General features: G+C 34.9%; 4 protein-coding genes and 1 long non-coding RNA gene across 5 annotated transcripts; 4 read left to right on the top strand and 1 right to left on the bottom strand.

Annotated features, from left to right (window-relative positions):
* Positions 1–46,749: 46,749 nt before the first annotated feature.
* Positions 46,750–55,890, top strand: LOC125667812 (uncharacterized). Its single transcript, XM_048901470.2, has 5 exons — positions 46,750–46,810; positions 51,492–51,660; positions 51,904–52,225; positions 52,899–53,041; positions 55,453–55,890. Exons 1-5 carry the CDS (start codon positions 46,769–46,771, stop codon positions 55,833–55,835), a joined length of 1,059 nt encoding a protein of 352 aa, XP_048757427.2. The 5' UTR covers positions 46,750–46,768; the 3' UTR covers positions 55,836–55,890.
* Positions 55,891–67,866: 11,976 nt separating this feature from the next.
* On the top strand, positions 67,867–109,866 carry LOC125679875 (leucine-rich repeat-containing protein 74B-like). Its single transcript, XM_048919331.2, has 12 exons — positions 67,867–67,930; positions 75,458–75,660; positions 76,458–76,565; positions 76,649–76,742; positions 102,788–102,837; positions 102,944–103,025; positions 106,424–106,509; positions 108,353–108,547; positions 108,746–108,835; positions 108,963–109,223; positions 109,451–109,536; positions 109,638–109,866. Exons 1-12 carry the CDS (start codon positions 67,867–67,869, stop codon positions 109,843–109,845), a joined length of 1,527 nt encoding a protein of 508 aa, XP_048775288.1. The 3' UTR covers positions 109,846–109,866.
* LOC130051618 (uncharacterized) lies at positions 81,296–87,443 on the bottom strand. The gene is made up of 3 exons (XR_008799884.1): positions 87,343–87,443; positions 87,063–87,128; positions 81,296–85,985 (listed from the first exon to the last, which is right to left on the bottom strand). It is a non-coding gene; the product is annotated as an uncharacterized LOC130051618 (long non-coding RNA).
* Positions 109,867–121,123: 11,257 nt separating the features above from the next.
* LOC125680944 (leucine-rich repeat-containing protein 74B-like) lies at positions 121,124–133,240 on the top strand. The gene is made up of 13 exons (XM_048920780.1): positions 121,124–121,174; positions 125,799–126,090; positions 126,365–126,555; positions 127,437–127,544; positions 128,003–128,096; positions 129,284–129,333; positions 129,680–129,761; positions 130,845–130,930; positions 131,020–131,214; positions 131,414–131,509; positions 132,390–132,671; positions 132,873–132,958; positions 133,072–133,240. The coding sequence occupies exons 1-13, from the start codon at positions 121,124–121,126 to the stop codon at positions 133,217–133,219; spliced, it is 1,761 nt and encodes a 586-aa protein (XP_048776737.1). The 3' UTR covers positions 133,220–133,240.
* Positions 133,241–142,644: 9,404 nt separating this feature from the next.
* On the top strand, positions 142,645–144,080 carry LOC125680617 (von Hippel-Lindau disease tumor suppressor-like). Its single transcript, XM_048920304.2, has 2 exons — positions 142,645–143,243; positions 143,564–144,080. The coding sequence occupies exons 1-2, from the start codon at positions 142,937–142,939 to the stop codon at positions 143,716–143,718; spliced, it is 462 nt and encodes a 153-aa protein (XP_048776261.1). The 5' UTR covers positions 142,645–142,936; the 3' UTR covers positions 143,719–144,080.
* The last annotated feature ends 99 nt before the right edge of the window (positions 144,081–144,179 follow it).

Here is a 144,179-nt window from a genome sequence, read left to right as displayed (position 1 = left end):
CAAGATCGTTTAAAACATGTAAAGTTTTTAGAATTCTGTGCATGTTTAGTATGTGAAAATCCTGCTGGAATGAGCGGAGATCCTCAAAATTCCATGCCCAAATCGGCGATCGAGTCAATGTTTTTAAAGTAATAACTGATATGCCGATAGGTGTGAAAAATGCATTATGTCTAATGAGAAGACGGCTTCCGGATAATGGAGATAAGCTGAATAATTAAATCTTCAAAGTGAGTTAGAATATACCCAAGGGTGTCTCAAATGCTATAAGCAAAATGTTACCGAATTGTGTAAATCTATATTGTTGGAATCACTTGAAACGGGATTTAAAATTTTGGTTGCAAAAGAATGGTGCTCAGAGCAATGAAATATCAATGTATGTACAGGGTTTATTTCAGGTATTACAGAGTGATGGGGGATAACGTGGAAGAAGTTATTAATGATATTACTGAAAAATGGTCACAATCAGCTGTGAATTATTTTAATTTAATACATGTTTAAAAACTGACATTTTAGAATATGCAGCAAAGTAATCCAACCATTCCCAGGCCTTTATAATCCCTTTTTCAGGTATCACTAACAATGCATCAGAAAGTCTAAACAATGTTTTGAAATTACATGTAAACGGTAAAGAACTTCCAGTAGATGCCTTGGCGCTAAGTTTACAATTATCCATCATTATTGGGTCAGACTCAATGTCCAGCTACGGGAACCTGCTATCATATTTTGGCAGCGCGAATCAAAATTGGGGACAATATTACAGAGGCAAAGAAAATTGTTAATCTTAAACAACTGTCAAAAAATAATTTGAAACATATAATGATAAAAAATCAGGGAGGAAAAAAACGCGACCAAACGATTATGACAAAGATGTTATACCAGCTCCTGATTCTGCCGCTGCCTTGGAAAATGAGGTAAGTGAGGAAGCAAGTAAGGCTAAAATAAACTAACTGGAAGAAAGGGAACTTCGTGAAGGTAAAAATGTTTCTGATAAAAAAAGATGGGTTTATTCTCTTAAATTATCTCATAAAGAAACTATTTTAGATCCCCGGGGATGGATTTGCTCTGATATCATTAACCAAACTCTACACATTATCTCCAAACAGTTGCATCATATTAATGGTCTTCAAATGACAAATCTTGCTCCAATTTTCGACATTAAATCAAATTCATGGAAATGTAATAAGCAATTTCAATCTACTTCACCGCCATCAGTGCAAATACATCACACGGTAGGGATCATTGGATTCTATCTTTGGAGTCTAAAGACAACGAGGTTTGTATTTCGGATAGCTTAAGTAATATGAAAAACCACACAGTTAATACACCAGCACTTGAAATTCAGTTGTCACTAATTTACGGGAGGGATAAAACGTCTACATGTATTCATATAATTTTTTTGTTAGATATTCAACAGCAAGAAAATGGTTTATTTGCCATTGCAAATTTAGTGGAATTTTGTTATAATGAAATTTTTTTTGAAAGCAAAACATATTTCAAAACCGAGTGTTTAAGGGATCATCTAATTCAGTGTATAGAAAACGGTCATTTTACCAGATTTCCACAAAATAGTAATTTTGTTTCTAATGACACTTTAAAACACAAAATTGTTAAAATTCAATGTTGGTGTCCATGTGGTTTTCCGGATTAGGTGGGTGCAATGGTAGGGTGTGATTTTAAAGTGGGGAGAAAATGTTGTGATGCTTGGAAGCGTTCAAAGTGTACAAATGTTTCACCCGATTGTAATGAATGGTTGTGTACTGAACATTATCGTGAATAAAAATCAAATTTAAATACTATGTTGAGTTTTTTATTACAATTTTATCATTGTTCTAATTACAGAAGAGTAAGTTCACTTCACGGTTATGAATTTCACACCTCGTAATTAGGTCAACACCTGTTGCTGAATACTGACTCTTCGATTTCGACATGAAAATGTGCCTATTTTATCCGTTCTGGCATGATTTTCATATACTTATCATTAACAAAATGCTAAAAACCATATTTATTTGAAAAGGTCTAGCCCCGTAGATTTCGGGAAATTTATCCGAATAAGATAATATATATTGTTTTACGAGATATTACAGATTATACCATACATACCCCTTCACGACGCCTCCATATTTTCACATTTACTTATTCCGGCAGGATTTTAATTTTTGCACTTTGAATTCAAAATACATGTCACAAGTAATACATACAAAATGCCATGAATTTGTTATGTTCTGAAAGTATTTGCCCCATAGATTGTGGGAAAGTTTACCGAATAAGAAAATATTAGATATTTTAGGAGATATAAAGAAATCTCAGATATCCTGTAATAACAAGTTACTGCTCATTGATAGGGTAAATATGTGTTGGTAGTATTATTTCATACATTCGTAGCCTCAGATTTTGTGTTTTATGGGGTATCCTATCCAATGCCTGATATCTGACTAAGCTACTACTTTGGGATTGCTATCATAGCAAAATATCATCTACATATATAACTCATTCCAAAATGCATCACTAGAATTTGCCACTTTAAGTGGTACCAATAACCCAAAAATCTGGTCTTGGCCCATGGACTATATGTACATAAGATCTATACAGGCTATCCACACTTCAGGTGCCTGTAAGCAACATAGGTATTAATCAATTACAAATATGAATTCTACTTTGCATTCAATAAAACTTTAATAGCATATAATTTGCCAAACATTCTGAAATATGCGTGTGTAAAATGTAGTCGTGTTAGCGTTTGTATACAGTTGTTTACTTTAAAGTTACTAAAATGCATAAACATCAGTCTTCGTTCGTTCTACGAATCACGGGTTCCTGTTTTACAAAACTATAGCTATATAGAATATTAGCGTTATAACGCGAAAAATACGCGTTTATTCGCGAACGTTTCGTATCAAAACGCGAAACTTTCGTGTTATAACGCGAAAGTGACGGGTTATTCGCTAAAGCGTCGCGTTATAACGCTTTTTTTTCCAGCTACGAAAATAACCGCAATGGACCTTTGTTTTTCCGAGGGCAACGCCCGAAGAGAATATTATTTTATTTGATGAATAGATCTTCATATCTCCCAAACATTCTCACAATAAATTGTTTATCATCAACAAAGTGTGAGTGATTTGATTCAACGATCCTCTTTTTTAAAGTTTAAGCACCGGCGCCAAAAAATGTGTTCCTGCCGGATCGTGCAAATAAATCAGCATTACAGCTGAGGGTGTCTATAACGGAGAATCTACGGCTTAAATGTGAAATGAAATTACGATTATATAGTGCTATTTTTCTGTAGGAATATCAAGACTTGTCACACTAGAAACTGTAAAACATCTGGCCTGGAGGTTATAAAACTTTTTTGAACATGTTTTCTTACTCAGACTCAACCTCTGTATTCTAAATTGCACTTATACTCAAACGTGAAGGTTATAAAACTGTTATAAAATCATTTTCACACTAAAATGGAGTACATACTCAAATTTTTTTTAGTATGTTTCGAAGCTTGCTCAGAGTTATACTCAAAACAAAAATGGCTGAGTTTGAGTATGAGTACAGTAAAAGTTTTATAACCTCCAGGCCTGGTTAAAATGTAGTACAGTAGGTTATATAGGAATTGTTTCAGACATGTGTCTCTGTTCAATTTTCATACAACTTATAATGTTTTCTTGTCGTTACTTTCCGCACAGTATTATCTATAATATTGGACTGATGAGAAGTGAAAATAACAAATTGCGATCAATCTCACAAACCCCACGAAGAATACAAAATTAAGAGTAGGACAAACATATACCCCTGGGCACACCAGAAGTGGGATCATATGCTCGCGAAGAGTAAGTATACCTTGTTCACCAGTACCACCCGCCTTGAGCCCTCTATCTTGATCTGGTAAATAAAGTAATCCATAGTCCAAATCAGTATGTAAAGAACGGCCAAGCAATTGGTATGAAACACGTCAGGCAACATTCAACCTAACAACAGATTGTATTCGCAAATAAGATCATTATAAAGACCATAGAATTAGCAAAATGCGGACTTCAAACGAAACTGTTGAAACCCCTGTTACATCATCTTATTTGTATGTAGCTTGCCTCGATTTAAGAATTGATCAAATGCTGAACATGTTTTCGCATATTGAATCATTTGAGAGACAAACACCATAGGCGGGTGATAATGGAATATTTCTACAGTATGGGAAGTTGAGGATAGAAGTCATTCTGTTTGTCGTGAACTTGGGTTGTCACTTTGCCACTGATCTATATTCAATGAAATACTCTAATATGAAGCAGATATGGAAGAGTCCGATTTCTCTTCTTTCGAGTTCACTGGGATATATCGCAATCGGATTAAAATCAGCTTCCAGATCCGCTCCTCTTTTATATTGTCGCTACACAAGGATGGATCCTAGTGTAGCGACAAGGAGCGGATCGAGGAGTCGAGTTTAGTCAGATTGGGATACATGTACATGTATATCGAATCAACATAGGAATGCAAATTAACATTGTTAATATATAAAACGTCGTCGATGAAAATCCCGAGGGGATCCGGGTTAGAATAGGTCCTCAGTATCTCCTTGCTTGTCGTAAGAGGCGACTAAATGGGGCGGTCCTTCGGATGAGACCGCAAAAACCGATGTCTCGTGTCGCAGCAGGTGTGGCACGATAAAGATCCCTCCCTGCTCAATGGCCATAAGCGCCGAACATAGGCCTAAATTTTGCAGCCCTTCACCGGCAGTGGTGACGTCTCCATATGAGTGAAATATTCTCGAGAGGGATGTTAAACAATATTTAATCAATCAATCGTCGATGAAAAGGTGAAGATAACGAACGGTGATTGTTCACACAACTCCTATAAAGAATACAACATTAAGAGTAGGGGAATCACGGAATCTTGGGCATACCAGGGGAATCGGGTGCTTAGGAGGAGTAAGCATCCCCTATCGACCAGTCACACCTGCCGTGAGCCCTATATCTTGATCAGGTAAAGGGGGTAATATGTAGTCAAATCCAGCGTGTAAAGAATGGTTTAACAATTGGAATTAAGTACGTCAGTCAGTTGTAGACCGATGAGACCACCGAACAATAAAGTGATTTTTGTTTTGGCTCTACCGTCAAGGAGAGCATGGGGGTAAATACAAGAATGTGAGTAAAATAATTTCTAAAATGCGACTTTTTTGACACCACATCATATCTTTTTCCAAATCAGATACTAAAAGGATTAGTAGAAAAGAAAATTATATTTCTATGAGGCTAGACTGTTCAACTCATTCCGTGAATTCAACACCTTAAAAGACCCTCTTTTTACATCATAGATTTAATATTGTGTCACCAGAGACAAAATGTTCCTAGTGTGATAAAAACGTTTATCATACAATCGAATACTCCGTACATTTATGACTACAGTGTAACTTTAAACCAGCTGTCTCAAACAAAATGGAGTTAAAATGGGATGAAACACAGGCAACCGCAATATAATATTTTGATATGCTTAATCAAATTAGTTATTCATGAACAATTAAATCACATACTCAAGGATCAATACATTACACTTGGTGGTTGAGGGATTTTCTAACTCGTGATGGTGAACTATGGGGCTCGAAACTTGTATTACAGAAGTGATATTTCAAGGATATGTTCTTGTCAACGCTACGACTGTATTACTATCACTGCTCCTTTTTAATTAACATGTTAATTAACAGCGACGTAATCAAATGTACATAATACATCATAATTAAACACCCGTAAACTGGAGATATACCATTTGGCAAAACAATCAAATATATGGATTGATTGATTGAATATTGTTTAACAGTCGTTGTTTGGGTGGAAATGGTATAACGCCGTGTTCAGTTTGTTTATAACTAGACATGAACAGAGAGATCCAGGTTCAAATCCTGGGAACAATTTACTTTTGGTATGATTTATCTGCAAGAGCGTAAAATGGGCCAAATGGGTTCTATATATTCACCTGATGAGACATTTTTACATTTGATTAAAGATGTACTATTAGTTAGATAATGCATACTTAAAGTATTTGTTTTGGTGGAAATGGTAACAATGTAAAACTTATACGGTACCAATTTTGATGCACCAGATGCGCATTTCGACAAATAATGTCTCTTCAGTGATGCTTTTTACAATACGTTTTACAAGACATGAACAACGAGATCCAGGTTCAAATCCTGGCAACAATTTACTTTCGGTATTATCTATCTTTTAATGTACAGAATTAAGAAATGATTGAACACGGAGTTAAATATTAACAACGAGAAGATCACTGGATCAGGACCCTAGGCACTGCATTTCCAAATGGATGCAATGATAATGTATATGATGTGGGAAATTTGATTAGTCCACAAGGAAATAACGTGAATATGATGGGACTCAATCCCAATACTCAAAGACGGAAACGCAGTCATGGACATCGTTCATATAAAACACCAAGTATAAATGATGTCACGTTTGATTCACTTTTACCTTACGTCAACAGACAATTAGGTCCACATCATATTCGTACAAAGCTTTACTCTCTTCTATTGATTGATTGATTGATTGATGTTTTCCGCCACACTCAACAATTTTTCAGTTATCATTGAGAGTTTTACATACGTTATTTGAAGAAGCCACAGCTAGTCTATACTTAGATTTTTCAACACCTGAATATAGACTGAACTCTATTATTGTGGATGTTGCCAATCACAGGCTCTTTCAACCAGCACGGATCATGGATGATATTCCTTCCAAATCATGCCGCCAGCTCTTTAAGCTCAAATTTACAAACAAAGGAATAGATGCCGTCAACATAAGCAACATTCTTTTTCATCAGAGGGTTCAGTCGTGTATGCCAACTTATTTCAAGTTCACGTCTACACCCTGTATTTCCTACAGCTATACTCCTACTATTGCATCCAAACTTTTTAATTATAAACAAACTTTGCAGTGCCTAGATATAGACCATCTTATACGTAATCCACCAACGTGTTCTTGTTCTTCATCTTCTTTCAACTATAGTCCAGCTGGACATTTCATTACTGGTGATGTTGATATAATTGAAAATGAGGACCTCAAATCACTTATAATTCTAAAAGGTCCTAATTACAGAGAACATCGGTCTTTCAATTGGCGACAGAACTTCATCATATGTTATTGTTTGCTTTTGTAAAAATATTGCGAATATGAAGGTTAATAAAAAAAAAAAAGAACTTCATCTCTATTATGAATTCTGTCGAAAATTATGCCAGACGATGGGCTAAATATGAAAAAGAACTTGATACATTGTCAGAATGGGTTAAAAGCATAAGAGGAATATTAAAACCCCACATTAGACATATTAAAAAAAAGTACGTACGTCTATCCTTCTGTGTTTAGTAAACCAGAAGTGATAAAAGAATTAGATAGTTTACATGAGGAATATGTTTTGGTTCCAGCTGACAAAGCTTGTAACAACATTGTCTTTGTAGGGTTCATTATTACAGCTGTATTTTTAACGAACTTGGCATTAATTCCACTTTTGCTAATCGTACTTATACTCCAACTGCCCTTTCAAAAGATGAAATTATTCAAAACCATGCTTCCGTTTTAGACACTTTTAATATCCCAGTCAATGGGTCGAATGAATATGAGTTACCGTACCTATACTGGATTCCTAAACTACATAAACACCCTTACAAACAAACATATATTGCTGGATCCAGTAAGTGCTCTACCAAGCCCCTATCTTTGCTCCTCACGAAAATATTAACTGCTGTGAAGAAGACACTTCAAACTTACTGTGCGACTACATATGCCAGAAGTGGTGTTAATTAAATGTGGATTCTAAAAAAAATTTTTTAAAGAACTTTAGTAAACTTGAAAACGCAATTTTTTTCCCAAATGAATAACATCAAAACCTATTACTTTTTAACACTTTACACAACCATTTCTCACGATAAATTAAAGACTAGACTTTTTGACATCATAGATAGTTGCTTCTTCAACAAAAATGGAAAACGGAAATATTCATATCTAGTGATCAGTCATCCAAAAAATTACTTTGTTAAACACTACTCTGATCCCATGTACAAGTACTCTGAAGTTGAAATAAAAAATATGCTAGAGTTCCTCATTGACAATATATTCGTGGTCTTTGGTGATCAGGTCTTCCAACAGTCTATTGGAATTCCCATGGGCACGAATTGTGCTCATTTGTTAGCTGACCTGTTTCTATATTCATGTGAGGCAGACTGTATTCATAAACTTCTACATGAGAAGAAAAAATATCTTGCTGTGGCCTTCAATTTGACATTAGATATATCGACGACGTTTTGTCTATTGACAATAATAACTTTCATTCATATGTCGATTCAATATATCCCTGTGAGCTCGAAATAAAAGACACCACAGAGTCGTCCATTTCTTCTTCATATTTAGATATTTTATTGAAAGTAGACATTAACGGCAAACTGACAACTCAGCTGTATGACAAACGGAATGATTTCAGCTTCTCCATCGTCAACTTCCCATATTTATATAGCAATATTCCATTATATGACCATACCTGCATATGGTGTTTATATCTCTCAACTGATTCGATACGCAAGAGCTTGTTCTACGTATGGTAAGTTTTTAAGACAAGCTACTGACAAACTAATTGATAGTACAGGGGTTTCAACAGTCTCGATTGAAGGTAGCATTTCGCAAATTGTATGGTCCTTATAACGATCTAATTCGTCAATACAACCTATCATTGGGTCAAATGCTGTCTGACACTGATTTTGAGTACGGATAACTCCGTTTACTTGATCAAGATATAGGGCTCACAGCGGGTGTGACCGATCGACAGGGGATGCTTACTCCTCCTAGGCACCTGATCCCACCTCTGGTGTGTCCAGGGGTCTGTGTTTGCCCAACTATCTATTTTGTATTGATTATAGGAGTTATGAGATTGATTACTGCTCGTTATCTTCACCTTTCATTATCCGGTACAAAGTAGGATAGGTATAACAATGAAACAATTGCATCTGATATATATTGATTATTATACATGTTCTGTTTTATAAGGTATTACATAAGTACAATGCTATGTTTGACCAGAACATCAATTTGAAACCCCTTCAACAAAAATCAATTGAGAGTTTGATGGACTGTGCTACACTATATATCCTACCTACAGGGCATGGAGAAAGTCTTATTTATGAATTTGACCCTTGAATCATTTAGAACTGAATAAAAAGGTGGCAGCTGTCCTTGTACATGTACTTGAACCATTGAATGTGATTATTGAACAGCAAATACATAAACTTAAAGATGTGTCATTCGTTCTAAAAGACACAACCACCTCAGATTGTTTGAAAGCTGCCGATACTGATAAAATTTTGTATATTTTTGGACATCCAGAAACTGATTGGAAAAGCTGACGCTTACAAGTTTTTGCAGAATCTATCTGAACATATGCAAATGTATATTGTTGTGGATAAAGCCCACTGTGTTTTACATTGGGGGCAAGACTTTCGCCCAGTGTTTCGAGACATAAAGCTACTACGGGCTGTACTTCCTAATGCAACAATTTTAGTTTTGTCTGCAACAGTGTCTGTTAAAGGTGTAGATGATATTATAATATTATATTATAATATCGGTTGAGCATCACTGAAGAGACATTATTTGTCGAAATGCGCATCTGGTGCATCAAAAATGGTACCGCATAAGTTTTACATTATGACCCCTCGGTCGAGGCCTCTGCTGGTGGATGGTTTCTACATTCCAGTAGCTACATTTAAGTACTTCGTTACTAGCTTGAAAATACGGATGTGTATTTAATTGATGTGATAAAATTTAGAAATTCATTTCAAAATTAAGGACTATCTCCCTCATGCATAGCTCTTATCCTTAGACGAATTTGACTCCACTTTTTAGCACTGTTTTCCCCTAAAATAGCTCTTAGGGCCTACAAGTTTACTGTTATTACGGATTTCAAAAATTTCGGTTGAGCACCACTGAAGACACATTATTTGTCGAAATGCGCATCTGGTGCATCAAAATTGGTACCGTATAAGTTTTACATTATCAAGTTTCTGGGAATGGTTAATCCTGAAATAATCAGAAATGCACCAGTAAGAGAAAATATCTCTCCGATTGTTCTTCCTGGGTCAGGGAGAAAAGAGTCTGTGCAGACTTCCTATCGTATATATTTGAAAATGTGTTTAGTGATCTTAGGGAGAGAAAAGATAAATACCCAGTCATCTTAATTTACTGTGTAGGGATAAACTGGGTTGGATATGGATATGAGGTAAATTTATCACTATAAATGCACTTATTACCATTACATATACAAGACAAAGGTCACATACCAATAATGTATTACGAGTTGGAACTTGATCTAAAGATAAAACTTGCCTATATCATAACAATCTTCATGATCTTGACATGTAAAACAAATTGCAGGTAGCATAACGCATACTTGGAGATGGTATGTTGGGGAAAGAACAGCAGAAAATGCCAGGGTTGTAATGTTTCATTCCTCAATTGGCAGACAAGAGGAGGTACATTATATTTGTTTTTAGATTGTTATTTCTGTCGACTGATCAGGTATCATTTTTCTAGGTTTTATATTATGATGCATATAAAAATACTTGACACTCAATGTCCAACCCAAAACCATGGAATTGTATACGTAAGAAGTTATCTACAAAAGCATTTCAAAAATCCTGCAGAAACACCACTCCGTGTTGTGATATCAACAATAGGTTTAGGAATGGGGGCAGATTTAAGGCATGTTAAAACTGATACCCATGCAGGGCCACCACAGAATATTGAAGGTAAACCAATATATTCATCTAGATTTATATCCCACACGAGTGGGAAACTCACAAGCACAAAATATGATATGAAATCCTTTCCTCGCATCTCTCTCTGAAAATCTATAGTAAAACTTTTTTTTTATTGTTAGGGGAAATATACATTTCTTATTATATTCATGTACAGAATACGTTCAACAGATTGGGCGAGTTGGCAGAAGTGGTTTCCAAGCAGAGGGCATTCTTTACTTCAATAATTCGGATTAAGGCCACCCTTCTGTTAAGAAATTGATGTAAAAATACTGTAGAAATGCAACTAATTGTAGAAGAAAGGAGCTTAATGGATACTTCGGTTGCGATGTAAACTCAAGCACCGACAATTGCTGTGATATTTGCCAGCCAGATATTAAAAAATCATGGATGTTACGAGCAGTCGCAACCCCTGATCAGAAAATGGCTATTACAGACAAAATAACTAATCATCTAACAGAAACTGACTCTATGTTTGATCCTTTTATTGTTGAAAGAATTGTGTATGATGCACATCTGTAACAAAATTCTCAGTCCCTTCAATCAGAGTTTGGATTGCCTGCAGAATTGGCAACAACAATAGCTGACATTCTAGAGTCTTGGTTATGTTAGAATCATAACAAAGCTACTACATGTATTCTATAATAAACTGATCTCAAAATTGTAATCAATACTTTCTTGCCTCTCAATGGACTATCTTTGGTAACACCACATGTATCTAGAATCACCTGAGTTTCCGTATCAATTTTAATATGTTCAATAAGTTAAAGATGTGTAATACATATAATAAAAATGTGTTTTTAATATTGGTAGATTACAAATTCTTTTTCATAAACTGAAGATATTTTTAAATTGATAGGTATGCCAACTCTGTGGTAGAACCACATACTATCAATACCTAATGTAGTTACTAAGTGTCTGTATGAAAAAATACATGTACTTACCAAATCCTTCTCAGTTGCCAAGCTCGTGCAGTCAGTTGGAGGTATTGGTGTTCTGTTATCCATGGAAGTAAGGCCGGTGTCTTGATTTCCTTTAGAGGACTTTTGATGGGTTTTTTTGCAAGAGATAATTTGTCGACCAGGCATACATGCAAAGGGTTGGATGGTCCCCAGTGATTTTATCATAAGCAGTTCATCTTCACAAGGTATTAGATATGGAGCTCAATTTAATAAACTGAAATAACAAAAAATAAATAAAAACAAAGAGGTAAAAACTTTAAAATTCTCCAATCAATAAAATCAAATCTATAAAAAGGGATTTCAAGGTTTTGCTTACCTTTTGATGCACATTTTCATCTGCCATTGCCATAGCAATTACCCTCTGGATTCCTGAAAGGACATGGCACCTTCTCTTCATCAAAATACCATATACAAGCCCCAATTCTTTTGTTGTTTCTCTGTAGTGTTGATTATTGTCACGTTTCTTCTTTCCTGTAGCAACTTCAAGAACTTCCGAAAGCCTTGGCTGATTTGTGTACATCTCTTCAATAACATAATTTCATTCAAGGTATCGGGGGTCATGGTATCCAAGGTAACTGTTACCTTTCTGAGTCATATAATGGGCGCTCTCTTCAATTTCTGAAACAAAGACCACACACGTTTCTGTAGATTCTTGTTGTCCAGTAACTGCTTGGCTATTTCCTCATATTTCTGGTGACTTTTCCTCTTTAAGGTGGCTCACTACACCCAGAAATAATTTTTCAAATCAGTACGAATTGATTTAATTATAAAAGATATGATGATATACAATACGTACATATGCCAAAAAGGTAAATAATATACACATTAGGATAAAACATTATTTTCAAAAAAAAAATCATTTCAACACATATGAACAAAAGACTCGATTTGAACTCGAGATCAAATGCTTTAACCATTGATAGACAAACAAGTCGATCGATACAAATAATTTCACAAAACATTTAAATCGCCATCTTGTGACGTGGTGTCATATACAGAGTATAAGCTTTAGTGTAGTGAGCTACCTTAAATCAAAACCTCTTAACATACATATGGTCCTTTTATCATCCTATTGAATTCTTTCATTTTCCTCCTCCAAAGGACTTGGCTCACTGTAAAAAGAAATTGACAAACATTATCAGTAGTTCATACATAATGTAATACACTGCCAGCGTGTTTATATAACTTGGTACCAAAGTATTTGTAAGTAAATTTGAAAAGCATCATAAGATTCCATCCCTAGACATGAAACCTGCAACATATATAAACCATAAACATGTGTATATGAAGTACTGCTACTTTATGTAGTATTACTATTGCAAAGAATACTTCAAATCCACAGGAATGCACAAGTCAGTCTGGCATCTTTATATATATGTTGTATATCACATTCTAAACTGACAATATCTTTTGTTTAAATTTTCATCGATTTTGATATTCTTGCATAAAATCTCTTGCATGATGGTCCTAAATGTTTTAAAAAATTGAATTAATATTATCAAGATTTGAATCAAGGCTTTTCAGTGTATGATGCTCCCAACTCAATGTTCAAAGAGGATGCCAATGAACGCCAATATTCATTTGGGGTAGGTGTCATTAATGGGTTCTTCAATATGTATTGTCGTAGGAATTTCCTCTCGGTGTCAGTCCATTTAGATCCAACAGGCTTAGAAAAGTAATATATTCACAAATAAAGATTACATACATTTAAAAATTATTGTAGTATAGACAAGTACATGAATGTCAAAAGTACAGTTGAAATGACACTAAACAGCACACCTGACTATAAGACTTTTACTGGGTGGAACAGGTGTAAGTCCTGTTGGTGTTCCTCTACACCTTTTGCCTGTCCGTTTCCTTGGTGTATATGAATAATGAGATGGAAAACTTTTAGCGTATGAGTGGAATGATGGTATTTCTCTCACTTTCCTTCACAGTTCTGGCATAATCATGCTCACCATGCTGTATAGTATAAATAACAGTAATTTAATATACAGCAACTAATTAAAATCATAAACCATCAGAGCAGGGATTTTTAAGGGTCTGTAGGGGGCCGAAATAAGACCCCATTTCCAATGCTAAAAAGGAGGTATTTTTCTCAATTTTTGCTTTGAAATTCCCAAACGATCAAAACAAATCAAGCAGGGTAGACAAATCGTTCTTAAATCTTCTTCACAGGCCCAGATTATATATTTTGCTTCAAAAGTCTTAAGTAATAAAATAAAAAAATAATAAAAAAATACACTTATATAACGTCTTATCTAAAAATACTCTAAAGCGCTGTACAACATACTAAAATTTACAATTGATAATTAAAAGAAAAACCATAGAATACACAACGAATAATCCTTACACATATAAGCATGAATGCAACATTATGTCATAATGGATAAAAAGTACAAATCAAGACAATTTAAAATATAAAATATGATGCAAGCATACAACGTCCTAAATATATGAAAAACAAACAAGTAAAACTACTCAAAGGAATCTAAAACACAAATGTAAACCTAATTTTTTGGCCTCTGTTTATTTGAATGAGGTAAGCTTTGACCAAATTGAAAATCAGAAGGAGCCCAATTATACTTTAAAGCACTTTGAATTTGGTTTTTCCCTATTTCTTTGTATGAAACATTTTTTTCCAATTTCAAGTAAATGTCGCTATTTTTCCCAATTGGAAAGGCCCTGGCCCTTGAAATCAAGGCGTTAAAAAACCTTGCAGAGTGATATATATACATTCTTATTTTATTTATATGATCAATTCTAGAATTCCAAAATGATCTACATTGAAGAAAATATACATCAATTACACCCTCGCTGATAAAAGCAAGACGTAATCTGGTTTTGATAAGTTGTAAACAGTGCAAAATCTTTGCGGAGAAAAAGTGTGTTTACATCCACACGCTTGATCTGCTCAAAAACTGTGAAATAGAGTGGTTCGTGAGCAAACGAAAGCACGAACTACCCCTAAAGATTCCATTCTACGGAAATATTAATTACAATCGTTGATGAACCTGTAGGAATTAGCTGAATTTTCGCAAAAAACACCGACTCCTATAGTAACTTACCATATTGTCCGCCATGTTGGATTGGTACGTGTGCGCCGCCATTGAACGGTCGATGTCAGGCCTTCTGTGCTTGCACAATCGGAAGGCCGCGGGAACCGGGCTACGGCCGGGATTCGAACCCCAGCCTTCCGCATGCGGGGCGAACGCTTTAACCTCTAGACCACCGCGGCGGTTGTATTGCTTATAGGAGTTATGAGATTGATGACTGTTCGTTATCTTCACCTTTCATGAAAGTTCGTTTCCATCGGCCTTTTCCGCCGAATCGAAAGAAACGGAAAAGGCCAAGCGATGTTCTGATGGGTTCCGATGAAAAAATATCTTTGAGCATGCGCAAACTGACGTTTCCCCATAGCATCCGGTTTAACATCGCTAATATATTCTCAGCGTGGACCGTCAGTAACAGTTTACAATATGTGCAATTATAGGCCTAATAAGATGAGAATAATTCTTATAGCTTGCCCTGAATGCATTATAATGTGAACATAGGTTTCCTCCGTTCGAGATCCGCTCCTCTCTCTCTCTCTCTCTTCCTAATGCACACACTCTGATTATAAAGTTCAAGTTATCTCGGTTTAAGATTCCGAATTGGTTTTTCATTTTCGCCGATTTATTAATTAATTAATTGTAATAGATAAATATAGTTTCAAAATTGAAAACTACAATAAGGAAGTCTCTCCCGATTAGCCGGGAATGAATGGCAAACAATCGAGTCCATGATTATTATATAGTAGTATTATAATAGATATAGATGTTGAATTCATACGTTTCTTGCACGAAGCCTTGTGTCTTCTTATATTTACATTTGTAATATTTTTGCCTTGGATGAAAGAAAGTTGAAGATAACGAACAGTGATCAATCTCATGAATCCCAAAAGCAATACAAAATAGATAGTTAGGCAAATATGGACCCCTGGACACACCAAATGTCAGGTACCTAGAAAGAGTAAGTATACCCTGTTGATGGGTCACACCTGCCGTGAGTCCTATATCTTGATCAGGTAAACGGAGTTATCCGTAGTCAAAATCAGTGTGCCACGAAAGATCTAACAATCGGTATGAAACACGTCAGACAGTATTTGACCAAATGATAGGTTGTATTGGCAAACTAGATCGTTATAACGACCATAGAATTTGTGAAATGCTGACTTTAAATGAGACTGTTGAAACCCCTGTACCATCAACTTGTTTGTTAGTAGCTTGCTTCGATATAAAAACTTACCATACGCAGAACAAGCTCTTGCGTATCAAATCAGTTGAGAGATATAAACACCATATGCAGGTGATAATGGAATATTGCTACATAAATATGGTATATCAGTTGAAATGAATAGTCATTTCCTAACGTGCTTCATGAAGTATGTCGACGTGAAGCGTTCATACCCTGATATATTTTCAAAAATGAAATTTGAACAGTTTTACAAAACATAGCGCAAATGTTCATCTACGTGGAATAAATACTCGGTCAATGAATAGGCATTAGGCCCGTCTTCTTCACTCATCTGAAAATGTGTGAAAATCTATGCGACGTCAGATCAAGTTCTATAATGGGTTTGATATCTTTTTAATCACAGAATTCCTCTATTATTGTACTGAGGAACTGATGCACAGTGTCCCTCTGTGTGCACAAGTGTAGCAGAAATGGGTTATAGATTACAAATGAAAAGCATGTCTCTTTCTTATTTATTTTTAAGTATAAAAATATACATAATTTTTCTTTCAGAGAGAAGCACAGAGAGGATATAAATGTATTTAGGCTTGTAAGTTTGTCAATACGAGAATTCGTCACAGCTGCATATCCTCTGCCAGATGTCTATCTTCTTATTCCGCATTCCAGACCTCAGCGGCATGGATGAACGCTATAAAATAAAAAAGATAACTTGGTTAAATACAGCAATGCTTTATATATAGAACTGTGATTTGAATGAGGCATATTGTATATCAAATAATTAAATGGTTAAGAAGTAAAGGTAGGTCAATTTAGGCATCATGATTGTTGAATAACTGTATAATAGATGTCCCAAAATATCGTACACATTCCGGTCTTCCAAAAATTAATTGTCGGATTTCATTTAATTTTTTACCGATATGGAAAGCTTCTTTTGTGAATATATACAGCGACTTCCAAATGTATAGTTTTAGAGGATATGCACCACGTGCATTACAAGAACGTACCCGTGACGTATGATGCCACACGCTAAGGGGAAATATTCCATATCAAAAGCAATTACATGTATGCCAGTAATATTGAATGTTATCATTTTCCCTCCTCATGTACATATTGAATCCTCCGATCTATTGAGTTTGTTCTCCTTATTTACATATTTTAACACTTTAAATATATTGAATTCCTTATACATGTACGAGAGAAAATAATGAACAGTGATCGATCTCATAAAAATACACAATTAAGAGAAGGGCAAGCACGGACTCCTGGACGCACCAGAGGTAGTATCAGGTGCTTAGGAGGACTCAACATTCCCTGTCTACCGGTCAAACCCGCCGTGAGCCTTACATGCTGATCAGGTAAACAGAGTTACATGTATACGTAGTCAAAATCAGTATGTAAAGAAAGGCCTACCAATTGGTATGAAGCACGTCAGACAGCATTCGACCAAATGACAGGTTGTATTTGCAAATCAAACTAGATGCCGACATAAGACAATGATACCCGTACGCAAGTGTCTGCCATTATTGTTCTTTTGTAACTAGCAAGGAATCCACAACAGTTACCATATAACATATCCTCTACCATACGTGTATATATTCTTGTTGCATATGTCAAGATACATTGAGTATTCTGTTGGGTAAGTACGCCGGGGTCATCTCACACCTTAATCTATAATTCTTGAAATATACTTAAAACAATTGAGGTCCTGACCCCTAAATCATATATCCCTGCTACACATATCAAGATACATTGAGAATTATGATGGACAAGTGACCCGGTCATCCCAACTCCCATCATTATTTGATTGTTCAAATATCTTTTAAAATAGTTGAAATTCCAATCCTTAAAGAATATTATATTCTTGTTGCACATGACACAATGCACCGAACACAAGGTTTTTGATCGTCGCTTTTCCACCCCATTTGCCCCTCAAGGTGAAAAGAAAATTCCGAAAACATTGCTCACCTAAAGGACACCACCAATCATCTCCAAAAGATGATTTGGCTACTGCATAAAACGTAAGGGGAGTTATGGTAAGCAGTTTTTTCTACAGAAAAATGTCGTTTTTCAAACCTCAATTGACCCCCAAGGTGAAAATGAAAATCCTGAAACATTATTACACATTTGTAGGACACCACCAGTTAAGTTCCAAAGATGATTTGGTAACTGTGTAATATGTAAGTGTTCTGGGAACAAGGGTTTTGGGGTAAAAATAAACCCTCCATCGAATGTTGACCCTCATTTGTCCCAGAGGGTGAAAATGAAAATTTCGGAAACTTATTGCCCATCTACAGGGCACCATTTTGACCGGTACCACTAACTACCTAAATGAGTTTCATTATTATAAATTATCATAAATCCTCGAGCACCTGTGCTAATGTGGTTTGGATAAAAAGAGAAATAAGAGCTTTGTATCTTTATAAAGACTTGTTATAAGCATAATTTACATGTATGTACTATAGTGAATTATTATTGACCAAAGGTCTCTAAATCGTTATGGGTCCTTTCATCCTTTTTGGGTGCTTAATAACAACGTCAAAATGGCTGTGATAAGTAAAAGTGCTGACAAGTTGTTTACAATTTTCAATCACTTATGCTTATGAGCAATTACGGACTTCAGTTTATGAATTAGGGTAAGAAATTCAACTTAAAACCGATATCTGATATTGCACGTTCTATGTCATTATAGCTTGTTGCAATTCACAAACATTCTGTTTAGTAGTATAGTGCCAGGGCCCAACTAAAACTCGAACAAAAAGTAATAGGCATTTTTCTGAAGAATTCATTTCTGCTTATCTTGGGAAGTATACGAAATTTCGGGATGAACTTTGGTAGTAACGTAGATTGATTATGTATAAATATATCAGAATACAGAGAAGGGTTTCATAACATTTGGTTTATCATTTATTCATCGGCAAACTTGGGTACCCTATATTTAGAGTTCTATATACCAATTGTTAGGTTGTTCTTTACATACTGATTTTGACTACGGATAACTCCGTTCACTTCATCGAAATTGAGAGCTGACGACAGGTAAGACCGTTCAACAGGGAGTGCTTACTCCTCCTAGGCACCTGGGGCCTGGTTTTCGGAAGAGTGCCAAGAGTGATCCTAAGATATATATTAGGACAAATCTTAGGACTATCTTAGGACAATCGTAAATTGTAAATCAAAGATGTCTTAGGATTGTCCCGACAACGTTGGACTTAGGATTATCGTAAGATTATCACATATATTTTTACACCACTTTACGGATGAAAACGTATAGCATTACTTTTCAAACAAAAAGGTGAAAATTCTTTTGAAATCGCCTTTAGTTTGATGAAAGCCGAAGATTACGAACAGTGATCAATCTCAGAACTCCTATAAGCAATACAAAATAGATAGTTGGGCAAACACGGACCCTGTCAAATTTAATTAATCAATAACGAACATTTATCATGTTTATATCAATTATTTTAAAGGTGCAGAGGTACATTCTTGAAAGCAAATTAAAGATTTCGATAAATGCCTTTCATAAAACCTATAGAACCTGGTGTGTCTGATAAATTACTATAATGATATTTAAGGTGAAAATAATGATTATTGAAAACGTCTTTCCTATATAATGTGAATTGAGAAGTAAGTCAAACAATATTTTCAACTAAAATAAATAAATTAAAATGAATATATCAATATTGTTTTTTAATAATTGCCAAGCGGGTTTTTTTGGAACGTATGCACATCTACACCTTTCTATCATTTGTTTGTTTACATGTGGATAAAGGCGCGCATGATTGTAATGTACACGTTGGTATATCGTTATATGAAGGACAAGTAATAGTCAATGTTTCAAAAATAAGTCCGCCAAACATTTATCCCTGCTTTTCTGGAATATCTATCGATACGTTTGTATAAAAGCAATGAAGATTAATTTTTAGTGAAACGTCATGCATCGAAATCAAAACTTCACGTCCGAGGAGCTGTGGGTATTCCTACATAAAGTGGAAAACAATAAGATTTTACTCTTTAGCCGCCTCACTACCACCGCAACTAACGCCGCTAAAATGAAAGCTTGGGAAACTGTGCTCAACAACACAGAACATGTTACGACGGTGGACGAAATCAGAAAGAAATGGACCACATACATGAATAGCACAAAAAGAAAGTAACTATTGTGACATTCTTAAGACCATCTCTTATTATTTCGATGCTGTTGAGTGTGTTCTCCTGTAACATGTAATACTAAACTACCTATAGAAACAGGTAGATGGTGTGGCCAACCCAGAGAAAATAGACTATGTCAGTTATGTAAAACTTATACGGTACCAATTTTGAGGCACCAGATGCGCATTTCGACAAATAATGTCTCTTCAGTGATACTCAACCGAAATGTTTGAAATCCGAAATAACAATGAAGTTTTAGAGCTATATTTTAGGGAAAAGCAGTGTGCCAAAACAGTGGAGTCAAAGTCGTCTAAGGATAAGAGCTATGCGTGAGGGAGATAATCCTTAATTTTAAAATGAATTTCTAAATTTTATAACAGCAATTAAATATACATCCGTATTTTCAAGCTAGTAACGAAGTAGTTAGCTACTGGGCTGTAGAGACTCTCGGGAACTAACAGTCCACCAGCAGAGGCCTCAACCCAGGGGTCATAATGTAAAACTTATACGGTACCAATTTTGATGCACCAGAGGCGCATTTCGACAAATAATGTCTCTTCAGTGATGCTCAACAGAAATGTTGTAATATGAAAGAGATAGGGGATGAATTTCATTATTTGTTCAATTGTAATGATAATTTTATAAAACAATCAAGGACATTGCTCATAGCAAGCTATTACTATAAAACCCCGAATATCTTTAAATTTGAACAACTTTTTAATACACAAAACAGAAGTAAATTAATCAATTTAAGTAAATTTATCAAAACATTTCTGAGAGAGTATGTTCTCCAGGTTAATCAATCCACCCATTAACAACACTGTATTCTAGTTGGGTTTTTTTCTCTCTCTCTCTTTTTCAAAATATACCATTACCCACGACTTGCATGGATATCTACATTACATTCACGTTGTTTATTTCTCTACACTGTAAATCAGTTTAAGAGAATAAAGGTATTGTCATTGTCATTGTCCTTATTGAAGTCAGCGAATCTCAATATAAAATAATGGGAGGACTCTAACAACCTGTCGTACGACCACATTTTGTTAATGGATGTGTGCGTTTCTAATATATACAAATCAAATGAGTGAATGACATTTGTGTACATGTAGGTCGAGGATTATTTGATAAATTATCTAACCGAAGAAAATACATGTAGTTACATTACCTCTGCAGGTTCCATCAACCGATACATGTATATTATATCGTTAAGAACTTTATTTGCCATTCCGCAAGTAGTTGAAGTTTCGACTGAAATGGAAAAAAAATAAAAATTAAAAGCTTTGAATTGATGTAAAAATATTAAATTGATCAGTATACTTTCTGGTTTTCTCCTTCATTTTATCACCACATTCACGCATAAACCCTAGAACAGGCATATATACATGCTGAAATCTAAATGTGTGGAGACATAAATATTTTCCCCCAAGATATATCCTAATCTATGCGACCGTATAATAGGAAATATCGTGGGACAAAAAAGGGGTATTAGCTGCAAAACTCGTGTTTGCCGATTATATAACATAGAAATTATCACTAACATATAACATTGATATCATACCCTCGTTGTGATTTTGTTACAATGTCAATGAGTTTTTGGTTTTTGTTTTTTTTCCATTTTAAAGATATCCGAACATTTTAAGCTCGATTAAGACTCCTTAACTGATAGTTAATACATGTATACCCTTTAAAGACTATAAAAGATGAAAATTAAAACGTCTCATTAGTATACTACATTAGATGCTAAGAGTCATCCTACGGTATTTGTTGATAAATAACTAAAAATTCTTCTATATTTTTAAACACCACACCACAAGAATTACATTAATATACAGCAATCTCTATAACAAGACAAATTAATTTGATGTATTTTCTTCTTTAACTTACTGCATATACATTTCAAAATTAGAAACCCGTTCTATCGTACAACGCTTATGAAAAAAACCAAAATAAAGAAGTAGTCTATGCTGAACTTCCTCTACTATTATTCTTACCGACATTTCTTTTGGGTGTGAAAGTATGCTTTCTTGCCGATATCAAATAATATTTACATAAATTCTTTTTACAAATGATAAAGAAAAACGGAATTCGAGGTGCTCATCTGCCATTTCTTTTAAGATCCCAAAGAGCATCAGCACTTTTACCATACTGGTTATTCAAATTCAAGTCAGTGTTCACCGATTTCTGTTCTTTTGCATATACAATATACATGCAAAACACCATTGAAAAGATAGTAATTTGATAGCTGGTCAAAATACTATATTAAGACAAAGGCTTAGTAATACACCCTATATATATATATATATATATATATATATATATATATATATATATATATATATTAGCAAGTACAAAAACTACGTGAGACTATTACTTACCAAAAAACAGGAAGCTGAAAAATATTAAAATCAAGAGAGAAATGCATGTACAAGCATAGTTATTTGCCATTTTCTCCTTTGAGATCACTATGTCGCTCTTCCCAATTTTTACTGATTTTATAACAGTAGGATATGAAACCTACTCAAAATTATGGCGATACAAAGGTATCATATTTTAAAATATTGATGAAATGTTGTTGAAACGTATCTATGGCGTAACATCCCAAACATGATTTTCACAGGGTCGATTGTTAAATACCAGAGAATATACAATTACTTTATTTAAAATGCAAATTCTATTCTTGTAACAATGACATTAATATAAAAGTTGTTATCATATATAAAAATTCAGTGCCTGGGTAAGATCAAATACTATAGGCTCATGGGCCATAACACTTATCTGAGTTGTATACATTCTTACTTCAGAATGGATTACCAAAGTTGTGAACAGTAGATACATATATATCCACCTAGGGCACCCCCCGGGGGAGAGGGGCTGATGTGGCTTAGTCATCTAGTAGCAGCCAACACAATGGCAAACTACCAGAATCTATTGTGTTTGAACCATTACCTGCAAAAACAAAACCCAAAACTTACCATCTTGATTTACCCATTCATTGAAATCATTACAAGCGAAGCAATCTGAGATGTACATGTAACGGGATATTGGAGATAAATGGCCGCAATGCTGACTAAATTTCACAGGTCTGGGGGTATCAACGAAATACCAACACACAAGGTGCATAATGGGCAAGGCGGACGCCTTGTTTTGAGCACAAGTATCGATGAAGTCCCAATGTTTTGCAACAACATGTTGACAGGGGATGGTTTAGAACATATCTGTTTACCCTGTTTCCAAGAGATTGTTCTCTGGTTGATAGTATTTGCTGACACTGAGTACTCCAAGGTGAACCTCCTCCATTTGAAAGACGTGGAAGGCCCCCCAAGTCTGGCAGACGCGTGTGGACCTAATGGTACACTACATGAGGGGTTATACTCCTCCCCCCCAATGAAGAACACCTGTCCCCCGTCTTGATTAACAGATGGGTGAAAACACAGGCTAGAAATGCCCCTAAAATCCCCCAGATCCACCACAAACATTGATATAAAGTTCCGCCATCACCTCCGTGATGTAGGTTATCCCTATAAAGAATTAATAAAATACTTTATGTCTTAAAATGCTGAGAAAGGTCACCGAAGCTAGTTTTTGCTGTATCATATTAGATATAAACATAAGGCAAATTGAGTATGAAAAATGTCATTTATTCAAATGACGAACTAGATAACAAACTACTAACAAGGGGATCAGACTCACAAACAATCCACTGAAAATGTCACTGAAATAGAGAAAGAAAATAAACAATGACAAAATAATTCAATATGTCTGATCCCCCATGTTACAACAGAGAAGAAATTTTAACTTCCCCTTATAGTATCCTCTGTAAAACTATGGCAATCTTGTCCTTTTGTTGGAATATGGTTTGGAAAAAATGTATTAACTCTTACCTCCAGGAAAGGAAGCTTTCGATAAAGGTTTGTCATTTCTATCTCGAAAGATTCAGTGACCTCAACATTTTATAATCATCGCTTTCGAAGGACACACGGTTTCTTACTTGAACAATCTCGATTTACCTATATATGTGTTTTTCTTCAGTAGTGCGTTTTGCCAACCATAACTAAAATAGTATACATGTATTTTCTATAGTATATACAAATCTACTTGAAAAGTATCTAAGTGTTTACTATGGTAGATCAAACTACAAATAAAAATCCCTTAAATTTAGCGGTTATACTGTATAAACCGCCGACAACTTACATTGTTCTTTTCATATGTTACATGTATACTTAGTTTACTTAGTATCAAAGTTTTGGTAAATCAAAGTTTGTAGCTTTCGTTATGTTAGTATATATACTGTCAAAATGCTAATTCCATATACTTTAATCAAGTAAAAGTATTAATGTTCTTATCTAGAGTAAATCAAAGTATCAAATTTTTATCCACAGTAAATCAAAGTATCAATTGATTGATTGACGTTTTCCGTCACACTCAACAATTTTTCAGTTATCTGGTGGTGCCCAGTTTTTTATTGGTGGAAGACGCAACTGGGAAGAGACCACCGACCTTCCGAAAGTAAACTGGAAAACTTTCTCACTTACCGGCGCGAGCGAGATTCGAACTCGCGCCGACAGAAGTGAGAGGCCCTGTGACCTCTGTCGGCGCGAGTTCGAATCTCGCTCGCGCCACTAAGTGACAAAGTTTACCAATTTACTTTCGGAAGGTCGGTGGTCTCTTCCCAGTTGAATTGTATCTGGGTTCTTTATCCAGAGTAAATCAAAATATCAAAGTTAATTGTCCAGAGTAAATCAAAGTATCATTTGAAGTTACTGACAAACAAGTTGATGGTGCAGGGGTTCCAACAGTTTCGTTTAAAATCAGCATTTCGGAAAACCTATGGTCGTTATAACGATCTATAGAGTGCCAATACAACCTATCATTGGGTCAACTGTTACCTGATATGTTTCATGCTGATTGTAAGGCCGTTCTTGGCACACCGATTTTGACTACGGATAACTCCGTTTACCTGATCAAGATATGGGGCTCACGATGGGTGTGGCCGGTCGGCAGGAGATGCTTACTCCTCCTAGACACCTGATCCAATCTCTTGTATATCCAGGGGTTCGTGTTTGCTCAACTCTCTATTTTGCATTGCTTATAGGAGTTATGAGATTGATTACTGTTCGTTATCTTCACCCCTGTCGATCGGTCATACTCACCGTGAGCCCAATATCTTAATAAGGTAAAAGGAGTTATATAAGTATATGCTGGTAAACTTTTCTCGAGTACCAAGAGAGTTGGTGCCGAGCGAAGCGAGGGACCAAATCGAGTGGCGAGAAAAAAGTTTAACAACATACTTAGTACATGTTTCACACGAGAAATGAAAACTTTGTGGTCTCTATTTAATTTACTATAACCCTTCCGTAATTTTTATCCTTTAATCAAGATCATCAGCATTTATCTTGATTGGTGGAATTTTGTGTTGGCTGGGTTTGATAATTTGTGCCCTCAAGGGGAGTTTACCTGTAATCAACAGCCAGGTGAGGGCGCACAGTGAGTAGGTTTCAATTATTATTAGGTTTTTCGTACATATTCAATATATCTTCATTCATGTTGCAAGAGTGTCTGCCATACCTTTTCAGATGGATTTAAGCTAAGAACTTACTAATATTATTGTTTTGGACATTTTCGGGCATGATAGAAAATTCTTCCATGCGTTTCCAAGATTTTCTGAAAATGATCTGGAAAACAGACTATTTGAGTGACCAACAAAAACGGATCAGATATGCTGATAGAGTGATATAAAACTGTGCAGGCTGTGTCATTTAAATTTGTTTCAAATGATAGATTGCTGGATGTATTGCTTTGTGACCGAAGCCTGAACACAAGATGGTGAGTACTATTTTCATGTTCAGTGTTAGTGATGTGGTATAACAGATACTTGAGAGAGAGAGAGAGAGAGAGAGAGAGAGAGAGAGAGGAGTATATCTTAAATAAAGCATTTCTGATGGTCGTCAAAGCCACCCCTTTTGTGTTTTTGTTTTGATATTCAATGTCCCATACCAACTGCTAACGCGACCCCTTCCTTGATTGTTACCAAAAGTGTACCATTCATTGATAATTTTTGGGAGTTGAACTATGTTCAATCTCCCTGGGTCATCACGCACTTTTCTGCGCAGTAATTTGTATTGATTTGTATAGTGGTCGTCAGCGGGGGTTCTGTGTCAGCTGATTTACTCCTAGGTAAATCAACATAAACTTTTATAAACATCCGCCATTAAATAATCCATGTAACTTTTCTGAATTAATCTAATTTTGATAATTGACATGTAAATAAATGCAATGATATTGTATTCAATTCAAAGATTTCGATCAAATTGATACTGATAGACATAGAAAAATAAAAGATAAGGTTAAAAATTGTCGTTTGTAACGCAGCGTCACCTATAAACATTGATAGGGAAACGAACGACAACTGCACACAAGCCCTATTGACACCGTTGCGCGAAATATCGAATATGGTGCGAAACCTCAGAAAATTTACAAGAAATAACTCTACAACATTGTGTATGTGTATATATTTGGGTTTTTTTTTAATGTGATATAAAAAATGCTAGATGTTACATGTAGATTGAATTAAAACACGTCATTCCCAGTCAACAACTTTCGATTGGGATCGGAATACGAAATAAAATTTCTTATATCCGGTGGCAAAGTGAAACTGCTTCATGCTTCAAGTTATTGAATTACGTAGTAATTGCACGTTACACATTAGAGAACTGTTCCTTTTAATAAAGAAAGTCACAAAATAGATACAAAATGAGTGTACCTTATTCATTACTGTTACCGAGCTTTCGTCGACTATAATCTCGAAATGGCGTGTTTCGCTGCGCTTGATGACGGTAAGGTCCACATTTTCTACGTGAGTAGTGTGATATTTGTTTATGAATTTTTTTGCGCATACATGGTATGTCTCGGCTAGGAATAATGGAAACTTTCTCACCTATGTATGTAAAGACATATTAATCTCTATTTTTAAAAATGTAGAACACTTTTATCAAATGACAATGTTTGAAAACGCTTAGAGCCCCGATGTCAGAATTTCCTTTTCCAAGACATCAATATGTCAAATTCATTATCCTTTTTGAATAGTATGTACCATATTTTGTACCAATTATCCATTTTGAATTCCCTATTACAATGGGATTTTGCTGCACTCTGTAATGTTTGAGTGGATGTCATGAGTGTGTGTCAAACAGAAATTTTAAGAGCATGGGATAAGGTGCTGCCATGTATTACTTCACTATCAAAGTTTAACCCAGTTGCCACAATGTTGAATTTATGCTGCAAAAAGGATTGGAAATTGCTCTGGTCAAAACACATTGTTTATTTGTCTACAGATGAAAGAGACATGAGGATTCTCCCTCACAAACTGAAAAAAAATAGTTATGGATCTTGTACATGTATAGTTTATTAATCACTATAGATTTCCAGCATCACAAGTCTGATTCCACTATATGCTTTCCATACTGTCAGGTTCATTCACCCCCTGTTTGAGCCACAGTATAATATCCCAAATACCTTGGCAATAAATAACATTATTTGACTAGTGTTTCATTTTTAGCGGAGTTGCGATGAAGTCGAACTCGGCTTATGATCTGATGAAGTGCCTTTGGGCGGGCAGGCGGGCACGCATCAACATTTCATTTCCGCACCATAGCTCTTGAGCAAATTATAGGATCTCATTCAAACTTAGATGGATTGTCACCCTCAGTAAGATGAGGAAGCCTATCGATTCTGGGGTCATTAGGTCTAAGGTCAAGGTCACTGGCTATAAATAGACTGAAATATGGAGAAAATTTTGTTTTCCGCACCATAGCTCTTGAACGAATTATAGGATCTCAATCAAACTTAGATCGATTAAGTAAGACAAGAAGCCTATCGATTCCGGGGTCACAAGGTCAAAGTCACAGTGGCTATAAATAGACTGAAATTTGGAGAAAATTTTGTTTTCTGCACTATAATGTTTTAACAAATTATAGGATCTCAATTAAACTTAGATGGATTATCGCCCTTGATGAGACAAAGAAGCCTATTGATTTTAGTCAAGGGTTAAAGGTCAAGGTCACAAAGGATTTAAGTCGGCTGAAATTTATGTTCGCAAAATTTTGCTCCCTGCTTGATAATTCTTGAAAACTTTTCTGCCGGTTCCCTCTATGCCCATTCCTTGCGCAACTCGGCTTGTGCATTTCCGATGCCCGACAATTTTTAAGTTTTTTGCATTTCATTTATTTTGAGTTATTATACAATTATTTACCATTCCATTGATCCTCTACAGGACTGTAGTATACTCAGGTGACAGTTTAGCATATTGGACTACCTTTTCAAGTAATGAATCCTTAGAATTAGCTATAACTAGGGTTAAACTTGAATGTATATATACAGGGGAAAAACTTCTTCATAACTGCAAGGCATTGATAACCATATTGATTTGAATGTTTGGGCCATAATATGTGGTCACATTTTTCATGAGAATATAAAGGAGTGAAATTCTAGAAAACAACAACACGGCTTCAGTTACTCGAGGAGCGTTGTGGCCCATGGGCCTTCCATTATCCATGTTTGCTGTTGTAACGCTTTGAAAATCAACAACAGTTGATTTGTATCTAAAATCATGATAATATTCAGTCATTTATCCCCCTACTCTTCCAGTACTATCTTTTCTAACTGAATTTTCACAATGTTCAACTCCCACGAGTACTTTAAGTACTTTGATTGGTCTAAGCATTAGAAATACAATACTCCAACAAGGAAGTTATTTGGTACACGCAAAAATCTTTTGTTCGAGGTGTGAAACATGCACTGATACAATACTGGCGTGTAGATGTTGGAGCATGATTAATCATTTAAAAAGCAATAAAATCATTATTATAAACATACATACGTCAAAACAAATAGCAACATTAGAGCCCATTGGTTCACACAATGTTAACGGGTTTGGGTTTTATTCACAATCCCGCTTAAACCATGGATCAGGTGTAAATTTGTTCTTTTGAAGGTATGGTCACGAGGGGAAACAATGCGATCAAATGTTTTGATTAATTACACGTATATGTACTAATTGTAAAAGGAACACCAATAGATGTATACGATTTTCATCTTCTCTGAAAGGCTCTTTGATGAATTTGCTGGATTGTTTAAACCTACGTGATAAAAACCACAAAATACATGTCAAAGATATCTCGAGATTTCTGTCAATAAAATGCACAGCGTGGGAAATTTACGCGCATTTATTTTTAATTTTTTATTTTTAATTGATAATGTGAATGTCGCAGTAACACTGACTTCATTTAACACGATGCAATGTCACGAGACTCATAATATTATCTTAGAAAAAAATCAATTAATCCCCAAATTTTTTTTTTTATTATTATTATTTGCTTGAAAATTGTAAACCTGCAAAACTAAACAAGAAATGTATTCATTTATTATGAATGTTTAAATTTATTATTTCTGTCTCTAATCTTAATGATTCCAAGAACGTATTGAAATGTCGTACATTAGCCATTGAAACTAGAAGATACAATAAACTGAGTAGAACTTGTGTTGAAGATGAGCTTCAGATTATCTACTTCTAGTAATACCAAAATAGGATTAAGAGCATGCTTAGCCTATAAAATTATCCAAGAAAAATCATATCCTGAAAAATGACTTTGTCTCCTGTGGTATGAAATGAACCTTACACTTCGTCACGTCCCGGAAAGACAAGGAGTGTAAATAGATAAACATATACAATATGTAGATATGGATTATCCCAGAATAGGGATGGTATCAGTGTATATTCTTTAAATTGTAGTCGAGGTTTAAATCTATACAAAAAACGACAAAGCTATTTACTTGGTTGTCTGATATGAATGCAAATTTAATATTGTGACAAGAGACACATATATAAACCCGATGGTTTGGAACTCGTTTACATAATTTTTCGGACTCACAATACAGTAGAGGCATTTCAATATATTTCGGGAAAGGTTTAAATATTAATGTATTACACGTTCATAAATCATATGATGGGAGGATTTTTTGGTCAAAATAACTTTTGAAGAGAAAACCTTATCAATTATAAACATATACATGTAGGCACCAATTAAACAATAAAGCAGAGCGAAAACCTTTTTTCCATGAAAATCAATACATGGATAACAATTCTCAAGACTCTGACATTATCATTTTAGCAGGAGATTTCAATTGTAATTTTGAAAAGAATGATGACCCCAGTGTTAAAGATTTTCAATTTACAAAAAAATTATTTTGACACACTTGTGACTTGACGTAAGACCATGAGATCTAAGGTATACATGGTGTAGCAAGCATACCAATACCAGCAAGTAAAATCTTTTATTTATCAAGCTCAAAATTTATTTCTTGAAGAAATACCTGTGTTATATTCAAGAATGTTCGATCACAAATATATTAAAATTATTTCTAATACTAATTCAAATTTACGAGGACCAGGATATTGGAAATTTAATACCTCATTTTTAGAAGATACTGTTTTTGTCACGGAAATGAAATAAATTATTAAAGAATTTGACTCAAATGAAAATACACAATCAGTATGGGAAGCACATAAAGTGAAACTTAATATTTTCGAAGACTTTTTATCTTAAAACTCTTAATATTTTCGAAGACTTTTGTCTTAAAAAGATTATATAAATGCAAAACAGTATATATGTTTTTATATGTTTGGAAAATGTCAAGGAGGTGTTCAATGTACACAAGTAATTTTTACAGTCTGAAGTGTAGGGGTGATGATACACGGTGTTTTGAACTTACATTCATTATTTATTGTAAACATGCATTCTTATTCTCATCATATGTCAATTGAAATCTGTAAAGTTCAAATAAATGCAGAACTTTCACATCCTCTATACGTAATACTGCATTCAAAATCTAAAAAATATACAACAGAAAGAATGTCGAGAAATACATTTAACATTTAACACAGTTCAAGAAACATTCTTAAAATCACATCATCAAATATACTATTATGTTTTATGTTCAGTGGGTTTCCTTGTTAATACAATCCCAAATTTGATTAAATAATGAGGTCCTCCAACCCACTTAGTGTCCTATGAATCTTGCAGACCTACACCACTCTTCATACTCATCATGTGATTCATGTTCTCTTTACACACCGCTCCCTATCGTCGTCAAGAGAACGTAGAGGGGTGTCACTATAAACAGGAAAAGGATGTGAATGCTCCGATATTCCCCAAAGTACAGTCAATCGCCTGTATTTATCAATATTTTATACAACGAGTTCTCTATCAATGCAATAAATCTGGGTGCATTTTGAATTCAGAAAGAAAATAAATTCTGGTACATCATTTTACCCATGAAGATGTTATAACTAGTGCTTCGAAATAGTCGCACACTTCATTAATTCTCAAATTACACACAAGTGTGTGTGCGCATATGTGATATTATATCTTTTCAAAGATGGTGTTGCATGTCTACTGTGTATTTTCCAAAAAGTGTTGCACTTCCGAAATCGAAAAAATAAGGTTATGATGAGGTTATTTGTTTTCTTAAAGGACACGCTGCATGTTTTCAAAGTATACAAAATCATATGCATTTTGTCTTTATTAAGATTATAGTAATTGATTCTAATAGTTAGTTCACCGAAATATCGCGATAATTAGCCATAATAAGGATCTAAATCAAAGCCACGATTTCAAAAAGTTTCGTTAATTAGTTAGGTAGTCGCGTGGTACAAAGACGTCACATGCAACCTTCGTCGATCAACTGATTGTAAAAGTAGTGTTAGATATTTTCAAAAACCCCTCTTTTAGGGGCCTGATTTATTCACCATGGACAATATCTATTTTGATGTTCACAAATTTTCTGAGTCCTAAATGTTTTAGCCACCACTGCATACAAATATAGTGACACAGAAGCAACTCCACAATGATTGCTACTTTTAAGATATTGCGATAACAATCATGTATCGTAATTTATGGATTTCGACACCAAAATCAAGAGGCTTCCCGTAATTGTGGAAAAGCTGCATTCTTCAAGCAAAATGAAATAGTATGTTATTTTTGAGTATTCGTCCTTCTTTAAAACAATATCGCTTTCAAATTTTGTTTCAGAGATAATATTTATATATTTCTGTAATCTGTACGAAACTGGTCATTTTTGGTTTGGCTTGTTGAATATCGAATTGCAGGTTTATATGGCCATCTATCCCTAAGGTACAGCTGTAACACCAACAGTTGAAACAACAAATAAACTCAGGAAAAACGTTCAAAATTACATTTAAAATTTGCTTTATATTTAATTTCATGTTACATTCAAAATTGTAGTCAACCAACCAACATGTGTACTTAGGGAAAGGGAGGGTGGGCTTTTGTGATGCTAGATCGCTTGGTGGGCAGAGGGTCTACGCAGTTACGAAACCCTCATTGTGAAACTCAATAATCTCGTACATGTTTATAGCACGCCATATTAAAACCCGTGTGCTAAGAAGATCCTATTAAGAAATGAATTTCACTTTTGAAATATATGCGGATATCTGTAGCATTTCACGCCGGGAGCGTGTCAGCGCTTTGTGAAAAGTATACCGACGTGAAGTGATGCAGTTTATACATTCATGTATTTCCAAAAACGAAATTTATTTTTAATGTTTACATTCTACTTTCATTTCTGTCGGAATGCATTCTACTTTCATTTCTGTCGGAATATTCGCAGCCGTTAAAGTAGACGTGTTATATTTATCAAGATTCGTATGCGGATTGTTCACAACATGAGAAACTGAATATCATTAAAATTTGTAAGAATATCAAAGGCAAAATCTTTGGAAATATAGTTATATATAAGTTTGGCAAAATATAGATTTACAAAACTCAGCATTCTGTGTTTGAGTCAACAAAAGGTATTCTACAAGAAAAAAAATCTAATTTACGTAGAAAACCATTTAGCTAAGCACCATAACATAAGCACAAAATTAGACGTAGCGGAATTCAAATAATTCCTATGATTCTCTTTTTCATTCTCCATTACCTTTTTTACATTTGTATTCACCTCTCCCACTGGTAACCGTCTGGTTAAAGATTAACTAATTTTTCTGTGTTTTATTTGTTTTTATATCCCATTTCAAATACATGTAATGTTTCAATTTGGCTTATTCCTAAACTGACATTTGGGATTATTGTATATAATTGTAGCTCAATAGTAGTTTAATGGTTAGAAATGAATCATTCCAGTCATTTAAACGGCTATGGCCTTTGTTTAATTGGGTGTTTTATGCATTAAGATAGACATGGTCACATTTTCTTTTTGCATTGGTAAATTCTCGCACATTACGTATTTTAGTATGGAAAGCCGTTGGGTATACCCACATTATTATTATTTTTTCCCCTATATATATAGAATACCGAAATTATAATCTCATTCAAAAAAAAAATCCCCCCTTATTTGTTGACATTATTATTATATCGCAGCAATAATAATAATCTGTCCCGATTTTCAGACACCAAATCATAATTTCATCCCTGAAAGAAAAATATCCTTCATTTAGTTGACATTATTATAATTATACTGCCGCATTGATTATAAACTACCACAATTTAAAGTCATATTATCTTTAGAAATATAATCTTTCCACCACAATAATTATTTCGAACATCGCCAACAACAATTATCTTTTTTATTTGAACGCTATTTTTATGCGGATCCCACTTTAAGAATATAATCTGTACTGACAAAAATAATTCTGGACCAGCCAAAAAGACAAGATTTTTATTGTTGGTGGAAAAAATTTGGAAGCTTGAAACAGAAACCCAAGCGAATTAGAAAATCGATAAGACGTAATTTTCAGAATTTTTTTCTATTCATCACGATTTTTCCCCCTAATCGACTTCGAATTCGATATGCAGAATAAATTTGATTTGTATAGTTTTCGGAACTTCTAAATATTGATAAGCATTGGTCATGAGGGTATTACATATAACATGACCAAAGAAAACCCCCCAAAAACATTGACGCAAATGGGCCGATCCCTATACACACTGTTCTAAGGGGGGAAAAAATCTTCAATCACTTCCAAATTGTTGTTTACAAATTCTAAATAATCCCGAAAATAAGTTCTTAATAACACAATCTTCTTACATATCATTATTATTTGATTAGCAGGTAGATTAACTCAGTGCTAATTTCTGCTTTGTTATTCAAATGCTAATCGCGATAAAGCACACCAAACTTTAGATGGAGACGGCTCTACATGTACATTGTCTGATTGACCTAGTTCTTAGGCATAGTGTTGTGGATTACAAAATTATCGTAACATTTCAATACACGATAAATATTTATCTAACATTACTGGGCAAAACTGATATTTAATTTGAACGTTCGTCAGATGAGGCAGAAATTTCATTTACGTAAAAATAACTTATTAACAAATCCCGCAGAAACACAGTGTAAATCTTTTATCGATCTTCATGTAATTTATGAACTCTGTACTTGCTACGACATATTATTCACGTGTATTGTTATATGTATGTTGAAATGCATTGATTTTATATCCTCAAAATTGTATTTGTATGTCTACTCACCCTCTACTATCTTCTTTGTATATATTTGTAAATATTTTGTATTTATAACCGATGAGCTGTATAGCTTAAGGAAATAAAGAATCTGAATCTGTAAATCTTTAAATGCATATCAAATAGGCGGCCCGTAATAAAATACAGTAATACATGTATTAGTGCGAGTTCACCAAGTTAATTACATGCCGCCCTAGTTTAAAATTGAGGTCAACTCGCAAGAGTACTTCATATTCCTAGGCTATACCATGTATTAAGTCCACAGGAATATTTTATTTGAAATAATATCCTTATTTTAAAAAACAAAACATTGATTCGTTCTTTTTATCTATAAAATCAGATAAATATGTGTAAAACAATAGTTGAAATTATTTCCAGAGAAAGGTTAACAGGACGATAATGCATTGATTTTCAGGAGAAGTAACTCTTTCATGTCCATAAATCCCTACAATGATAAAAAAAAAAAAACCCACACACATGATTTGGACATGTTTGTATTGAGGGTCGCCTTTATTACTATTTTACCAAATATAAGAAAAATTCAATGACAAGTATTTTTTTCATGCCACTGTCCTGCCTTAGACTGTCGTTTACAATAACTTGTACAACACTGGTTTGGTCTAATGGGAATGAGAGTACCAAACCCCCGGATGCGTAACCCGAACGCAGTTTACCCAAGATTGAGCGGAGGTATAAATGTCTAGGTGTTGCGTGATTGGCTAATATCAAGAGTGAAATTATTTGGAATTGAAAGAAATATTATAGGGGTGTCAGAATCAAAAATTATCGCACAAAAATCGAGAAATGACTGAGGAAATTACCATGGTAGGGGTGTGTTTGAAATGAAGGGTGTAATTTACTGCAGATTGCTATGTGTTTTTAAAAAAGTACAAATATGGCCTATGAAAGATGGAGATAACGAACAGTGACCAATCTCATAACTCCTATAAGCAATACAAAATAGATAGCTGGGCAAACACGGACCCTTGGATATACCAGATATGGAATCAGGTGCCTAGGAGGAGTAAGCATCCCCTGTCGACCGGTCACACCCGCCGTGAGCCTTACATCCTGATCAAGTAAACGGAGTTATACGTAGTCAAACTCAGTGTTCCAAGAAAGGCCTAACAAATTGGTATGATACATGTCAGACAGCATTTGACCAAATGATAGGTTGTATTGACGAACCAGATCGTTATAACGACCATAGAATTTGCGAAATGCTGACTTCAATCGGGACTGCTGAAACCCCTGTACCATCAACTTGTTTGTCAGTAGCTTGCCTCGATTTAAAAACTGACTTAGTTAGAGGGTCAAAGGTTAGTATTGAGGTCTATGAGAAATGAATTGGTACCCTTTTCCCAATGAATCAATAGGAAAATATCACATTGTTATATCATGTCGTACATACATGATTATGCATTTTTTATACAAATTTTCGTTTCGAACCTATAATTCATTATCTGCAATTTTGAAAGTTGGCTTAAACAGCATATCCCCATTAAGCATTGATCTTAATAAAAAATAATGATAATACCATATTTATTTAGCACCCTTTTCATACACTATGTACTCTCAAAGGTGCTTTACAATGCATATATACCTTACTACAGAATGTTATTCACATGTAAACAGTCCCTAGTTCTACCTATCCTGATTGTACACATAAAACATGAAAACACAAGATGCTAAATAAGAATAATAATCTTGACGGAGAGTTGTGTTTCCAACGGAGAGTTGTGTTTCCATTATCTCGTGGAACATATGTCGCGGTCTGCGTGAAAAATTAGATGACCCTGAATTTGTTGCACTTGTAAATAAGTTTGATTTAATATGTCTGTATGAATACTGGGTAGCAGCTGATGATACCTTTGGTTTACCAGGTTATAGTACATTAGTTTTTCCCTGTCCCACTAGTAGGGGCGGGGGCATCTTTATCTTTTACAAATCTTTTTTGGTAACAATGTGGATGTCATTAAGAATATTTTTGACAGCATAATTTGGATTAAAATGAATCCAGATATTGTATGTGATCAAACTCTTTTTTATGCCCCCGAGATCAAAGATCGGGCGGCATATTGCTTTTGTCCTGTCTGTCATTCTGTAATTCTGTCATCCTGTCTGAAACTTTAACCTTGCTAATAACTTTTGAACAGTAAGTGCTAGAGCATTGATATTTCACATGAGTATTCATTGTGACAAGACCTTTTTGTGGGTACTAAACCTTTTGACCTTGACATCTGACTTACTCTTCAAAAAATTGACATTGGTCATAACTTCTAAATGGTAAATATTAGAGCTTTCATATTGCACATGAGCATTTCTTATGACAAGATCTTTCTACTGGTACCAATATATTTGTCCTTGTGACCTTGGCCACCTTTGGAATTGACCATTATCGGGGGCATTTATGTTTCACATACACATCTTGTTTTGCTTGTTGTTACATTCCGCCTGAAAATAGTAAGTTTTATAGTGATAATGATATCGACTTGTTTCAGAACCTTGAGGACTCGATTTGTAACTATAAATCTAAAGACCAAATTTTTATAGTTGGTGATTTTAATTCAAGAATTGGTATGAGAGATGATGTCATATTAAACGATGATATTGGTAATACTGTTTCAGATACTTTGTCTGCTATAATTGACTACAGATCTGACGAGAACCTTAGTAAACGTAATTCTTTAGATAAGCAAGTCAATCAGTTTGGTAGAAAACTCATTGATCTGTGTAAAACTACAGTTATGCGTGTTGTCAATGGTCGACACCAAGGTGACCCGAACGGTAATTTTTCCTTCTATAATACAAAGGGCACTAGTCTTATTGATTATTTATTGACTGAGGGTTCCCGAAAAAAAAAAATGTGATCGATTTTGTAACTGGACAATTCAATACTTTTTCTGACCACTCACCTGTATCTTTTAAACTGAATTTCACGATGTTACGGATCTGTAATTCTACAACAAATACTCGTACTTATGTTAATGTCTCAAAGAGAAAAGATGTTAAGTCTGTCAAATGGAATGATAGTAATACTGATTTAGTAAATTCCTCTCTGAAGGACAATTTAGATTCACTTTTAAGCCAGTTAGATGTAAATATATTGAATCAAGATGATACGAATGATGGTGTACAGAATTTTACTACTCTGCTTAATAATATCGTATTGCCTAATTGTGACATTCGCAAATCAATGACCAATGACGTTACCATTAAACTGATGTACGTAGCTGCAGTTACGTACATCCCAAGATGGCGAAAGAAGAAACAGTTAAATTAGAAAGCGATGTTTTTGTCTTTTAGAAAGCAAAGTGAAATACACTTCAAGAAAGAGAATGTCTATTTATATCAATAGTTCATAATTGTATCCAAAGTCTTCATGACACTGTCCCGAATTTGCTGCAATCGGTATTTGAAATACGTAGATTGATGTACGTAACTTTCACAATATGATGTACGTAACTTTCCGATTTGAACATAAAAGATGTTCGTAACTCAAAAGATCTCCATTAAACTTTTATTCATTTGTTCATTCAAAAAGCCCGATAGAATGCCTTCATCAATAAAAATCACATGTTAAATAATGCTACCAACATGCCATCAAATCAAACTTTCAATTTAAACTCTATTAGGAAGATTTAGGAATTTCAGTTTGAATAAAAAATAAAAATGAAAAAATTCGCTTGCTCGCCCCTTTTTGGCCATAAAAAATCCAAAGAATCAAAAATTAAATTGGCATAGCCTTAGTAATAAAAATATTTCAACATTAAACAGTGAAATTAGATATATTTCTGAATTTCACAATAAGAATTTTCACAAAAATCGAATGAAAATGGCTTTCAACAGATTTTTGTTGTTGAAAAAATGTAATTTTATATGAAGAAATATGAAAATTTCGACGTGTTACAACACTTATGTATGTCATGCATATGCAGATAAGAACGCGTGAAATGATATTTAAATAATATATTGAAGGTAATTAATTGGTATTAATTGTACTCGGATAAAACAGACTCTGGAGCTCTGAAGATCACATGAAAAATTTCCACGAGAGTTAATTCCAGCAGAGTAATTGAGTCTACGTAGTACTGCAGCAAAAGAATACCAAACAAATCATGTTTGTCAACGTATCCTAAAGAAATACCTGGTAAAAACATCCCCCAAATATCTATGCACATTTACCCCCCCCCCCCCCCCTGCCCAAAAATAATAATAAAGAATTACTGAAAATTTACATAACCTGAAAAATATAAAACATCTTAAAATCAAGATCTTCTAAGCTTGTAAATCATTCATACAAGTTAATGATAATGATGTAAATTTCTCCTTTAAATTTTAACCCCTTCAAAATACCAAGAAAAACAACCCCAAAACATCCATTTTGCTTACCCCCTACCCCCCCCCCCCTCTCCCCCGACAGAAATACTACGGTTTTGTTGGACCTCCAAAAAGACACCAAAATTCAAAATTTGTCCTCCCAAGAATAGGCATAGTCTTTAAATGGTACAAAATTTGGAGTAATACCCTCCTTTTCCCTGTGTGCAGCATCTGTTCGTATCAAATATCTCAAGAGGTTATAGAATGAGGTGGGTTTTTTTTTTTTTATCGCTAATGGCATTCTTTCTCTGCCACAAAGTATGTGCATTACTTCTCTGCTTGTTTAGCTGCTTAGAAAGCAAGCTTTAGGGTTTGTCGAACTAAAAGTGAATTGCACAGTTACGTAAATCATATAGGAAAGTTACGTAAATCAACCAAAAATATTTTAATGAGTTACGTACATCACGTGTGTTTTTACACAGGAGTTTAACTCGTCCATTCAGGAGAAAGAAATTTATTTTACCATTCTGAACGATAAAGCGTAAAGAAATACACAAACTTGACTAATTAATATCACTGAATAGTTGATAGGATAAGATATAATCTAAATTGAAAAATTACCCGTTTCTTCTTCCGACATCTTGGGATGTACGTAACTGTAGTTACGTACATCAGTTTAATACCAGTGAATAATCATCATTCTGTTGAGAATGGTAAACCATGGTTTGATAATAGTGTAAAAAATGTATACAGATTACAAGAACGCTCTTTTCAGTTTTAATAAGTCAATAACTGATGAGAACCATCAAAATCTTGTATGAAAAAAAAAATCGGCATATAAAAAGTTAGAAGTTAGGTTGAAACGACAGTATTTGAGACATGAAGGTTGAGGACGAATTCCATTTCATACTTAAATGTCCATTCTATAAGGAACTGAGATAAAAAAAAAAATATTAAAAGATATTATTATAATAGGTCAAGTGCCTTCAAACTGGTTAAATAATCACAACCACTAATGATAATTACAGTCATTCGCAGTTCAAGGTCACCCAAGTTCAATACCATGAGCACCAATGGCTGCCTGTGAACGCATTCCATCAAGCGTATCACAAACGGTACAACGTACGCCCGTTGGACCTGTAAGCAAATTATGAACTCTGAATTGATAGCATACACATTCCGAATAGAAAAGCCTTAAAGTAGGTCATAGTGCACCAATCTGTCTAACATGTGCACTGATTAGTATGCATTTCTCTGAGAGTGAGGTTGTGACAAAATGTAAGTGCAATATCTATATTCATGATGAAAAAAAGTCCAAATACTATTTGACCTACTTTTAGCTCTAAAGTAGGTCATGGTGCACCAATCAATTCGAAATGTAAAGTGATTGTGTATTTCTACGAGAGAGAGGTTGGGACAAAATTTGAGGGCAATACCTGTATTCATAACGGGAAAAAAATCTGGAAAACTATTTGACCTACTTTTACCCCTAAAGTAAATCATGGTGCATCAATCCAGCTGATATGCAAACTAAAATTATATTCCTCCGAGAGGAAGCTAATGTAACGCAATTTCAGGACAATATCTGTATCCATAATGAAAACAGGTTTTTCTACTAAGCAATACTACGACTTTGACCTTGAGAAACAATAGGAATCTTCCGCTTGTCATAAGGTGTATATGCACCAAGTGCTTGACGGTCCTAACACCAACATTTAGGTCTGTATCCTGCCTACAAGGTTTTCATACTAAGTGATACTACAACCTTGACCTTCAAGAACAAACAGTGTCCTCCGCAGTAACTGTACCACGTTTAACGGTCTTTTCCTCAATAGTTCGCTCTATATTCTGCCTACACGATTTTCCTATTAACTAATACTACGACCTTAACCTTGAAAAACAATAGACATCTTCCTCTCACCAGGGTACTCCGGTGATCAAATGTACCAAGTTGCAAGATGCTGGAGCTTACGGTTCATTTTGCTTACAAGGTGCGGACAGACGGACGACGCCATATCATAATACGTCACATCTTTGACAGACATATAAAAACTGTCTAGGGATGTTGTTTCACTCTTGCAGATATTAGGCCAGTTGTTGCAGAGTCAGAGGTTGCGGTTGTCTTTGGCAGTTGTGCCTATTCAGTATGTTTGATATGGTTAAAATATTATAGTGATTTGGATGACCAAGGAAGAACCTGGATATTGTATCTTTGCAGAACATCACGTGTTAGACGAGCAGTATGTGGTGTAAAGGTGAAGACATCGAAGAGTGATCAATCTCATAACCCCTATAAGGAATACAAATTAAATAGTTGGACAAACACGGAACCCTGGATATACTAGAGGTGGGATCAGTTGATCCGCTCCTCTACGATCGCTTCACAAAGCGATCGTAGGTGAATGGATCAAAGGATCTAATTCTAATTAGATTGTAGTGTAAATATTCCAATGTTCTTTCTTACTTCCATGTATAATACTCCAACCAATTACATTCATCGTTTGGAAACTGACACATGCGCAGCATTATCACCAGACCAACATACTCCTATCACACTAACCCTCGCTGTTACTTGAGTGCACAGGCAATTTCATCGCTTGGGGTCGAATTTACTATTAAAGAGCCTCTTTAATAGTAAATTCGACCCCAAGCGATGTAATTGCCTGTGCTTGGGTACAGTTCAAATGTCACAATACGACATGTAAGAGTTGAAGCTCTCTCCGTTTGATTGCAACTCCGGTAACCCAAGTTCGTTTCGAGTACGAACCGAAGTCGCCCTACCTGTCCAATTAGTAAGGCGTACAATGTACCCCCAACTGTCCGGACAATTAGTAAGGCGTACAATGTTCCTCTGACTGTCCGAACAATTAGTATGGCGTACAATGTTCCTTTGACTGTCCGAACAATTAGTAAGGCGTACAATGTTCCTCTGACTGTCCGGACAATTAGTATGGCGTACAATGTTCCTCTGACTGTTCGGACAATTAGTAAGGCGTACACTGTTCCTCTGACCGTTCGGACAATTAGTAAGGCGTACAATGTTCCTCTGACTGTCCGAACAATTAGTCAGGCGTACAATGTTCCTCTGACTGTCCGGACAATTAGTATGGCGTACAATGTTCCTCTGACTGTTCGGACAATTAGTAAGGCGTACACTGTTCCTCTGACTGTTCGGACAATTAGTAAGGCGTACGATGTTCCTCTGACTGTTCGGACAATTAGTCAGGCGTACACTGTTCCTCTGACTGTTCGGACTTGCTTAGTGTCCATCTAGATTCACTAGGTTGTTTGTTGTACGTCCCGTAGAAATTGTTTTTAGAATGAAACAACTTCTGTGAAAGGCTTAGCAAAATTTGGCCATGTTTTCATGTATGAATAAGAAGTATTGACATACATGTACATGCTCACATCCACCACAAGTGGTTAAAAGTTTGCTCAACGCTATGACAGGAAGGCAACTACATAGTTCAGGATATAGTCTAGCGTTGCCTTGGACTATGTTGAGAAATCCATCACGAACGGTGTTTAAAAACATATTAACCTAGGCAGAAGCAGATAAAACGTTGGAGAGCACTGTTGAAGATCTGGGTATTTTGTACATGCTCTATTGCGTGTTATGACATATTTATTAATTCTTTTTGTTGCTTTGTCAGCTGCAATATTTGAAAACATATGTCTATAGCAATACCTCGGGAGTAGCTGGGAGCATATAAATGGTGTTTGTGGGAGAAATGTTTGTAAATTGGCAATGGATAATTTCTACACAATGACATTGTACCAATACCATTATCCTCACACTGAATTAATAGGAAATTAGGCATGCCCCTTTTATCAACAAGAGTTTTAACTATTGGCTCCACCCCCTCTCACACCATGCCACTCTTACCGGGCCAAAATACTGAAATAGTGTGCTGTTGTAGATCTATGTGCGGGTTTCCGAAGCGGGCATAATGAATAATGGAAGAGCCAATAATCCAGACAGCAGAACGGGAACCTACACACTTGGGTAATCAATTAGTATACAAAATGTTGCAGTTAATTCATCAGGTTTAACCTTACGCTCTGATATAGGAATTAAATGCATCAGATTTCCCTCTGCTTCTAGACTATTTCCTCCTCAGGGACCACTTGTAAAACAAATGGCTGACCCCGCCTATTCTGAATGAATGAGACTTAAATGTAGGGGTATCTAAGCCAATTGATTTAATAGACTTGTTTAGTAACGTAAATTTATATTTGGTGAGAGGTTTGGCATCAAGGGACAGAAAAAAGGGTCATTTGCCTGTGGTCTGATTGACAAAAAGGCGTGCATGTGCTTGAACAATGAATCTGTTCGAGAGTTTAGTGAGATGTACAACATAGAACCCCTCTTATAGTTATCTGTTTGAAACATTTACAAACAACTAAATTTGTGCGTCACCTATTGATACGTCATTGTACAATAATGTAGGAGTGGCATGCTAGTGAAGGTAAATTCACTAACTCGCAACAATGCAAAAATGCTAACTGAAATGCGGTAGAAAACAGCGGCTTCGTGTGAGCTTGAACAAAGGATGGGTAGAATAGCTAGTAATTTTTTAATCTGAACTGCCTATCACACTCAAGCCAGTTACAATTAGGGTTACGGTTCTATGTCAAACGAATGGTATGGGTATGTTTCTATATGTTCTGAATGTCATAAGAGTGCCTAGTACGATAAATACTTGCAAATACCATAAAGGCGTCAACCCAGTTATCGATTGTAGCAATTTTGTTATGTTTAACCGTTGACCCTCTATGATTGAAAATTTGCATGTTTGTCCGATTCTGAATTACGGACTTTCGGCAAACCAATGTATTACTTTGACCAAATTGTGTCTTTGATGGCTTGAGGGAAATGAATCACATGCTCATCTTCAGCTTTTGGCAAGGATATCACCACTGATGGGGATAACTGGTTGGATGCTGTGGCTTCCATGGTTAAATTTGCTTGGTGGTTGAGCAGATGCATCATTTGCATGTATCTTGTTTGCCTCTGATACCGAGGTCGGAAGTTGATTTGCAATCGGAATGGACTGAGCCAGGGTTGACGTTGCGAGTGGAAGACTGTGCTAGTTGGGCCTGGCGGTAGGTTAACGTTGCGAGTGGAAGACTCTGTGCTAGTTGGGCCGGGCGGTAGGTTAACGTTGCGAGTGGAAGACTCTGTGATAGTTGGGCCGGGCGGGAAGTTGACGTTGTGAGTGGAAGATTCTGTGCTAGTTGGGCCGGGCGGGAGGTTGACGTTGCGAGTGGAAGACTCTGTGCTAACTGGGCCGGGCGGGAAGTTGACGTTGTGAGTAGAAGACTCTGTGCTAGTTGGGCCGGGCGAGAGGTTGACGTTGCGAGTGGAAGACTCTGTGCTAGTTGGTCTGGGCGGTAGGTTGACGTTGCAAGTGGAAGACTCTGTGCTAGTTGGGCCGGGCGGGAGGGTTGACGTTGCGAGTGGAAGACGCTGTGCTAGTTGGGCCGGGCGGGAGGTTGACGTTTTGAGTGGAAGACTCTGTGCTATAAGGCTAGCAAAGTAGGCCTATATAGACTTGACAAACTTACAGACTGGCCTCAATCAAAATGATGCTTCAATACTGAATAGTACTGTATTGTAGTAATATATTAATAAAATAGAAAGCCTTAAATAATTTAGCGTTTATGTAATAATGTGATAGCATTGGATTTTTATTATGTTTTTATTTCAGCTGGAAAATTTGGAAAATTGAAAAAAAAATCAATTTGAATACATTTGCACTTGTTTTTATCTATTCAAAATATTCTGCCCGTTGATTGGTCAAAAATTTTCCCGGTCGTCCTTGTTAAATTGTGGGTAATGAGGAATCAACGGATAGATTTTTTAAAAAGACATAGAAGGTACATTGTACATGTACTACGTGCGTCGACAATTTCTTCTAGACATTTGGTCATTTATTGATATTCCTTATCAAAGATTTGAGACTGAACGACATACTACTTTAAGTTTCTTTTACCATTTCCAATTCATTTTAACATTCCTATCAATATTTCATTAACGTATTTCTGTGATTGTCTGCATTTTAATGGAAGCCCTAACTATAGTAAAAGTGATAAGTGAGAGTATATTATAAATCAAAGTTATATATAGTATATTTTGTACAATGAATTCTATAGTACCTGTGGTATATAAATGTGTTGTATATAGTATATTTTGTACAATGAATTCTATAGTACCTGTGGTATATAAATGTGTTGTATGTAGTATATTTTGTACAATGAATTCTATAGTACCTGTGGTATATAAATGTGTTGTATATAGTATATTTTGTACAATGAATTCTATAGTACCTGTGGTATATAAATGTGTTGTATATAGTATATTTTGTACAATGAATTCTATCGTACCTGTGGTATATAAATGTGTTGTATATAGTATATTTTGTACAATGAATTCTATAGTACCTGTGGTATATAAATGTGTTGTATATAGTATATTTTGTACAATGAATTCTATAGTACCTGTGGGATATAAATGTGTTGTTGATTAACAGCCATCTACCCCTAGTACATGTACGAGCATAACACCGACCATTTTGGTCAGACTGAACCATGATCAGGTACATCGTGTTTGTGTGTTATAAAGTATGTTTATCATATTGTTACTTATCAATACATATTATACTGTAAATTCCATACGATATCAAGTAATACTATAATATGTACCAGTTCATTCAAGTACATGTGTAAGAGAGATAACTCTTACAGAAGTAACAGTCGTTTCTGTATACATATACATGTATATTGCATATTTTACTATATTGATTGTCTATATGACTGTCATTGATTTATTATGAAATATACATATAGCTATCACTTATTGTATATTTCAGGGTTCATATTTTGTACAGTGTTAAATCATTTTGAAATACAAGACTCGGACTCGAAAAACAGGACTTATATAATTGTAAATAAAATTTGAAGAAAAACTTTACGCTATAAAAACAAGCAAAAATAATGGGACGTAATATAAATACGTACCGCAGTTTAGATATGTTTATATTTTACTCAATATATGGCGAAATAACCAAGATCGCGACGATATGGTTCAATTGGAGATTAACATAAAAATGGGTTGGATTTTCCATCAACAAGGGGTACTGGTAATTAGTGCTTGCGCAATATATATACTGAAATTAGAAAGGGGAAGTGTCAAAGGAGGAATTCGAGGAATAATGTTAAGGGATTGTAAGAGTTATACTTCTTTTTACTAATCTGTGAAATGTCTGTGTATATGGATGTTATGTGTCTTAGATTCTAAATGCGGAGCGTTAATTGGCAAGGGGTCATTCACTACCTTAGGCACGAGCGACTCTCGACACCCCCCCCCCCCACACACCCCGATAATGAAGCGAATGTTCAAACCACAGAATCACCGCGACCGGTCGAGGTTAATCAATTCCAAAATCACCCAATTTAAATCATGGTGTACAAAGTATTTCTATTCAGTTTAGATTACGAATAGTGATTTTCCATTTTTCTTTGTTCTCTCTCTCTCTCTCTCATCCAAACATACTTGCCATTTACATTTCTCATTGACTACCATTTGCTGTATGAATTATAAATGTTATAATTTACTGAAATACCATGTTTAACAGTTTGTCCTTTATTTGGCATTTGCATTATAGCGCTTGATTGTAGTTCATGAACTTACCCACCCCCTGCCTTTTTAAAATCTCAAATCATATAAAATTAATGTTGGCTTGTTACATTTAGTATTTCTGTATACTTACAGAGACATGGACATGCTTTCCTCGATCGTCCTGTTTACTTATTTCTGGGTATGTACAAACATATATTTCCTTATTCAATTTATTCCCTGTCGTAAAATTTAGGAATACATAAAGTTCATGATTTTTTTTAAATGACTGGTAATCGTATTTTAAGTTCTCTATGTAGCCTATAGACCTACATTTTATGCTAGCCTTTTGTGTGCCACCAGAATTTACCATCTCGCATTACTGCACGCAATTTATCTAATATAATTTCACCTCTGTGATTTTGAATATACAGCAAGCCACTGCTGGATATGTGCAACGTACGATTTTCCCTGCCATCATACTTATAGTTATATAACCATTCTCTTGTAAAATTCCCAATTGAAATTAATAAAATCTTAATCAGTAATCGAATACTATGGTTTCATCTTGTTTTTGTTGTTGTTTTTTTTATCTTTATTTCCTTTTCCCCCCTTCTTTTTCTTTCGTCATTTTCCATATCCACACTGGTTCTCATACATATGCTTAGAAAACGTCGCTTTTCATAACTTGGGCTCGACTTTCCTTTGGGTCCGAGAGCATGGAACTAATCAGCTATGGTGGTTTTCATCTCACTCCACGTGAAGGCAAAGTAACTTGTGCTCAAACCGTTTGTATAATATGCACTTATGCTATAAAATATGTTCAGATCAAGGCTAAGTAAGTAGATAATTATGAATGATGATTTATCCGACGCAGCAAACGAGGAGTTGTGTATTTAAATATCGGCGCGTAAATTATGGTAAATTCTCTCTTTTTCTAAAGCTGTTAAAGCAATATTCGCTGTCATTTTGGTGTTGGAAATTTTTGTTGTAAAATTGTGATTTACTATTTTTATGACAGGAAAAAGCAAGGCCTATAAACTTTTGTTATTAATATTTGTGCTAGTAAAGCCATTCAAAGGCTTGATTTCTATATGTTAGGCATTCAAAAGAACCAAACTATTTATTTTAATAAAATCTTAAACTTAGTTTTAATTTTATTAATGATTATAATTAAAGGGGCATAGACGCAATTTGAGCTGAAAATTTTAAAATTTAATTTTTTTGATTTTTGAATGTTTAGAATGTTTAACCAAGGTATTTCTAATGGTTACGACTAAGATGAAAAAAAGAATGCTGTCTGATAATGAAATACTGATCGCTAGGTCATACGAATGTATTAAACTTTTTTAAACCATGGATGTACTTTACATATTAATTAAGAAAGTCTACAAGAAATGTAAAATAAGGAAATTACAGTGTTAGTAAATTTTGATCTTAGTCGTAAGATATTTTGTGAATAGGTGGGCTGGGAGATAGAGCTCACTATTATTTGTTATGTAAGCAAGGCTCTTGCCATGTTTTTGTTTACATAGGTTAGATATACATGTACTAGTAAAACTCGTTTAAAGCAGTTTTTTCAATTTATAAGTTAATTCTTAACACAATTAAATATTTTCTAGCGTTTGGCTAATCTCATTTTTTTAAACACACTATTTTCTATTAAGCGAATATATGTAAAGAAAAACATGGCACGAACCTTGTTTATATAACAAAGAATTGCGAGTGCTGTATCTCACTTGTAACTCAAGAAATGGTATTCAAAATTTTGATGACCATTAGAAATACTATAGTTAAGCATTGTAAACAATTAATATGGAAAAATAAAAGAAGGTGTTGCACGTCATATGTTAATTTCACTAAAGGTGTTGCATGAAAGATCGAAAAATTTAAGTTATTCAAATATATGATAAAACCAATTGGAACGTATGTCTTGATTCAATAATTTTTGAAAATAAGTTTAAAAGACGCGTATTGACAAAATTAGCCAAAATATTTCAAGTTTAGATCAAGCAATAAGCGATTTATACGATTCTTAGCGTTAAAATGGAGGGGTATCCCCGAATTTCAGAAAAACTGCCTCCGTGAAACAAAATAAATTTAGCATGAGTATGTTCTTCGAGTTTTCCTCTAAAAACTATCGCTCTGAAATTTTGTTTCACGAGGGCATTTTTTTTTTGTAAATTTCAAAAAATCGAAACGACTTCACTAGTTTATTTTCAACTTCACCTGTACGTTAATTTTTCTTTGTAATGTATAGTCTACTGTGTGGTTTAGTGGATATGGTCGTCGACTATTATGTTTAAAGATGTCTTCTATTTTTAAAACGACCGGGTTCGACTCCCTCACGAACTTTTTTCACTTTTCCATCTAGATTTTTTTTTTCTTAATTGAAACACGCTTCTAGTTTTTATAAATGTTTCATGTCAAATCTCTGTTTATTACCATGTTCCGAGTTTGCAATAAGCTTCCAACCTGGACACTGTTTAGTTTGTGAATAGGACTCTCAACAAACACGCCGAATACAGCATGCAATACCTGTTTTTTGATAGTCAAGGCTGCTAATGAGAACTTGTATGTTTTTTTTCTGAACTCAAATAATCATGACAAGGAAGATGTCTTAGTATACTTTTTAGACAAATTATGTGACCTTGTCAAAATCAACAGTAATTTAAGGTGGAATAATGCACCTGGTGATTTTTCCTGTACCAATTCTTCATATATTTATAGAAACATCGGTAATAACCCCAAATCGTTTATTTTTCACAATTTGTTATTCATTTTTGAAAAAAATTGAATTTCATCAATTTTAAATTGCATACTCCAGAACTCTCCATTTTATCATTTGAGATATTTCTGTTTACGATGTTGGAATTAAAATACAACAAAACAATATTTTTAGTCATCAAATATTTGTTATTATTTCAGGAAAAAGGGTTTTTTTTAACATCAAAATTCAATTTCTTGAAAACTGGTGGTTAAATCTGTACCAACTTCTGTAAATAGAAAACATCATGTATGTGAATGATATGAAGACGTGAAATTGAAGGGGAAAAAATCTTCTATACAGCCATATCTAAAATAAACTTTATTAAAAATGTTGGATTTGAAATTCCGGATGGAAGAGGTATCTTTCCTAAAATAGCAAGATCCAAACAACCTAGTACTTTTTGTAAGAAAATTATACAGTTGGCATATTTTTTCGTCCGAAAGCCATAAAATCTTTCTCAGACAAGTGAGAAACGATACAGGAAGAAAAATATACTATGTTATCGTAAGAATAAACTTTTTTGTGCATAATTTTAGTGCATACCTGGATTAATGTATGCATACATTTGCATATGAACAAAGCAGTAAAATAAAATGCATGTGCTGTTGAGGAGTATAATACTGTCAACACAACAGGCTACAACAGTAGGACAAATATGTTTAAAAGAATTTGAGGAAATGAAAAAATATATGCAGGCAACAAACATTTAAAACAAAATAAAACAAAGACTACTTAATGGAAACTTTTAGTGACTGCAATATTCTATTTTACAATATTACTATTTACCTGATTTAGATATTATGTCATTAAACTTGAATAAAAATGGTCAGAACCAATGAAACAGGGTGTATTTAAATGTAGCACGCTAATCTGTCATGACATTCTCTCTTTCCTTTTAGAACATAAGCAAAACTGAAATTCGTATACATGCGTGTACAAAATATATCTTTCAAAATCAAAAACACTATTTCATGTGCAAATACATTATGTACTTTCAATAACGAGGATAAGGTGAGAAACATACATGTAGCATTATATGCAATCCTTTCCTTACACGTGATACATGTATGTATGTTTTAAAAATCCAATTAATTCAGTAATGATATTGATGATGAATTGGTGATAACCATTCGTTTATTCTATTTATAATAAAAGGTTTGCTTGAAATACACGGCATTATAAAATCATGTGAACTTACCTTCGTTTCTTGAACGGTCGCGGTAGCTCAGTGGTAGAGTGCTCGCTCTGTAACTTAGAGGTCGTGTGTTCGAGACCTGCTGATGCCATGGAGACGTCTCGTCAAATATAAGATGTAAACTTTTGGTAGTTAGATTCTAGTACTCCTTCACCAAATACTCGGCACTTAAAAGCGAGAGTCACGGGTCTTTAGGATATGACCTTAAAAGCATTGTGATTCGTCGACGTCACAACAGAAAGACTTCAGAAAGAGTTGGTTTTAATGTGTCAAATATCATATTAAGTGAAATTCCATTGTCCTTTAATAATAAAGTTATTAATTTCATAATTATATATGTCAAACATTACATATTTACTTGTTTAATGCAGAATAAAGAACCGCACCTGGTTGGATTATTATGTCATCTAAGGTTAAAATACCATGTGGGAAAATATGCTGCAATCCAAAAGTTTAAAATGTACAGCTTTGATAAAATGTGGACCAGATGGAAGTTTAGTTTTGATTGATTTGTTTTAATAGCTACTTTTCACTAGTATTTGTTGTTTTTGGTTGTTATTTTTTTATTTAATTTAATTTTCTCTCCCCCCCCCTTTTTTTTTGTACAGCAAGTAACCACAGATTTAATAATTATATTAAAGAATGAATGAATCAGTGTGAGAGTATATTATATATGTGACAAAAAACCGAATAAATTATGGGGGAAATTATGTATGTATAAATGTGACAAAAACCGAATAAATCATTTTAAAAAAAATTGGTCTTCCTTAATAGAGCCTTTGATTCGTCGACGTCACAACTTACGCACAACAAGAAACAACACCTGACGCTCTGGTACTACTGCGTCAGACAAGTAAGCAATGAATATCAGGGGCTAATCTTACTATGGCGTGTTTACACATAAACTCTTTGTTCCAGAATGCCGTGGCCGGTGGATATGGAAGAGGATATAGTGAAAAGAATTATGATATTTCTCTGAAGACCATTTCTTTCGACGATTATGGAGCCGAATGTTCGGTGGCATACACCAGCACCACACTCAGCAGTGTTGACTCCGTGTGGTTTGTCAATGGCGTTCCTATTTTGTGTAAGTCATTTCGGAATTCATAATTCAACGTTAAACAGTTCTAACTTACATGTTTGAGTTTGATTAACGTATTTCATTGATTCTGATGCAAAACAACACTGATAATTGCTTCTTTGTATAACACTTCTGTTAAGAGTTTAGTCCATGAAACTTTTCACCCCTGCTACCAGGTCTGATGGAAGTTGTGGGAGATGATTCTACTTAATGAAAACTAACTATGTTGGATGTTTTTCTATGAGTTAGATGATGATGCTGATTGGCTTGTCGAAGAGAACAGTAAAACTCAGTTTACCTCAACTCTGAAATCCCGACGAAAGCTTAGATCGAGTGAGGTAGAAAACAAGGCCATCTATGTGAACTTTTACAGCTCCGGTTGCAAAACTACCGTTGATTTTGGAAGCAAAAGGAAGTCCATAAGAGCTGAATACAAAGTGTCTACTAATTCTGAGTTCCTGTACATTTCCCCACGCACAAATTCATGGACTGGTGCCGAGGAATTTTCTACAAGCACGGCTATTACTATCAAGAGCACTAGAACCAAGAAAGTTGAAAAGAAAATGCAGTGGTAGGTGTACGTTTAACTTAAAGAAAGACGATGGGTGTGCTCTAATTGTATTATGAAAACAAGCGACAAATTGTTGAGAAAATCCGATGATGGATTACAGTTCGATAGGCCAGGGCGGAATGATTTGTTCTCACATTATCACCAGAGTGAGATCGACTTTACTGTCTGACACTGCTGCCACATCATTTGATTGTGACGTCATATGTTTTCTATAATTTACGTTTACACGGTGAAGTAAAATATTTTGTATTGCTTTCCTTTAAATTTCAAATATCAATCTGGTGGACAACCTTGGGGTTTTTAGTTTACACTTGAACTTAAAGTGTAAACCATTTTCGGGTATGCTCTTTCTGGTTGTCTAATTAGTTACAGTTCAAATGAGGATTTTGATCATTTTGAATGTTCTTGAAGCTCTTGGATTTATAATGCACTAAACTGTGGTTAAAATATAAGAACAATAATCCCTCACTCGTACTAATGAAGGATCCTATTAATATTTCATGGCGTCTCGTAAGAGAGTCTTATAATCATATCTGTAGAGAAAGTATGCGATAAACATTCTTAAAAACAAGTAGCGTTTCATATTTTCCATCATCGCATCAATCAGAAAAGCAATATTCCTGTTCTGAAAATATTTAAATGTTTTACCATAATCATATATCATTTATTTCAGGGAAATAGTACATTTGTCAAATGGATATCAAAAATACGCACAAAATTTACCAATCCAAGAGAGTTCGCTTACTAAATGGAAGTACTTCGGACCGTCAAATGCCTTCATATTTGCGAGGCTTCAATTTTCTGCAGTTGTCAAAGGTATGGTGCTGATAAAGTACATTCGTAACACTCGTAGTTATCTTACAATAAGAACACACGGTCATTTTATTTGAAATAGCGTGAGAAATGAATTCATACATGTACTTTATACTGTAGACAATTATTTTCGTGGGTGAACATTTCGTGGTTTGAGGAAAATGAGCGTGTTTGTGGGAATCTGGTTTCCTTGTTGAAGAGTTCTTATTTAGTTCAGGATTTACAGATGGAAGATATTATTATAAGGAGTAAGATTCGTTCCCCCGAAAGAAAATCCGTTCCCTCGAAATAAAATATTTCCAATGCCTGTGGGAAAATTACCAGGGATTGATCCAGGAATTGCAGTTGGGGGGGGGGAGCAACTTTATGAGGCAGGGGGGGTATGGGGACCGCTTTGAGGCCCCCAGTGGGTCCAGGGCGAAGCCCTGGTGGGAGTCAAGCCTCCGAAAGCTCATGGAATGTACAGATTTTATAGGGCTTGAAATATGTCATTTATGTAGTCATTCTTACTATTTTCTGTCATCTCTAATAATGTGAAATTTCAGGGTTTTGGGGGAAAAATGTAAGTTCTCCCAGTAAAAGTAATTCAATAAATTAAAAGATTTTGTCATTATTTCTCCGAGAGTGGAAGAAATTATTGTTTCTTTTATCCTTTACATTTTTCTAAAGAAGATACCATAATTTATCCTAAATTTAAAAAAAATAGGGGGAAGGCGCCAGCTGCGCCCCCTATAAATCTGCCACTGATTACTACATAAAAGAAAAACTCATTATCATTTTCATCGGCGTCATTTTTATTCAACCTTAAGTTTTGCAATTATGCGATGCAGGATAAAACTGTAGCACGTTTAGTAACTAGCCCCTTCACATACACATAAATGTATAAAACTTTAAACACTTTTTTGTAATATTTCAACGGTGTCACCGGTCTCCTTCAGCTGTGTTGAGAGAGAGAGAGAGAGAGAGAGAGAGAGAGAGAGAGAGAGAGTTGCCATTTGGGGACGTACTTTCAACGACTCCAATTTTAGACAATCGAGGAAACTGTTCGGATACATGAAAAAACCAAACCTATTTCAATTATTTCAAGATTCATTTAAGCACGTACTCAAAATATTTGACTATGATATTGGGGCTGTACCTGGTTCTGTTACTGACATATGATTGATATGATAATACATGGTCTCAGAAGTTGATTAATATGTAATGAAGCAAAATATAGTTTCGGTTTTAATTTTTTTTATTTGGACAAGTGATTTGATATTTTAGACTTAGTGAATTCAAAAGCTTAGTAGTCCTTTAAAACTCATTTATTTCGTGGGAACGAATTAAAATAATCTTCCACCTGTCCTTAATTGAATCTCTTGTTCAAGGAGAATTTGAATGAGTGAATCTGTCTATTTCACAAACCAAAAATGACCCACCCACCCCGAAATTAATAACGCCAACATAACAGTAATTTGATTTGTAGGTAAATAAATTAACAGATAACCCACTTCTTAAAAGGAAAGGCAACCCTAATTACATTGTTGTTTTTATGAATAACGTATCACTTACTGATATCGTAAATTACAGTCTTTAACAACAAAAAATCCTTGCTTAACAATTAAATCAATATTAATCTATCAAGTATTTTAAATTACCCGCCGTTAAGAGAGCGGCCATTCATGTTTAATTTTTGACGTCACACAGTCTGTTCCAGTGTATTTCATCAGTAGCACTGTAAACATGACAAGTCATGAACAGTTAAGTTTTGAGCCGTATAGATTTGAGCCCGTTCTTTCGCAAGAAGAAATTGAGAAAAGACGTTCAGTCGAGTCGCAGACCAGGCAGACGGTAAACATTTCTTCATACAAATGTTTCAAACCTCAAATTGTCATTACGCAAATGATGGATCCACAGTTTACATAGTCTTTTCTTTTCAAATGACTTGGTTGGGTCGGGAATTTCGAGAGAGAAAAACTTTTTCACATCTCCCCTCTGCATTAGTGTAATTAACTGCTTGACAGGAAGGCATCAACCTATCTATTCGTAAGATCTACCGCATGCACATATTTGATGATCTTAGAATCTAATCAAAACCTGAACAAACGGTGTGTCGTCAAAATTATTGATTTTTTGTGGTCTTGAATACAAGAGTTACACATCATGACAGCCTCTATAGATCGCGGGAATTTCAATTTTTAACGTTTTCAAATTAGAACTGACCCTTATCTAGGCCGTATATCAACAGAATAGCATGACAAATCTTTATCATATAATTAATCCTATCATTTATTATGTAAAATTCTTTTGGGTTGCCTTATACATTTTACCAGATTTATTTTAGGTGAGCTTTATTCTAAGATTTGATGAAAGGTGTATGCGAAACCTATGTTGGGGATCTACTCTGTATTTTCTTCTTCTCTATATTACAGGCGATTTCTACGATCCATTCATTGCACTGAAATATGTACGAGATGTCAAACTATTTTCAAACAGGAACTCGTATTCAACTCCAAGTATCCCAATAACATATATACCTGACGATACTGTGTTTAAGAGCCTAAACAAGGACACTCGTCTGTACACTTGCTCTATATTGGAAGTTGTTCCGATCTCTAGGAGAAGTTACATGTACCTGCAGTCCAATTCAACAGCCACCAGAACAGACTTGCGGTTCTTCCCCTATACATACGTTCATTACGGTTATCAAACCGAACTGTACTCCATTGTTAGGGATCCAGCCCACTTATCTGATGAGGCTTATTGTAAAGCTGCCAGCAAAGGTCCACCAGGATATAATATAACTAAGGCATAAGGCTTCGACCTTTTATTTCTATGTTGCATTATTTTATAAATCTTCCTCAGCGTAATGCTCATTGTTCTTTATATATCATTACGTCAAGGTATTCTTACGTTGTATTTTTTTTAAATTTATTTATTAGTTATATTGATTGATTGAATATTGTTTAATGTCCCTCTCGAGAATATTTCACTCATATGGAGACCGTCACCATTACCGGTGAAGGGCTGCAAAATTTAGGCGTATGGCCATTGAGCAGGGGTATCTTTATCGTGCCACACCTGCTTTGACACGGGGCATCGGTTTTTGCGAATTCATCCGAAAGACCGCCCCATTTAGTCGCCTCTTACGACAAGCAAGGGGTACTGGGGACTTATTCTAACCTGGAGAAGAATGTACTAGCTTACATGGACAATCAGCGTATTAACCCTTAAACTAAGAAATATGACTGAGAGAAATTGCAATGATATTGGGAAAAAGTTACACTGTAACAATTACTAATATCACTCACAATGTATTTACATTTCCAATGTTTTTGCTTTAATATTGTTACAAATTGTAATGATAGTCGTTTCCTCTTGAAAGTGTTGCAGTTTGTGAACAATGCGCGTATGAATTTTGATGAATATTGTGTGTCTATCTTTAAGGACTGGGAATTGCGATAGAAATAATTGTAGAATATAGATATAAGAAATAAATTTCAATTTTTAAAACACATGAGGATAGGAGAATACTTTTCATAAAGCGCGCTAACACGCTTCATAAAGTACATGTATGCTGGCATGAAGCATTGCATTTCATATCCTTGTGTATTTTTACATAAAAGTTCTTTCTTAAAATATACATATAGTGAATAAAAAGTATAATTCTTATAAAGAATACAAACTTAAAAGAAGGGCAAACACGGACTTCCGAAACACAAGAGGTGGGATCAATTGCCTGGGAGGAGTAAGCACTCCCTGTTGACTGGTTACACTCGCCGTGAAGCCCTATATCTTGATCACGTAAATGGGGTAATCAGTAGTCAAAATTAGTTTGAAAAAAGGACTTGACGATTGGTATGAAACAGAAAGCATTCGACCCAATGACAGGTTGTATATTTAAACTAGATTATCATAACGACTGTAGAATTTGCAAAATTCCGACTTAAAACGAGAATGTTGACATCCCTGTAACATCAACTTATTTGTCAGCAGCCTATCTCGGTTGAAAAACTAATCATAAGCAGAATATGAATAAAGTAAACTATAGATGCTGTCATAAGACAGAAACCCACACGCAAGCGTTTGTCATTAAATAAACTCTTATCCATGCTGTATATGTCAAGATGCGTTGAGCATTCTATTGGATAAATGTCCTGAGGTAATCTCAAACCCTATTTCATAATTGTTGAAAAATATTTTAAAGACAATTGTATCATGGCAGTGGTGCTTTTCCTTTAATAAAAAGTGTACAATAACTGGAGATACACCAGTGGGCGGGACCATCATTTGCATATTCTTTTTTTAAACTGTGCTGTGTAAATAAATTATTGAACACCATCTGACAATTTCAATAACATTTTTAATTCTTGAATAAGTGGTACTTTGTTATAAACACAAAAGACAATAATTTTGTCACAGAAAAAAAATATCGAAAAAACTTTAAAACATTAATGTTCAAATTTGTACTGTACATGTGGTTGCACATACATTAACATGTAACTAGTATGAAATAAATGTACATTTGTTATATAAACATCTTCCATGGCCAACAGGAATGTCCATTTTCTTGGATATTTCCTTCAGAGTTCCGTCGTATTCACATACATCCTCCGGTTCGTTTTTTTCTTTTTTTGACAATTTCGATGGTGGAGGGTCTAAAACTTTCGACACGGAGCAGGCGATGTCAGCATTAGCCCTTTTATAAGCTCGAACTCCCATTTCAGACCTATGTCCTGTTCTACACATGATATCCTGCTCGTCAATTCCGCTTTGATAGAGTGCCGTTGTGCAGATTCTTTTTCCCGAGTGGTTTGTGTATTTTCCTTTAAGACCAGCTCTATGGCAGATTACCTTCATCAAGGACTTCAATTTATTGACACTTACTGGTTGCGATCCATAGCGAGGGGGCGATCCTGCCAATGGACGCCGGTAAAACGACCCCTCATTTCCCAGAGCATCCAGGTACACTTTAAAGAAATCAACCATGCAGCGATCGCCTGTAAAGAATAAAATGTACATTTTATTATTGAAATAAGCAACACTTGCAGCCATATCAGTGTAATTACCCTTTCCCATTCTCCGAGGAGTGTTGAAGAAAAATAGGGGGGGGGGGGGGTAATTAGTCTGATAGCCACATATAAAAAAAAAACCAATCACACAAAACAGTAATAGCAAAAATTATTTCTAGTTACATATGTAATAGAGGAGAAAAGGCACGGTACATTTATATCACATATATGCGAGATTTAAATCACTCAGAATAACAGCTCTGAGAAATGGTGAAACTGATCCCCCCTCCCCAAGAAAACCCGGCGATATTTCTTTTAACTAATGAAGACTGGCTTTCCCCGAAGAGGTGGTTACATAATTTACCTTACCAGGCTGACAGTAGTGCCGTATTTGTTTGTTGTGTAGTTCCTTGTGAGCTAGTCCTCCCTTGAAGGTTTTTGTGGATCTTCCTGTGAACTCAATATATTTCCCGCGGTTATCCTCACCAAGAAGGAACTGGTTACATTCAAGGAAATGGTGTTCGTCGTGGCCCCTCAGTCTAAAGAACTTGCAACAAAAGAAGAACACAGTATTCTGAAGAGTTTCTGGATTGTTCATCCCGAAAACGCCTCTCTCCCAGATTGTAGTCTCATCTTCAGAAAGTATGGGATCTGCCTGTTTTCGTTTCCCACCTACTCCTCTACTTAAAGCGTCCTTCATTTTACTGTCCAATATTTTACGGAAATCTGCAAATCTTGGATCCCCCGCATCAAGGAAATTTTTGTCGTGTGTTCCATGATCGCGTAAATATCTCAAAAATGCCACAACTAATGTAGTACAATGTTTTCGCTGGATATTCTTTACCGTCTTTTCTACGTACTCTCATTATAAAGCGTCCTAAATAAAAGTTCAGCTGCACCGCGTCCATAGTTTGGATTTCTGGAATAATCGGTTCCTGCCCTTGACCCTGCACATTTCTTTCACGGCGCCAGCTTTCAAATATATTGAAAGCCCACTGCGTGTTCTTTTTCGTGTTCTTGTTTTCTTGACTTTCTATTAAAGCCTGGATTTCACTTTCTTCTACTTCTAAACCGAATCGCGGCTCCTCGGGATTTTCAACACATTCCTCTTTCAAATTTGTGAAGTCCAAGTTAAAATTCGCGAAATCTTGGACCGCCGCGGTGTCGACATCCATGTCATCTTCAAGTTTAATTTCCCCTAATGTATTATTCATCTCGATTTCGTCACATGCTTGTGATAGAATCAAATCCTCGTCATCATTAAATAAAAACTGTAGATCTAGACCCAGTTCATATACTAGTATATCACCAATAGTTCTCTGCTCCGACATTTTCAGCATCCACTTTCTTGGATAACCGGACGAATAGTGCGCGATGACCATGCTTGGCGGGAAGGAGAAAATACCCAAACGGTCACCTGACAAAAACTTCACTTTTCATTGGGAGTAATTAAAAAATCACGCAATAACCACTTGTCACCTGACAGATATTATACATGTATTTCTAATTGGTCATGATACAAGTAAATTAAAAAATCACGTAATAACCACTTGTCATATGACAGATAGTATATTTCTAATTGGTCATGATACAAGTAAGTTATTGAATATTTATTTTGGTGTATCTTGATTTATTTGGACGAAGGGTGGAAACTCGTGCTTAGCACTCGTCACCGCCCTTCGTCCAAATAAATCAAGATATACCGAAATAAATACACAATAACTATTACTTGTATAGAGAGCCAAATGAACATAAATTCAAAAACTTAGAGATGCCTTTAATTATTTGATTTATCGATTGATTTTACATAGCTCGAGGAAATTTCACTTATATGGAGACGCGTCACCATTGCCGATGAAGAGCTACAAAATTTAGGCCTATGCTCTGTGCTTACAGCCTTTGAGCAGGGAGGGATATTCATTGTGCCACACCTGCTGTGACACGGGACCTCCGTTTTTGCGATCCCATCCGAAGGACCGCCCCCATTTAGTAGCCTCTTACAAGAAACAAGGGACACTGAGAACCTATTCTAACCCGGATCCCCATGGGACTTAATTATTTGACGATATATAAATATTGCATGTAGTTGAGGGTAACATTGAACATTTTCAACCCGAGAAAACCATTGTCAACCGAGGCGTAGCTTCTCGAGAGGTGAAAATTTTCAATGTTACCCTCAACTACCTGCAATGTTTGTTTTGTTATACTGAATGTTAAATAAACAACAAAGCAGAAAAAACTTACGTCTGTTGACATTTGATCAATTACTGTCATGCAATATTTCGTATATCGATGCGGATACAAACGCTCAAACGATGTTGTCTAACAATCTACGGAGAACCGTACACGCATAAATTTGACGCATGTGATAATATTTCATAAAATTTCAAGAAGTTATTGCACATCTACAAGAATCATCAATCATCTTCCAAAAGACAATTTGACTACTGCGTAAACTGAAAGAGGAGAACTGGGAACAAGGATTTTATTTTCATTATTATCATTTTTCAAACAAACGTCGTTTCTCGATTCCCCATTTCTGAGGAGTTCTGGGCACCGCTTATATTCCAAAAGATAAATTGGTTACTGCTTAAAAGCAGAAAGGAGTTCAATGAAGAAGAATGTGTGATAGACACCAGACAGACAGACGGACGGACGTACCAGGGTAACAACAATATACCCGTACTTTTTGGGGGCGTATATTACATCACGGGCACCAATCGAGATACTGCAGAACTGAAAGCATCAAACGAACCATCAGAGTGCATTGTTTACCATCAAATCATAAAGTATTAAATTGCGCAGAATTAACATCACATTCTTCAATATTTCAATTTAAGGCCCAATTTAATTTGCACAGGTCAACTTACCCCCGACGCAAATGAATCGGTGTCAATCATGCGATTTTTCTTTACAACTTTTGGTTGTGCAGTAATTCGATTAATGTCCGTGTATATTCAGATTGCATTTATTTCATAATTAAAATATCAATCTTCCAGTGCTACTTGCTTTAATACTCTAGGGCTAGACTCTTTGTCTTAGATTTTTCGGCTCGAATGTCGTTGCAGTGGAAATGGAGGCAACTCTTGTTTTTCAATTATTTTGTATTTTGACCAAAATGAAATAAATCAACCAAGAGAGAAAAAGGGATTTTAATGGTTTTCAGAATAGACCCGGCAAGATCATACCATCTTCCACGGGAATTAAGACATAATCGAAACTGAAAAGTTGAAATATGTTGCAGTGCAGTGAATGTTGCACAAATCATGGTTTCTGTATTCATAAGGAAGGCTACAATAAATATACATATGAAAAATCCTTAAAACATGACTTTTCTCTAACATTATGGGCCGGGATGGTCTGATAAAATTGTACGTAAGCATACTCATCTAGCTATACCATCAGATTGGAATAAAGGCCTTATTGTACTGCTTCCAAAGAAAGGAGACTTACTCTGCTGTGACAACTGGAGAGGAATCACTCTACTCTCTGTACCTAGCAAAGTATTCTGCAAGTTAGATCTTTCTCAGCCGAATCGATACAGCCATTGATCGGAAGCTAAGGGAAGAACAGGCTGGTTTCAGAAAAGGCAGAGGGTGTATTGACCAAATATTTGCTCTTCGAAATATAATTGAACAATGCATTGAATGGAACACACCTTTATTCATAAACTTTATAGACTTTAAGAGAGCCTCTGATAGCGTCCACCGAGATACACTTTGGGAAATATTGACAGCATATGGTATACCAACGAAACTTATCACTCTCATAAAATGCTTCTATCAAAATTTTGAATGCAACATCATATTAGAAAACAACATTTCTGATCCATTCGAAGTAAAATCTGGTGTCCGTCAAGGATGTATTCTATCACCTATACTATTCTTGATGGTAATATATTGGATACAGAGAAACACAACATCTGTTAGAAATGGAATACAGTGGTCAATGTTTAAACAATTAGAAGACCTTGATTTTGCTGATGACCTAGCAGAAATATCAACAACCCAGAGACAACTACAAGAAAAAACAAGCATCTTAAATTCATATGCCCAAAAGACCGGACTAAACATCAACATAGCAAAAACAAAAGTAATGGTGGTAACCAGAAAATCACAGATCCAATTACCATCAATAACCATCCAATTGTAAATGTAGAAGATTTTACATATCTTGGCAGTGTAATCAGCAATGACAATGGAACAAAAAAAAAAGACATACAATCAAGAATATCAAAAGCCCGTACAGCCTTTCACAGACTTCAGCCAATCTGGAAGTCACAAAACTTCAGCATAAACACCAAGCTGAAGTTGTTTAACAGCAACGTGAAATCAGTCCTCCTTTATGGCTCGGAATGCTGGAGAATAATACAGAGCGACATACAGAGGATAGAGGCATTCCATAACAGCTGCCTCGGATAAATTCATCGAATATACTGGCCTAACAAAATAACAAACAAGAACTTGTTCAATATTAGCAAATGTAATAGTATCTCAACACAGATAAAACAGCGGCGCTTTAGATGGCTAGGTCATGTTCTGAGAATGCCCAGTGAGAAGATTCCAAAAACTGCCTTGCACTGGACACCACCAGGGAAACGAAAGCCAAGTAGACCTCGAACCACCTGGAGGAGAACCATCCAAGCGGAACTTCAAGAGGAAGGTTACACCTGGGGGCAGGCTCAGCACTTAGCAAAGGACAGGGACAAATGGAGGAAGCTTGTTGGTGCCTTATGTCCCACCGGGGATGAAGAGGATAAGTAGTAAGTAATACTCATCTAGCATTGATCAAGTTCGTATTAACCATGTTTTATAGGTCAAGGTGGGACCATACATTAACAATGTGTGCCAAAAATATTAATGAAAATACATGCCAAACAATAATATTAATTTTTTCAAACACATTAGGAAGTATATTGCAAATTACTGAGTAATTAGAAAGCATTTTGTTCACGTAACACGTATACTTGTAGCTCGGTGTGGTTTCTGCTTTGTCAAGATGACTCCATTCTTCAATACAAATTCATTTAACGACATATACATATTTATATCTAATTTCATCAAGTAAATATTCATGTTTATCTACCGTGAGTGTTTTGACCAATGAACTTATTTATAACTTGCAGAATATGTTTAATTCATTGTACTATGCATGCTTGTTGTAAAAGTGAATCTTTCGCAATAATTTAGAGTTTATTTTCCTGTAAAGCATAAAACTGTTAATTGATTGATTTATTATTGTTTAACGTCCCTCTCGAGTTTCACTATATCATGACTTGTTCAGCTCTTAGGGATAGAAAAATTTATTTACCTTCTAAATATACAAACAGACCAAATATCATCAAATTGTTTAACTTGTTTTCATGTAAAAAGTTATCTGTTATGAGTAATCTTTCCAAATTCATAAATATAATTCACAAGAGAGTTACCCTTCCAGGTTAAAAATTATAAACTGTGCACTCTTTCATGCATTGCATCAACTGAATTCTTTGTTTAACATTGTGTATATAAGTATATCTTCTCTATGTTGTTTTGTGCAATATGAGAATAAATTGAATTGAATTGAAATTGAGAATTTTCCACGTCTCCATTACCGGTGAAGGGCTGCAAAATTTAGGCCTATGCTCGGCTCTTACGGCATTTGAGCAGGGATGGATCTTTTTCGTGCCACATCTGCTGTGACACGTGGCCTCGGTTTTTGCGGTCTTGTCCGAAGGATCGCTCCATTGAGTCGCCTCGTACGACAAACAAGGAGTACTGAGTACCTATTCTAACCAGGATCCCCACAAGACCATAAAATTGTAGATCTTCAAAATTCATCACTTATTATTTACAAATCTATAAATTGTGACTACATGTTGACTAATTTCTGATTAAAATTTCTCTTTTCAAACCACTGATTTGAAATTACAAATTAATTAGGTGTCGTACGAAAAACAATAATCTCTGTGTGCTGACAAAATCAAGTATTTCTAATTTTGAACAATAGCCTTTTACACTTGTAAATGATGAAAAACACATATTGCAATATTTTGAAATTGAAACATAAGCAGCGAAGTTAATTTACATAATTGCAATTATTTGAGAGTGTAAAATGATAAGATCCCGATACTTTAAGCAATAACTGTCTGATGTTTAGTATTAATGATCATCCCGATACTTTAAGCAATAACTGTCTGATGTTTAGTATTAATGATCATCCCGATACTTTAAGCAATAACTGTCTGATGTTCAGTATTAATAATGATCCCGATACTTTAAGCAATAACTGTCTGATGTTTAGTATTAATGATCATCCCGATACTTTAAGCAATAACTGTCTGATGTTTAGTATTAATGATCATCCCGATACTTTAAGCAATAACTGTCTGATGTATAGTATTAATGATCATCCCGATACTTTAAGCAATAACTGTCTGATGTTTAGTATTAATGATCATCCCGATAATTTAAGCAATAACTGTCTGATGTTTAGTATTAATGATCATCCCGATAATTTAAGCAATAACTGTCTGATGTTTAGTATTAATGATGATCGTAATCGTATCCCACGGTAATCCTTGCATAATTTCCAAGTGATCAACCAATCTACTAAAATTAAACCACCAAGATCCGAAAGCATTTAATTCGTTGTACCATAAATTAAAACACAATTGATGCAATATTGACAAGAATATAGATACTTATGGAAGGGTATTGATTAAAATATCTCCATTTTTGGAAGTCGTATTCGAGCATTAAAGCGAATAAATTCTCTATGATTTCGTTTTAATGAAAGGAATTATCTGGATTGCAATGATCGAGAAATACTAATTATTCCACTAGGCGGCGCGATCCGTACAGTAACATGATCCGAATAATTGACATTGAGTCATGATGTTACATGTACTGTAGTAATAATAAATTATTTATCATTATTATCATTATACATTTATGTAGCGCTTTATCTAATTAAGACAATTTCCCTAAAGCGCTTTACATGTAGAACAATAAAAACAAACTAAAACAAAGAACGATAAATACACAGAGAAAGGCATAATATAAAATAATACTATTACCTAAAACTAATATGCCGTGTTAAACGTTGCACTATTATACTAATTTTGTTATTCATATTCGAAAATTTGTAATTTATATTCTAAAGCATATCATTCATATTCGAAAAGTTGTTATTGATATTCGATAATTTTATCATTCATATTCAAAAACATGTTATTCTTATTCTAAAACGTGTTATTCATATTCAAAAACATGTCATTCTTATTCAATAAATTGTTATTCATATTCTAAACTTTTCATTCATATTCAAAAACATGTAATTCATATTCGATAATCTTATCATTCATATTCAAAAACATGTGATTCATATTCGATAATCTTATCATCATATTCAAAAACATGTGATTCATATTCGATAATCTTATCATTCATATTCGATAATGATGTCATTTATATTCGATAATTATGTTTTTTATATTCGACAATCATGTCGTTCATATTCGATAATTTTCCTATTCATATTCAAAAGCATGTAATTCATATTCGATAATCATGTCATTCTTATTCGATAGTCATGTCAATCTTATTCGATAATTTTTTAATTCTTATTCAATATCATTTGCATTGTGGGTAATATTATATGTTTGTAAAGTTTCTGCTCATTGGGTACATGTATGTGAAAACGAAAGTAGATTATGGTGTTACCAATCTGGACCACGTGTACGCAGCACATTCATAGGTAATGAATGTCTATTGATTGATAAACTTTTGGTAAATGTTCATCGTATTATACTAACTAACATAAAAAATGTACACTTACCACCAGATATGGTAACACCATAATCTACTTTCGTTTTCACATACATGTACCCAATGAGCAGAGACTTTACAAACAGATAATATTACCCACAATGCAAATTATATTGAATAAGAATTTACAAATTATCGAATAAGAATGACATGATTATCGAATATGAATTACATGCTTTTGAATATGAATAGCAAAATTATTGAATATGAATGACATGATTGTCGAATATAAATAACATAATTATCGAATATAAATGACATGATTATCGAATATGAATGATAAGATTATCGAATATGAATCACATGTTTTTTAATATGAATGATAAGATTATCGAATATGAATCACATGTTTTTGAATATGAATGATAAGATTATCGAATATGAATCACATGTTTTTGAATATGAATGAAAAGTTTAGAATATGAATAACAATTTATTGAATAAGAATGACATGTTTTTGAATATGAATAACACGTTTTAGAATAAGAATAACATGTTTTTGAATATGAATGATAAAATTATCGAATATCAATAACAACTTTTCGAATATGAATGATATGCTTTAGAATATAAATTACAAGTTTTCGAATATGAATAACAAGATTAATATAATAGTGCAACGTTTTACATGCCATAAACTAAGATGTTTTTTTTTTTCCCTTTCCCCCCCTAAATGACCTTGTACATATAAAAACCCCAATTAAATGCTAAAAAGATATGTTTTAAAAACAGCTAATGAACTCTCGACACGAAGATCCAACGGGAGGCAGTTCCACAGGGCCGGGTTAATGATGAAACATCAAACCGTCTTTGGTCTTACAGTTTAGTACGAGCGCGATGTAGAACAAGTTCCTGGATGTATGCTGGAGGTAATCTATGTAGAGCCTTGAAAGTATACAATAGAATTTTATATTTCGTTCGATATGATAGGTAACCAGTGAAGCGATATGAGAATTATAAATCATCATATATACCGCCTTATACACACTGATATTTGTTTAAATACGCGTTCAGTTGAATTTCTTATCTGGAAAAACACAAAAATACCATGAAATAATTTTTCGCTGACGTAGTCTTGTTTTTGATGCGGCTGATAAATTTCCCCCAAAACGTGCGCTTGTGTATTTTTATATCGATTTCAGGAGGGAGGCGATACAGATTAACAGTATTAACAAACGGAAACATGATGGGTACATTATAAATATTCAAACAATACCATTTTTTATATAGAGTATCCAGTGACTATTTGGAAATCGTAACATGTCTTAAAATTCATTTTTAAAAATACACAAGTGCATGAACCGTGACGCTTCACGCTAGCATATTTCATGATGCATTAGCGCTTCGAATTCATGTAAAGTATGCTGGCGAGAAACGTTGCTTTTCACAGTTTCATGCCCTTATGTATTTTCAAAAATGTTTTACATTCTACTTTCATTGCTGAAATTTTCAGCCTTTAAAATAGACCGTACTTTCATACGTGTATTATTCTCATCTTCATTGTATTCATGAGGAAATGGCTATCATTAACTGGTACAGATCTCGAAGTCAAAAACATTGAAAATGTTAAAAAGTAATATTCGATGCTTTTGAGTATATATGATCAACTGATCGGAAGAAAAAAACACATTAAACTGCTACACAGTAGATTATTCTCTACGACATTGAAAGAATTAGGTTGGATTATGAATTAAGAACTATTAATCTGATTTGTTTTTTGTACTTTGTGAGATGTCATAACTGATAAAATTTCAACTGAACACCCACCTGGTCTAGAAAAGAACAAAAACAATAGTCCAGTTGCCATTAGAAAAGGTTTATCTGCGGTGTCGACAAAGAGAATACCGTAGGATTTTTTTCAGCAGCTGTGAGAACATAGAAACACTTTAAATTGATTTCGTTTTGAGTGTTTTCGTATTGTACTTTACAGAATGTGTCTTTTTTCCCCCCGAAACGGAATTGTCAAACATTGTGTAATGATTAACTGAAAAAGTGAATGTGATACACCAACTGAAACTTCTCCACAATGTCACAGTCAGCAAAGAAAGCTTTCATCACGGAAATCTTCGAGCGTGACAACCACACGGAAGGTACTCTTTAAAATCACTAGGCATAATTTACTCTGATTTTCTATATATCCTTTGGTCTGAACGTAAATATCATATACACGTATATAGAAATTCTATAGAGATAAAAAGTTGAAAATCTATTTAATGCACTTTTAGTACTGAAATATTTTTTTTGTAATTTGTATATGTTAAAAATGAAAGTGACATTTTCGCTGATTAAAATGACAAAGCGTTGATGATGAAATTACATTTATCGGAGATAGTGGAAAATGCATTAAACAGAGAATTCAGCATTCCATGTCCATTTCATAATATTTTCAGCAGAAAACACAAGGTGTGTTCAAATTTCAGATCCGAAACTTATTTTCTAATTTATCCAAAGTAAAAGATGTTTTCGATATACATGTATCTGAATACATTGACTTCGATCAATCTGAATATTTTGATTGTTTGAGAAAAGTTAAACAAAGTATTAAAGGGATATGCATTAAATGTAATGAAATAACACAGAAATATTCTAATCCATTCTTTAATCTGTTTGTATTCAAAGAATTTGCAAAGGTGCATAATGATCAATCATTAAGGAAATCCTATTTCTAAAGTTTACGTAGCTTAACTAGAAAAAACACTCAAAAAGTTAAATGTTCAATCACCTTTAAAAAACATTGACAAACGAATCCCACGATCAGCCAAGAACTGTTTTCAATATTCTTTAAGTTCTGTTGTCCTATAGTGACCTTCCCAACCTAAACATACAGAAAGTATTTTACAACATGTCACTCAGGTGACATCAAAAGTGACACTTATTCAACGATTGGCATCAAATGATAAAATGTTATGACCTTGGATCTGACATCCCGAGAGTAAAGTACTTGTATGGGAAAAAATCCATATACAATGTACATATATGTGGAAAGATCTTACATGAATTTTATCAACGTGATCTATTCAGAGTACGATTACATGTTATTATCGACCCTGTGAGTATTCAATAATCAAAATACGTACATTATAGACAAGTAGAATATTATCATCCTATAAAATTATCAATGAGATATTCTTCCATATTTTTAATGCAGGTTAAAAATAATATAAAATTCATAAAGGCCCAATCAAGTCTCCAATTGTCCATGTTTTTATACAACAGAAATATTTGTGACTATAGAAAACGCTTTGTTTAAACATTGAAATACGACAGAACTCGATAACAACGATAACAAACTTTCAAAATCATTTTATAGTACTATCCAAGGGCAGACTATTCTAGACACAAAACTTAGATGAAACACTTTCCATCTTTATTTTGTGATAATTTCAGTCTCAGCACTCTCATTGTTTTTCATTAGGGGAGTTTCGAGTTACTGTGAAAACACCGTCTTACCTGAATTTTATGCACATCTTTGCATTTTGATTGCCATATGAATTTTCCGTTTCTTGCAAAGTCGTTCTAAGTGGAAGAAGATTAAAAACATGACAGGTTTTTACACTATAAATGTACCAGCTACAACAATATTTCCCAAAACGGGTGTTACATGTAATCAATTTGCGGAAACCGTTGATCTCTGTATTAAAACACGAATATTTCAAAAGACAGTGAGAAACTAAATTATCTCTACTTAAATTAACATTAGGGAGGATCGAGGGGGTGGGTATCAGGCATATCTAGATATAGTAAAGTAGTACATACATGTATCACATTGATACAATTTGATTTGGTAGATTCTCATTTTAAACATTTAAGCACTACTGTCCAATTATTGATAGTTCTGTAGCCCCTGTAAACGACTGAGTTTAAACTTTGCCGCTCCACTGACCCGATTACCGTTGCATGTACATTCGCTGCTCCTATGAATACATATCACCGTCACGAATTTTATAGATTTACCCTCCCCCCCCCCCCTTTTTTTCTCTCTATAAAATCATCAGAGCCGTCATCCTGTTGCTTCTGCTCTAACGCCCTTGTCTCAACTTCTTTCTTGTATCGGCGTGACAGCCCTCAGCAGTGACAAATCGCACTATAGATATATGTATATGTCTTATCTGCACCAAAAGTATTGAGGGCTTTGCAGACTTCGAAATCGCGTGACTGCAGTGTGTAAATTGAGAATAAAATGGTGTTCCGACTATAACTCGAAACTCTTCTATCCCACAAGAATAAACGTACCCCTTTAACATTTAGTAACCTTTCAGTACATACATGTACGGTGTAGGAAAGGTCAATCTTATAAAGAATTCAAAATTGGGAGTTGGGTAAATACCGACCCCTTGACACAGCAGAGGTGGGTACAAGTGCCTATGAGGAGTAAGCATATCCTGTTCAATGGTTGTAACTGCCCTGGTCCCAATATCTTGATCAGTTGAACGAAATAATCCGTACTTAAAATCGGTATGTAAAGAACGGCCTAACAAGTGGTATAATACATGTCAGACAAAATTCGACCCAATGACAGGGTAGTTGTGTTAACAATTTAGATCAATAAGGGTTAAACGAGACTGTTGAAACCCCTAAAACATCAACTTATTTGTCAGTAACATACCTCGGTTTAAAATAGATCACATGCAGAACATGCTCTTGTATATCGTTGAGACAAGTGAAAACCCATGTAGGTGATAATTGAATTTTGCTACATAAATATGGGATGCTGACGATGAAGAAGCAAAGTTATCCTAAGTTACCATTAATGTGAGGTTTTAATTTACTGTTAACGTCTATGTTCATTAAAATATCCAAATATGAAGCAGATGTGGAAGACTTTGTGGTGTCCTTTACTACTATATCGTGTTTACTGGAATATCTCGAATCGACATATGAATAAGCATTGTTGATAGATAAAACGTCGCCGATGTTGATAAATGTAGAGTTGATCGCCACAGTAAGATTTTTTTCCTTCTCTTAGAAAAGATTTTGAATAAATTCTGCCTCATAAGAATGCACAGAAACAGGTCAGCTAATAGAGGTGCACAATTCGTTCCAACATATTGCTGGAAGAACTCATCACCAAAGTTCACGTAGATATTGTCAATGAAGAACTCCTGCAGGTATTTAATACCAACTTCAGAGTAATATTGGGCATAATCAGAATCGTATTTAACAGTTATTTTTTGGATGACAGAAAAATATGGAAATTTCCTTTCAATTTCACTAAAAATTGTTTGGAATTTTTGAGAATCCACATTTGACGCACATATGTTGTAAGCAAAATACGTTCCTCCTTCAAAGCCGTTTAATATTTCCGCAAAGACTAAAGATACATGTAAGGGCTTTGTAGAATATTTACTGGACCCAGCAATGTATCCCTGTTTGTCGGGGTTTTTGAGAAATTTTGGAGTCCCATTGACCGGGATATTCAATATGAACGTGATTTTGAACAATTTCGTCTTTTGAAAGGGAATTTGAATATGAGTTGGATGACCAAATGTGGAATTAAAGCCGTTTTCAATGTAATGAGCCATACAAACAAAGACAATGTTATTTCAAGCTTTGTCAGCTGAACCACAACATATACCTACGAAAGCCCAGAAGGCTCATTCGAGATTCGAAATTCAAAATACGAGTTTCGAAATTTAAAATACGAGATTCGAATTTCGAAATTCAAAATTCGAATCTCGTATTTTGAATTTCGAATCTCGAATGAGCCTTCTCGGCCTTCGTATTTACCTCATAAAACCAATCTAATTATTTCATCACTTCTAGGATACTAAACAAATAAGGATTTATAGTATGTATTTTATTTTAAGGTGTCTACTACGAGATTTCAATATTTTTATACCTTTTAATGGATATTCTGAAAAAAGTGTCACGGTCTTCCTTTCATATGAAATTTTAGTCTATCGGCAGGCATAATCTTCAACAGAATTCACGACAGAGATGAATTATCACATATCCCCCAACAAAAACATGAATATCAAATCCATTCTTGTTTATGCATTTCGCAAATTCTATGGTCCTTATAACGATCTAGTTTGTTAATACAACCTATCATTGTGTCAAATGCTGTCTGACGTGTTTCATACCAATTGTTAGGCCGTTCTTGGTACATTGGCTTTGACTACAGATAACTCCGTTTACCTGATCAAGATATAGGGCTCACGGCGGGTGTGACCGGTCGACAGAGGATGCTTACTCCTCCAAGGCACCTGATCCCACCTCTGGTGTGTTCAGGAGTCCGTGTTTGCCCAACTCTTTATTTTGTATACCTTGTGGGCGTTATGAGATTGATCACTGTTCGTTATCTTCGCCTTTTATTTAATAACAGCAAAGAGAATAGAAGTCGATCATCGTCTTTAATTGACTCACACCACTATCTACATCACTGTTTGAAATAGAAAAGGAGATTGGTTGGTATTCATTAAGTACAGGTATAACCATTTAAAGATCGATTAATTGGAGTCATACTTCTTAATTTTAAACTGATCAAAGTCTACTTACTAACGGAATTAGACACAGAAGATTTTAAATGCCTCCAGCCTGCGTTTTGTCATTGTATACTTTTAATGTTCACTGTTATGTGTGTTTCCTATTACTTGAAAAATCTGAGACTAAATTATCGAATTTTTGGTACTGTTATTTAATTCTCTTTTTACTGTAATAGTGCTCTCATCCCGTCCCAAAAACATAGAAAATCCACAAAGCATAAGGTTAGACCTTTTGTGATTTTTGTTACACTCACAACAGACAATAGGACACATCAAACCAAATGAAAATGGTTTATAATTCCTAAGACTTTTGACGAGTCAATTTTTTTCCCTACAATGATATTGATAAATTTTAACAAAGATAGGTAATGAATAGTTCCTTCTGTGACGTGAACAACACTAAAGATAATAGTTTTGACATTACTTCTTTTTAATGTGAAGAAGAGTGCACTTATCTAAACCTATTCAAATCATCGTGAATTAATGTACATGTATTTGGTATAATATATTTAAGGAAAGAACGTAATTTTTCTTCATTTTATACGAAGCAGTTTATGAAATAGCTTTAACTGACCCAACTTACTCTATATCGTATAAAATGGGCAAAAATTACTTTCATTCCTAATAATCGAATTTAGTAAATTGCGTTTGATAATATTTGATGAATAATTCTAAAGAAAATGTTAATTTAATCTGACGCAGACCAATATTGCCGTAACAACGAAATGAATACAGAACAGCCTAATGTATTGTGATAGCTCTCCTAGGACGTCATATAGCGGGACTAAACGCAACTTATGTTAATCAAGTCAAATGAACCAATCAAATTGCGTGTTATAAGTAAAATTGAATTATGATGCAATAAATTGGGAAAACCCCCAAATTCAGTTATTTTGCATTCCTTAACTTTGGTTGTGCTTATTCAAATAAAAATATAATATACCGACATATTGATTCTCTCTCTCTCTTTCTTTCTCTCTCTCTCTCTCTCTCTCTCTCTCTCTCTCTCTCTCTCTCTCCAGTGAAACTTCTTCAAACCGGCCCCTCAGCAAACCGATTCTCCCTGAATATCGGTCGATTTTGAAAGTCCTGGCAAAAATCTTAACATTTCCTTACAAAGAATGTCTTATAAAACAGGCCACCCCTGAAAACCGAGCATCGGCCACATTTTAAAGTACATTTGTTAACAAACATGTGAAAGGTGAAGATAGCGAACAGTGATCAATCTCATAACTCCTATAAACAATACAAAGTCGATAGTTGGGCAAACACGGACCCCTGGACACACCAGAGGTGGGATCAGGTGCCTAGGAGGAGTAAGCATCCCCTGTTGATCGGTCACACCCGCCGTGAGCCCCATATCCTGATCAGGTAAACGGAGTTATCCGTAGTCAAAATCAGTGTGCCAAGAACGGCCTAACAATCAGTATGAAACACGTCAGACAGCATTTGACCCAATGATAGGTTGTACCGACGAACTAGATTGTTATAACGACCATAGAATTTGTGAAATGCTGACTTCAATCGATATTGTTGAAACTCCTGTACCATCAACTTGTTTGTCAGTAGCTTGCCTCAATTTAAAAACTGACTATACGTAGAACAAGATCTTGCGAATTAAATCAGTTGAGAGATATAAACACCATATGCAGGTGATAATGGAATATTGCTACATAAATATGGGAAGTTGACGATGGATAAACTGAAATCATCCCGTTTGTTATACAGTTGAGTTGTCCGTTTGCCGTTAATGTCTACTTTCAATAAAATATCTAAGTATGAAGCAAAAGTTGACGACTCTGTGGTGTCTTTTATTTCGAGCTCACAGGGATATATCGAATCGACATATGAATGAAAGTTATCATTGTTAATTGTATATTACCCTTATAATTCCGGCCACTTTTTGAAGACAAGAAAATTTTGGCCAGAGGGTAATCAAAATCGGGCAGGTATGCAAATTGACTGACCGACCGGCCAGGTAGGAAATTATCGACCGGAGTTGTGAAAAACACGAGTGGCCTCTATAATTTCCATTGTTTACCTGGGCTGTCATGGGTGTTCAATGACACTTGGCTAATCGAAGCGACCCTTCCAAATTCTGTACCGAATGTAACAGTTAGGAACATAGTGAATGAATACTGTATCAAACGCCATATTGTTGCACCATTCCATCGTATGGATATAAGCGCAAGTTAATAAAGAGCAAACCCATGACTGTTAATGATAATTAATAAAAGATAAATTAATTTTCTTGGTTTCCATCGACTTGAAATCCCTAAGAAATATTCAAATTACAATTTCATATTTACTACCGTATTTTTCAAAAACTTCAAAACAAAGTTGTTAATGATATAAGCGATGAATGTAAACAGAGTTTTTATAGGTAAGAGGGATTCCAATAATAGGCCTCTGTGTTTTCTTTATGTATCCTGTTATAGATTTTCAGTTTAAAATTAGATGATTTCAGCGAGAATTTATTATTACCTATAGGTACAAACGGACTAATTTGATCTCCACCGATAATTGGTCATAAATCACCAGGGCAAAGTGAACAGTACCTACTTTGTGAATATTGAGATAAAATGTCTCTAAATACTAAATTCTTGGTAAACCGGCCACCCCTCTAAACCGGCCGGTTTTGTTTTTTCGGTCCGAGAGCCGGCCGGTTTAGAGAAGTTTCACTGTATATATATAACGGTCGCGGTAGTTCATTGCCAGAGCGTTCCTTTCTTTTTACCCGGAGGTCTTGAGTTCGAGCCCCGCTCGTGCCATGACCGCGTCAAACATTTCTCCTTCGCCAAACGCTCTTAAAGACAAAGGTTCCGTGTCACGAAAGACATTGGGATGTTAAAGAACCCTCACTGTTACGGCCGTAAGTCCTGAACATAGGTCTAAATTTGTGGTACAACACCTACAACTGTTGACGTCTCAATATGAGTGAAAGATTCTCGACGGGACGTTTAATCAACCAACATAGCTATAACTGGAATTTTAAAAAATTCTCTCACTGACGAAAACATTGAAATATATCTCTTACACCAAATGTTTTAATATTTCTCATTGAAATATAATCAGAATTATGCTTAGGCATCTGACTGTCTCAGTTCTTCAAATATTCAATGGTAATTTCAGATGAATATTGCAAATATGAACGGAGCCTGAGTAAATGCTACAGTACCACTGACGTCAGCCGAAGGGACTACATCCGGGCATGTAAACACTGTGGAGTCGTGCCTTTATCCGCGTTTCTACGACAGCTAGGAGAAAGAAAAATGTCTCTTAAGTTTCAACTTCTTTCTAAGAACGCCATCAAGTGCTGTGCAATCGCTTTACTTGTAAGATTACTTGTTTTACCTTTATGTTATTATGCTGTATGACGTGCAACAGTAACGTACGTACACAAATACATATGTTATGATATTTCTGTAATAGTACTTCTCGTGTGGATTCCCTCGTCAACAACGGGGGTATACTGGAATCACCTTGTCTGTCTGTCTGTCTGTCTGTAGACATAATTTGTCCAGAATATATCTTTAACAGCTTTTATAAAGAAAAACTGCGTGTATCTTATATGAAGAAGGAAGTTGGGGGCACCTGCTATTCTGGTTAAAATGCTTTTTTTTATTATTAACATTTGAGGGGGTATTCTTATTATCGAAAGTATTTTTCAAACACCTGATAGACAACTCTGATAAACACTTTTGAATGAAAATGATTGAATATTATTTATATATAAATCATCGTCGATATGCCTAAATGTCGGGTTGAAGACCACAAGATATTTCTTCTCATTTGGAAGGTTTTGAATAAAGTTTGTCTCATGAGAATATAAAACAATTGAAAAACAAACACAGGTAATTTAAAGGAGCACGATTTGTGCCCACGGGAATTGCAACAGACTGTTGGAAAATCTGGTCTATAAAGACTACATTGATATTGTCAATGAAGAACTCCAGCATCTTCTGCGTATGCTTCGATTAGTTTTTTCAGGAAGTATTATTTTTGTATAAATGATCATAAGATATAAATTTTTACGACTTCAATGTTTACTGAAGAAGCATCTGTTTACTATGGTAAAATGTTATCGAAATTATATATATATTCTATTTACTTCTTTTGAAATTGTTTTCAGCGTAATTTGGATATACAGTCATTGGACTTTGAGGGTTGTCAGATAGGGCTACCGGGAGCTAAATATATTTACGATCTACTGCAAAAGCGGACAAATATTACAGAAATAGTAAGTTGTATGGAGTGTCAGAAATTTAACGCAATACTTAAAATGCTTTGCAATGTTTACCGTATCACTCTGTTTGATTTCAGAATCTAAGTAGCAACAAGCTAGAAACAGATGGTCTAAGATGGATGGTGCAGCTTCTGCAGTCAAACCATCACATCAAATCCATTAATCTTTCAAGTGAGTGTACAAATAGAATTGTGTTCAAAGTTGCGTATTCATTTTGTCGTTTTGATTTCCAGAACTATAATTAGTTCTTTAAAGAGACACTACAGCTCATTTTGCGCAAAAAATCATGAAATGACAATTTTCTCAGGGCTTTCTCAATTTTTGTTGCATTATTGAATGTATGAACTTTGCGAAAATAACACTTATCTAAAGTTAAAAATTCTTGTTTTAACATAAAAATTAATACTTTTTGATGGCCTATACAAAAAATATCGAGTCTCCTCCTTCAGTCTTCAGACGCATGCGCATAGACAGTAAACAGTGCAGCATGTCGTCCAGTGAGAGAAAGTGTAGTGGATCGATCCAGAATTTTGAAAGATTCTGTGAGAAAATAGGTAAAAATAGAATGAGATAAAACTCATACGTGAAATAAAATTGACCTTGGGATCAGTATGACCGTTGGAAAACAAAGAGCTAGGAGAAACGATTGTAACTCAGTGGCGGATCTAGGATTTTCGAAGGGGGGTGTGAAAGTCCAATATCAGCCAAAGTAATCGGCCATTCTGGGTGCAAAATTTGGAGTTTCACTCACAATTTGTGGCGAAAAAAGGGAGGGGGATCCTGGCCCCCCTAAATCTGCCACTGGGACTAGCCGCGAAGACACTGCTTTAAAAGTTTTATTTTTATCTGAACACGACACGTGTTAACTAGTTGTAAAAACATCAGTCAATAGGAACATGGGAGGGTTTCTGTTGAAATAATGATTTATATAATTATTTACTTATTATAATGAGCAGGGAATAATTTTATACTTGAAAGGTGAGTGTGGACCCCTATGAAGGGGAATTTAAATAATTTCTTACACAACACCTTCGCTGTCATTCAAAACCACGTAATGTAAATAACCATTCAAAAGTCCGAGTCAGCATGAAGAAACCTTTGAATTCCGGATGATCTTCAAAGCGCAGTTTAGAGTAAATTGATGCATTCAATTGTTCAAAATTGTCAGTATCGATATGATTTTTATCATTTTATTAATACATGTTTTAAAAGCACTTTATTAAAATGTGGAAAATGAGCTGTAGTGTCTCTTTAAAGGATGGTTTGATGAAATCACATTACAAATCTACATCAAATCATTTCTAAGAACCTTTTACATGTATTTCTCGTAATTGTTTGATCACAGAATGATGATGGTGAATACAAACTTAAAAGAAAAACCAAGTTCACGTTTCCAAATTTACAAAATATGCTAATAATAAGCATAGATAGAGAATATTTGATGTATACGAAAACAAGCCCATCATGAAATGTTGAAACACATTTTAAAGAGAAACAATTTATTTTTTTTTATTTTGGAGAAGTCACTATTTCACTTTTTAAATAAACATGTATATAGTCATATTATAGAAATGGCACATCATTTATCATCTTGCAAATAGCTTTTAACCCAGAATGTCATACAGATCCACAATTAGATTCCTGAGTTACAATAGCAACACTATTAGTTTTGCTCTATCTAATCTGTATGTTAACAAATAACAATCACTGGCGATAGATGTATATGCTTCGCTGTCTTATTAATTGTATGATGTACAATGGGAGAAAAACAAGACGACGCAATGTTGATATCAAAAATTGGTATACTTCATTTTCAACTTTTCGAGTCTATCCAGAGAAGAGCTAATATGGCCAAGAGCGCACCGTTGGAGACTCGTTATTCGAATGATGGATCCGTGTACTTTCAATGATTGTATGAAAGAGAAACAAAAACAACGAAAGCAATGCAAACATGGAAGGTCGAAGGATCACTAACATTTGTTGCAAGCTATTAACTACATAAAAACGTTTGGAAGCAAACATCTACATTCGTACAGATATTGATTATATCAAATGGGATGTCTTGGAAAGGATTTCAAAAGGACAAGGTTATGTGGATCTCTGGTATCGATATAGCTAAACATGGTGAATGAAGTGGCTATCCTCAAGGAGAACCATAAAGTTTACAAACTTTTCGTGCAGCCAACCACAAAACAATCAAGAACAATGTGCTGTTTACCATTCGCATGTCTTGTTTCGATAGGAAATATGTCATCTGCAAATACTGATGATCTAATGATTGATTTGTCTCCCCTTCCCAGAAGAGGGACATATTGTTTTAGTGTGACTTATTTTTTTCCTCTTCTTATTCCGCTTCTCATACAAAGTTAGCCCGGGTCATAACTCTTTTGGGTTTTTTGACATATGTCTTTGATTTTTCATATGTGAGTATACTACGAGAAGATAGTGTGTCGGGTACGATTTTTTTATGACTTTTCACCTCAACCTTTTGGTAAAGGTCAAATAATAGAATTTTTGGGGCATTTTTGTCCGAACCATAAATCTTTTGACAGAGGACTTTGATATTTGGTATGTTGGTATACCATGATAAGACAGTGGCACGTGCAATTTTGCATGACCGTTTATGTAAAGGTCAAATAATAGAATTTTTGGGCATTTATTGTCGGGACCATAAAATTTGAGATAGGTCTTTTTGATATTTTGTATGAAAGGTGAATATAATGAACAGTGATCAATCTCATAACTCCTATAAGCAGTACCATATAGATAGTTGGGCAAACACGGACTCCTGGACACACCAGAGGTGGGATCAGGTGCCTAGGAGGAGTAAGCATCCCCTGTCGACCGGTCACACCCGCCGTGAACCCTATATCCTGATCAGGTAAACAGAGTTATCCGTAGTCAAAATCAGTGTGCCAAGAACAGCCTGACAATCGGTATGAAACGTCAGACAGCATTTTACCCAATGATAGGTTGTATTGACGAACTACGAACTAGATCGTTATAACGACCATATAATTTTCGAAATGCTGACTTCAATCGAGACTGTTGAAACCCCTGAACCATCAACTTGTTTGTCAGTAGCTTGCTTCGATTTAAAAACTGATCATACGCAGAACAAGCTCTTGCGTATTGAATCAGTTGAGAGATATAAACACCATATGCAGGTGATAATGGAATATTGCTACATAAATATGAGAAGTTGACGATGGAGAAGCTGAGATAATCTCGTTTACCATACAGTTGGGTTGTCAGTTTGCCGTTAATGTCTACTTTAAATAAAATATCTAAGTATGAAGCAGAAGTGGACGACTCTGTGATATCTTTTATTTCGAGCTCACGGGGATATATCGAATCGACATATGAATGAAAGTCACTATTGTTAATAGACAAAACATCGTCGATATATCTAAATGTCGAATTGAAGGCCACAACAAGAGATTTTTTCTTCTCACGTAGAAGTTGAATAAATTCTGCTTCATTTGAATATAGAAATAGGTCAGCTAACAAAGGAGCACAATTCGTGCCCATTGGAATTCCAACAGACTGTTGGAAGACCTGATCACCAAAGACCACGAAGATATTGTCAATGAGAAACTCTAGTATATTTCTAATTTCAAGTTCAGAGTACTTGTGGGTGGAATCAGAGTGGTGTTTAACAAAGTAAGTTTTTGGATGATTGATCACTAGATATGAATATTTCCTTTTTCCATATTTGTTGGAAATGTGTTATGTGGGTGTACCATGATAAGTTATTACCGTAACTCTTAATTTTCCACTTTAAAGATGATCACTAAAATGTTTTTTAAAACAATGGATAATGACAGGAGAGACATCTGTTTTAGTGTGCTAAATCTATTCTTCCTAGTTTAATATATAATTATGTCAGAATTCATCAAAAACATAAATTACATATATTTGATTTTGTTCAGAAAATTTGATTGAAAGGAAATCCGCTTACCGAAACAACATACATACACCTAAATCAGATTGCACACTTGAGGAATGTGGATCAAAATCTGCCACCTCTGATCCGAGCTGAAATGCGTTTCTCTTGATGGTAATATTTTCAATTAATTTTTTTAATGATTTAATTGACCGAATTCTGCCATTGAGACAGTCGTGTTTGCCTTCAACAAACATTTTATACCAAACACATTGAAGATTTCTAATCCGTGTACTTTTTTCGTATAGGATTTATTGTTTATTGAAATAAAGTAGGACACTAAAACAAAGTTCAGCGTGGCCAGCCCTTATTTTATCTCAACGTTATTGGGGTTACGTTAATGGTTTTGTAATCATGGTAGCCTAGTGTTTAAGGCAATTTTCTCGTAGTGGAGGGTTCGTGGGTTGTGTTCTCGACCCATATGTTGGTAGGATAAAGAAACACCATTGCTACGGTCCTGGTCTGCTTACCTCTGGTGATGCCTCTATATGATTTAAATCATTCTCGGATGGAATTCAAATTTTCCGTTTATTGGCTTTGGAAAGAAAATAATGAGGAACAAACAAGAAAATACACAGGGATTCGAGAACATTTTAACACAGTGGCGAGTTCCAGATATTTTATATAGGTTTATTGCTTTACCGTCCATAAAGGGAGTACGGAAAATTTCAAAGACGAGAAAGCCTGACAGGCGAAAGAATGAACTTACATATTAGAATATATCCGTCAGACTTTTCTTTATACCTGTCTGTCTGTACTAGATAAAAACATCACACCCTTTAAATAATAAAATAGGTCATTTATTACATACATGTATACAATAAATGATAGTAAAGGGAACACAAACTAGGATTCAAATATAAGTAAAAGTTGCATACAAGTAAAATGTACTGACAATGTATAATGACAAATTGCCACATCTCAAAATTAGCACCTGAGAACAAAAACAAGAGCAACGCCAACGTGGCATAATACACCCGTAGATTTTGCTCAAGGAAAACATATTTTAGTGGGATTAATATTTTAGTGAAGTTAGCACTGTACTCTGTGAGCTAATTCATTATCATGGTGATCAAATATACCAAGTTATAATATCCAGGAGCTTACGGTTCGGTTTGTATCCTGCCCACAAGGTTTTCCTAATAAGTGATACTACGACCTTGACCTTTGACCTTGAAAAACAATAGGCACCTTCCTCTCATCATGATGATCAAATATACCAAGTTATAATATCCTGGAGCTTACGGTTCGGTTTGTATCCTGTCCACAAGGTTTTCCTAAAAAGTGATACTACAACCTTGACCTTGAAAAACAATAGCATCTTCCTCTCATCATGGTGATCAAATATACCAAGTTATAATATCCTGGAGCTTACGGTTCGGTTTGTATCCTGCCCACAAAGTTTTCCTAATAAGTGATACTACAACCTTGACCTTTGACCTCTCACCTTGAAAAACAATAGGCATCTTCCTCTCATCATGGTGATCAAATGTACCAAGTCATAAAGCCCTAGGGCTTATGGTTCAGTCTGTATCCTGCCCACAAGGTCCGGACAGACAGACGGACGACGCCATACCATAATACGTCCCGTTTTCGACGGGCGTATAAAAATGTGTCATCTGACATATTATGATCAGTGAAACATTATGGCATATTTGGCATATAAAAAATAGACCCAAACATATGTACAACTTGGAAAAATCAGAAAAGGGGGTGCTAAAAGGCCATGTTGACAAGCCAGGCAATATTTGTAGAAAGGGAATACATGAGACAGAGATATACAAATATTGCTTGTTAACGCCCCCATCGTCAACACAAACAGAACTTATCAATACAAACAGAACAAAACTAAACAATAAAAGGTGCATGTGTTCATAAGGAAATTATGCTAAAAGCCATCAGACCCTGATTGCAGGCAAGTATGTCCTTAACTTATATGCAGTGGTATCGAACCTGATTGGTGACAAGGGCCCTTTCCAGGATACATGAAGCATAGTCATCAGCCCCTGACTGATGGCAAATGCCATAAGGTATCAGCCCCTGACTGATCAAAAAATGTACATAAACTGTAATGGATTGGTTATCAGCTCCTAATTGATGCCAAGTAGTTTAATAGAGAAATCGGATACTCAGATTTTTAAGATAGGAATTCGAATATACTTCTTAAAAGCATTGGATTTCCATCTCCCCATGTACTGTATTTGGAGTTCCGAAAAACATTGGGCAGTCGCGGTAGTGGCAGCACCAATTCGGAAACTGTGAGTTTGATAGTGATGAAGGTTAAGGTTGCAAAATGATAGAGCTAAACGAAGTTGTTCCGTGAAAAATTGTCGTGACAGAGGGGTAACATCCATGAAATAGAATAGTGGCTGGTATGGTGAGTCGTGCTTCCTAATCTCGAGGTATTGCAACAGAGACTTATACGGGCAGGATTGGTTTTATTCTGATGAAGTCGTATAGTAGAGGTAGGGGACTTTGCATGGGGAATGCTTATTTCTATGTACTGCTCATGTTGTACATCTGATTTTAGTCCAAGGTTTTTAAATAAAATGTGGTGTTGTGTTGCGCCAGAGGTTTTAGTAGTTTCCCCTATCCGTAGGAATGCACAGAATGCTACCAGGAACATAACTCTTAACAGCAATTTAGTGAAGAAAGAGGATGTAGTGTGTTCCAATGCCAGGAGGAGGGATTTTAAGATATTGGGGGTTATGGGGAGCCTGGTATCTGAGGATGGTTTAACTTTCTGGAACCCTTGTAACAGTTTTTTAACAATGAAATGTGTGATATCTGCAAAATCCCCTAGCTGAAATATAAAACTTAGAGCAGATATGAAAGTGTGCACAGTAAAGCAGCCGATCCCTTAAGATAACAATTGGCGATAAACCCCGAGAGGTACTGTAAGGATGGGGGAGAGGGCATTCAGTAGGAAAAGACATCTCAACAAATTGTCTATATGTTTGGAAAACTGACTTGTAAGCTAAGGAAGTAGATTTGCTGAGTGAGTTGCGTAGTAACAAGTCAGCAGTTTGACTTAAATCCTTACTAAGGAAAGAGGAACTGGTGTGTGGTTGATGTCCATGTGAGGAAACCTGGCTCTGAATTCTGAGACCTGTAACCGAGAAAGTAAATCTGCAGCTATATTGGCAACCCCTTGAATGTGCTTAGCATGGAAATGCATATTAAGAGTAAGAGACAGAATCATTAGACGTCGCATTAGTTGTATAAGTTTGGGGTCTTTTGATGTATTTTCGTTAATAATTTGAACTACTGCTAAGTTGTCTGAGTGAAGTACCACGCTAAATTGCTAGCATCAGTAAAAAGGTGTAGGGAGGATGATGAGTGGGTGGTACCAGAGGGGAAGAATGCTTTGCCGTTAAAATGTTCTAAAAACACAGCCCAAGTTTTTAGGTCTCCCTTGCTTCCAAATTAAGTTTTCTATGGTTTTTGGAGACCAATTGTGAGATTAATAAGCCTTCGTAAGAATGTGCGCCCCGGAGGTACTACATTGCAAGGGAAGTTCAACATACGAATCAACGATTGGAGCTCCCGCAGCGTGGTGGACTTTTTGTTGAGACATTATTTGATCTCTGACTGAAGTTGGTCTAACTTGTCCTGTGGTAACCTAACTTGAAAGCACACTGTGTCAAACTCGAGACCCAGAAAAGTTAATGTGGTAGTTGGATATACTGTTTTCTGCGTTTTAATTGGAAGACCTATATCATTCGCTAAGACATGAAAAGCAAGTAGCGCCCTGTAGCACTCCGGCGAGTGTGGTGGTCCTAGGAAGAGGAAATCATCCAAAATATGGACGCATTGGGAGACAGAAAATTTGGATTGTAAAATCCACTGAAGAGCAGTACTAATTTTTTTTTAAAACAAATTGCATGCATAGCTAAGCCCAAAAGGTAAAGTCTTATCATAATAATAGTGATTATTTACCATAACACCCAAGAGTTCAAAGTCATCAGGATGTATAGGAACCTGTTTGTATGCATGCTCAATATCAGGTTTGGCTAAAAGAGCACCTCTTCCTAATTGTTTAATGATCTGAATAGCTGTTTGGACTGACTGATATTGTAACGTACAAAACTCTTGGGGAATATACATGTAGTGGTTAATGGATTCTCCGTTTGGGAATGATAAGTGACGTATCAAACGATATTTCCCTGGTGATGTTTTAAGGAACTAGGCCTAACGGTGAGATTTGAATATTAGGGAAAGGGGGTTCAATGAATGGACCAGCTATACGAGTGCTCTGCAGTTCTAATAGAATTTTCTGATCCAAGGTAGATTCTTTCCCTTTAATGGAGACAAAATTGCCTTGGCCCTTGGTATGGGATTTTGAATCCAAACTTAAATCCTTGTATTAAAACATCAGACAGTGTGTGGTCATACCCTTCTAAATAGTAAGCTAACATAGTGTGTTGAATAGGGGTAGTTATTTTACTTCCTAATTGTAGTGGAGGGCTTGGAAGCACTGACACTGTTATCGCGGGTGTTATGTTTTTGTTTATTTTGTTTGAATTTTGGGCAGAGTTTGCGACAGTGTTTACCTGCACAGATTTGACAAACGTGGGGGTGGGAGCAGGCATCATGTTTGGGACATGTGCCATGATTGTTGTATGCACAGCAGTATCTATGCTTAGGGGGGGGGGGGGGGGCATGAAAGGGCTGCTGCTTTCTGGATTTTAGTTTATAACCCAGTCCCAAGACCAGGGCTTCCTGGTAAAACTCAGCATTTTTGTATTGCCAAGGACACGCAGATGGGTCCTTTTGTCTTCAACGGCGAAACTTTTCGTCGTACTGGAGAGCCGCTTGGTCCCCACATGACTCAGCAATCTTCTGAATCGTTTGGGCATACACCATTAGATTGCCTATTTCATGAGGGAATTTTTCTGCTAATATGGCCACAAAAACTTGATATGCTTCAGTCCATTTTGAATATCGGGTCGTTCTCATTTGATTGGAGAAAAATTAGCTGAGCTGTCCATCTTGATCTACTGAAGTGTAATTGTTATTGGCTGGTGAGCGCGAGTCTGAGGGCAACAGAGATGAAAACTTAAACTCCCCAGCATGAATTTTGGCCCAAGTTTTGTTATCTACACCAAGAGTAAGTAAAGTAGCAGATGTTTGTTTTGAATGGGAAACACTACTTGGTTCTAACGATGAAGAGATACCTGTGATATCTTGTAGCAACGATTGGGAAGGTTGTGGCCCACTTGTTGTCTCTTCCGCTGTTGGTGTGGGTGCGGTACCTGTGGCTGCAGAGGACACTGTGGTCTGTCTCGATAAGACCTCCCGACATGTTTTCTCAGTTAAAGTGTATGGGCATAATCGCTGCCACGCATGCCTTGACCATACCTTCAACTTGACTTCTTGATAGTGACGTCCCTTGTGTTGAAATGGTTGTTGGCCTCTTAGTGCGTGGATCATTTGATTGTCTTTTCCTTTTGGGTCTGGAAGCCATGCTGAATAGGGGGAAAATAAATACAAATAAAATCAATATATGCACCCAGGGGTGCATAAGCCGAGTTGCATGGGATACATTGTAAAGTCAGGAATGATGTGGCATATTTATAATTGTGAAGAACTAATTTCAGTTTTAAACTTTTCAAGTTACTGTCCAGAAACCATATTTGTGTGAAGTTTTCAATCTATTTTTGGTCACTGTGACCTTGACCTTTTTCTCCAAAATCAATAGAAGCCTTGCTTTGCTGGTATCCAACAATATAACCAAGTTTAATTTGATTCAAATTAAAAAAATTCCGGAAACTAATTTTTTTTTTTGAATTTTAAATTTATTTTCGGTCACTGTGACCTTGACCTTTGACCCATTTTCTCCAAAATCAATAGGGGTCTTCCTTACCTGGTACATAACAATATCTTTAAGTATCATTTGATTCGGATTTAAACTTTCTGAGTTATCATCCGGAAACCAAATATTTCTGAAATTTTCATTCTATTTTCGGTCACTGTAATCTTGACCTTTGACCTTTTTTCTCCAAAATCAATAGGGGTCTTCCTTACCTGGTACCCAACAATATATCAAAGTTTCATTTGATTCGGATTTAAACTTTCTGAGTTATCATCCGGAAACCAATTGTTGACGCCCAACCGCCCGCCCGCCAACCCACCCGCCCGCATCACCAAACCAATAGCCGAGTTCAACTTTGTTGCAACTCGGCTAAAAAGAATACATAACATATGCTGGTTAGGTTGGGGATACGCTTTAAGCTAATGTTTATATGCTTTGAGGTAGTGAGGTCCCTAACCATCGAATTTAACCAACCCAGTTGGTATACATGCTCTGAGCTAACGATATGCTCCAAGCTATGTGCTTGAGTTGGTATAATATCCTTTAAGCTAGATAATATGCTTTGAGCTAGTGAAAATATGCTTAAAGCTATATAAACTACCATGACTCGGCAACATGTAATTGCAACATAGTTGAGGGTATATGCAGAGCATATCCATTAAACACTATGTTTGTATGCAATGAGTCCAATGTATGTGGCTCGATAAAAAGGCTACATAACGTACATTACCTGTTCTGAGCCAAAAATTCAAACAATGCCCTATGTGGAAACTACAGCACTTTGGATGATCAAAAGCTGAAAGAGAATGCCAAATTTAACAATTAGCATGAATCAATTTGAGTAAAGACATTCATACTAGTCTCGTTGGCGAGTTTCGTTACAGCATAAAGCATCTGTCTCAGCTACCAGAATCAGAAAATAAGTAGTAACTGAGACAGAGTGTATACATATACATACAATCATGAGAATTAGGATAATGATACATCAATGTTAGAAACCTCTGTCTAACCTAAGCAAAACAGTTAACATTGACTAATGCGGTGATGAGAAAGAATTCCCCGGAGTTGTCTAATGAGTTTGTAGTATCCATGTTGATTCAGGTGAACTCCATCACAAAGAATATGTTGTTTGCTTGCTCAGTCTGCAAGTATGTAAATAGGGATGCTATAAATACCACATAAAAGTCCGAGCCGTGTGCATAAACACAAATGATTTATTGACATATATAATTTTTAAAAGATACGTGCACGATAAGACAAAATATTTAATCGACATGATCTAAGTGATAAAACAAGATGGTCATCTGAGTTTATTTCAATATAAAGTGGGGTGATATGTTATCAAATCTACTGAAAAGATAGACCTTCGGACTTTATATTATTTGGACATCCAGTTGACTGGTCACGTTGTCAAATTCTTAAACAGATCAGGAAATTATTGTTGTACATATAGTTCCACGAATCTTCTTGAAGACAATACAGATTACATATAGGTAATCCAATTCTTTTATAATGGATGTAAGTAGTGGTCAGTAAATGGATCCCCTTACCAAAATGTAAAGTTTGCTGCAAATTTGCCGCAAGTTTTCGGCAAACAAATCAGTGTGCCAGAGCTGTTTGCCAGAAGTGTGCAGCTAATGCCGCTAGCGGCATACAGTGTGCCACTAGCAGCACACAGTGTGCCACTAGTGGCACGTACAGTGTGCCAGAAGTGCACCACAACTTTTCCTAAACGATACAGTGTGCCAGAAGTGCACCACAACTTTTTCTTTGGTATTCAGAATCAAAACTGTGTGCCAGAAGTAAACCACAACTTTTTCTTTGGTATTCAGAATCGTGTACCAGAAGTTCACAACTTTTTTCTTAAAATTTTAGAACTGAAACAGCAAGGGCACCAAAGTTCACGACTTTTCTTGAATATTTAGAATAAAAGAGCCATTTCAATATATCCATCACAACATTTTCTATAATAGAACATATATGCAACATTTCTCGCACCCCTTCCATCCATCTTCTTGTCTTAATGGGAATTAGCGGTCATTTTGTCACCAAATATTGAATTCAATGAAAGTTGCCCTATAATAGTTATTGTATATTAAAGTAATAATTACACTTGTATTTAATTATTTCAAACACCTTTTAACCTCTTGAAAATGATTTTGTGATTTTGGTGATTGAATATTATTGTCTTGCAAGACAGTATAATAATTCTCTAGTTACCTTTGCATGCTGTCAGCAAAATGTAAATGCTGTTTTTTGTTTTTATTTGAGAAATGATTTGATTTGGGTGCAGTGAATAATTCTTCCGTATATATTTCTTTACATTAAAAGCGGTTATCTAACGTAGTTTTATTAGGGTTAATTCTCTTGTTTTTGTACATAATAAAAAATAAATGTTTTTAATAGTCATCAATATGTATTTCAATATCATCGAGAGATTTTGAGGGGAAAAAAAGAAAATGGTTGTCATCACTTTCACAGCTAATGCCCCTTTAAAATAAGATGTAAGTGCACAGGTATCTGAATTTTAATCTAATTAGAAAAAAAAAGTGAGGAAAAAATATCTATATCTAAATAAATAGAGAGAGAGAGAGAGAGAGAGAGAGAGAGAGAGAGAGAGAGAGAGGGGGGGGTTCTTTTCTTTTCTTTATTTACATGTATATATGTTGATTACAATTCAGATACTGGGTTTGTGAGTTGAAATTAATCAAATGAGAGTGGTAAAAATTCACCTTTATATCGTATAATTTACATATCAGGATTTTATCCAGGTACGTTATTCTGGTTTGTGGAATGCTAATTGATACTAAGTTAGAATAATCTAAGCTGTATACCAAAGTAGGTCTTCATGGGGCTTTACGGCTCTATGCATCGCAAATAGAGATCGGGTTCAATGCGTCGGGTGTGGGATTCACCCAATATTATATGCTGAGCGCGAAAGTTGATATCAACAGACGCCATGATGTGATACTGGTAAACATCTTGAACATGAATCGAGAACAGGAGTTGATGCAGATATTCTGAGGAGAATCTTCCAATCATTGAGTAAGTGATTTACTGTGTATCTTATAGTTAATATGATTGCGGTGTGACCGTTGGGGCGAGCGCAGCATATCTGAATATATTTTCATAAAATTTATATTGAAAACAAGGAAAACTGATCTCGTTCACTGTCAATACGTAGGATTACTGTCTTGCTCTTCTCGCCAATGTAGGAACGAAACAGTTTAGCGGGAGATGCAACGAGCGTGTTGTGACGTCGCCTGGTAGTTGTGACGTGACTGTTTACATTTCTTTAGACAATATTTTAAAAAGAAAAAGAAAGGGGGAAGAATATGATTGTCATCCTTTCCTTTCAGATAAGAAAGGTTTGTAATACTTCAAAGATTATTTTAAATTATTATTTTACGAATCGAACCATCCGCCATATTGTACGAGGGACTTCTGGGATTGGCGTCAAAAGAAAATTCTTGTTAGAGGTTGAGATTTAGCTCGGATTATTTCCCGCGCTCTAGTCATTAGAGCTCGCAGTACGAGCCAGCGCTCCGCGCTGGCTCGCTGCGCTCGCTATAACTCTCTAATATATTGTTCAAAACGAAACTGACCATCGCTCATTGTATGTTGTTGCGTCAAATCTTGCAAGTAAGTGTTTACGTTTAATATGTTTTAAGGCGTGACCGTGTTTGAGGGCGAAGCAAAAAAGTTTTGGCATTAGTATCTATATCCAAAACAGGACAAAAACAACCCGAAGTTAGCACGCGGACGGAGCTGTATCAAAGCATCCTAATTTTGGACATTTGATCCGCCTATATATTGAACGCGGGAAATATAACGCAATTGATGTAAACAGTACATTGTGATGTCATATTCAGCGTCGTTATTTAGCAAATTTACAAACATAGCGTTTGAACCACAACAAAAAACATGGCATTAATCGTGGAGTGATTATATATATGATTAAGAAAATAAGATTTACATGCTTTTACGGATTTTATGTAACATCTCAGAATGACGTGAACTAGGGTAGACGAGATTCAAAATGGAGGAATACATGTCCATGCGCTAATATTCGAATCGACGCCATTGGTACCAAACTTTTCCAAGTTCCATAGGTATGGTTTAATTTTTCATTATTTTCCTATATTTCCCTTTTAAACATGTATATACGTGTTACTTATAGGGAGAGCTCCGCTCTCACGGCCCTTTGGGCCGTGAGAGGGCTTCGCCCTCTATAAATTTACTTGCTTCATTCAATTCTTTGAAATTATGTGGAATTTATTTTTTTTTAAATTTCCTTTGTATGAGATTAGACTCCTTCTAGTTGCATTATCGTAGCCATCGGGGATTTTTTTTTCTTCTTATACATTTGGACAGTACCATAGATCTTTTAAAAAAATGGAGAGAGAGGGGAAAAGGCCGAAAAACAAACAAATAATTAGGCCTATTTCCGTAATAATTATGCTATTTTTTGTTTACTTTATACTCGGGTTATATTTGCAAAACTGAATAGTTTACACATAGAACTTTCCTTGAACTAATCATGCTCCTACCGGATGTACTTAATATGCGTGTTTTAGGACATGCGCCATACGTAAATAGGTAAGAAAATATCAACATCCGGTGTATTTTTAGAAGCGGAAGCACGTGTATGTAAATTTTCAGTAAACGATGTCTTGGCGATTTCTACCTTCCCTGACCTGAGTCTTGTAAGGCTACGTACATGGCGAAAAGTAGAGTTGGAAATTAAAAATTTTACTTATCCACCTCAAGAAGAAAATTCATATATGAAATTAAAAATAGAAGAATTATCAGACGGTGAAGTAATCTAGTTACATGCTCAGTGGGGGCGCTAGGTGCCAAACGAATGAAGGAATCATCTTGACTTACAACAAATTTTGATTTCCTTGTTACGAAATCTGATGTCTCAATATAGGCCATGCCATTGGCAAAATAATCTCTTCAGGATTAGCATCCCCCCCTCTTCAGTCAAGAGCTTGTAGTCTTTGTACAAAATATTGTATGCAGAGGGCTGGATAAAAACACATTTAGCTTAGCACATCAGATGATTTTTAAATTTTGATATAAATGAAAGCAAGTGGACAATAAACATTGTTGACTGGTGTAGGGGCAATAAGTAAAACAGTTCAGACAGGCACTGCCCCATCTGCCAGAACAAGTCATTATTGAATCTTGACGAAGATAACTGATGATTTTCTTTTATTGTATGGGGGTTTGTATAGAAATGGGAACTAAAATCAAGTGTATTCCCTAAATTTGAAAACTTTAGAGATAAGAATGCATATTTGAATCAAATTCTCTTTGAAATATCATTTCAAAAACCGAGAAAAATTTAAAAATCTAACGAAAAATTACGTTTAATAATGAAAACAATCAACCGGAAGTAGTATTTTTCTCAAAATTTGCTGTAAGGAAATATGATTTACCCAGAAAATGAGGAAAAAACTCTGAATCGGACTTACTGCAACTTAATCGTCAGAGGAAATTCAAGCTACTTACAAAAATCGAAGATTCAGATCAAAATATCCTTATAACAATTATTAGTTTAATCACCGAGTTGGGAGTATATCAATCTCTTTAATCACAACCAGTCGAAAATATTAAAAAATTCATTAAAAATTCATTTCTTGATCAATTTCTATAAAATAAAAAAATTCCCAACGAAGCGCTTATTTATATTCTCTCAATTTCAGATCAGTGCGCATGTGCAAAGGGAAAATCCCGTCTGAAAATAGAAATGTGCATACCTGATAGGGTCGTATCAATATTCGGCCCGCTTCAATGTTGCGACGTCATAGGTCACCAAATTTGCATTAATTATTCATAGTTACAAGGAGCAAGGAAAGTTCTATGTGTTTATTCAGTAAATGGTGTTTTTTAATGAATGGTTGATTATTTTTTTTATTCAAATGCTTATGATTTGAACCCAGATGTCCAGTTAGAAAAGTTAAACTGCATTATGATCAGGGATGTGACCTCCAGAATCTCAATTTTGTCACTCCCATCAATGCATATACGTTATTAAAATGGATTGAAGATCTTGTCTTGGCAATAAAGTTAATTTGTATGTAAAGTCTGGTCAGCATGATATTAACAGTTGTACATCAAATATTGCATTTATTAGCCCAATGGGCTATAACGCAACACTGATCATTTCTCGACTTTGAAAAATCGGTGACGGTAATTACATGTACACACCCCTGAATGATTCCTCCTATGTTAGACGCCTTGCAAACTTGTATATAGGATGACCAATGGTATCTCGTAATTATTTACAATTTTATATCTTTTTCAGAATATATTATTTCATGATAGTCGTGAAGATACAGAAGTTTTGATGGTGTGTTGATAGGCTGTCTTCAACTTGCCATATCTGAGAGTTCCAACATGCAGGCCTGGATTAATGTGTATAAATCACTAATGAAGTTACTTAGTGTTATTTAGTTTTAAAAAAAGAATGACATTTCAATTTATACACACTTGCCAAGTGAATCTGATGAGACTGCTACATGTATTTGTGAGTAAAGGCACTCTGTCTTAACCGAAAAACTATTTACAGTTTATCACAACAAATGGATGGGACAGTAGAGTTGTTTCGGACAATATGTGATTGTGATGACCAAGTACTGAACAAGTGGAAGATTAGAAGAAGGTCCAGAATTCAATCATGTTTTCGATTCTAAGGCGCAAACAGCATGGAGATAGTCCTATTATTCTCCCATTCATCTATGATGGAGAAACTTGTGTAAATGTTTACAGTGTTCTCCCTAATAAGTGCTCACAAATCTGTATTAATTTATCAGAATATAAAGTCCTTCACAGTACTGACTTTAAAATTCATGTAGATTGTCTCCAGATTTTTCTGAGGAAAAGTGCATAGTTTACATGTGTGAATTTTGAATATATTTCATTCTTGTCTGCAAATGTTGCCGAAACCTGTTATTGATACACAATGCACATAGTCATGTTATGCAAATGATAGACCTCCTTTGTCTTAATTGTATATACAATTCTAGTATTTATAGCTTCATTTGTATAGCACTTGCTAGTTTAATAAGGATTATATTTTTTAAAAACTTTCATTTGACATGATTGATCTAAAACGGTCAAAATTCACAAATCTATTTAAATCACAACCTGACCTTAGGCCAGAAAAGTGCCACAGTGGGTTGATATTTTTCTCTTGGATCTTGAAAGAAATTCTTTATGCAGCAGTTTCCAAATAAAATGTACTCTCATGGCCAGAGTGGGACTTCACTGAGAACTTTTTAACATTGCACAATGCAATATTTGTGTATTAGAAGCTGTTGCAGTTTCTTTAAGTTTTCTCTCACATCTTGTTATAATTATATTTTATATTTTTGGTCGGGTTGCACATTGTGCAAACAGTTTATAAAATGGTGAATGACTGGTGGGCAAGCGACAATAGTGTCCCTGTAATAGTACCTACTTTGTGTAATCAACTCCTTTCACACCTCTCACTTGCTGTTCCTCAAACTTTGTACAGTTGTTAGGGATACATTGAAGATGTGCGTGTACCTTTTTGAAAGTGATCAGACATTTTTTGAAAAATTTACATGTAGTTAAACTTCGTCATTTTTTAAGCATTTCTTTAATCGACAGTACCTATTTTGTGTAATCAACTCCTCGTATACCTCTAATTTGACATTCCTCAAACTGTGAACAGTTGTTATGAATACATTGAAGATGTTCATATGTGTTTTTGAAAGTGATCAGACATTTAAAAAAAATGTACATGTAGTTGAACTTAAGTCATTTTAAAGCATTTCTTGAATAGATGGTAACTATTTTGTGTAATCAAATCGTCATGCACCTCTAACTTGACATTCCTTAAACTTTGTACAGTTGTTATGAACACATTGAAGATGTGCGTGCGTCTTTTTGAAAATGATTAGACTTTCTTTTTCTTTTTTTAAATTACGTGTAGTTGAACTTGGTCATTTTTTATGCATTTCTTGAATAGATGGTACCTATTTTGTGTGATCAACTCGTGCACATCTATATTGATATTCCTCAAACTTTGTACAGTAGTTATGGACACATTGAAGATGTGCATGTATCTCTTTGAAAGTGATCAGACTTTTTTCAAAAAAATTACATTTAGTTTAACTTTGTCATTTTTTTCAAGCATTTCCTGAATAGATGGTACCTATTTTTTGTAATCAACTCCTCTTACAGCATTTATTTGACATTCTTCAGACCTTGAACAGCTGTTATGGAAGCATTGGAAATGTGCATGTGTCTTTTCGGAAGTGATCAGGCATTCTTTGAAAAATTTACATGTGCATGGTGAAGTTGAACTTAGTCATTTTTTAAGCATGGTACTTTATGTAACCAACTCAGCTTTTACTGAACATTTTCCAGACCCTGTACATTATAGATGTTATAAAAACATTGAAGATACATGTTAACATTTTAAAAATGCTTCTCTCTTTTTTTTGGGGGGGGGGGTTGAAAAATTCTACCTTTAATTTGTCATTTTTCCAGTATGTTTCTACTGTTGTTCCTATGATAGATAACATATTTTACAAGAACCTGGTCATTTCCGTTTTTGAATCTCTCTTTTTAATTAGTATTTTTGAATATATGTTAATTACTTGATATGTCATTGTTCTTGAAATTATATTAATTGAATTGTTATTGTGTTTTTGTTTTGTAATATGACAGTTTATATAGGATCCCTTAATTTCGAGCAGACAGTGTCAGAAGTGTGCCGCAAGTTTGCTGCAAACTGTGTGCCAGAGGAAAAATTTGCATACGAAAAGTATACTTGCGGCAAATATGCCGCACACTGTGTGCCAGAAGTGTGCAGCAAGTGTGTGCCGCAAGTTTGCTGCAAACTGTGTGCCAGAGGAAAAATTTGCATACGAAAAGTATACTTGCGGCAAATGTGCCGCAACTAGTTGCGGCAAACTTGCCGCAACTAGTTGCGGCAAACTTGCCGCAAATGCACTGCAAATTTGCAGCAACTGTGTGCCAGAGGGGTTTTATTTTGGTAAGGGGACCATTATCGTTTTTGTATTGTTATGCATTCCTCGGTGATTCTATATACGACACACAAGTATACATAGGATCTATAACTTCTTCTGTATTAGTGGCCGAGTGGTTAGAGCATCGCGCTCAATCGGCGCGGTTTCGAATCCCGTTCGCGCCGGTAATTGAGAAAGTTTCCCAGTCTACTTTCGGAAGGTCGGTGGTTACTTCCCAGGTACATTGTATCTGGGTTCTCTCTTCCACCAATAAAAACTGGGCGCTACCAGATTACCGAAAAATTCTCGAGTGTGACGGAAAACAGCAAAACAATCAATCTACTGTATTGGAATGAATTATACGATTCTCCGTCTTGAGTTAATTTCCTTAGTGATCATTATATGAAGAAAATATGGAACGATATACCTTTTAAAATCATCAATTGAAGAATTCTTATGCTTAACAAGTGCTTAATTGAAAGAAAAAGCGCTGTTTGTTTACTGATTTCGGCTGTGAAATCGTAAAAGAAAACAATATGGGTGCATCTAACAGAAATACACAATGCAAAATGTTTTTTCAACGAGCTTTAGAAAAGACCATCGTAATATCAATACCTTATTAAAGATATCAGAATTATTCCGATCAGTTGAAAGAGATTCCAAAATAAACATTTCTTGCGGATATGAATAACCAATCGTAATTTTTTGAACAAGTCTAGACAATTCTACAAAGATGGGAACAAGTAAGCATGGGAAGCAAATTAGAATGAGGAGGCGAACTAACATCGATTAATGTAACCTTTTACTGACTCAAATGGGGAACTAACGTACATTTTATAAAAAGGATACGGAGGTAAGACTCTTACCTGGTTTCAACGCTTACACACGCAGTCAATAGCATACAAAATCCTTAAGAAAGTAGCATTTTAGAAATAACAACGGATGACTGTTCAAATCTCAACTTCAGCGATTCTCATCCGTATTATATGTTTATTTGAAGTTGAAAACTCCATAAATAGATATATTTTTTTTTAAAAACCCACCAGCTCCAATTAATTTTCAGCTCTTCCGCGGGTCATCATATGTCAAAGTAGAAATAAATAAGTATCAGGATTCGATTCATGGAACAATGATATATAAATTTTCATTATCCAACTTTTCGTCAGTATAAAATGGTTGAATTCACTTTATGTCTCTATTAAAACATTATCCTACCATCTTGGCATTAAGGCCTCTACATTAGACGGTATAAATGTAAGGATGGAATGTCTAGGTTTTTTGTAATATGGAGGGCACAAACGTACTTAGAGCAATTAAGAAAATACTTCATATTGCAGGGGGAAAAAACTATTTCATTTCAACATTCTATACAGGTTTGATCACTGTCAGTTAGTTTCACTTTTTCATAGAGTCATATTACAGAAGTGGCATGTCATTTATCATATTGCGTGAAGTTTTTGTTCAAAATGTCATGCAAATAAAGCATTAGCTGCCTGAGTTACAGTCGCAACACTATAAAATAGTTTTGTTCAGTGTGTGTTCTGTATTCAACAATTGTAAAGGTGTGACGCGTTAACGAAGAAGAGTAACAATTAGTGACGACATGGGTTTATGCTGGTTTGCTGTCTTAGCAATTGTACTCTGTACAACGCTCGGAGTAAAACAAGACGATGTCTTGATATCAAAAATTGGGAAACTTCATTTTCAACTTTTCAAGTCTATCCAGGGAAGAGCCAATTTGGTCAAGAGCGCGACGTTTGAGACTCTTTGTTCGAATGATGGGTGTACTTTCAATGATTGTAGTAAGGGGAAACAAACACGACGAAACCAATGCAAAGTTGGATGGACGAAGTATGACGAGCGTTGCTACAAACTCGTAACTACCCAAAAAACTTTTCTTGAAGCGGAAGTCTACTGTCGCACAGAGCAGTCATCATTGGTATATATTGACAATGCCAAAGAGGATACCTGGATCAAAAAATTTAGAAAGGGCAAGACTGTGTGGATCTCTTATACCGATTTAGCTAAACATGGCGAGTGGAAGTGGCTATTTTCAGGGAGAACCATGAACTTTAGAAACTGGGCGAGAGGCCAACCACAAAACAATAACGAACATTGTGCTGCTTACCATTCGTCTGGCTGGCATGACTATGTCTGTTCCAACAAAAAAGATTTCATCTGCAAATACTAATGGCCAAAATGATTGGTTCTATGTATAATTGTCGGTATTTATTAAAAATATATTACATATACTAATTGATTTCTGTTTTGAAACTTCAATCACAAGCAATGCGGTATTAACATACATAAATAAGACTTTGACAAATTGAGAAAGGTGGATCAAGAATTGAAAAGAAGGGATCTTCGACTTCTCTGACGAGCATCAGATGTTGTTATCCTGATGCTAATTACTTCATCAGTTTAAGTTTATGATAAAATGATTGTAAAGACAGTGATTCCAGTAAACAGGTGTTTGCTGTCAAGGAAGGTTTTATACACAACACATTGAATTGAAGATTTCTATTGCAATCAATATATTCTTTGTGTTCCTCTGAACGTTATGGTTATTTTTAATGCCTTTGTGATCACGATAGTCTAGTGGTTATGGCAATCGCTTCGCAGTTGAAAGGTCGCGGGTTCTGTATTATATCCCGGTGCTGGCAAGTAAGAGAACCCCACGGCTACGGCCCTAATCATCATGCTTACGTTAAGTTTCGTTATATTTCACCCGCAATGGCGAATCCACAAGATGTTGAAGGGGATAGTATTTTCAAAAAAAAGGGAGAACAGAAAAATCAACAATAAGAAAACAGGACAGGCGAAAACATGGACCTATATCAAATCATATATCCGTTTGATTTCTCTGTAGAAGATGTATGCATAATAAGACCAAATATTTAATCACAATGATCTAAGGCGTTTGTTTCATATGATAAAAGAAAATGTCTGTCTCAATATGAAGTGGGATGATACGTGATCAAATCTACTGAGAAGACAGATCTTCGAATTTCGTACTTCACTTGGACATCCAGTAGGGTGGTCACGTTATCATCAAATCCAAAACAGAGCAGAAAACCAAGTCTGTACGTATGGTTTAACGTCCGTCTCCTCGAGGGTGATACGGATTACATATAGGTAATCCAATTCCTTTACAATGGATGTAGGTAGTCAGTAAATGTAAATGGACCATTTTTGTATTATGGTGTATTCAGCGCATAGGTTTTGTAAATACATGTATATTTCTCTGCGGTAGATTTTATTATTGCATCCCCACTTCATTTATCACCACACACATGTATGCATATAACTGCTATTGCCATGGAATAAATTCTATGAGTCTCCATCTTAATAGTAACATGTAGTTAATTCCTTTAGTAATTACTATATGAAGAAATTATGAAACAATGTACCTTTTAAACTCATTAGCTGAAGAATTTATATGATTAACAAAATCTTTAATTAAAAACTCCTTTACACTATCATCAGTATTTAATATACTCTAGCATTTATCCTCTTACTTAAATATTTCATTGAACATAGATGCTAACGGCAAACTAACAACTCAACTTTATGTTAAACAGGATGATTTAAGCTTCTCCATCGTCAACTTCCCATATTTATATAGCAATTTTCCATTATCACCTACATAAGGTGTTCCTTATCGTAGCATTTCACACAGACGCTTGTTCTGCGTATCATCAGTTTTTAAATCGATGCAGGCTTATGATTTTTATCATAGTTGATGACAAAGGGGTTTTAACAGTCTCGTTTGAAGTCAACATTTTGCATCTAGTATGCCAATACAACCTGTCATTGGGTTAATGTTGTCTGACGTATTTCTTACCAATTGTTCGTCCGTTCTTTACACACTGATTTCGACTACGGACTCCCCCATTTACCTGATCACTATATAGGGCTCACTGTGCGTGTGACATGGGATTGATTGCTTTTTTGTTTTACGTTCCATCGAGAATTTTTCGACAGGGGATACTTACTCTTCCTAGGCATCTGATCCCATGTCTGGTATGTCCGGGGGTTCGTGTATGTCCAACTCTTAATTTTGTATTCCTTATGGGAGTTATGAGATTGATCACTATTCGTTATCTTCACCTTTTCATTCAGATGATGTTGAGTTTTTGGTATAAAGGACTCCACAGATGTACGACGATCCCGTCCACTGCATACATAGTAATCAGTAGATTATGGTATCAGAAACTTCACAAATCATCATTATTCTGTATGCTGGTGTTTACAGTGGTTGTATGAATTACTGACCTGTCACTCGTATAAAGGGTGGGTGGATTAACTACGGATCATCATCGTTCCCTTGATAGAGGTTGTCTAAAGAATGACTAATACGTCATGATCACATGTACGTACGCTTGGATATTAACCAATGAGGCCATTACCCTATTCTCAGTCATTAATATCCTCCAGCTATCAGATCGTTTTTGTGCAAAAAGGCTCCACAGATCACCAATCATCCTTTTACAAAATAAGAATACAACTAATGTATTTTATATATTTGGTAGTAGGCAAAGGGAATCTCACTTCAAGTGTATACATACCGACTGTTTCATAATCTTTACATTCAAAAGGTTTTAATCAGAATTCAAGTCACATATGGATTAAACTCAACCTATCTACAAAATTATGATCATTAATCATAGTCTAATAAACACTGCTATACAACTCGTAGCATTCACTGACTTTATATGATGCATAAAAACAATGTTCCATTCACTATAAATAAACCCAAAAATCATTCCTAGTATGTATCAACCAGTAAGGCCAGTCAATAAACTAAAGAACACAATGTCAATTTCCAGGTAAGCTAGGCCAAATCGGGAAATGCACGTACAGCTTGCTGCCTCGAATACACTCCAATATTGAAAGCAATCCATTTTTGGCCAAGGCAAACTGAGTACCACTTAGTGCCTCACCTAGAGGTCGTACGATACCACCAATTTATAAAAAACAAATTGGCCACTTAGCACCTATAGGCCACCTAGACTATATGAAGTTTCCTAAATACGGAGAATGTAAAAAAAGACTCGCTGGAGGAATTGTGTCTTTCTACTTGCGTGGATGTCTATGTGTATCCGTCCGGATATTAACCAAGGAGGCAATAAAAAACCAATTTTAGGGTTTCTATTCTCCATCCCGGCACCGCGTTAAAGCTACATCATGTACATTATGTACTTGGGTCGTATAACATAATTACTCTTTCTTCACCAAGCGCTCAGAATTAGACGTGAAAATCACAGGTTTTTCAGATATTTCGTTTAAAACAGAGGTCCTGTTGGCACAATACAGAACCCTGCCTTGATCCTGAGCACCACAAATAAGTTATGGGATGTAAAGCATCAGAAAAACTTTAATAGTTCCTTTCATTGGTTTAGGAAGCAAAGTAAAAGAGGGGGGGGGGGGCAGATACACAGGAGGTCTGGAACATCTTGACATCTCCAGTGAGATCCTGCAGCGGCGGATCCGGAACATTTAGAATGGGATACGACTTAAGATAGCACTTTACTGCCCAAGAAAAATTATCACGTGGGATTTCAATAACAAAACAACTTGGCAGGTGAAGAACAGTATATCCGTCTATTTTTAGAAGGTGCATGCATAAAGCAATATGTATAATTTACATGATTTAAAGTGGTTGTTGTATATTACAGTTAAAGTATGGAGGCGAAGATGAGGGAACTTGGCTTGATATACTTCAACCGCTTTATTACACTGATACAAATATTAAAACCTGAAATGAACACAATGTTTAAAACTAGGATCCACTCGTCATGATTGTTGTCATTTGTTACCGTAAACTAGTTTAAAGTATATGAGAACCAGGTAATGCATGATGCAATTCCATTTTATGATGAATACTCGTGACGTTATTTCAAACAAATGAAAACTTTTCATTATAAAAAAGACGTATATTCCGAATATGTGTATATCATTTCATCAAATAGACAATTTCTGAGATATCAGCTCTTTTGGGATGGAGGTACGTTCTGTATTTTGTTGAACACGTGTGTGGGCACAAGATGTAATCATATACCATCGACTGGCTATGTAAATAAAGATAAAAGTCATAAAAACGTAAATTGTTTATATCAGCCGTTGGAATACATTTAAATGACCATATCAAGAATAATTTGTTTAAAATGCGCCATTAAATCAAATATGAACTCATGTATTATGTCTTATATCCTCTTCTACAAGAGTGATACTTTTATATAAGAAAGATGGTGATTTTTATTTTAGCTATTTTATTATAAAATACTCATACACTTACTAAATCTATGTGTCCCTGCAATGCAGGTGGATGCATGACGCCTGGTAATCATCCTTTGACAATATATAAACGCAGCGATAAGCATTATACTCACCGCGTGAATACGAAAACATATTTTGGGTCTCACCGTGCGTAAGAGTTCAACAAAGGGATATAACTTTTGGACAACTCGGAAATTGCGTATTGACGTACCATTCGCAGGGAAATGGTTCATCTACCGATGATTTTCGGGGAATCTGCAAAATTTTATATACATATATACGTGATGAAATTTACTGATAAGACTTTTGAGCTTTGTAGGACTTAATCACATAAATACCCATTCCAAATCCCAGTAACAGTTTTACAGAATTGCTATATTCTTTAAACTTCACTTGGACATTCAGTGAGTTTGTCATCAAATTCTCAAAAAGAAACATAGCATAAGTTATGGAAGCGGCAGAAAAAGAAAACGGGCACCACCATCTTTTGTTACATAGGTCGACAACACTTTCCAGCCATTCACTGGTTAATCTACATGACTAATGGGCAAACCTTGTGGTACCTGTTTCTTCCACTACAATATCTTGTAAATTCTGCACTGACGTCATTACCGTCAGTCCAAGTATCAGTGAAAAACATACTTCTATATGAAATGATACGAAAATTTTACTATTCGGAAGTGGCGTAACATAACAACTGGGGAAATAATCTTCTTACAAATAGATTGTCACCCATATCAAGACGTCATCAACATCATGTTAAGTACAATAAAATCTGACGTATTTCAGACGTCCTGGACGATTAAGCATTAGAGATTGTAATCTTTTTAAGTATTGAAGTTTGATTGTCATACCAACGTATTATCTTGACATGGGCGATCGGTTTCAATCTCGTCTATAACTCTTATCACTCATTTTCATAGCCGAGCATCTGAAAAAGGGGACAATAGCTATTTTCAAATCTCACGTCTCGCTGTCTGACACGGCTACAACTAAAATGCTCGACTTCCCAAAGTTGTAGAGGACGTCATGCCAAAGGAGCTTTACAAACAATTATTGATTTTAGTAAAAACCAAATTGTTGCTAAAAATGAATTGCTTTCGATCAATGTCCCAAAATATTGTATACATAGACAAGAATTATTTATGCTATATATTTGTATTTGTAGACAATCAGTTCATGGACAGTGATGCGATGTATATTGCAGACATGTTACACGTATGTATGTCAAAGTCGTAAAATTGTGTAGTCGTAAAGAGTTGTTCATTACTTACTTCAAATGAACACTGTCATTAGATAATTCTGCAATATTTTGTTTCCAAAGGGAGACAACATTGTAAATGAGCTAAATCTAAGTCACAACAAATTCTCCGAGGAGGGTGGACTGATCATAGGAAGTGCGTTAGGTAAGTGTTGGTGTGATTTTTTTTCTGTCTTTTAAAAGAATAGGAAGTCGCAGTGATCATTAGACGTTTGCAGATAGATCAGTCATTAGCAGAATAAATGTTTACAGATCTAATGTTTAGTCAGTAATAAACTTATGCTGTTCAAATGTGTTCCATTTCTTCATTTAAACAATGACCTTTCAACTTGACAAACGCCCGGATTTATTAGGGGTTTTTGTATGTTGTTTTACGTCCTATTCGAGAATTTTTCACTTATATACGCCAGCTTTATGACTATCAGTAATTGCAAACCATAATGTTGGATATGAAATGATTATGATTACTATGCAAGGTGAAGATAACGAACAGTGATCAATCTCATAACTCCTATAAGCAATACAAAATAGATAGTTGGGCAAACACGGACCCCTGGACATACCAGAGGTGGGATCAGGTGCCTAGGAGGAGTAAGCATTCCCTGTTGACCGGTCACACCCGCCGTGAACCCTATATCCTGATCAGGTAAACGGAGTTAATCAGTGTGCAAAGAACTGTTTAACAATCGGTATGAAACACGTCAGACAGCATTTGACCCAATGCGAGGTTGTATCGACGAACTAGATCGTTATAACGACCATAGAATTTGCGAAATGCTGACTTCAATCGAGACTGTTGAAACCCCTGTACCATCAATATCAGGAATGGCGACTTCCTGCATTAACCAGTTTTATGTTGCAAATTATGCTATAGTTAACACAAATATTTTTCATATATATGAATTTCTATATTTAATTCCTCATAACAATATCAAGGAAGGTATCTAGTTTGCAAAAGACATTGTTTTCTAAAATTAAGCACGAGAAATATTCAGGCTTGATATTTTGTAACATGAGGACGATCATTGGACAGTCTTAAGGTCCACAGCTGTATCCAGCAAAATGAATAACTGATTCTGATGCATTTAGGATTACTTGACCAATTAACCTTGCATTTAAGATTTTAATCATAATCAATGTTTCACAAGCTTTATGGTTTAAGGGTTAGGACAATAGTGTGTTCCAATGTATGAAATAGACGACAAAGGCGAAGGGATTGGTGATTTCACAAGCCCATTTTCATTATTAAATTTACACGGGAATATACGCAAAGGTGTAACCCGTCTTTTCATATACAATGTATTTATTTACGGATCTTTATTTATTGAAATTGGTAATCTGTTCCTCTATAAGAAGTATTTGTTAATGATATGTAATAACAAGGGTCATTATTACAACTGTATTTGATGCCTCCTCATTCTTCCCTTATACACAATAACATCAACCACAGACTATGGTTGAAAATTCTTTATTAATCAAAGTTAATAACTTTGAACATTTTTTTAACTTATACAATTGATCAGTCTCAGAAAGTTGACACTAAAACAGTTTGTCAGTAAAAGACAATTACATTTGATAATAACCTGTATTGTTTAGACAGTTTAACAGGTGTGCGATTATCAGCAAGAACAGATGACATTGATGGAATCAGTGTAAAATACCAATGTAAACACTGGGGAAAAAAAACTTTCTGTCTATGAGAAATATACAATACAATATACATGTAAGTTGACTAGTAGCATACCAAATTAATAACAAAAAACTCCATGTAAAGTAACGATAATGAAAATATAACGAACAGTGGTCAATCTCATAACACCTACAAGGAATACAAAATTAACAGTTGGACAAGCACGGACTCCTGGACATACCAGAGGTGGGATAAGGTGTCTAGGAGGAGTAAGCATCCCTATCGATGGGTTACTCCCACCGTCAGCCATATACTAATACTTAGTTTGCAGCAGGTGGAACTGTCATTTATACGAACTTGGATTTAATTCCACAATTGGTAATCCAACTTATAATATAAAAAAAAACTAAATTCTTCAAAATCTTATTTCAGTTTTAAACACATTTTTCAAAATATCCCAGTCAATGAGAGGAATAAATATGAGCCATACCTGTGCTGGATTCCTAAACTTCACAAAACACTTACAAACTAAGACACATTGCTGGATTTAGTATATGTTCTACCATGCCTCTATCGTTGCTCCTCACAGAAATATTATCTGCCTTGAAAGAGAAACCTCAGACGTATTGCACAACAACATATACTAGAAGTGGTGTAAATTAAATATGGTTTCATAGAAATTCCAAACAAAGATTTCCCACGTCAACAACAATAAATTGTATGACTTTTTAACACGTTCATTCCTCACCATAAATTAAAGACGATGCTTTTTACATCCAGACAGCTACTTTTTCAATAAAGATGCAACATGAAAATATTCATATCTTGTGATCAGTAATTCAAAACATTACATTGTTAAACCCTTTTCTAATTCTATGCACAAGTAAAGATGCTAAAGTTTCTCATTGATGATATTTACGTTGTCTTTGGAGATCAAGTCTTTCAACACTTTGTTGAAATTCCTATGTGTCTGAATTGTGTTCCATTATTTGTCGGTCAGTTTTATACTCTTGTAACACAAAATTTATACAAAAGCTTCTACACAAAAAGTAAAAATATGTTGCTGCAGCCTTCAAATTAACATTTAGATATATCGACGATGTTTTATCTATAAACAATATTTATTTCAATTCATAAACGAATTCGATATATCCCAGTGACCTCGACATAAAACACACCAAATAGTCTTTCGTGTGCTTCATATTTGGACATTTTAATGCTAACGGGAAAATGACAACTCAATTTTATGACAAACGGGATTAATTTTTTAAATCGAAGCAAGCTACTGATAAATAGTTGATATCACAGGGGTTTCTACAGTCTTGTTTAAAGTCAGCATTTCGCAAATTCTATGGTCGTTAAAATGATCTCATTTGCATAGATCACCTATCGTTAGGTCGAGTGTTGTATGACGTGTTTCATTACCAATTTGTGAAGCCGTTCTTTACATACTGATTTTGACTACGTATTACTCCATTTACCTGATCAAGATATAGAGATAACGGTGAGTGTGACCGGTCAACAGAAGATGCTTACTCCTACTAGGCACCTAATCCCACCTCTGGTGTGTCTAGGAGCCCGTGTTTGTCCTACTCTTAATTTTGTATTCTTAATGGAATTTATGAGATTGACCACTATTCGATATTCAGATTTCAAGTAGTGCCTAATGAACGCACTAAAACCGTTTCAGTTGATGAGGATTTAACATAATTTAACGCTATAAGGTTAAAAAAAATCAAATATGTTACCTTTATATTCGACGTCATTTCCGCACATTGTTGCGATCTGGTAAAAAAAAAAAAACCCTGGCACAATTGTTTTTGCATGAATACTTGTCTATTATATGAAGTTTTGTTATAAAGTCTTGATGCTTGACGGAATTATTTGTTGATAAAGGAGAATTTCCATTCCAGGTTGTAATGACACGATTAAAATACTAAATCTAAGTTGGAACCATTTGCGAGGAAGGGGAGCACATGCCATTGGACTAGGCCTGCAGGTATAAAGTTTGAATATGAGAATATAATCATTCTGAGATATAAAAATCGTATTTTGGGGTAACCGTATAATATTGCTACGTATAATGAATAAATTGTGGTTGTATATTTTGACAACTGATTAAAATATTCAATCTCTTGTTATTGGAATTCAAAAGCATTAAGGTAGTTCACTACACTAAAGCTTATACTCTTTATGACACTAAGTCACAAGATGGTGATTTAAATATTTTGTGAAAGTATTTGTATCGATCGATTTATTTGTCTATCATCGTATCTCAGTGATTAAAGCATTGGGCTGGTGAACCGCAGATCTTGAGTTCAAATCCGGCAGAATCTTTTGTTCATATGTGTTGAAATAATTTTTGTTTTTTGAAAATAATGTTTTTATCCAAACTTGCATATTTTCTGCCTTTTTGGCATATATACTTATTATATATCCTCATATATTTTATGATTAAATCAATTCGTACTGATTTGAGAAACTGTCGGTCTTGTATTTGTCCTGTGGTGGTTTATTCAAGGTTATTATCCCTTGTGTATATTTCTTCATCATTGAAGAATCCAATTTATTTGGTAGAAAAAAATGTCACTTTTCTTCTTTTTTAAAAAAGTGTCCCATTTGAATTTGATAATATTGAATACATGTATATCCTTACATTACTCACGCAAGTTTCATCACCGTAGAATATAATCTTCAATTAAAACCGAAGTAAACTTGGTCAGTCATCAAGAAAATATTAGTCAATTCCAACATCTTTACAAGTAACATCCATGCATGTTTCATCACTCTAGACGACATTATAGTTAATATTCCTCCACCAAAATTGGACATTCATGCACAAGATATAGATCGGTCACAGCATGTGCAGCAAATATGGCATGTATCTTGATTAGCAATTATTACATGGTAAGTTACTAGAATTTGAACGTGCCGCCTGAAAAACTTAGTTACCTGTCCACAAAATATAGGCTGACTACAGCATCTGAAGCAACTATGGTTGAATGCAAGGTGAAGATAACGAACAGTGATCAATCTCATAACTCCTATAAGCAATACAAAATAGATAGTTGGGCAAACACGGACCCCTGGACACACCAGAGGTGGGATCAGGTGCCTAGGAGGAGTAAACATCCCCTGTTGACCGGTCACACCCGCCGTGAGCCCTATATCCTGATCAGGTAAACGGAGTTATCCGCAGTCAAAATCAATGTGCCAAGAACGGCCTAACAATCGGTATGAAACACGTCAAACATCCTTATAGATATCATGTATGTAAGTTTCATCAGTGTAGAATACACTGTTAATAGGAATGATATGTGCTTGAATGTATTTAACTCACTCACCTGGTATCAAAGTAAAATACAACGTCAGAAGCAGGTCTGGTGTTAAGCATTCTTACAGGTATCAATACTTGTAACAATTTCTTAATCATTAAATCATATAGTTACTTTCTTCTGAACTTGTCTTTAATTGTTTAGCTTGGCCATTCATCTGAAAAACTGTAGACCAAGTACAACGTCTGAAACTCTATTAAGTATAATTATTCTAAAGCTAGAATCATAAACTATTAACTGCAATTGGAGTTCCAGTGAAATGTATTAATAGAAATTCGACCATTTTGGAACCTCATTCGGACCCCTTGACTTAAATCGTATTCCATGTTTACATGATACGCCCTAACATATGCAAAAGGACCATATGCAAAAGTGGTGTGACAGGCAGAGATAACATTTCTGAACTTTCTATAAAAAGTATGTAGTAAAGGGTCAAGTCTCCACAAAAAACGAAGGTGATGAAGTCATTTGAGATTACCGTTATCTTTTATCGATAATATTTTATAGAAAAACACAGCAATTAAAATCCTTAATGTGTCCTGGAATGGCTTTGATGTTGCTGGATGTCATGGTCTTGCTCACGGTTTGGAGAAAAATAACACACTGGTTGACTTGGACGTAAGCTCAAACAGAATCGGCATTACGGCAGTAAGCAAGCTATTGGAAGGAATGAAACGAAATTCATCACTTGAGATTTTAAGGGTCAGTGTTTTATTGCATTAGAAAATATGATTATGGATTACTGGGATAGAAGATGTTTAATGTTGTACCCAAATGGATGGTTCTGAGATATATTTAATGAAATTGTATCAAAAATGAATCAAACATTTGCTGAAATGACAGCTCGATAAAATTTGATTGATTATATTTACCATATATGTAACGTCTTGTTTCCAATAGATCGGAAACAACCCTATAACAGCTCAGGGATCTATGGTTATACTACATACGTTAAACCGGATTCCACATATCAAATACGTTGATTTTGGCGTAAGTTGAAGTCGTAAAATGTTTTGTCTGTGAATTTGTTAGAATCCACAACGTTTACACATTCATACATACACCTCTTTAAAATATATTGAAAGATACACACCATCTAATAATATTTTTGATTAAGTTGCAACCAGTTGACATGGACTTTGTAACAACTTTGGTTAAGTACCAAAAGAGTCGCGATCTACACGCTACCTATGGGAAGGTTTGTCTGAAGCCTATCGGAGATGATGGAGACCCTACGATGTATATATATGGAGATCCTGTCACCATTATGTTTGAGTTTACGAGGATGAAGGAAGTAGATGTTCTTGATCTCTTCATCACCTTTGACACAGACGGTAGCCATTCCCTTTCTTGGGAAGAATTCAAAGAAGGTGTACAGGTATAGCTTAAATACATTCTTGGAAATATATTCCCAGTTCCCAAGTATATATGTAAATATGCGCCTGAGAGATCATGAATTTACTTTTAAGTGACAATTTACACTATGAGATTCGTATCGTATGTTTATCCACTATATGCATCTGCATTTAAGTTGTCATTATTGTTACCATGTTACAAAGTTGCACTTTTGAGTATGTATTCTCTGTACTTTCTGTAATATTACAGTTCAGTAAAATGCCGGTCCGAATGCGAGACTTGGATACCATCATTAAAAGAATAGACATTAATTTGGACGGAGAAATAAACTTTTCGTAAGTAACAGAGTTGAAAATTCTCTAACATGTTATCGAATCCTTAGATGTGAAAAGTTTGGTATTCAAAATTCTGAAAATGTACTATTCTTTGTCTTCAGCGAATTAATGATCGCCCAAAAGGAGCACAACTTGCGAGTGAAGAAGTTGATGGAAAAGGGAGAACGAGTATTTTTACAGAGTGAGATAGGTTACGTGCATCAAGAACTACTTAAGTGGTTTGAGGACAAGGGAGTTACGCTAAAACATTACAGCATTATGTTGAATATGCAAAGTGCCGAGACTAAAGAAACATCGAATAACACTTGAATGTACCCTCCGAATGTTTCAATGCTTACGCAATATCATTATGATTGTTACAGTGATATAGCATATCCTGTACTGTTTTAAATGATTTACTGAAAATTTATTAAACTATACTCATATGTAAATACATGTATACTAGGATTTTAGCGCTCAAATGCAACTTTTATAAATCAATCTTTCGCGTTTAAGGAAATTCAAGTAATTTCTTCCGTTTCATTAGCATTGCATATACATGTATACCGGTATTTCAACACTCAAACAATGAATGATCTGTACGTATTTCTCGTAGTTTCAGCCCACACGTTCGGGAGAGAAAAAGCACTATTCTATATGCATGAAAAGATCGAGATAACGTCAAAGAGCACGTAATCTGCAAAATTTTGCAGTGCATCCTTTATCAAACTCTTTACAAAGATATCAACTATATCTTCCAGACTTAGAAAGGCTAATCTAAAGAAATTGTTCAGCTATTTACTGATTCCATTTTTGAATTAACGTATTTTGTGACCATGAATGGCCTAGGTAAAATGATTTTTTTTATCTCAACGTCACCATTCTTCTTTACAAATGCTTTTCCATACTTCCATAGTTGTCCGTCGACCAGGATTGTGTATTCTCTATTCAGATATTCATCTATCTTTTTAGCTCACTTACGTTCATTTGAGATCAAAAAGAAAAGTGAGTTGTTGCCATTAATGGACAGTAATGATACACAAAAGTTCATCGTATAAAAAAAAACCTGGTGCATATGATGTTTATCCAGAGCGTTCACATTTGAGTCAGCATTTTGCAAATCCTATTGTCTTTATAACGATCTAGTTTCCCAATACAACCTATCATTGGGTCAAATGCTGTCTGACGTGTTTCATACCGATTGTTAGACCGTTCTTGACACACTAATTTTGACTACGGATAACACCATGTAATTAATCGAAATATAGGGCTCACGGTGAGTGTGACCGGTCGACAGGGAATGATTACTCCTCCTAGGCACCTCTGGTGTGTCCATACATGCTTGCCCAACTTTCTATTTTGTATTGCTTATAGGAGTTATGAGATTGATCACTTTCCGTTATCTTCCACCTTTCATTTGAGATTATTTTCATGAAGCACTTTGTGGTCATAACTAACCATAGACGGTAGATAATTTCTGGAGGATAACAAAGTGGGTCAATGCAACAGATAAATAAAGGTTCATCACTGTCTTGATTTTATAGTCAAGCCTTGTAAATTCATCAGGATTCATGTTTTAAAATGCAGTTTCCATCTTAAAGCAAAGATTTGCTTTAGTTGAAATTTTTTAATTTTCCAAAGTTTATTGTAGTCTGAAATTCCTGATTTCTGCACCTAAAATCATTTAATAATATGAATGCAATGTAATGCATAAAGTGCAATCGTAACGGTAATCTCTGTTTAGGATTATTCTATGGATTAAATATTCAAATAGGTCTTATAACCGAAAATCCTTTAACTACTAAGATTTTCAAATACAGACGCATGTAATTACTAAATATTATATCAATTAACATTAAGAGGCAAGGACTTTTAAAAATCTAGACTAAGTATCAGTCATTCCTTGTAATTGACTTATTATTCCGGTTAAGTCAAACTTCTCTTTCAGTTTCTTACCCCTGCAACATGACAGTATTGTGTTATATATGAGATTGTTTGTCTTCATTTGATGAGAAAACAACATCAAACAGAAAAACCCAAATAAGTAAATAATTTTTATTTTAAAAAGAGCGGCCCATTCAACTGACTCGACTCCTGTACCCCATCTTCTAGTCAATGAAAATTATATCAAAACCATACATAAATTTACAAGGAAAAGGTTACTTTTTGTGGTTCATACTTGTAGGGATTCAAGAAAAAAGGACATTTTTATAGGCTTTTTATTTGGTATTGTAATTAACTAAATCCTTATCCCACCTCTGGTATGTCCTGGCGTCCGTGTCTGTCTTACTCTAATTTTGTATACTTTATAGGAGCCATGAGATTGATCACTGTTCGTTATCTTCACCTTTACAGTAAAAAAAAGTCGTTGGTATTCAGTGACATTGATCACAGACATCATTGATTTTAGTGCAGCCAGCAGCATTTTGTTTTTCTAAAGTCAGCGGCAATTTGGCGAGATTACTCCCAAATACTGACTCTGGTCAAATCAGCAGTATTTGTGACCATTTCGTCCAAAGACTGCGTCTGTGAAGTCAGCGAAATTTAGCAACATATCGGCCAATCAGTGCATGCGGGCAAGTCAGTGGCATGATAGTAATATTCCTCGCATACAATGCTTCTAGTTGAATCATTTGCCGATATTTCTTCTGAACACTGACTTTGATGAAGGCTGCATTGTTTCGTGGGCATTTACTCTAGAATTTGCTGCATTCATTCACATTTCCCTTAGATTTCTTTTAGTCAAGTATGCGGCATTTGGCGATGTTCTCTATATTACTGCTTCTGGTGAAGTCGGTGACATTCAGCAATAAATATCCTTAACAGTGCTTCTGATGAAGTCGACGGTATTTAGCGATAATTCTTCCAGATACTTGTAAAATCAGCATCATTTAACGACTTTTCTTCTCCTTTTTTTCCAATTTTAAGTAAAGCAAATATTACTGGATTTGTTGAATGCAAATTTAGTACCAACATGGCGAATCCACAAATTGCTGACTTGAAAGGGGTATTGATAATGATCAGTGATTAATCTCGTAAATTCAATTTGAGAGCTGGGCAAACACAAAGCCCAGGAAACACCAGAAGTGGAAACAATTAAGTAGAGGGAGTGGGCATCCTCTGTGGACCGTTCACATCCGCCGAGAGTCATCTAGCTTGGTCAGGTAAACGGAGTATTCCGTGGTCGAAATCAGTATGTAAAGAACGGCGATATTTTGTCACAGAAATTCTATAGGAATTTTGAATATACATTAATTTTGACATTAAAGAAATGAACTGTAGTTAAATAGAGAGTTCCACCATTTCTACTTCTCCTCGGCTTCATCTCCGAAATAGAAAATGTTGAATCCTCACAACTGTCAACAATTGTAGATGCATTAAAAAATTGGATTCTCTCATATCGAATGAAATTATTATGAATTTAAACAAATCACCTAACTTGATCCCAGAAAAGAATTTTTAAAATATGAAACTTCTCCAAATCGGCCCCACGGAAAACCAGTTCACTCTAAATGTCGGCCGATTTTTAAAGTCCCGGCAGAAATCTTTTTATTTTTTTAAAAAATAAATTCTAACAAAACCGGTCACCCCTGAAAGCCCAACACCGGCCACTTTAAAACAGAATATAAGGTAACACACATGTATAATTTCCTCTCATAATACCGACCACGTTTTAAAGGCAAAAAAACAAATAGCTAGAGAGTTGACCAAGATTGGCCAGGTACGAAAATTTACGACCGGGGTGTAAACAATGCATATGGCCTCGAGGATTTCTATGATTTACCTGTGAGTCAAGGTATTACTGTCAACTGACCAGTTCAACTGGCCATTCTATATCCCGTACAATTTTGTTAAACAGATATACACTGTAATATGCATAATAAGTATCAAACGCCATATTGTTGCACCATACTTTTTATGGATATAAGAGGCAGTGAATAAAGAACAAACATATGAGTGTTTGTAATTATCAAAAGATACATTAATTTTCTTGATCTCCATAGACGGAACATTCCTAAAAACATATTCAAACTACATTTTCAAAACTACAACTGTGCATTTCACAAACTTTTAAACCAATTGTTACTTTCATAAGGGACAGACATAAACGGAGTTTAGGTAAGAGGAATGTCAAAAATAGAAACCTCTTTGTACTTTATGTTATCTTTTCAATTAAGAATAGATTATTACAACAAGATTACGGGATGGATCTTCCTACCTAGTATTAGATAACACATTTTCTTCAGAATTGGATTTTATATGAAGATATGGTGGTTTTTTCTTAATAAAACATGGTAGGTAAAAGAAAGGTGAAGATAACGAACAGTGGTCAATCTCATAACTCCTATAAGCAATACAAAATAGAGAGTTAGGCAAACACGGACCCCGGGACATACCAGAGGTGGGATCAGGTGCCTAGGAGGAGTAAGCATCCCCTGTCGACCGGTCACACCCGCCGTGAGCCCTATATCCTGATCAGGTAAACGGAGTTATCCGTAGTCAAAATCAGTGTGCTAAGAACGGCCTAACAATCGGTATGAAACATGTCAGACAGCATTTAACCCAATGATAGTTTGTATTGACGAACTAGATCGTTATAACGACCATAGAATTTGCGAAATGCTGACTTCAATTGAGACTGTTGAAACCCCTGTACCATCAACTTGTTTGTCAGTAGCTTGCCTCGATTTAAAAACTGATTATATGCAGAACAAGCTCTTGCGTGTCGAATCAGTTGAGAGATATAAACACCATATGCAGGTGATAATGGAATGTTGCTACATAAATATGGGAAGTTGACGATGGAGAAGTTGAAATCATCTAATATCTAATGATAATTAATATAAACAATCACTAAATCCTAAATTCTCAGTAAGCCGGCCATCCTCTACATTGGCCGTTTCATTCAGTTCGGTGTCGCATAATTTACGTTCCAGCTATTTCGCGTTACCGTCGGAAGCTTAGAATCATAATTTGCGTTCCGTGTTGTATTGTAATTTTCGTTCCGGTCCGGTTTATAATTTGTGAACCGCGAAGTTGTCATTTTTCATTTTACATCGAACGATGGAAAGTGCCACCACCTATCTGACGTCGGGAAATATCCCCAAAAAAATTCAGAAAATGAAAAGAGGAAACTAAAAAAAAAACAGTCAAAGTCCTTCTTATCTATCTGAGAAAGTTATTCCTGTATACATTGCAGTTTTAAAGGTCTAGCACGTAGTGTTTTGACGACAGCTTTCTGTGGACTCGTCTAAATATGCTGTGGTGTACAGGGAGAATACAAAGATTATTATTATATTGAAGATGATTTTATTATCATAAGCGAATAAACAAAATGTATAGAGAAATATACATTCTACAATACATAAAGTCAGTATCCAGAGTAGAAGAAAAGAGAAAATATAGGGAAGAAGGAAAAACAAAATACACATACACACATATTTATACACCTATGTATATACCATACATAAGAAACAGGTACATGATGCAATGTACATATTCTGGAAGACTAGCACAAAAAAGTATAATTTTTTCAAAGTGATATTTTTAGATTGACAGATTTTTGTATGAAAATAACATTTGTTCTGCTTTCCAAAATAAAACAATTTCTGTACAAACGTAAGGGTGGACAAACTACAGCACTCGGACAGCGACATTCAGACCTGCCTCAAAATTACAGACCTATTACGTTATTAAGTTGTATTGGAAAACTTTTTACGTCTATTTTAAATGAAAGACTAAACGAATACGCAAATCATTTTTAATATTAGAAAACCAGGCGGGATTCCGCAAAGACCATTCTACTATTGATCATATATTCGTTTTGCATGTAATTATTGAACTATTTAGAATTAGTACAAAGAAATTCTATTGTGCTTTTATCGATTACGAAAAAGTATTTGATTTTGTTTGGCGGATCGGTCTTTGGAATAAAATTTTGCTACATGGTAACATTGATGGAAAATGTTTTAGAATAATTAATATGTATAATGGAATTAAAGCACAAATAAAGTTTAATAGTGATCTTTCAGAACCATTTTCGTGTCAACTGGGAGTCAGACGGGGTGAAAATCTATCCCCATTTCTATTTTCCATTTATTTAAACGACTTTGAATCATTCTTCGAAACAAATAATGTTAATGGCTTACAACATCTTTCCGAAATGTTCTTGAACGATTTTCACATCTACGAAAAACTATTCATTCTCTTGTATGCTGATGACACTCTAATATTTGCCGAATCACCTGAAAAGTTGCAAAACGCTCTAAATTACTTTGCATGTTATTTGTGATTTCTGGAAATTAAAACTCAATGCATATAAAACTAAAATTATGATGTTTGCCAAGGAACATACAAATAAGAGTTATCTCTCCTTCATATATGGGGGTTCCAATTTAGAAGTTGTAGACAGTATCAAATGTCTTGGTGTAACATTTACAAATTCCAGAAGTTTTAAAATCAATATAAAAGAAAGATTTGATAGAACTACAAGTTTAACGTCATCGCAAGATGTAAAGAACACAGCTGATCTATAGGTTGTCAGAATTATTCGACAAAATAATACAACCAATATTATTATATGTATGCGAGATCTGGGGTTCCACAAAAAACATATTTATTGAAAAATTGCATTTAAAAATTCTGTAAACATATACTGAGTTTGAGTACTAAGACAACAAATGGAATGATAGAAGGGAAACATACCCTCTTTTAGTAATAGTAAAGATAAAAATGATAGCGTTTTGGCCGAAACTTCATTTCTCTAGTAATACTGATAAATTGTCCGTTAAAATATATCATTTAGTTGATAAAAAAGACATCAAATGGTTAAAATCTATTTAAAATACATGTATATTCAATGAGTAAGGACTCTCATATTTGTGGACAACATAATTTCTATATAATCCAATTTGGGTGAAACAGGAAGTTAAAAGAATATTAATATACCAATTTATTCAAGAGTGGAGGAGTAATATTGATCTTTCTCTCAAATGTTTAAATTACAGACTTTTCAAAGATTCTCTGATATTCGAGATTTATCTCACCATTCTGCCTAGAAAATACGCACTAATTTTATGTAAATTTAGATGTAATAATTCTAAACTACCTATTGAGTGTGGAAGACGGAATAATACTCCTAGAAGTCAACGTTTCTGTTATTTATTTAATCAAAACAAAGTAGGAGATGAATATCATTACATATCTGAGTGTAAACAACATGATTTAACAACAATGTCAGAAAAGCTTTATTGTCTGAAAATTTAACAAAGAAATCCAAATATTATAAAATTCCACAAACTATTTATATCAATAAATATGGCACTGCTTAAAAGTTTATGTAAATTTCTATCTGTTGTAAAGAAAAATGTGGACCTTTAATACGTAGCTTTAATAATTTCATTAGAATAAAATTTGGTCTCGTGGTAATGTTCAAGAAAAGTGAAGATAACGAATAGTGATCAATCCCTTAACTCCTAAAAGCAATACAAAATATATAGTTGGGCAAACACGGACCCCTGGACACACTAGAAGTGGGATCAGGTCCCAAGGAGGATTTGTCGAATCAATGTTTCTCCACTTTATACATAGCAATATAAAAATATTTATTCCTGTACATGTTGTATATGCAGTATTATGTATTTTCCAACATCCTCTCTGTAATGTATTACTGTACATTTTTTGAGAATAAAGCATTGATTGATCGATCAATAGTGGAAATTAGCGACATTATTCACACCTTTGCTCCCGGTAAAGTCAGTTGCACACAACATTTCTTACCATCCCTGATCCAGGTATTGTCAGTAGCACGCAGTGACAATATCCAGACCTGCCAAGTTATTTCAGGTCCTAGTGATCAATCTCATAATTCCTATAAGGAAATACAAAATAGAGAGTTGGGCAAACACGGAGCCCCGGACACACCAGAGGTGGGATCAGGTACCTAGGAGGAGTAAGCATCCTTTGTTGACCGGTCACACCCGCCGTGAGTCCTATATCTTGATCAGATAAACGGAGTAATCCGTAATCAAAATCAGTGTGCCAAGAGCGGCCCAACAATTATAATGAAACACGTCAGACAGCATTTGACCCAATGACGGGTTGCATTAGCAAACTAAATCGTTATAACGACCATATGATTTGCGAAATGTTGTCTTTAAACGAGATTGTTGAAACATAATGATAATAAACATGAACTTGTTTGTCAGTAGCCTGCCTCAGTTTGAAAACTGGTGGTCAAATGCAGAACAAGCTCTTGTGTATCAAATCAGTTAAGAGATATAAATACCATATACAGGTGATAATGGAATATTGCTACATAAATATGGGAAGCTGAAATCATCCCGTTTGTTATAAAGTCGAGTTGTTAGTTTGCCGAAAATATATATTTGCAATAACATATCTAAGTACGAAGCAGATGTGGAAGACTGTGGTGTCTTTTATTTCGAGTTAACTGGGATATTGAATGAAAATGATTATTGTTAATACAGTTGTAGATAAAACGTCGTCAATATATCTAAATGTCGGGTTGAAGGCCACAGCAAGATATTATTTCTTCTCATATAGAAGCTTTAGAATAAATTCTGTCTCATAAGAATATAAAAACAGGTCATCTAACAAAGGAGCACAAATTCGTGTGCCTATGGGAATTCCAACAAATTGTTGGACGACCTGATCAATAAAGACTACGAAAATATTGCCAATGAGGAACTCCAAGATATTGTTATTTCAACTGTAGAGTATTTGTGCTTGGAATAAGAGTAGTGTTTAACAAAGTAATTTTGGATCACTGACAACTAGATATAAATATTTCCTTTTTCCATTTCTGTTGAAGAAGCAGCGGTTATGATGTCAAAAATTATAGTCTTTAATTTGTCATGAGGAATGGTCGTATAAAGTGTTGAACAATCGTACGTTTTGATGTTGTTGATTTGAGAAAAGTTTTGCGATTTCAAATTTACTAAATGTTCTTTAGAATTGTTTAGAATCCACATTTGACTTATACCACTTCTGGCATATGCTGTAGCGAAGTACGTTTAAAGTTTCTCCTTCACTGCTGTTAATATTTTTGTGAGGAACAAAGATAAGGGCTTGGTAGAACATTTCCTGGATCCAGCAATGTATCTTTCTTTATAAAGGTTTTTGTGAAGTTTAGGAATTCAGGATAGGTAGGTAACTCATATTCTTCCATCCCATTGACAGGGATATTAATCAAATCTGAAGCATGATTTTGAAGAATTTCATCATTTGAAAAGGCAGTTGTACATAGTATAAGTACAATTACCCAGATGTGGAATTCATGCCGAGTTCGTTTGATATACAGTTGTAATGATAAGCCTTACCAACAAAGACAATGTTGTACAAGCTTTGTCAGCTCGGCATCAGGTGTTAATGTCAGGGGTCCTCGGAGATGACCTGAAAACGGACACTCTGTGTCACAAGAAGTATGGCACGCTAAAGAACCCTCACTGATCAATAGTCGTAAGCGCCGAGCATACAATATGTAGACCTAAATTTGAAGCCCTTCTTCGGTATTGGTGACGTCTCCATGTGAGTGAAAAATTCTCCATAGAGACGTTAAACAAGATACAATCAATCATTTCACTCATAAGACAGGGATTTCTTAATACATATTTTGCTCCTGTTTCGCACTGGTGGAAATATTAAAATATCCTTCTCACTCGTAAAATAAATTTTCTATCCATACCCTCTATACACTATTCATATTTCCAACATTTCCTCATGAATGTGATGTAATTGTGAACAATGTACGTATGAACCTTGATAAATATGTTAAGTACATGTATCTTAATGCTACTCTCTCATTAGAGGCCTCTCACCTCTGGTCGGCGCGGGTTGGAATCCCGCTCGCGCCGGTAAGTGAAAAAGTTTCCCAGTTTACTTTCGTAAGGTCGGTGGTCTCTTCCCAGGTACATTGTATCGACCAATAAAAACTGGGCGCCACCCGATAACTGAAAAATTGTTGAGTGTGGCGGAAAACAGCAAAACAATCAATCAATATATTGTCTACAAAAAATGAGAGGATCATAAATTCAGCAGCGTTGATGTGTTTGTGAAACACTATAACTAAACCTATTCAAATTAACATTTATCAGTCACGTGACTTTTACCTTTCAGTTCACCAATTGATTGATTGTATCTTGTTTAACGTCCCTCTCGAGAATTTTTCACTCATATGGAGACGTCACCAAGACCGGTGAAGGGTTTCAAATATAGGCTTATGCTCGGCGCTTACGGCCATTGGGCAGTGAGGGTTCTTTAGCTTGCCTACTGTGACACGGGTCATCCCTTTTTAAGGTCATCTCCGACATTCACACCTGATGCCGAGCGTTTGGCAATGGAACTGTCACTACCTGTTTTAAACACTTAGGTTTGTCGCGGCCAGGATTCGAACCCCGGTCTTCCGCATGTGGGGCGAACGCTCTAACCTCTCGGCCACCGCGGCGGTCATTCAGTTCACCAAGTGTGAACTTTCAAATTAATATTGTTCAAAGGTCACCGAGAAATTAAAGATAAAGAGACGTGAAACTGACAAAATCAACAGGTAGATAAAATGCAATTCGATACAAATTATTTTGTCATTTTTTTCCTCCAAGACTTTCATCTGAATTAACCAGGGTATGTTACTTATTCTACAAAGTGAAATATATCATAAACAACTAAAGTTTAGAAACATGCATCTGCATTTTGTTAGTGTTCGCCGTTGTCGTCTTAGGTGACATAAAAAAATCACCATAATTTGACTTGCGAAGGATTGACTTAGTTTGCCAAGTTCATTAGGGGTGTCTGTCATATTTCCCCCGCTTCTCTGTAGACTGGTACTATTTAGAATAGATTATACAAATATTGTAAGAACGAAACCTTGAAATTATCGGTCAAAGGTCAGTAAGTATAGGTTCCAGAACGTTTGATTGGTTGAACTAGATACTTATTGTTAACGCAAGAAAATATTGATCATTATTCGATTGCCTAACTCTCTATTTTGTATTGATTATATGAGATTGGTCACTTTTCGTTATTTCACCTTTCATACACAGAATTAGAAGGACAGTATTTCCACTTTACGTAAAGGGGAGATAATTTTCACCAGTTATAAACGTTTTATAATGAAGGGCTCAAGTCTTCGTATGGTGAAGCAATTGTGTTTTTATTTCCTTGTTATTTCTGAAACTGCAAATATAAAGTACATAAATGATGGTGTTCTTAATTCTTTCTGGTCCGTATAGACAGACGTATCTGTTTAGGTGTTAATCGTTTCTCCCGATTAACTGGGAAATATATTGTGTTTTATATCGCTCTTTAGATTAATGGTTTGAATCGTTACACCTCAATCTTATTAACAGCCAACCATCCTGTACTCTACATTCTGTAAGAACACTCTACAGACTTAAATCCGAACACTAATTTTAATTCGGATTAATCCGATTAAGACTGTTACCGTGAACTGTACAACAGCTCTAGGTTTTCGGGACACAAAAAGGTTGAATGATACACGTTTCTTGTTTTGTAAAGAAATATGAAGACGTGTGTTTATGAGTTTTCTACCATGTGAAGCTCCGGTTTTTTTATTGTTCTAAGATAGATAACAATGGATGTACAGAGAAACGATAGCCCGAACATGGGCGAGAAAATCTTCAGGGTGAGTAATAGTAACTGTATATGTACCGTTCCATCTCGGGGGTAATCAGTACTTTGATGATTAATAGTTTGAGGTACTATGGAGTTGCTTCAAATGCACACTGAGTGATTAAGAGGGATATACAACTAAAAGTACTTATCTTTTAATCAAAAGTAGTAAAGCTCGTACATATACACTTACTTTTTTCTTCTAATTTCAATAACACATATATTGTTACAGTTTTAGGTATTCGTCGTAAGCGAACAATTTTGATAACTATAAGCTAATGATGTGTTTCTAAAGTTATGTCATAGTTTAGTGGGTTTTTTTTAATCTGAACATGATTATGTATCGGAAAATTCTGGAAGAGGTGAAACTTGTACGTCATTGGTGACGTGACTATATCTGCATTTACAAAGTCTATAATAATGAAACAAATGGCCAGTTCCCAAGCGAACGTGTTCATATATTTCTTATATGAAATTATCTTTTTTGCAAAAACGTTTCTTAGCTATACAATACTTAAACACCTCCCTGGTCAGGCCTTCCGCATGTAAGTAATTTAATCCGGTCTAGTTTATACGAAATAAACACCATTAATCTAAGAATCTGTACTACTAAGAGAATAAATTGTACGATTCTCCGCCTACATGGTAGTGTTTTGGTTAAATTCCCGAGTGACCAATACATAATAAATTATGTGGCAATATAAATTTGTACCTTTTAGAATCATTAAGTAAAAAATCATAATCTATTATTTTTTTATTGTTTGATTTTTTATTTGACTTTCACATTATATACATACATATAATTTAACTACACAATAATAACATCAATAGTCATATGCAAAAGACATTTTCATAAATATAAAGAACGAAAGAAAGAACACATAAAACAAAGCGGGGCATGGAACACAATCTTAGGTTTAAAATTTTTTTAATACACTAACACAATCATAATTTATCATAAATATTTTACCAGTATCTCTCAAACTCCCTATACCTCCAGTTTTTCAACAACAAAAGTTTTTCAACTGTGATTCTATCAATGATAATTTTTTGGATGCATCTATAATTAACTTACTTATACTTGAGAATTTAATGATATAAATATATTGCTTTATCATCAGAATTATCAAATTTCATTCTTCAATTCCATACCAGATCTCTTTTACACATGGACATTCTACAAATATGTGATCAATAGTTTCAACATCCCTCTTGCAAAATGTGCAAATTGGGAAATCAACAATTCTAAGTTTATGTAAATAATAGTTGCATGGAAATATTCTGTGTACGGTTTGAAACTGTATCCATTGCAATTTAGATTCTTGAGTTGTTTCTTCCCATTTTGATATAGATTTAATTTTGGTTGCTTTATGGCTTATCAATTGCTTATATGTATCTTTACAACCTTTTTCATCTTTGAAATATATTGAAATAGTCGAGGGAATAATAGGCAAAAGTGGTTTTGTCTTTGTTGGATTGCTTTCTTTAGTCCTGCATATTTTACAAAATTCATTTTAACTTTCAAAACATTTTGTACATAATCAAAGCTGTACAAGTTACTATTTTTATCAAGAAGATCATAAATAAATATAATCCCTAAATCATGCAGACTTTTAAACAATACTGATCTTTCACCAATAGTAATATTTGGATTATAACAAATATGTTCACAATAAAAATCTGGGTTAATTTCATCTTTTGCAGAATTTATATTTGACCAGCTTTGAAACACATCTATCCAAAAACTGTTGGTTATTCTTACTCTTAAATTATTTATATAATCTATTCCAAATACCCATATCTTTTCTATACAAGTCATTAGTTCTGCCCCAGTAGTTTTGTCCATCTTGCATTTAAATGTAGAATACGTCGAATCCGTGTTGCTTTAAGAGCAGTGATAAATTCTTTATAGTCAACCATTTTAATACCCCCATTAGCATATTCTTGAATTATGACATTTTTCGTTACTTTATGAGTTTTGTTATTCCAAAGAAAGTTATATAAATCACTTTCAAAAGCACAAATGGTTTCTTCTTTAGGATTTGGAATTGTAAGTATCAAATGATTTAATTTTGGTATCAGTAATGTCTTTATTACTGTTAACTTTCCTAAAGGAGTAAGACTTCTATTATTCCACTGCATCATAACTTTTTTTTATTTCCTTCAATTTAGTCTTATAATTCAGTTCCACAAATCTTAACAAACAAGAGATGTTTGTAAAACACATATGCCCCCCATGGTGCAAAATTGAAAAGGGTTATACACACATCATTTAATTGATAGTAGTATCATCAATTCAAAATATTGAGCAGACAATATATTCCTATGTCAAGAGTGAATTGACCATGTGACCTAAAAATCAATAGGGGTCATCTACTCCTTATGCTGTACCAGTGTACCAAGTTTGTTGTCAATCAAGCAAATAATTCTTAAAATATAGGAGACAATATATTACATGTCCGATTCAACTATTGACCTTTGACCTCAAAATCAATATGGGCCATTTTCTCCTGAAGACGTATCAGTGTACCAAGTTTGATGTTTGTCACGCAAAGGGTTCTCAAGATATTGAGCAGACAGTAACCATGTGACCTCAAAATCATTAGGAGTCATCTTCTCCTGAAGATGTACCAGTGTACCAAGTTTGATGCCTGTCAAGCAAAGGGTTCTCAAGATATTGAACGGACAGTATATTCCTATGTCCAGTGTGACCTTTGACCTTTAATCATATGACCTCAAAATCAATAAGGGTCATCTTCTCCTGGAGACGTATCAGTGTACCAAGTTTGATGTTTGTCAAACAAAGGGTTCTCAAGATATTGAGCAGACAGTATATTCCTATGTCTAGTTTGACCTTTGACCATGTGACCTCAAAATCTATAGGGGTCATCTTCTTCTAAAGATGTACTGGTGTACCAAGTTTGATGTCTGTCAAGCAAAGGGTTCTCTAGACATTGAATGGTCAGTATATTCCTATGCCCAGTTTGACCCTTGACCACATGACCTCAAAATCAATAGGGGTCATCTACTCTTTAGGATGTACCAGTGTGCTAAGTTTGATGTCTGTCAAGCAAAGGTTTCTCAAGATATTGAGCGGACATTATATTCCTATGTCCCGAGTAGATTGACCCTTGACCTTTTGACCTGAAAAACAATAGAGGTCCTCTTCTACTCATAACCAACCCACATATGAAATATCATAATCATCCAGTGAATGGTTCTCAAAATATTGAGCGGACAACATGTTGTCTACCGACCGACAGGTGCAAACCAATATGCCCCTCTTCTTTGAAGGGGGGCATAATAATTAAAAATGCCGTACTGTTTTCTGATGTCGGTGGTGAAATGATAAAGGCATAATTCATAACAGCATAATTGTATTTCAATTTCAAGTAGATTTATAATATTCCGTCGTAATGTCATTGTCTTATTTAAGATATTCAATTCTTCAGATCGGTTCAAAGAACTTCAAAGATAAATATAAAATGCCAATTTTTCCTTTCTCTCTGAGCTGCAAATTATTATACAGTGAAAATAGTTGCATACTTTCTTTCCCTAAAATATCTTTCCGTCACAAAATATCATCCACAGTACAATGGACACTGATGGTGTAATTGAAATTTAGGTGGGTTTTTCTGTTTCAAAAAAGATGAAGAAAACAAACGGCCGAGACCAATTTTCACGAAATTTTTTAACTGTGTTTGACCAAGTAGTACATGTAGGAGACCTTACCGAGTGTCATATTGCATTCAAACCAGGATTTCTTGCGTCCCCTGATAGGCTATGTATTTCTTGAGTATTATTTGTATAATGAACACTACAAGCTACTTTCTTGCCCCTCCTCATCACAAACATATCCACTGTCCATAGTAACTGGCCGTAGTCTGCGTTATAAGCACGACTGTATCCGGCGTAGGAATGGTTGTATCCAAATGACGTTTGGTCACGGTGATGGAACTGGTTGATGATTAATGTTGGAAATGTTAACACTAAATACCTATATATTTCAAAATAATATGATTATGACGACAAGTCTGATCTACTTTGAAATCTGAAAAGTGGCCAACCTGAAATGTAGTTCTGAAAAACTTCAAAAATTGCAAATTTTTCATTGTCGCCTACTTTCTCTTTATTTTACAACTTTTTTTAAAAATAGAAATAAAACAAAATCAATCTCTATCTGTATTTCCCCCTTTCAATTTATATTAATTACTATAGTATTAAAACAAGTAAATTATATTTTAATCTCTCATCGTTTCATCCCAATATAACTGTGGTAAATATTGGAATAGATAAGTGCCGTTTTTAACTCTTTCTTTCAACTGGACTATTTTTAGAGTTGGGCGATTAATCAAAGTCGTAAAGTCTGTTTTTTAAAGTACCCAATGTCAATAAAAGAAATGGATGTACTTAAAGTAATGCAAACGGTTTAAATGACCTATACATAATAATAAACTATCAACATCAAAATGAAATGGGGTAATTCTCTTGTCTATTGATTAGCAAAGAGAAAGGAATTTTGAAATTAAAGTTTTTACAAATCAATATCTATCACAATGGTTCTCTTTATTCACCACGTAGAAAATTATACAACATGGAATTTCTTAATATCAGCCTCACTGAATATTGTGTTTCAGATGGTAACGCCCCCAGCAAAGAGAGATGTACGACGATCGTTGAAATCTACGTCTCTAGGAATGGCGGCAAAATACCGACTTTCGAGTAACTCGTCTGTACCCTCCAGCACATCTTCCGGCAAACAACCACCAAACAAAGTAACCAGAATCAGAAAGGCGGAAATAGACCTTCAAGTTCAGCGGGAAATGGAACAAATTCGAATTGAGGAAGAGCGAAAACAGAAAGAGGAATTATTACAGAAACAGAAGCAAAAGATAAAAATTGAAGATGTGGAAGACTATGATTTTGATGGTATGATAATTCATATTTCATTTATTGTGACGTTGGTCATCATAGAAGCTAGAAAACAGATTTCTTACAAAAGTCTTCGTTTTTGGAATACTTGTTATATTGCAAAACCTTGTTTCTATTGCATACTATAATTCCAATTTATGGAAGAATGGAAAATAATCTGAACCTTAGGCATTCGCTATGGATATGTGGTATTGCAAACAAAACAAACAATATGAATTAATCGGATAGAAAGGCAAAGACTGTAACACAAGAAATACCGCCTTCGTTGTAGATGACACTGATTTATCAGAGCCCGAGTTTGACGATGAAGACATTAGTCAGAAGATGTATATGGAGGCGTGTAAAGACATGAACCTGACGCCCATCAAAGCAGTGTATAAAGCTCTCGATACCGAGAAACTGGCCGTGGTAGGAGTCATACTGAAGAAGAAAGAATCTAAGGCGTGTGCAATAGGACTATTGGTAATAACACTTACATAATAACGCAGTGACACGCTGGAACGTTATATGCAATTAGCAGCGGTAATGATTCCGTTAAATCAAGAAGTATCCGAGTCCAACGATAACTCGCGTGTGTAATCACTCTCGACTAAGTCTTGTACTAGTTGCAAACCAAGATGGCCTACCATGTATCGTTTCGTAAGCTCTAGCAACTGGTATCGATGTTTTATATCATGCAATCATATGACATTTTCTCGGTCAATATGATCCGGGTTTAGTGAGTATTGTACTTCTCAGGCAGCTGATCTTAAAGCATCGTATTGAAAGATTGATTGATTGATTTATATTGTTTAACGTCTCTCTCGAGAATGTTTCATTCATATGGAGACATCACCATTGCCGGTGAAGGGCTGCAAAAATGTAGGCCTATGCTCGGCACTTACGGCCTTGAACAGGGAGGGATCTTTATTGTGCCACACCTACTTTGACACATGGCCTCGGTTTTTGCGGTCTCATCTGAAGAACCACCCCATTTAGTCGCCTCTTACGACAAGCAAAGGGTACTGGGGACCTACTTTAACTCGGATCCGTATGGGATTCGTATTGACAGAGAAAATGTTACGAATTGTAGAGACTGAAGTTATTTATCGTATTCGTGAAATAACACAATAAATGTATTGATATAACGTCTCTTCTATGTTGACATGACCATCATTGCTATGTTGTTTGGACTCTATGTACCAATGGTTTGTTCTAAACCAGCAAATGAAAATAATAAAATCGAGCGAATTTTAATTTGACACAATTGCCAATAAGGTCAAAATTAGATTCTCGTTAGAATTGCGCGTATCCCGTATTTCATCCGATACTTTAGTTAGTACAATATTCTATTTTTATTGTAGCGCAATTCGACGATTGAAACGCTTGTTCTGGAAAGCAATGAGCTTGGTGGGTACGGTGCCAGATGTATTGCAGATGCAATATCACGGAATGAATTCCTAACAGAAATAGTGAGGCATTTACTTCTCTATGGCATTGTTAAAGTGTTTATTCTTTATGATTATCAAATATATGATTTGAATGACAGACATAGATCTCAAGTTATCGTATTTATGAATGAATATCCACACCCTGGCTATTTTAGAGTGTTGTGTGTGACTGAAGTCGGGATCAATATATAATTCCCATTCCTTACAATCTTTTAATCGGTTTTTATATTATTATTTTTAACGTACATTGAAAACGTTCATCTTGCTCTTGATTAGGTAGTGGAAGAACTAAATTATTTGCTTGTGTACATGTATATACGCGAGATAAAAGTAATTATTGACGTGTGTTTATGAGTTTGATATCAAGGTTTAACTGCCCTCAAAAAACAAGGATATCCTTCTTAATTGTCTGTTCAAGCGTTAATAAGGGTTTGTTTCTTGTTGTTGCTGTTCAAAGAGTATTTCAATATTTCTTGTAGCGAATAGTTGAAAACAATATCGGAAGAGAAGGTGCTCGTGTTATCTGTGAAGCTCTACGTAAGAATAATTATGTTCGTCGACTCGATTTAAAAGGTACGTTCTTCTCTTTCAAACGCTGATCGGTTTGTATTAGTTTTTAATTCAAGAATACGGTGAGTAGGTGTGTTTACCCAAAACCAACAACATATTAATGACAAAATTAAACAATTTACATGTATCGGAAATCACAAGCTAAAGTGCGCTATTCATACTATTTACCGCTTCATATCAAACATAATTATGGAAATACACTTTTAAAGAGAAAGAGAAACTGCCACATTGGGATGAACACTTGTGCTAAGTTTGTTACGTAAAGATTGTAGTCATGGTTGAATGAATATTGTCATCTACTAAAGTAAAGTGAATTTTATTTAAAGTCGGCACTATATACATTCAACAAATCAAACACAAGCTCTGTAGAGCTTTTTAACCGACTATAATTAAATTTTAACTGGTTAAATGATTATTTTATGATTTTGATGCATTCTAGAATTTAGAATAATCATTCTACTTGCTAAGCAACGGAAGAATACAGGGGTGTATTTTCCTACACTGAGGGTCGTTAGTACATGTAACTCATGAACACATATAACAATCTGTATCGTATTATGATTTTGAATTACACAAAAATTACAACAAATTAACTGACTGGGACAGTCACATGATATGCATATACTACCGCCTGACAGATTCAAATTTTGAATGCATTAAAATCATAAAATAATCATTTAACTGTGTCAATATTGATTATCGACAATAAAGTTTACAATCATATGACATCAATTTGTCTTTGTATTTTCGAACGTGATCTTATTATAATTTAAGAAAACACAGCTAATGTAACAAATTTCTAGAGACGTATGTGATAGTATGAACTCAATTTCTCTATGTATTTATTCGTTAGATCATTTTTCATTTGTCGTTTTACTAAATACTATGTTAAAATTTAATTAAATCTTAAGTTTTACCGCGCACCCGAATTGAATTCTTTAATCATTATTTCATTGGTTGTTTGATTTGATTGGTCAATTGGTATCCAATAATAGGGTTTCATTAAGTATAAATTCAGCGCGATTTATATAGCTCAATCAGAGCAGTAATACCTGTACGTTTGGGTCAGTTACATCTGCCTCTTTGCTCAGTGACTATAAATGAAACATGAACAGAAAATATTGTCAAAGATTTCATCTCAATTTCATTTTTGTCATATTTTGGTAATTTCACTTTTTCCTTTCTTGTAGGAAATGGTTTTTATGAAGAGGACGCAACGTTTTTTAAAGACATGCTTGACGTAAGATATTGCATTTACATTTGGTAAAAAGTGTTGAATTGAAACTTCTAAAGGGTTACATAACAGTTACCAGGGCTGGAGGTTATAAAACCTTTTGTGCACGTTTTCATATTCAAACGCTGTGCTCTAAATCGTACTCATACTCAAAAGTAAAGGTTATAAAACTTTTATAAAATTATTCTCACACTCAAATGGAATACATCCTTAGATTTTTCGAGTATGTTTTGAAGCTTGCTCAGAGTTGTACTCAAAACAAAATGGCTGAGATTGAGTATGATTGTGGTAAAAGTTTTATAACCCAATGGCCAGGTATCTCAAAACATTATAATAATTCCTTGAATTTCAGGAAAACCATGCATTGAGAGAACTATACCTAAGTCACAACAAATTCCAAGAAGTCGGCGGAGAGATATTTGCTGATGGATTAGGTAGGTAGCGGGAAGTCGTGAAGTTATTTTGCGTCCTATTTAAGAAAACTTCATTTATATAGGGACGTCACCGGCTGTATGTGAAGAGACTCATATTTTGACCTATGTATGACCCGCTCAAGGTCGTAGCAGTGAAGGTTCTTTATCGTGTTTACGCCCAACATGACATGGTACCTCCGTATTTATAGTTACATTGGCTACTTTCACTTTTAATGGTCACTACTTATGTTGCACGTCTTACATTTGACGCGAATCGAACCCAAAACTTCCCGCATCGGTCGGTTAGGGCATTTGTCTCGTAAGAGGAATATTTTGGGTTCGATCCAGCTAAGACAGTAGAGAAATGCCCGCACTTTCTTTCTACACGTTAGTCTTTTGCTCTTCAACGAACATTCATTTTAAAATTCTTTTTTGTTTTTAGTGTAGTCCAGCATCTGCCGCAATATTCACACTTTTAAACAGACAGAAAACCTTTGTATGCATGTTTTGAAGTATGGGAATCATTCCCACACTCTTAGTTAAACCTATGAACCAATTTTCTGTACGTGGTGTATATGTACATATACCTATGGAAAACACGATGGATTGATATGTACAATTTCGTCTTAATTTTAAAGACAGATAAGTTTTGATTTTGAATGGTTTGATTTTTAAAAATTGTATCTTTAATATTGACGTCAAGAAAGAACGTGCGGACACTTCTCTGTTGACAGACGTACCTGGTGCGCAATGTACAGATCGCCGCATTGTGCGTGATTAAACGACCTTATAGCAACTCCTTTACATACATAGGGTTCACGGCGGGTGTGACCGGTCGACAGGGGATGTTTAATCCTCCTAGGCACCTAATCCCACCTCTGGTGTGTCCAGGGGTCCGTGTTTGCCCAACTATCTATCTTGTATTGTTTATGGGATTTATGAGATTGGTCGCTGTTCGTTATTTTCACTTTTCATACATGTATGTAGATGCAATGGTAAGACCGCGGAACATTTTATAAAATGGGCAAGATTGGAATTATATGGCGTTCGTGACTGTCAATTTCCAATGTTCCGCGGTCTTAGCAACACTTTTTCTTATTCTAGGTAACAATGATTTTCTCCGAGTTCTAGACCTTAGTTGGAATCATTTACGCATGCGTGGTGCAATGGCAATAGGTTCTGCCTTACAGGTAAAAACAAAAACAAAAAACACTTTCTCTTCTTCGACCATTACATTTTATTTGCGTTAAAAGTATAATATAAGTTTTATTTCAAATAGGTGAACCGTCATTTAGAAAAACTTGATATTTCATGGAATGGTTTTCATATTCGTGGGGCTCTCACGTTATCGAAAGCACTAGAGATTAACACAACGCTGATGGATCTGAATTTAAGCTGTAACAGACTGTCTGACAGTTGTATTCAGATATTGGTAAATGGCCTAAAGAAGAACACAACATTGAAAGTGCTCAGGGTATGTATATTTCTTAATGTCACTCATCACTGCACATTTTAAAAATATATATTAAAATATGAAATCGCAATGATTTGATGAAAATCTGTAGCCTAAATGTTAATTAAATCAACTTCAGATCAATTTTATAATTATTTGAAATGTTCAAAGTTAAACGGATAATTTACGTTGTGTGCATTTTTTTTTTTTATATATCTAGATTGCACAGAATCAAATATACCCACCAGGTGCTTTCAATATTCTTGAAAGTATAGAAAATACACCGTCCATAGCTTTAGAGTTGCTTGACTTAGGGGTAAGTTAGCAATATGTGCATGCAGTCTAAAAGGTTCCAAATCTGAATCCCTAAAAATGGTTTTAATTTTTTTTTCAAGCAGAGGTAATTTTATTTTCATGAAGAGAGTAGGAGCAATTTTCTAATATAATGTATTTTCAGGTAATGTGCAAACCGACAACGCTGCAAAACAGTTATTAGATATTATTATTGCATTTCTCACACAAGAATTCAGTTTTGAATACAAAAGGCCCACATGCCTTATCGGTCACCTGAGTAGTAGCTAAAAGAATTACTACCCCCAAGGGCTGCAAAATATGTTCATTAATGATTATCTAAAGTAAATTCTAATATTCAGCAACAGTATACATGCATTCTTAAAACATAAATGCGCCCAAAAGTACCCATATTGTAGAAGACTTTGCATAATATCATTTATGTTATTTTAACACTCTATGACTATTTAAAACCCATCCTAGTGCCAGAAATAAGGGGTTGTGAAATTTGCAATTTTGGTACATCCTTTTCTGCTTTTTGTTAACATGCATTTAGTTATTACATGACATCAAAATTTAAAAAGTCTTTCATATGATACAGACAATAATCCCTATGCTAATTTCGGTCCCACCCTGACACCAAAACCCCTACCCCTGGGATCATGAAATTTACAATTTTCGTAAAGGACTATCTCTGCTTCTCCTAAATATCCACTTACATATGTACTAATCAATAGCATTCAAGATGTTATTCAAAAGACTACATTTGGCCCCGCCCTGGAGTCCGACTCTCTACCCCCGGATCATGAAATTTACAAACAAATTGTTCCCTAATGAATTAGTACATGAATATCAAAGAACAAAAGACATTGTTATACCAACTGACAATATTTTGTATTGCACAGGATACCCCAGTTATGGATACTTTTGAAAACCTCTACAAAAAGCTCCAGGAAATCCGAAAGCCATTTACAATTATATATGGGATGGTGTGGGCCACAGATCGCCATTCATTAGCCAGCGGGGACCAAGAACCGGAAGAAGAGGACCTTCTCAATGAGGACCCGCTTCTAGTTCTATTTGAATACGCGCGATTACAAAACTTCCGACTGGTAGACATGTTTAAGCAGCTGGATATGGATAACAGTGGGTCTCTCGATAGAGAGGAATTTTCTAGGGGCCTAGCTGTAAGTTATCTTAAGCTAGATGGTGTGCTTACCATAATATCATTGTTGATTTTGTGAATAAAGTAAGAATACACGAAAAAATGGAGCAGAACGCCGTGAGCAATTAATATGTTTAAATCTACCGATATTATTTGCGAATTAAATATTACAAACTTCACCGATTTGCGTTTGGTTTTAGAGAGTGATTGTTTCCTTTTCCAGCAAGTGAATATTCCAATGAATAGGCGTTCCTTAAGCAGACTGATAGATATAATGGACAAAGATGGGGATGGAGAAATAGATTTTGGGTAATTAAATTACATGTAATTGTGTTTTGATTTTAGACACAGTTTACTATGTTCTAAAATTTTCTAACTAAAATTACAACTTGTTCACATTTTGTTTCTTGTGAAAATTTTAGCGAGTTGATGGCAGCCCAGCAGAAACATAAACTGTTGCTGAAGTCTTATATGAAAGGTGAGCGACCAATCGAGGACACAGAAATAGGCCGAATAGACAGACTGTTAAGGAAAGTCATGTACAAACGATTTCTAATGCGCAAGTTTTAACATCATCTTTTATCACGTCATACCCTTGTTTTGTTGCAAATAAAGGAATCTAAAAATACAGACTCTGTTATTTTTGCGATAGAACGAGAGTGTAACAACTTTCATGTACAGTACATGAAAGAAGGCCATAACCGCGGATATATGTACCCCAATGGAAACGAAACAAAATCTGCCGAAATGAAACAATATAAATCGAAACGAAATAAATTGGGGGTCATTAAGAATAAAACTGAATCCAGGAACCTTTCGTGATTTTAGATCGTATCACCGGTAGTGGTTCCAAAAGTTGCAAGAATCTGCTTCTTTTACGAAATGGCTCATTATTGTTTCCGAGTCTTGGAACAATTATCAAAGCCTTGCAGACCTATACATTTCTAGTGAGAGTAGTCTACACTTAGCTGCAGAACTGTATCTCTCTGAAAAAATATTGTGACAGACAGAAAGCTACAGATCCACCCCTTATAAAAACCTTCGATTTACGGCGTACAAAAAGCTGCGCACGGTTGAGGCCCGATATCGTTGTATTCTTGTGTTGCTGTCACATAAATTTAATATCAAAAAATTCTTAACATATTTTCCTACTATTCTTGTGTCCAAACATACCTTCAAATATTCATTAAAGCCCCATACGACTCACAGCTTCAAATTATTTCGTTTGTTGACGTAGCCATGTTAGGTAGCCGGTCAATTCGAACCCTGTTGCTATTGGTATCTATTCATAAAATTCGTTATAAGTCATATAGTTGCTCTTCATTTGTTATCAACACGAATTATTAACAGAAATTAAAAAATATATTTTTTCTAAAGGTAAAATAAGCTCTTGACAAATGAAAATGCTACAAAAGCCCATTATGGTCCTTAATACTCCAGTGGCAGTGATGGAGACCGGACCAAATCAATGAAAGCCGCGTTGCCGTGAGTTTACCTATTTGAATAATTATTATTTAACGGAACTGGGATGATATATTATTGAAAATAATTAACTAAAATATTTATGGAGATTTTAGTTCACATCTAGACGTGATTGTGCAAGTATGGAAATGATTCGGGATTCAAATTGACTGGCTACCTAACATGGCTACGTCAACAAACGAAATCATCAAAAGCTGTGAGTTTTCAGGTCGTGTGGGGCTTTAATGAATATTTGAAGGTATGTTTGGACATAAGAATAGTAGGAAAATATGTTAAGAATTTGTTGATATTAAGTTTATACAACAGCAACACAAGAATACAACGATATCAGGCCTCAACCGTGCGCAGCTTTTTGTGCGCCATAAATCGAAGGTTTTTATAAGGGGTGGATCTGTAGCTCTCTGTCCGTCACAATATTTTTTCCAGAGAGCTACAGTTCTGCAGCTAGTCTACACTTTGATTGAGCCACTGAATTGTAACAAATACAGTTTCTAAAGAGGAAATGGATAAAACCTCAACTCCCTACCCGGTTTTAGAATCTGTAAAGAATTCAAATATGAATAATGCTACCATTAGCTTAACCATAACATTGTGATTGACGCCCAAAATAATAAATGTTTATCGATAAACCGAGGCAAACTCCATCACCCCTGAGAGAGAGAGAGAGAGAGAGAGAGAGAGAGAGAGAGAGAGAGAGAGAGAGAGATTGAGATTTGCGTAAAACGTCGATATGTGTATTTACTTACTGGACTATCGGTCACGGTGGCCCTGTGGTTAGAGCGTTCCCTTTGTGACTGGGAGGTTGTGCATTCGTGACCCGCTCGTCCATGGCCGCGTCGGGCCTAAGACATTTAAGATTGGTAACTGAATGCTCCTCGTCTTACGCTTGGCATTTAGGAATGAGAGCTACGGTACGGGTGTTCTGGATGAAATCTTAAAAACGGAGACCCCGTGTCGCGACAGGCGTTGGCCCGATAAAGAACCATCGCTGCTTCGAAATTTAGATTTGTGGCACTTCACCTACGGCTTGGGATGTTTCAATGCCAGTGGCACATTATTGGAGGAAAACAAACAAAACCAAAACCTTTCTGGGTTACATGTATATGAATAATCGCATATTAATTTGACCTTGAGGGTCCATCAACCGTAAACTAGACAACGTACCGTATTTATTAAGTGTCGTTCTGTCTTTGTGAGTAAATGACGAAATGTTATTATTTGCCTTAAGCTTTCTCTACTCTACTTATTTTGAGATGTTTTTGGCAATTTTTAAATCATAAACTTAATGTCGAAGTAATAGGGAATCCGTATTAACCAAAAAATCCTGCAAGTACTAGTACCGAGAAGAAACTGCTGATGTACGGTTTACGGATCAAAGGACTTTGAAAACAAGGAAGTCGCTGGTTTAGGTAAAAGTAAAAATAAATCTGAATTTGGATTAACATGACAAATGCTGCGTGAAAACAAATTTATCATGGCCTTTCTAGGCTAAGTAAAGGTACAAAATATATGTTGGTGCAACGGTAGAAAGTGATTTAACACCATGAAATTAGTTAACAGTGGCGGATCTTGACCTTACTGGGGGGGGGGGGGGCATGGGAGGGGGGATTTTTTTTTTTTTTGATTGATTTAAAATGGTGCATTTTCTACTGAAATTCTTGTTCCTCCCCTGGGATTTTTTTTAAATGATTTAAAATGGTGCATTTTAATGCATTTTCGACTGAGATTCTTATTCCTTCTTCCTTTCATTTATAGTCACCGCATCCTTTATAGGTTCGGGTGTGTTAAAAGAAAAAAAGGAGAGGGGAGTCCGAACCCCCCTAAATCCGCCACTGGTTAATATCTATCTATATAGGCCTATAATGAATTATGAATCTGACGTTAATTCATAGATAATAACTAAGCGATGTTTTGTTTGAAACAGGCGTATAAAATCAATCGGAATGTATAAAAAAAATAATAAAGCAATTTAATTCAGTGCATTCACTCAAAAAGTAATGGATAAATACTTGTAATTATGCAAAAAGTTTTTGAAATAGAAGAATTACAATAGATTCGCACAACCTAGAACCATTTAGTAGGAAAATTAATGGGAACGTGGATTCGTCCGACAAGAGCATTACATATTTTGCGTTTATAGAAATGTAATTTGTATACACACACATATATATAAGCACCGCAGCACCAGAAATAGTCAGGCCACGGGGCACTGGGAGAACGTAGGTCGTTATCGTCAGAAGGCCTTAAAAGTCTGTTCAATCCATACAACATGAACTTTTTCAAGTTGTATATGTTTGCTGCCATTATCGGAATAATAGTAGCTCATGATGAACGGGAGTGTAAGGAGTTAATGAGCAGTGAGTATTGGTAATAGCATTGTTAATATTGCAAAGAAACTAATATTATAGGTACATGTGATAGGTGCATATATAAGATATTTGATACAGTACTATGTATATATGATTTAACAATTTACTCCATTGATTCATATAGACGTTTTAGTGCCATAAAAATTACAGGCAAGCCTAATAATGACCATATAAATTCAAAAAACCGTTACAATGGCTTTATTTAATGTGTGTTTAGCAAATAATGTCATTTATTACAAACATTCTAAAAAGCAAATGTCCTTAGTAAACTAAATCATCGTGCGTATGTTAATAATGTGTTATTTTTATCTCGTCCTTTACTTATCAGTTAAAACTGTTTGGACTGTTTTTAAGTGTCAACATTATAACCTTGAAGCTTGACACCATTGTAGTATCACTGACATAGAGTACCGTGAAATTAACCGTTTTAGCAGACAGGGCAAGGAATTAATTGATTTTATTCATAAAATCTGTTTATACAAATAATAATTAAGAACCATTTGGAATAACCTTTGAAAAATACTATTTAACATTATCCAGTTCAATTGCAATTTTGACAATTCTTAAATAATGAATTATTCACTCAGTTGTATGAAATAAATATCCCATTTTTCTTTGCCATTCTTAATAGGTTCCATCTACGAAAATTGTTTTCAACATTAAATGTACTCATATACTGAAAAAGAATTACTGTCATATAGCAAGACTTTTTCATGCACAAAACTTTCTTCACTTGTCAGCATGTCCCTAAAATACTGTCTAAATAGGCTCATAAACAGTAGACTATTCATGGAGTAAATGTAGTGTCTTGAAAAATTTAATCGTAGTGCAAAGTAAGAAATAATTTTCAAAAATTGCTAGAGAATTACAATTCATTACACACGTTGGTTTTTTTTCTATCTGTTTTAAGGAAAACCCTGGAACTATGTGCCATTCTATATGCTTCTCAGGGAATTCATCTGCCGCACGTGCTGTGGACTCAAGCCAGGACGCATGCGTGTACGCTGTATTCTCAGGAGATGCATTAGTGCAAGATTCAAATGTTCATAGACAGCATTAATGTGATTGAAAATCAATGTTTAAGTGTAAATAAATGGCAAATGGATGTTACATGATGGTCCTTATTTATGACAGTCCACATTCCCTTCCAGAGATTTTGTCCTGTGGCCTGTTAAACTCCTAATTCAGTATACGACATAAATGTACAGCCTTTGAAATATTAGATTCATTCAGTGTAGGACATATGTTTGTTCAAAATGTCTTTGAAATATTAAATACTTTTCTAGTGGCTCTCGTAGAAAGATTTGGTGAGTTTGACAAAGAACATGGGAGAATATCTACCACAAAATACAGATTTTAAGGTTTTTTGTAGAGGCTATGAAAATCTAAACGTTATTTCAAAGGGGCATTAGATGTCAACTAGGACGTAAAAACTTAAAATTCTGAAGCATGATTGAAATTCTGGAATGCATTAAAATGAAGAAAAATAAATCTGCGAGTGAAAAAAGGTGACCGCCAAATCGAATTTTTTTTTTAAATTATGCAAAATTTCTCCGCAATGAATTATTTACTTCCAAATAATAATGTTTCTGTCATTGTTTCTATATAAACAAAAGAAAATATTACATAAAAATTAAAATGAGATTGCAAGATGTATGAATTTTTATGAGTCAGTGGTGATTTTTATGTACTATAAAGCTGTTGTAGTCATTCTTGTTAACAATCGGCTTTGACGCTCCTTTAAGAGGTACTCTCCATCGTCATAATGGTTGACTTCCTTTTAAACCATGAATGAAAATATAAATATCAGCGATATTTGTCCATTCATTTTAAAGTTCATTGCATAGCAGAGTAGCTCAGTGGGTTAGCACGTCGACTGCTGAACTGTAAATCACGTGTTCAAGTCCAGTAGGACTTTTGATTTTCTCAGATTACTTTCTAATAAAACTGCATTTTTTGACTAAATAAAGTAAATTTAAAAGTTTTCAATTTCAAAATATTGTTGTACATATCCTCCGTTTTTCATTCACATTAAATTTCTCTGGTGTAGCATTCCTTCTTAATCATTTATATATAAAAATAAACAATTGAAGCACACACACACCCCGATAAAACCCTTCTTACTATTGCACTTTTTAAGACAGAACACAACATTGATGATCTCGGGGATAAATCTCTAGGGTGTGTTCTCTTCGCATTCATACTAAATATGGAGATGTAGTATTTTGCATATTTATAAAATGTCTACCTCAAAACTATTTGGGTGTCGCGGTTCTTGTTTTTGTCAGTGTGGAGCGGTGCTCGAGTTGGGGTTGGCCATTTCCGCCAATGCTATTTTTACTCGAAAAGGGCAAAGACTTGACGTATGACGGCATTAAAAACAACCCTTTTTAAACCGAGGGGCCCCATTCTCAATTAAAACGGCAAATATTAACATGTCCCCACTGTGTTCGGTAACTGTAAAAGCCCAGGGATTTGAACCTGTATGAACCCGTTGCCGTAGATGGCACAGATGAATGGCGCACTCTGTGTGACCAACGCAATTCCCATTAAGCCGAGGATTCTGAATACCAATCTTCAAACGACTTACTGAAGTACTAATAGCACGCACAAAACCATGTAGTTACATATCGTTAGTCCTGTTGTACATGTACTTATTCAACTGTTATAAATTTCGTTTTCGTTTTTCTTATTTTTTAAATACAATTAGAATTAATGAACTGGGATATAATAGAAGTATTTTCCTCAATTATGAATCTCTTAGGGAGAGGGCTAAAATAGACCGTGCCTGATGCCCAATTCTATTCATTTTTGAATAAGATATTGTTTAAAACAATGATGAATCTCTTAAAATAAATTAATTGTGATGTTGCAATTTAACAGAACACAAACTTGCTCCCAAATACAGGTATTCTAGTTTCTTAAGCAGTATACTGTAGATCTCTAGATATGCGCTGAAAATTATCATCGCGTAATTTAGTGAGAAGCATCATTCGCGAAATGAATTACTCGCTTTTACTTGTATATTGGTGAAATACATATAAAGAGTCTTTATCTACCATCAACTCACCACTTGTTCCCGCGATTTGACGTCCACGAGTAATTTCGCGATATTAAGTATTCGCGAAAAATAAGGAATCTACAGTAGATCCCAGTTATTTTTCATTTTGTAAATGTGGAAATCAAGAAGTTAGTTAATGGTATGGGAAATCTGGTGTTGCTTAATGGCCAAAAAAAATATTAAGTGCACGTGATAAGGAAATAGTGGCTGATCATAACTACATGTATACAGTGTATGTATTGAATGAACCAGTACCAATCATGGCAAAAATATACATTGTAGGTGTGTTGTCTTCCAGCTGGAAATGCATTTGACATTTACAAAGATAAAATAAGTAAAGTACAAGATGTTGATGAATGTTATTCCAACATATTGTCGTGTAATCATAAAAGGGGGGGGGGGGGGGGTAACGCTAGTTGTTTAACAACTCAGGAAACTGACATTTAAGTCTAAGCAATTTTTATAAGTCAAAAGAATTGTTAAATTTGCAGGTAAAATTAACTATCACTATTCATATGCAGAAAACCACCTGTGTACCAAATATTCCTTATTATTAATTACTTACCAGACCATGCTGGACTACAGTTTTTACAAACAAATATAAGGGGGCGTTATCGAGATCTTATGGTGAAATTCATGATGAGGGATCCATATCAAGCACTTCTGATCATTTATCTGGCATTAAGCAGTATTCGATGTTCACAGCGAACAACATAGAACTGAAAAGTTTAATGATGACTCACCTGCGTGGCATAAAACCACGAACGGTGACACGCGTGTATAAAGACTTACATAAATCGAAACAATTAGAAACTAGAATTGGGAACATCATACCTCAAACACATATTGAATTAACCAATTTTAACGAGTTGTTCAAACACTGCTTTAAGGTAGCTCATTACACCAAAATTTTATTTAATGGCTCGTTAAAACACATCTTATGAAATATGATTTCACTATGGAAAAAGTGATACAAGCTCTTTAAAATTATTTTATATGAATTTTTTGTGATTTATCCAGGAATGATAAAAAAGGGCACTTTGTTAGCAAATAAGATACTTTAGAGTCCAAATTTAGCTGTGATTTGATGCATAATATGAATATCTAAGAAAACCTGTCTAAACGACTCAGATAGACGTTCTAATGTTTTAAACAAAAAAATATTTATGAACATTGAAAATGTTATTTGCTAATATTTTTTAAATATACGGATAAAACTTCAAAAACATGTCAATTAGAAAAACGATATATCAGAGAAATGTATTTTCAAAATGAATTGAAATGAAATGGTCGAAATTCAGAAATATTACGATTTTACACATTTGAACCAAGTCCGATCGGAATTATAAAAAAGTAATCAGAGAGAACATTGTAATCAAAACTACATTCCTTTAATGTAAAATGGTTTACAAATTAACCGAATTTACCAAGCAAACTAATTTCTTGATGAACATTGCGTACAATTAGTAACAATATGATTATTTTTGTAATTTCTGTCAATTTTGATAGGGATCGGTACTTTTTTTCCCGTTTGAATATAGTGATTATATCTGAAAATTGGTCATTTCGTTTCAATTTCTTTTTATATATTTCTTCGATATATCTCTTTTCTAACTGACATGTTTTTTGAAGATTTTATCCGTATATTTAAAAAATATTAACAAATTTTCAATTTTCATAGATATTTTTTTTCTAAACAATTTGAACGTTTGCATCTGAATCTTCTAAGCATGTTTTATTAGATATTCATATCATGCACTAAATCACAGCAAAATTCGAATTCTAGAATCCCTAATATGCAAGCAAAACACCTTTTTTTATCATTCCGGGAAAATTGAGAGCTTGTCTCACTCTTTTGATGGTGAAATCATATTTCATAAGAGGGGTTTTAACGAGACATTAGATAAAATTTTAGTGTAGTGTGCTACCTTAAGCTATATAAGCCATATTCTTTGAATGTTGTCATGGGAATAAAAACTTGTATTTTATACCAAGCTATATAAGTTTGAAACTATAAGCCATTTCAAGAATTTCATTGTTATATTTAAAAACAGTGTTGATAGTGGAAGAACATAGACCAAGGTCGGACAATAAATTCAAATATTTACCTTCGAAAATCTTATAAAAATAAACCTATGATATTCAAATTGATATGAAAACTTCCTAATATAAAAAAACAGTATCACATTTTTATATCATTCGTTTGGATAGTGCTGTATAGTATATTATAGAATAATTTTTATATAATTCGTTTGGATAGTGCTGTATAGTATATTATAGAATAATTTTTATAAGAGCAGAAAATATAAACTTCTGAATATAAACATGTTGAAAATATTCTGAAATATCTTCAACATATCTGTGTGTGTTTGTACGTGCGCGCGCGCGCGCGTGTGTGTGTGTGTGTGTGTGTGTGTAAAGATATCATGCAATGCCAATCTAATTAAAATGAGATCCTTTGATCCGCTCATCTACTACTATCGCTACACGAGGAGATGAGCGGATCAAAGGATCTAATTTTAATTAGATTGATGAAACGCAAAATTAATGTTTATGTTAACTATGCAGTGTCGGATCTAGAGGGGGTTGTGGAGGTTGCAACCCCACCCCCCCACCCCCTTTGGTTGAACTTCGTTTTAACAAAGAACATAATTTTGCTGCCATTTTAGAGTCTTCCATTTCCACCCCACCCCCTCAATTTTTTTTTAACTGTCCCTGCCTATGATATTAGAATAACATTTATCATCATTATGTCATATCTATCTATATCTAAATTTTTAATTGTCGCAGTGTATTTTGGTGGAGTGCCTGTTATACACATTCTGTAGCACCCTCGTCAGCGATTTTAAGGGGCGTGGACACTATTCGGTAAAAACAAAATATTCAGATATTTCATTAATTGTAGGATGGTATTTGATTCATGTAAAACAGTAACACACCTAAATTTCAAACACTGGCGCAAAGATGAATTTGAGACATCTAAACTTTTCATTTTCAAAACAAGGCACGAGCCCTGTTTATGTTTACATGTCAAAATGTTGAATGCTTTTGACACATTTTAGAAAACTTGGGGAGAATGGAGAGTCGGATTTTTTGTAATTAAAAATTAGTATATTTTATTTTAGATCCACTTAATCATAAAAAATATTTATTTCAATAACAAAAACACTGTCAATTTCAATCGATTAAAAATCGTGTCCACGCCCCTTTAAATCGTTCGTTTGCGGGTTTTAGTAACACCACGTTGTATATATGTATTGTTTACAAACATTGCGAAGCATCCATTTTGAGCGGCGATTGTATCGGATGTGCCTGTGGAGGTGGAGGATCTACGTGTAACGATGAACGTAACATATACTATACATTCTGATTGACATGGCTGAAGAAAAGAAAGAATATAAGGAGCCACGGTCTCTCAACAATGACATAACGACACATGTGCGCTTTCAGAACCGTTGTGACAGAAATGCCACGTTATATTGGCTCAACTTCAAGGGGAACTTGGTGAGGTATTCCATTTTGAAGAAAGGAGAATATATCGACATGATCACGTATGTGACACATCCTTGGTGTGCTAAAGAAGTAGTTACAAATGATCGACTTGTCATTGATAAAGAGCCTGTGTATTACCCGTCAGAGGGGGAGGAGGAGACGTACAGACTGGTCCTAATCGATATCCCAGGTATTGTGTAAAACTTGATAAAATACCCCTCCCCCAAAATCCTCCCGCAGAAACCAAAATGATAATAAATTAACAAACAACACCCCCCAACCCCCAGCAAATGATAAACATGTAAATCAAATATGGACGAATGGATTGCTTACATATGGTGATAAAAGTAAGGGAAATTAAATACAGTACTTGGCAATAAGTTAGTTCCCAAAGATAATTTTCTCTATATACATGTATTTCATGTAAAACTATCTTCTTTCAAAATCTTCTCTTGGAGCCAATTTTCCCCTCAATGTGGATGAAATAAACACCATTTTGTTTTATTACAGTGTATTCTCTGCGGGAGAGATGTAAGCAGGTTATATGGAAATCATTTCCTGACATTGATCCAAAGACACTGGATATTCCGAGACTGCTCACCAAAGAATTGGACACCAAGAAATCTGTGTCTTATACTAACTACAAGGGTTTTCGTCACACATGATGCGGTGTATTTCATGTGTGAGAGTTGAAGGTTCTAAGTTATATGATTGCGTTTGATTGGAACTAAAGAAGTTTGTCCTAGTTACACGGTAATCGCAAACATTTAGGCCTACAATTATTTTTATTGCAAAAAATTTAAATGAGAGATAAAGAGAGCCTCTTTGCAGAGGGAATTTGTACATTTCTGTATAAAGTATACTTCGGATTGATTAATGTCTGTATATTGAAAATAATCCTGTTTGAATCTAAAGAATGGTTCACATGGGATCTACTCGAAAGTGGATCAAAGATTAGGTTTCACAACAGCCTATTTTACAATTTATCATTTAACATTACTGAATTAAATAAAATTGACTTTTGAAACTTTTCAAATCCATTTTTTTAAAAAGTGAAATATATTGCTTGGGTCAAACATGAGTTGATTTTCATTCTATTCGATTTGCATTGTGAACATAATTCGAA

This window comes from Ostrea edulis, chromosome 2 (genome assembly GCF_947568905.1).
Source record: "Ostrea edulis chromosome 2, xbOstEdul1.1, whole genome shotgun sequence".
NCBI classification, from domain to species: Eukaryota; Metazoa; Mollusca; class Bivalvia; order Ostreida; family Ostreidae; genus Ostrea; species Ostrea edulis.
Note: the sequence above shows the minus strand (reverse complement) of the source record. Positions and strands in the feature narration are given on the sequence as shown.

Coding starts and splice junctions, on each gene's coding strand:
- LOC125667812 (XM_048901470.2), top strand. CDS start 46,769: ATGGACATGCTTTCCTCGATCGTCCTGTTTACTTATTTCTGG. Junction 51,661..51,903: donor CAATGGCGTTCCTATTTTGT/GTAAGTCATTTC, acceptor TCTATGAGTTAG/ATGATGATGCTGATTGGCTT. Junction 53,042..55,452: donor ATTTTCTGCAGTTGTCAAAG/GTATGGTGCTGA, acceptor TCTATATTACAG/GCGATTTCTACGATCCATTC.
- LOC125679875 (XM_048919331.2), top strand. CDS start 67,867: ATGTCACAGTCAGCAAAGAAAGCTTTCATCACGGAAATCTTCGAGCGT. Junction 76,743..102,787: donor CAAATCCATTAATCTTTCAA/GTGAGTGTACAA, acceptor TTGTATTTGTAG/ACAATCAGTTCATGGACAGT. Junction 106,510..108,352: donor CCATTGGACTAGGCCTGCAG/GTATAAAGTTTG, acceptor AATATTTTATAG/AAAAACACAGCAATTAAAAT.
- LOC125680944 (XM_048920780.1), top strand. CDS start 121,124: ATGGATGTACAGAGAAACGATAGCCCGAACATGGGCGAGAAAATCTTC. Junction 128,097..129,283: donor TCGTCGACTCGATTTAAAAG/GTACGTTCTTCT, acceptor CCTTTCTTGTAG/GAAATGGTTTTTATGAAGAG. Junction 132,672..132,872: donor AATTTTCTAGGGGCCTAGCT/GTAAGTTATCTT, acceptor TTCCTTTTCCAG/CAAGTGAATATTCCAATGAA.
- LOC125680617 (XM_048920304.2), top strand. CDS start 142,937: ATGGCTGAAGAAAAGAAAGAATATAAGGAGCCACGGTCTCTCAACAAT. Junction 143,244..143,563: donor GGTCCTAATCGATATCCCAG/GTATTGTGTAAA, acceptor GTTTTATTACAG/TGTATTCTCTGCGGGAGAGA.